We start from the raw sequence: 144,179 nt of genomic DNA, 5'->3' as shown, positions 1-144,179 counted from the left end.
AAGATGAACAACTGGACTGTTTCAGTGCCCCTTTCCCTTGGATACTGAAGCCAGGCTCCCCAGCAGAGTCACCATCCTGGTCAAATGGAGTGGTATAGCACAGGAATCGTTTGTTTATTGTCCTAGCGTGATGACTACTGCGTGCTATAAGGAAACCATACACTAGGAAATGTAAGTGTCTTGCTGTGCAGGGCCTGTTTCTTCACAGCCTGTTTCCTCTTGGGCTGAACAGCACTGAGGTGGGTCAGATGCCACTGAGCTGGACTGGCTCTGCAAATCCTCAGCCCTGATGGAAATGCATATATTAGATAACCTGGCAGGCATCTCCATCTAATCTGCCCTGGTGGAAAATAGACATTATTTTTCACCATGCTGCATTCACTTGAAGGCTTTTTTTATGTAGGCATGGATTTTGCCTGACTAATTAGAGCCTGTTTCTGAATAGGTTTAGAATTGCTGGTCATTCTAGGCTGCTCATAAAGCAGCACTGTGTTAAAATATTCTGCTAGATTCATTTCATTTGGTATCTCGAAGGGAACTTCACAGAAAAAACGCTGTGAAATCAGTAGTAAAATGTTCACTCTTGATTCTAATTACTCTCCATAGTTATATTTAAGCATTATTAGATATGATTAAGTGCATGATCAGTAGACAAACCTGGTTTTATCCTTTGCAGTTAATATTCAGAGAAGGCTGCTGTGATGCGTGCCTCACAATGTGAGTAATGTGATGGAAATCAATTAACAGGTAAAAAACCATGCTGGTACATGAAATGCTCTCTGAAAAGGGCACTCAATTCTTCCTTGGGATCTTACTCATTAAACAACAAAAGGAAACCCACACAGCTGAAGGCTGAACCATTCATCTGGAAGTTTTTAATTTCTTCCCTAAGGGAAGCTAAAACGTATTTTTAAATTATATACTCTCTACAGTGAATAAATCCCTCTTTTTTTGATCTAAACCAGTTGTTTCTTCTAGTACATCTTAAATGCTAAATGCTCTGCAGATAGGTGCTTACTAATGTGAAGGAAGTTAATCTCACAGAACTTGCCTGGGAAGGGAAAGGTTGTTACTCCCATTTTACAGGTAGGAAATCTGTTGGACAAAGAAGTTGAAGACTTTATTCGAGTTCATGCTGAAAATCCATAGTGCAGGTGGAAGGAGAGCACCAGTTCCCAAAGCAGAGATCTAGCAAAGGTGGAACAGAGCACTGGTTCCTAAAGTGGAGATTCAGTGGAAATTTAAAGTGCAAACTGCATAGTTCAAAAGCATGAGCCAGGAAAATACCAAGGTGTTTGAGGCACCATAGGATTATGAAGATGTGCTGTGGGACATGCTCTTTAAGGCTTTGGCTGCCTCTGGCTTGTCTCAAGGTCCCTGGAAACCAGCAAACTGACACCTTTAAGCACAGCAGGGTGCCCTGAGGATATGGAGAGCATTCACTTCCAGCACAACCAGTGCTGCAGCTGCAGTTTCCAGGATGGCTGCACCTCAGAAACATCCTTGTGAGGCTCAGAGAGGATTATCCATGGTGTGGCCCTTTCCAGTGAGGTGAGAAAACATGGGCCCAGAGAATAAAGGAAACGGGACAGTCCTGTCACCATACTGGAGCCAAGGTTTTGAATGCAGAGTTCCTTGTCTGCACAGTCGGGGCAAAGCAGTCTTTCCTGCAAACTATTTTGTGCAAATGGCTTCCTTTATAAACTCCCCTCCACTACTTTCCCTCCTTCCCAACCTGGCAAGTTAAGTTTCTGAGACAAGAGTGCCTCTAGCTCATCACACTGCAAGCGAGCCTTTTTCTTAACTACCAACAAGTTGACAAACACTTCCTGACATGCTATAGGTGTTGTCCCTTCCAGACCACTTTCCTTTTTTTATAATTTTCTTATTGCTCCTTGTTTCTCTTAGTACATGTTCTGCTCTGAGAGTTGCATTCATGCCTGGTTGGTGCTCTTTGTGTACCTGGAAATCAGCTCTATGGCATGTTTCCAACCAGTCTATCACTTCCAACATGCAACTAATACACTGTGCACGCATTGTAGTTAATTCAAACATGAATTATGGCATTTTGTCTGGATTTCCCAGACAATCGGCATCTTGGCAAGTTATCTGTGAAAATTGTTGTCTTTCAGGCAGAGTTATTAGATCTGACAATGTACCAAAAACCAGCGACATCAGACATCATGAGACTGTGAAAAACACAGCAACACAACATCCATGTTGACCAGATGTGTCTGCAAGGAATATGTACGGCCTTGCCTGGTTATCACCCCAGGCTTTGAAGAAATCGTTGGTGCTGATTTGTTTGATGTTTGTAGAGAGAGGCTTATAATTTCTGTCAGAAACAGGCCACATTCATTCAGTGGGGAAAAAAGTGTCATTTTCCCATGCCTAGAATTGTGACTGCTTGAAGAAAAGTGCATTCAACCGGACCTGCACGCAAACCAGCATCCATCGGCTGTCATTCTAGGAGGGACAAAAGATGATCTATGGCAAAATCCCTGCTCCCCAGCTCGAATGTTCTATCCACTTATTTCTGTGCCTTTTCTTCTGAGCCTTGTTGCTAGTTCCCCTCACTGTGCAAGCCATGACTCCAAGACATACATTCTGTATTTGCATGGCTACGATTTTTCTAATGCATGACACTTAACAAAGCAAAAATAATAATAAGATTAAAAAAATGATGGCAGATGGTCTAATAGGACAAAGCAAAATTTGAGGATTAACCAGACCATAATAAAAGCTGTCATTACAGGTTGTCATCATTGGTGAGTTATTTATTAGCTCTAAACAGTGTTCCCTTCATATACCAAATGTCAAATGTTTTAGTATGTAGAAACTAAGTCTTCCTCTTCCAGCTGCTCCCATTTCATCCTGCCAGCTGTACTGTCTCATCTTCTAAGACCTGCCAAAAAGCCTAACATTAACATACCTTATTATGCACATTATTTTGCCACAAGAGGCCAGATGAGGCCAAATCATTCTGATAATAAGCCCTGCTGTCATTAAATACTATTATGCATGCTACTGTTGATCCTAAAACCTTTGTGGAATATTAATGAGGGCATCTTTGGCATTTGTTGCAAATATTCTGGAGTGAATGAGTTTGTCACTGTCCACAGTCCGAAGGGATTTATTACTATATTGGTCACTTCTGAAACTCAGGAAAAAAAGAAATATAAGGTGAGTGGTATGTAAAATATTTCTTTCTCCTTTAAAAACCATACAGTTAAGGCAATAATGGTTTGGGAGTTTGGTTCAGATCCTCAGTAGTAAAAAGGGACAAAGAAGGGAATTCCCTGAGGACGATCCATGTTTTATCCCATTTTTGAAAACCTTTTTTAAGGTAAATTTGAAATGAAAATGTCATTGTGAAATGGGAAGCTGAAAATGCCATTATGAAAATAGATGCTGAAACATATTATAGTCTCTGAATTTCCCACACACCCCCTTTTTGTTTTTTAACTGAAACACGGTCTGATACTCTGACCTGAAGTTGTGAAGAGCTTTGGTTAACCTACAGCTACATTTTCTGTGATTTTATTGCTTGGAAAAAAAATGTCACTTGCTCTACATATTCTAATTTTTGGGGGAGAGTACTTAACATTTATCTCAGTGTTTTAATATTCCTTGTACCCAAGGTTTCAGCTATTACGGGAATCTTCTGATTTGTTTTCTTAAGTTATTAATACTTTCAGAATTGATTTGTTTTTCTCTTTCTGGTCCATTTCCTGCAAGTCTTGTGACAGTTTTTATGCAGCATGATTTCAGCGTGGCAGTAACACACAAAACCGGTGGGAAACTGTGCCATAAGCTCTCAGCTGTAATGTGACCATAAATTCAAGCCTTGTATCTGTTACAGGTGGCCCCTTCTCAGATTATCTGAAGGTTAAAACCTCACTTGCTGTGATTAACTAGTCACAGTCTCAGCCAGCTGCACACCCTTTACCAGGGACCAGCAAAACCAGAGGCAGAAAGTTATTGTGGTCATTTTTTACTGTGCTGTGGACTGGGAGTTAAAAAGAACACCCAAAAGGGAAATATTTTTGACTCATAACGTTTGGCTGGGAGGAGATTACATGCCTTTTGAAAAGACAGTTTCTGTCCCTAGAGGTGCAAAATCTTGTTGTTTTGAGAATATAGTGCTTGCCTTCTCTCCCCACAAGAAAGTCTACCAAAAACATGTGGGAAATAAAGATAGGGGGTCTGTGCACTTGGGCACTTTGTCTTCCAGGCTTCAGAAGGTTTTGGTGCTCTGGCCCTGCAGTAACGTGGGAGCTGTGATGCAGGCAGCAGCCTGCCCTTCCAGGCTGCGAGGATGGTGGGATCTTTGCAGGGAAGCTTCCTGGGGCACAGCATTCCCAGCATGTCCGTGTACAGCTGGTCTATTGTGGAGTAGCCCACACATTCTAGAAGGTGGAGCTCCTCAATAGCACTGGGCAGGGACCTTGAAGGAAAGCATGGGTTGGGTGCCATTGGCTATGACCTAACAGACTGGAGCAAATTTCTGTGCCTCGTCTGGTGTGCAAACCATTCAAAGTTCAGCTTAAATGCCAAGAACATAGACCCTGAGCAACATACCTATTCCTCTTACCTGCACTCTGTTATTAGGAGACAGGTTTTCAGTGTATTTGGTTCAGACTCCTCAGCACTCAGTACTTGAGCAGCCACTACTATGGAAACTAATTTAACTTATTTTCCCTGACACTTTAGTCAAGCTGTCACTTTCAGTAATTTTTTTCAGTTCATGCAGCAACTGCCCATCCTATGCCTGGGGCTGTGTCTAGACTATAGTATTGACCTAATGTGCAAGACAAGTCAAGGTATACCTCTGCATTTCATAATCTCCTTTACATTTAAACGTAAATGTAAATGAATGGGTGAATGGGACAAAACTTGCAGGGATATAAAATCAAGCCACAAAGGGGCTTTTAAGGGTCTCAGTGACCATGCAACTCCCTGTTGCTATGATATTGGAGTATCAAATGGCCCTGCAAAACATCTGCTTGCCATTGCTCTGCTTTGGCAATGCTGAAGGTCTTAATCGTACATCACTGCAAGTCTTTCCACATGTGTGCTTATATGCATAGTGTAAGTGTGGTTGTTCATATATTTTTGTAGCAGAAAAGGTAAAATCTAGTGTTTTTCTTTTCTCACATAAACCCTTCCGCAGTTTGGTCTCCATACAAAGCTCAGGGCCCATTTTGACAGGAGGTAACTCTTAATCAAGTTTTTAACGCGTTTATTTCACCATTGCTTGCATCACCTGGGAAAGCTGTGGTGCCTCCCTGAAGAACAGGACCACAGCAGTTGAAGGTGATGGAAGGGTGGAGGCATGGTGAGGGAGTTTTATGAACTGACATGTGGAAGGTCTGTGCTGCTGGGAGAAGGAGCTTTCCAAGCACAATACATGAGGGTGGCAATCGGAAAGGGGCGAGAGACCTCCTCTTCCCCCTCCAAGACCCTGTCTACTCCAGGGACGTGTGCCTGGGCTGCACAGCAGGGTGGGTACAGCCTGTGGATGAGACAAGCTGCTGGGCCACATGGGGCAGAGCTGGCACTGTAACTAACACCCCCCTCCAGCAGATCCTTAGATGCAGGGCTTAGCCCATGTGAGGCTCATCTGCTTTTCAGCACCTTCACGGCCCCTTGCTGCCACAGATGGGCTTCTCTACTATCCAGAGGAGGTTGGCTGCAGGTAGCTCAGGTGGGTACACATAGCTGTACAGCAGTATTGGTGCAGCTCTTGCTTTGGAAAGGCTGTAACCTCACAGGTGTTCTGCGGGGCAAGGAGGTGTGGTGAAACCTCTGACTTGCGGTAGGTTCTGCCAAAGTCAGAGTGGGAGCGTATCATGCAGTTCGTGCAAGGCTGAGGCTGCCAATACGGCTAAGGAGGTGTGACTAGGAGAGCAGCCTGCTATCCTGGTGTTCCCTGCCATTGTCCCAGGGAGTTGCAGCTTTCACCAAGAGCCTCCAAGGTCATCCTACTGGTGCCCTTCTGGGCAGCCCAGAAAATCTGACCTGAGCCACTGTGTCTGCCCACTGCCTTGGTAAGGAGATCCCTGGGAGGGATGCAACACCACTTTGCAGGTAGTCACTGACTCTTCAAGCTTCGAAGCACATTAATGATGCAGCATCCCTCTGTTCAGGGGTACTACTGGTGCCTGGGTGCATATATTCAGTAGGGCTCTCCCACACATGTGTAGCTTTGCAAACTATCCAAATGGAGATAGGCACATTTGTCAGTTTCTTCCCCAGCTGCTGGTGGCCATGGAAAAGAAAGTGGGAAAAGGGAAGTGGGAGGCAGATGCCAGGACTGCAGAGCTAAGTCCAGAGGAAGTTTTGAAGGAGCTCCTTTATTACTGCAGTAGTGTCAAGGCTTTTGAAATGGACCTTAAAGATCAGAAGAGAAGAGTGCTGGGTGTCCAGGCAGACTGCAGCAGCAGGAGTGAGAAAGCTGCTTTCCTAGGGCTTTGGGGAGAGCACACTCTCAAAAGGCAGGTACAGAGCACCCATAGGAGAATTCCCATTCCCTTAGAGAATCAGTGAAGATGCCTTAGGAAAATAATATGGCAGTATGTTAAGTGAAAATCCCCTGAAGATCAGTGTTTTGCAAGAGTGAGAATGAGCATCTGAATTCAAAGCTGCAAGAGAAAATAATGTCATGCATCTCCTATTCTTGTCATATCACTGTCTATTCACTAGTTGCTTTGTATTTTTCATTTTGCTTTACTGCGTTCTTCTTTCACAACATCTTAGATTGCGATGCAGGTATTTCAGCTATACTGTGAGATACTTAGTTTTATATGCACGAAAGTGAACCCTTGCTCATATAATATGCAAAATTTGATGGTTTGGTCGAGGTATTCAGTTTCAATCAACAACTTCAGCTGAAAAGGTTGAAAATATAATCTTGTTTCCAGTCAGCTATGAAGCTTATAAAGAAATTGAAAATGACACACCGTTCTGCTTGACATTTGAAGTTTTGGTTAAAAATGCAGTATGTTCATGATCATGTTTAGGAAAAATACATTTTTTTTTTATTACATTTCTTTTATATGTCAGTGTGACTGGCAGGGCATTTCTTTTTCAGTAGCCAATAAAACTGAAAAGAGTAATCAGCAACCTAGAAACTATTATAAAAAAGTCCTTTCTGCTTCTGTTTCCAATAATGACAGTCAGCCAACTTACCGAAAGATTTTCAGCTTTGCATCCTTTGGATTTCGTGATCTTCAATGTATTTTTATGATCTAAACCTCAAACCAAAGTCATCCAGAGGAAACTGGAGAGTTCCTCTTCACCTATTTCAAAATTAGCCACAAAGATCAGATCAAGAGCATCTTCCAGAGGTGGCAGTGTGGCACACACACAGACATCAGTATGGTAGAAATCAGTGTTCTTTTTGCTAATCGAGTCCTTCTGCTCAAAAAGAAAATTGGGGTGAGACCACTTTTGGGACGATTTTGCAGAAGCTGAGTTGATGGCGTTAGAATTGTGTGACAAGCTGGAAAAAATAAGGCTAAGAATTTCGCTTCAGCTAGCTTGCAGTCTTAAAAACTCCTGCCATAAACCAGGCACCTGCGTTTTTTCAACAGACAAATGGCTATAGATTGTAACATACCTTACCAATGCACAGGACATGTGCTATTCCCCAGCTGTTGTAAAATGTATGCTCCAGCCTTCAGGAAAGGATCTGTGGAAAGCCCATGTTAAAATAAAACCAACAACTTCTTAAGTAACATTTTCTGTCACCAAAAAGAAATAAGCACAGAGCACATGCCTAAAATCAGAGTCAGAAGAAAGGGCCAAAGTATTTTTAGGTTGTCTGGGTTCCCAGCCTAAGTAAGGGAATGACTTTAATTAAATTTAGCCAAGCCTCAGCCATTCTTTCTGTGGTTGACTTCAGTTGTACATCACACATCTTTGAACAGCTCTTCTCAATTGCACACAGGCAGCTTTGTTTATAGCATGGGGAAGGATCAAATGGTTTCCACTGGGGGAAGGGAGAGCAAAGGAAGGCATTTTCTTCTTAGTGATCCTTGCCTACAGAGGAAGCTTTATAACTTCACAAGAGAGGGTACAATATGCTCAGCATATGTCAGTCTTTCCTCCCAGTAAGAGAGATGAATCACCTGTTTTCTCTAGAAGGGACATGTTTAAACCTTCTCTGTTCATTAGGAATAGGGAGCAGCTTTCTTATTATAATGCATATTAGTAATAATCCCAACAAGAATAGTAGCATATGCAGTTGATGCTTCAGACTGGTGTCTGATGCTGGCAGAAGGGATCTTGAGTAAAATCCTGTTTTTCATGCATAATGCGAAGTATGGTGTTTGCAGTTCCAGTCATTCAAGGCCCAGGGTAGGAAACCTGGTTCCTTCTGCATGGAGTTACACTTCCTCCCCAAGAGCACTAACAACGTGGCTGGGAGCCCAATGCGGGTGCTAGAAGAGAAACTATGTCACCTCAGAGAAACACTCTGTCTCATAAACACATGAAATTAGGGCCTAGAGAGGAGTAAGACAGGCAACACATCTTCCAGGGAAGTGGGCTTTAAAAAACACCTACAGCAAAACACAAATGGGTGGACTTCAATCCAATCCTGCTCAAGAAGGCATTTCAATACAGTGTAATAGCAACAATTCATCGGCTTAAGTCTTTGCTAGAAGCCATGTTTCTGACAGAAACTCCCCAGAATAAGTGTGGTTTGCAAATCAGGCTGCAAAGTTAGGGAAAATACTGCTGCGTAACCTCAAGAAAGACTATGGAGGTTCCACTGTAAATCTGGTATTTGCAATTATTTCTGTGATGACAACTTCCACCAGTCTTACCTGGGACCTATTTCTGCTGGGGATGCTGCAAACAGGGGATAAGAAGATGCTTCTCACTACAGAGAATTTGTAAGATTAAAAACCAAACCAGTGAAGGGCAGATGGAGCCCAAGGAAACCATAATGTTGTGTCAACCTAAAACGATATGTCTCATGGATGGTTTGATTCTTTAGGCAATTTGTTGATTCTGACAAACTGGAAATATTTCAGAATGCAACATGCATCACTCTGTGATAGAGTCAGGAATTCCTCTAAGCTCATTTTACTGTTTGCTTTGAACCAACTTCTTTTAAAATTGTCATATAAAGGGGAACGTAATTCTTCTCTTGCCTGGCAGGAGCAGAAAGAATTGCTACTTTGAAAAGGCCAAATGGTTTAAACTGTTCTCACAGTCAGCTTTTCTTGGTATATGAATTGATCAGTCACGTGGGGGCAAATGCCCTACTTGTGCAGTCATGCTTGCAGTGAGGTGAAGGAGACACGTTACCCGGTGTGGGTCAGGCACCTCAGAGCACAGGATTGTCATTCATTTTTGTGTGAACAAGAAATAAAAACTAGCCAAAAAGCACCCTGCGTGCTAAATATCACAATTGTTTCTGATTGTGGAGCAGGGCAAGAAGTGGGGAGCTGAGTGCAGAAGAGAAATTGTTGCTCTAAACTCAGATTGAACTGAAATAGTTCAACAAGTGAAAATTAATAAAATATCCTGGGAATTAAAGTATGGAAAGATTTATCTGGAGAGCAAGTAGTTAGAACAAACTTTAAAGAAAGACCCTTGACTTCCCTAAATTTATGATTTAAAGAGCCTCTTATTATCTCTAACCCTCTCATCCCTGGAAGGAGTTACGGTTTGCTGGGGAAGGAGTGCGTTTTACCAACCCTATTCTGTATATGCTTTACCTAAACACCTGTGAACACCCACTCCTGGCAAGGTGAGCTAGCAGAAAGCCCGTATGTATGGATATCCAGCTGCCCTTCTGCCCCATCCCAGAAACATGAATGTTGTGGGTGTTGGGACAGTCTTGATAACACTGCTTTTGTATATTAGAAGTCTATATTTGCCCTGACAGCTTTTCTCTAGTTGATTTAGTGATTGTTTATTCAATGTCAATGTGTTGATTAGACTTAAAGCCTTCCTTGACTCTCAAAGTATTTTACTGTGCTTAAAAAATAAGGAAGATAGACACCATTGGTTAATGAGCTCTTTAGAATCAAGCTCCAACTGATGCATTTATAACCATCTGTAGCACATAATATTCATGTCAGCAACTTCTTCTAATATCTACTAATCATTGTAATCCTTTGTAAAATATGCAAGGGAGTATCATGTACCTAATGTATGACCTAGATTATTAAAGTGTTAGGAACTGTGTTTCAAAAGCTCTAAGATCTTAGGAAATCCATTTCCTACAAGCAGAAGAAAATAAATCTTTTCCCTGACAAATTCCATCATGTACCTCTGCCTGTCATCGAAACACTCCCCTTGCTGCCTTGGTCTGAATGTTGTAGGTGGTAAATTTCTTGCAACACCTTGAATCCTGTTTAAAGTTCTCCAGCAGTATAGAAATATTCCTCACTGATTTATGCAAAGTAAACATTCAAGCTTGTGTCGGAATAATTCGGAGGATTATTCTCATTTTTTAAAAGATTTCTTTTTGAAGTTGAAAAGTTTAATTGTAGCTGCAAGCACAGCAGTTGTGGAAAAGCCTGAGGCTGAAACTGTACTGCCTTTCGATCTTGGATAGCCTATTTTACATGCACAATGTTTTCTTTTTGCCAAGCTGGAGAGTTAAGGTTGTGCAATTCTGTTTTGGGATTAAATAAAACGTTTTCCTTTTACAGCCTGACAGTTTATGGGCATTTCTTTAAAAGCATAGGCAGCACTTTAGATTAATACCTTTATTATCAGCCCAGATATTTTACCTTTGAAAAGTAATCTGGCTGAAAGAGCTGGAAGAGTCTCTTTCGGTGAGGTCTCTCTGGTTGCTGACTAGACAGTATTTAAGGAAGTCGTGGTAGGGACAGAATACCCTCTGCCCTCTGACCTGTATTTATTCCCTCTATAAAACAGACCCTAATGTTCAGGGCCCTGAACAGTGCTAAGCACATAATGGCTGTTCTGTTTGCCTACAAAGTTACTGCCTTCTGCACTTCCAATTTGCACTTTACAAAGTGCCGCAGCACAGCGACTCATAAACCCCAGTGTTAGTGAAATTTGGGGTGGGAGTGGGGTAAACTAAAGCACCGTCAAGCTATTGCACTTGGGCCATACCATGGGGTTCATTGCAGGGAAGGTGCCCCACTGCAGAGGCAAGGATACCCGGTGGACCCTGGGTGCTAAGGCCAGCAGCATGCCAGGCTGTGGTGGGAAGCCTGGGTATCTGGCTTGCCCTGCCTTCTGTTTTGGGGGGAGTCAGACATCATCTGTAGTCAGTGGTTTCTCCACTGGGATGCCTTCATAAAGAGGACATAGGATTTGGTCATTTGTGCTGCCACCTCTGTGCTGGCTGCCACTGCAGCCCTCCCCTGTCACGGAAACTGAAGAAGCAGCCACATGGCTGCCTGGCCCCCCCCGGGGTGGTGATGAGCTCATTTCTACCCAGACAGGGGCACAAAACTCGCACAGTCACTTCAAAGGTACATGCCCAGTGAGCCAAAGGCATCATTACACACGGCATTGTGTCGATGAGAGACCTAATAACAGCAACAGGCAACTACATAGCTTCCTTGGGGCCATTTGAAATGAAAATGTTGGCTTATGCTAGCTGGATTCATAATCGATTTATTTTTTTGTTTAATGAAGCATTTGCGTCTCCCCTGCCAGGGCTCTGGTCCAGAGCCACCCCTGTGTCAGGCTCCTGCTCCCTAGGGAAGACCCTGCCCGGCTGCCCGCAGGGACACAACAGCAGGCAGGCTGCCACAGCACCATGCCATGCACAGCTGGCCTCGCTGGGCAGGCAGAAAAGGGTTGAGGGGTCAAGCAGGATGTGACAGTTCTCGGAAATGCCTCCACTGAAGCTATCGCTACTTTCCATGCACTGAACTCATGGACAAAAGGCTGGGAGCAGATCACTGCTGTGCCTGTGCCACACTCAAAGGTGGCCTGTGTTTGACCTGCTACGAAAGCAAATCCAGAGCCAATTTTACACTAACCTGCTAGTCAACTGGCCTTTCCCTTTCACAGGAAACCCTGAAGTTTACAAATTAGCTTTCATTCCACATCACCAATCAACTCTGGGTTTCAAAACTGCCAGGGAATTTAGGTTGCTTAAAGATCTTTTTCAAGACTAATTTTGAGTCCATCTATGTAGCACAGTCAACAGGATTTCTATCTTTCATCACCAGGAAGAATCTCAGATGTATTCATTTAATGCTGGTCACAGTTCAACTCTTTTAGACTTCTTAGATCATGTTTCCTCTTCATACAAAATTCATAGCATAATACTTTAAAACTCTGTGTTGTACCCAGGTGTGTGATTCTCTGTAAATGAGAGCTCATGCATTTCAATATATAGGTGGCATTTTTGTGTATGGAAAAATCAATTGAATTCCTTACAGAAAGTTTCCAGATTTAACATCTATACTTACTGTATGTGGAGAAAATATGCCAGGAACAGAATATTTCTGTAATACATTACAGGAATGTGGTCTTAAGTCCTTACTCAGGCAGTACTGCTGCTGATTGCAGTTTGGCTCTAGGCAAGCAGAGAATATAATACACAGAAAACACATTTGCAAAAATGTGCAAGCAGTTCTCTGGGAATTATCAGGATTTACTACATGCATTTTCTCAAGCTGATAAAGGGCTACATTTTCAAACCTGACTTCAATGGTCAAAATCTTTCGTGTCTACTAATTCACTCTGTATGTACACACCAACATTTTATAGTGTTGTAGTTTCTCCTGCCTGCTATAAATCTCCTTAGAAGGGATCAAGTTATACATGCTGAGAATACACAAAGCGTATTGAAATCTTGGCCCTGCTAAAATGAGTGGGAGTCTTTGGCTTCTGTAAGTCCAAGATTTTACTCACAAAATTTAAGGAACAAGAGGATTTCTCTAGGCTTAAAAGTGTTTTTCTTTCCCTTACTGGCATTTAGGGTTATACTCCACATTTTTTAAGCATGATATTGCATTGCTTCAATAGAAAGAAAAGGCAGTGCGCTAATGTGAAAGAGAACAGAGTGCCTTGCCCACTAATGAACTGTAATTACCCTTTTATTCAATAGAAATTGTACTTACCCTGAGCCTAATGGGTTGCTGATTCTGAGAAGAGGCAAGTTCTGGACAGATTTTGTACATTAGTACATGCAAAGAGGTACCAATATGTATACACAGAGAGTCACAAAAAACAACTTTCCAGTACCTATCAACTCATTCGTCTAAGCTTTAAAGCAGCAGGACAAAACTAAAATAAAATCATGTTAATTTAGCTTTCCCACAATTCCTTTCACCTTACTTATTGTGTACCTCTGTCCATTTTCCCGTGTTTCCCATACAGATGACCAGACTTGAAAATTCTTTATGATGTCCATTGTCACCCTGGGAAGATTCAGGCACTAGATCAGACATCTTTGTCATTTGTGTACAGCTAAAAGTGATCCAGGAAGATCACTCCACATAACTAATTAGTACGTTACGCTCGTCCTGAATTCCTGTTACATGGCTGAACAATTGTATTTACTCTAGGAACACATCTTCAACAGAATTCCAATTGAATTATTACGCACTTATGCTGTCTGGGTACAAAAGTCTCTGAGTCAAGTTAGCCAGACTTGCAGATTGAATTAGCTGGCTTATCACAGATGAGAGGCTAAAACAAGGTCAGATCTACATTCTCTTGAGCACAGGAATCCATTGGCTTCTCTGTGGTTGTAGAGGCAAGCTCACAAAATGCTATTTGGTCTCTGGTTCCCTTTCATAGGCCCCATTTCCCTGACAAGCCTGAGGGAAATGCAACTTCTTCCCCAGTCACCAGGAAGCTAGCGTAGAGCCACGCAGCTCCGTGTGGGATCTTGCAGCCGTGCTCCCGAGGTCTGGTAAGACCCAGCAGAGACTTGTATGTTCACACTGCTTTGGAGGTACATAGCCACACATCAGCGGAAGGCATGGCTTCATTTTGGGGAGTACTTAACACAAAAGGAAGCCTTGGCCAGTTAAGACCTGTGCTGTATACATCAGAGCTGAATCTGGCCTTCCCTGTTTCCCATGTCCACATTCCCTTAAACCCCTCATTCTGTCAGTTAATCCCTTGCTGCCAATCCAGATAGGTGCACTGCAGTCACAGTCATATTCCTTTTGTTGCTAGTCCACCTGTACCTATTGTGCCAGACCAAAAGGAATATTTCTAAGACCATAAAGTTGCCTCAGGGGTAATTTTTCTTGGAGACAGTGGCACTATTGGCTCCTTTCAAAGAGAAATCTATAGTCTTCATTCCTCATAAAAATGTCTGAAAACATTACCAGGTAGGGATGATCTGGATGGATTCCAGATAAGGTTTTTATCTACTTCAGACCCTTTGTAAGAGCATCAGCAAAAAGGCTTTGCTGTGCCAGTGAAAATCAGTCCTTTTTCCTCCTTGTGGGAGAGTGCTTTCTGTAGCAGATAAGACATACATCACACATCAACAAAGTGGTGTGCTTTCTATTTTATTCCCTTTGTCCTCAAATTAACTCTCGCAGAGAGACTGCAACTACTTTCAAGGGTACCCACTGCAGGACTGTATCTTCCCAAGGCCGTGAGCTCTAAAATGGAAGGAACTATTCATTTGCTTGTGATCAGCCTAAACGGGAACTTGATTACTTATTGAGTTCTTAAAATAACTCTCTATTTGCATTCCCTTTGCCTGCAGAGATCATTTGGGCCCATGTGCAGCACTGATTGGTTTTAAGTTTCCATTCTGTTTTCAAGAACAAGAGGTCTCACATGCCTAAAACTACCTCTTTCCTCTCCCTTCTTTCATTAAACCAACTGACAATTGACATGTTTAACTTTGCCAATTTCTAAAGAAATATCATAAAGTTCACAGCAGGTTTATGTGCGGAACGACTCTCCTTTCCTCAGAGAGCCAGCTGGACCAAAGCCACGTTAAAAACTTCCTGTAAGGAAGACATAACTAGAAAGGAGAGAGGAATTTTTCAATGACTCCTTCTGCATTAAAAGCAGCTTCGCAGCACTGCCGGCTCTGCCAGCTTGGTGAGCGGGGCTCTGCAAGGTCACAGTGGTAATGGGCTTGAAATTACTTCCATGGAGGCATTTCTATAGGTATATAGAGCTGGATGCAGCTGTTGTGTGGATGGAGAGCAGGGAACACCCAGGAGTTACACGGCTGCTACCACATCACATAATTGAGAACATACATGTCATAGCAGACGTGGCTAATGGGATGGGACAGTCAGGCCCTCCTAGTCAGTAAAATCTCCCCCTGCTTGACTTTGTACACACACTTTCTCTCCTGTGAGTGTGCGTAGCAATGATCCACTGAAATAAGGACATGCACCTGGATTTCATCCCTGCTCTGAATATTGTCAGAGCAGCAGAATATGTACATATTGTACATCTGCATCCTACCATGAGGCAGTTACGCTGTGTGCAGGTTTGCTCCAGAGACCATCAGAGTCAGTGGGAGACTTCCAGCAGTGACTGTTTTTAATCAGCCACAGGGTGAAAAGCAGAACCCGTGACCAATGGCTACGTCAGCACAGAAAAACATGCCTCATCGCCTTACTCCGTTGGGTAAATCACTGCGGAACAGCAAAAGAGGAGGCCACAGCTTTGTGCAGGACACCTAAACAGGGTGTTCTGCGTGTTGGCTGGGTCTGAGAGTACAGCCGTGTCTGAAGCTCAGTGCTGGTTTCCAGCCTCTTAAGCAAAGAACAAAGCCCTTGCTCTGAATGATCTCCTCAGACTGGTATTTGAATAACCCTGGAAAAGCAATGCCAGTTAAAATTTGCAGGGGAAAATGAACACAAAATTGTCATGTAATACATCTGCTAACTGGACTTATTCCTCCTTGAGTTTTCACCACAGGAGTCGGCAGCACAGTGCAACACAGCCTAGCAAGGCCTGAAGAATCTGTGTGCTGCACGTGCTATAGGAGCTAGCTTGGCAAAAGCAGTAGGACATGGAGAGTGATTTTCTTGGCTGCCCTTCCACTGTATTCAGCTCAAGACTTGATTATGGTTGTTCTACCTTTAGTATGTTGTTTCACAATGCTCCCTGTCACGGCCTATTTTGGACCTCGATGTCTAGGCTCTCTGCGTAGCATCTGTGCTCCTCCAGCAGAGAGCACATGCTTAATCTCCTCTGAGTCACTTTCCAAGCCTCATTGCTTGTGAGCAGCAAACAAGGTGGAATCACAGATTTCTTGGCCAGTTTAAATGGGTGGTGTCCTGCTAAGCAGCACAACCCTAGCGACTTCAGGATGAAGCAACGTGAAGCAGGACACACGGTGTGCTTTTAGCTCTGGCACGTGGGAAGAGCAGAAATCCCCTTTCCCAGGATGGGATTTAGTCACCCACACTGGGTACAAAGCACACAGAGAAATCCACTGTAAACAACCACTGAGGCTCAAAGATAATGGGACATGGAGCTTCAGCACTTGAATGAAGGTATGTCCTTGTCCCTCCTATGGTAAAAACAGGCAGGGCAGGGACTCAGCCACCCAGTTTTCCCCCAAGGTAAAGGACTGTAGCAACCAAGGAGACCCAGAGGTGTTGAAGGCTTTGGTGGCAGCTACACAGCTCTTGCTGCCAGATGAAAAGGAGAGAGGGTCCTGCGGTGACCAGGATCAGCATGGTGCTAAAAGCTCTGATTTTAGGAAGGCCAGGGTCGCCACAGGACTTTAAGGTCCCAGCTGTTTCAAATTCCATCAGGCTGGAATTTAGCAAACAAATATGACAGAACAAAACAGGCACATTTGCAAAGTATTAAGTGGTAACTTCAGTGCAGGACTTGGCTTCCTTTTACTTGCCATTACAGCTTTGTTTTATAGGGCTCTGAAGCATGGGTGTGGGTTGCTTTTGAGGGTCCATTTTCCTTAGTGTTCAAAATGTTAAAAACCTTTCGCTTTGCAAGCAGCAGTCCTGTTCCTCCAGTTCATGATGTGTTCCTTTTTTGTTCTTTATCGTTGTGTAGCTATGCATCTGGCTGAGCAGAGAGTAAATTTCTACATCAATACTACACGGAAGTCTGCAGAGATGACACAAGTGCACGAGAGCTGTCCTAGAAACGTCAGTGCAAATGCACAGGCACAGTTACTGTGGACTGAGGGACTGCTTAAAGGACACAGAAAGATATTTTCAGGGGTATAGAAGGTTGAGATGTTTGAACTCTTTGCATACAAAAGAGCAGGAGAAGAGCTAGAGATTGAGGGAAAAGGTCCGGTTGCTATTATTGCTGGACACAGAGGTTTGAGAGAAGCCTTGCCTCTGCAGAAGCACACTCAGATCCAGAGCAGAGGTTCACAAGCAAGAAGCAATGTGGGAGGTGCAACAGAGGAGATTTCCCTTGAAGAGCTCTGGCTAGGACCTGCTGAAGCTAATGCATGGTTATTTGCCCTGGCCTTTAGTGGCAGTTTCAGTTGCTGAACTGTAGAAACAGTGAAGTCTGGTTCTATCTCAAGTAGTTGGCTTTCAACTCACTGACGTTTTGTGGTGATACCATTTCTTCTCCAAATCAGCTTCTAGGACTGTGTTGCTGTTGCTGCTGAAAATGTTATTCTCCCTGAAGCTAACAGCAGGGGTCAGAACGGATTTCTTAACATCCAAATCAAAATCCTCAGTTAACTCAAGAAAACCAACTAATTTTAAAACGCCCAGTTAATCTCATCTTTTCATACACCAAAAGATGTCAAGCAAAGCTAGTTATTATTGGTGTGAGCCTGTTCCTTCATATTAGCTGGAGACAACATTGAGGCAATCTATTGGCTTTGATAGGTAGAAACTAAGTCAAAACTACCAAAAAGTGGTTCTCCCTCCATCTGGGAGAACCTGAATGAGAAATGTGTTTAGGCATCTGAACAATGCATCCCCAGCAATTTCTTTTTTCCAGTGGGGGAAAAATTCCAATTCAGATTGGAAATTCCTTAGAAAAAAAGCATTTTAGAGGCTTGTTTTGAAACCCACAGTTTCTCTGTATTTCCCACTTCAGCCTGTAACCAATTTACAACTGGAAGAGCTGAAAGCTAAAAGCCAAGTAATTCAGCAAGCAATTAAAAACAACTCAATTCCACGTGCTAAATGACTTGCAAAAGCAGGTTACTGTAGCTCCACTGAGTAGTGCATGTAGATTTTTATGCCCAGGGGAACATCACTGTGGTAATTGCCTTTCCATTTAGAATAAATATGTCTTATTCTTTGCTGCTTAACTTGGTGTTTTTAAATGAACCATCTCCATTAACTGAGAAAAGAGACACTGCTCTTCAGGCAAAAAAGTCTGAAAGTACATGTTAAACAGGAATAGAGCATCTGCCTCTAACGTTAACTGTTTTTGCAGCTGACTTTTGTTTTTTTTTGTTTTTTTTTTTTTTTTTTTTCCAGTTTAAACATATTTCACCTATGTAATTTCAAGACTTTGTGCACACTCCAGTATCTGCCAGTATTAGACTAAATACCTTATTTTCATTCACCTAGCTCTGTTAAGCTGCTCTTCATAATTTTCCACCTAAATCATCATTCACAATCATGACTAACACTAAGTCATTTTTGTCACCGGCATATGTTGCCATTTTACACTTTGTAGGGACTTTTTAGTCATTCATAATATTGGTTTGATTTGAATTAAATCTTTCTGAATGTGCATGTTTAAGTAGCCTCCTTCACTTCCAATTATTGAAAGAACAGATTGAAAGTAATACCTATACCAGCATCCTTCCCAAAATGGAAACATATATGCAAAGGGATGGTAGAGTGGATGTAGGGAGGAAAAAAGGAAGGTGAAGACTTGAGTGTCTCGAAAAGGGGTATAGCAGAAAGATGGAAAGAATTCAAAGAGAAGGCAGTAAAATAACACCAGATGCAGCTTGACTTAGCACTGGGGATACACTAGCTAGAAACTCCTGTGGGGATATTTTTGATCTGAGAGTTGGCTGAAAGGAGCCTGAAAACTATAAGCAAAGAAGTTGGCTTCTGCTGTAGGATTTCTACTGGCTTCAGTGCAACGGAGTTTTGTCCGTCTTTTGCAAGCAAACAAGTTTCTGTCACAGATCTCCAATTCCACCATCAGTTTCTCCTCCAAATAGAAACAGCCAAAGGGGCCCTGGTTGCAGCTGATGGCTTGGATCAGAAAGGTTGATGATACACTGAGCAAATTCTCATCTTGCTGAGGGAAATTTCATGGGCTCACTGAAGACAGGGCTGGAAGGGACATAAGGAGGTCAATCCCACAGCTTAAATGCAAAATCAGTTGTACTTAACCCCTCCTGACAGATGTTACTTCAGCTTGTTCTCAAAACTTTCCCTGCCGGAGCTTCCCCAGTTTCCCAGAGCAAGTTGGTGCAGAGCTTTGTCCAAAGCTCATTAGAAGGCTTTCCTCACAGCTAACCTAAATCTTCCCTTGAGGCCATTAATTCTTCCTCTGTGCCCTGAGCACATGAAAGAGCAGTTTATTCTTTCCTCTGTGCAGCTACTTTTTTATATATAAGATTGCTGGCATCTTTCCCTTCGTATTCCTTTTCTTTAGCCTAAACGTTTTAATTTCCTTCAACATTTCCTCTCAGGTCTTGTTTCTTAGACCTGGTTCTCATTGCTTTCCTTTGAAATATTCTCCAGTTCACACCCTTCTTGGAGAACTGTCCCTAAAACTAGATCAAGCAGATGATCAAACATCTCCACAGCTAGACCCAACAGAGCAAGAGGATTACTTTTGTTCATCTTGCGCATAGCATTCCTGTCTGCACCTCTTACCATTGAGTGCTTTCTTCTCAGCAGTTTGTCATTAGTGACCCAAGTTTATCCTGTCATCGCTGAACCACCCAACCATTTTCTGCAAAACTGCTCCACAGCCACATTTCTGTCTTGTATTTGGGCGGATGGTCCCTATGGACACACAGAGCAGCATGCTTGTCCCTGCTGGATTGCAGCTAATGCTTTTCTAGACTGGGTACCTAGCTGAAAAAGATTAATCTAAATTCTGTGGCAGTCCTCAGGATGGCTTACAGTCCTACACAGCTTCATAGTGTCTGCACAATTGTTAGGTGTCTTATCTAGCTCATCAGCCTTTAATATAATGAGTGAGTAGCACTGGCTTCAGGAGAGATCCTTGGGGAACCCAGCTCAATAAGGTCTCCCAGGTTGACAGGAAAGAACTGAGAAATATTATCTCACTATCTTCTCCTTCCTTCCTCTTTTTTTAGAACTGTGGGCAGACAACAAGGCCGCCAACTGAGCCCTGGCTTGAAGTTAAGCTAACTGACCAGGACGTGGGAAACTACTGGTCAGGACATGAGAAATCGCCGGACCTATAAGATAGCAATGACAGAAGCTGACAGAAGATTCAGATAACACCATAAGCGGCGGCTGGATTTTGCAGGTGGTTAAGGAGGTGTTAAGTGAGCAGTGGACAAGAGTCACAGATAACAGGAGGAAAGCACTGGGGAATCTTTTGGGGAGTAGGACCTTATAAGGCCAACAGTGTGTAGTTTACCATATCCAAGATCTCCACATAAAGAAAACACTGCCCAGGTACCAGTCTCGGAAATATCCATTTTGGTGCTGATGTAGCAAAACTGGGACAAATGAAGGAAAAGCAGTTAGGGGTGGGTTGTCTATTTGGAAGAAATCTGGGGTGGAGAAAAGGCGAAACAAGCACAGCAAAAAGGAGGATTAATAGATGGGAAAAGGGAGAATAAGATACATGAATTGTGCAATCAAGATTGCATGCCAGGCAGTCCTGAGCTTGATTACAGCTCATGCAGGGGAATGTACCAAATCTGTTGCCCTGATCATGCAGCTTGCCTCCATGGTCAGGAGGATGGGGAGAAGGAGGGCTGCTTTCCCCGGTGAATCTGGGGAACATCCAAAGACAGATCAATGATTTTGGTGTCACCAGGTCCATGACTGTGCAATCATCATCTTTCCAACAACTTCCTGAAACTTCTGTAGAGCTTTTATTTTTAAAGTTGATTAGTTATTTGAGCCTGTTTACAGCAAGGCTCCGCAAATAGTTGTGTCAGTGCAGTAAAGGCGTGGTGTGCTGCTGCTCAGGAGTGGAAATAGGAGGCCAAGGCCAGGAAAGGCACTTATTTAAGGCAGTATTGTCACTAAAGCCTCTATTCCATTAAACCTTGGCCTGAGAACAAAAGAAAATTATTTTACACTATAGGCTTCTCCTAGCTAAGATTCAGACCCTTCTGAGTGAAGAGTTACGCGTTCCTGCCTCTCCTTTCCTCTCTCTCCTTTTATTCAGACATTTATTTATCATCCTGAAAAAGAAACCTGGGTATTAACTTATTCCTTACAGTGTTCTTTTTTCTTCCAAGTTTTCTGTATGATTAGGAGAGAATATTTGTCAGCTATTAATTTGTCCCCATTCTATTTATATTTGCATTTTTTCTTTCTGTGATAGCTTCTTCACTTCACCCTCTGACATTAGTCCAGAATGGGAAACTCTGGCTTCACTGACATCATGAGGAATTTAGCTATTGATTTCAGTGAAAATGCAATTTCAAACAGTGACCCAACAGCCTGCAAGAAAGCTACGCCCAGGCTCTCTACATGCAGGGGCTGTCACTCTCATCACACATCACTTTCATTTTCCTCTTATCCATCTCTAGATCCAGCTCAGAAGTACTCATAAGAATCAGTAACAGACTGGAAAGATGTGAGCCTTGATATTAACTATCTGCTTATATAGTTTCTCTGATGTTGGCTTCAGTTACCCATAACTGGGGGTCATGCTTTGCTGCCAAGTCACTGAGCAACTTCCTCTGTTTAAATAGAATATATAAGCCTTACTCTTTTCCAGAGTTCATGACTCTTTTGTAAAGTGTTTTATGATACAGTTGTTATAGAATCCACCATCACAGTAACAGCTACAGACAAGGCTTCACTGTGGGCCTGGCTTCAAGCCCATTTAATTGAATGGAAGTTTTTCCATTGCTATCAGTGGACACATACATCAAACTGCACACACATCCACAGTAATAACAATGCTGCAGTGTTTGGAAGGACATGTCTAATCACTGTTTTGCTAGGGAAAAATCAGAGACCATGAAACTAACCCTGTGCAGAGGATCCACAAAAGGCTTGTGCACCTCTGAGGCCCTTAAAATATATGGTGAATGCATTTTCAGAGAGTTTTTGCAATGCTACTCAGCACAGGAGCCATGTTTCATCATTATGCATAAATTTACACAAAAGGCACAAACTTCTTAATTTTTCCCTTTCATCCATCATTTTCACAGACTGTTCATGTGAGGTTTAATACTGACTGTTCAGTATTGAGAGGTGGAGCAACACATGGAGCATGGTACACCCTTTCACCACAGTGTTAGGTCAGGTCAGCTCATTAAGTCATAGCCCGCAGTAGTAAAATAAGAGCTGGCCAAGGGACTCCAAAGGGCTCAGGACTGCAGGCACTTCAGCACTTTGGGGTAGGCATGGAGACCTGTCCTCAAGCAAGTCTGTATCTTAAGAAATACCATATTTTTGCATGGCATTGGTTTGCATAAGTGCACCATTTCCTTTGAGATTATGTTGAGTAACATTTAATTCAACAAGTGAGGTACCTACTGTGTAAAAGAGCATTTGGAGACGGTGCCATTGGAACCAATTAAGGAAAAGGCTAAATCAACATATTGTATTGTATTTAATGGTGTCTCATTAAAATCACTGTACTTTGTGAGGGATGTTGGAGGCCAGAGCAGCTCTTTGATGTCATATTTTGAAGTCTCCCAGAATACATTTATTATTAGAGGAAAGCATAATCTTGGTCTTAGATGCTTGAGATGACTTAGCTGTTTGGTGAGTGGATGAATCCAAGTATGTTCATAGTGTTCTTGTCCACACAAGTTTAAGCTGAACACCTACAGGCATTCAGATGAAACTTTTACTGCACTGTAGAGATTGTTTTATAGAAACAGCGCTAATACATCCTCTTACAAGAAAAGCCCATTTTCCCACTCATTTAGGTTCAGAGTCATCCTTTGTAGCCTTTCTCCAAGAAGTGGCTTATGCCAGATGCTGCAGAACAAGGATTGGGCAATTCTAGAGCTTGCTAGACGGGAGGAAAACTTTTTACCAGTATTAGTTTGATGCACCAGTTGGCCTAGCTGCTGAAGCATGTGGGGGAAGAAAAGAGGCAAGGCTACACTTTCATAAGTTCTCCTTAATGTAGATCTGAAATGGTGATTTTTCTTTCTCATATGAATGCAGTTTTATTTTCTCTCCTATTGAAAATGATAATTGAAAAACATGATATTGAAAAACATTGTGAACTGAAGGTCATTAAAAGGACAGAAAAATTTCTCTGGTGACTGCTAGGGGAAACGGACTGCAGCTAATGCTGAGCAATTAGTGCCCAGCTACTCTGGTCATCTGCTTTCCTAAAGCTTCCCTGAGTGCTCCTCACATGGGAGTATCTGGCTTTTCAGTGGTAACCATTATTGCCTGGGCCTGAGGGAGTCTGGCAAATTAATTCAATTGCTCTATTTTATTTGCTGTGTTTCTGTTTTTAAAGCAAAACAGCCTGCATTTCAAAATCCCTTTGTAATGGATAAAAAAGTAAAGAAAAGTCCCTTTAAGTCCTTATTAACATGCCAATTCAATTACAGTGCAATTAGCCAGAACTGTTACTTGTTGAAATCCTGTCAACAAAAATAACTCGCCTTCCCCTTCAGATTACTCCATCACCTCCATCTTCTTGACAAGGATTTTGAAAAAGAGACCACTTTCCCCTCACCCCTTCCAGACTGAAGGCAGGGAATGAAACACAGATGTGTTGTTAACCATTAAAACCCAAAGAATGGTGGAAAACAGTGGGAAAAAGGAGGACAAAGCTGTCCTGACCAGCTCACGGTCGTTCTTCCAGGACAGGATGAGAGACTCTTGGGCAGGCCAGACTCTGCTCTCCCTGGTATAACACTGCAGGCTGCTGCTGCCTTCTCTGATTTACGCCAGCCCAGATAGAAGGAGGCCCACTCCTGGGAAACTTTATCTGCAATTCATTTAGAAAAGAGGCAGGTCCTCTCCTCTGACCTAATTGAAAACAGGCTGCCTCCTCCTAATTGTGTGCTCTAACTGGTTTGTGTGCATTAACAGAGGAAATTGGAGAGGAACAGCGTTCTGAGTTTTCATTAATTTTCTGCACTTGAAGGTCCATACATGGGGAACACCAGCTGTTTATACACACACACACACACACACACACACATGTATATATCACTCGCATTGTTCTGCGCCTTTATGTAAAAACTTGATATCAGGTAAAATATAAGCATCAGGATTTTTTTTCTGCTCTAATTCTAGGTGAGTATGTGGAAGGATGCCTTTTTTCCAAAAGCTACTTGATAACTAATTTTGGTTTCTTTTTTCTTTTTAATATTAAAAATCCTCATAATGCCAAAAGATGACTGCAGAGATCATATTGCTAATAATTTTGCTCCTTTTCCTCAACAGACCCTTTCTGTGGTTGGTTCTGTCCACCTGCAAGAACGTGTTCTGGTTTTGTTGAAATATTACAAAACTGAAGCAGAAAGAGGCTGCTTGGGGTACCACTTTCCACTGGGCAGGGTGGCCAAGGGCACCTGGAGACCCAGCAAAGCCGGGTGGGAAAGCCCTCTGGACATGGCTGGTGTCTGCTGCAGCACAGTCTTGTGCTCTCGGTGGGGAGCAGAGTGCCTTGCAGAGCCTGGAGAACATCTGGCAAGTTATGGAAATCAGATGCTGGGAGCAGAGAGAGCCTTGTCCCACAAGCCACCACTCCTTCTCTGGCGAAGCCATCAGGCACCGGTGGCTGCCCCCAAACCTGGGGTGAACAGGGAGCTTTTGGTGTCTCATCATGTCCCAGCAAGCAAATCTTTCAGTGGCGCTTCTGCATTTGTGTCTGTTAGGGGCCACCCTGCTCATGTTTTCTGCCCACCAACCATGGGCATCCTCAGGCAGGGGCTGTGCCAGCCCCACAGCAGCTGTTCCTGAAGAAGACACCCTAATGTTCCTGTTGGTGGTCCACTTAGAAACACCTTTAAGGTGATGAAGGCATTGTCCTTGTGCTGTGAAAACATCATCACAACTTCTCTGCTTCTTTTCTTGTTCTCTTTTTTAAAATATTTGCTATGCTGTTACTACTCTTCTTCATTCAAACTTGGGACATTTGTACCCACTTGAATACATATGTAAAAAATGCTGCTCTTAATTTGGCCTATAGTTCCTTTAAAACCAACCTCTCTCAATTTAAGCCTGCAAGTCACCTTAAACATTGCTCTGTTTGAACTTGAACTCTACAACATTGGATAACTGGCTCCACTCAACCTAAATTGATCAGAAATGTTAGGACTGAGATGGTCCTGGTACAGCCAGTCTGGATATGCTCAGGAGGAGCTGAGCCACAGCAGCTCCTGCGCACAGCCCCATGTCAGAGTCCAGGATATGTGGTCCATATGGGGTTTGCATTTGTCTTTCCCAGCAGCCTGCAGGCCCCCCTGCTGCATTTTTCGTGTTTCCACTGTGGAAGACAGCAGAGCTGGGTGCACCATATGGAGCAAGGCTGTGTTTGTTTATATACCTATGCAATAAAAACTGTGATTTGGAACCCAGCTGTGTCTTTATGATTTCCTCACGGTACTAATGAGAAAGGCTTCCTTAACAGTGTGATATTAACTGTTATCAAGGCTGAACGAAAAATAAATTCACAGCTCGTAGATAGGTGTTACATGTACCTGATTTAAAGAGATGATGTGTCCTGTCCTTCAGACTTGAGCTCACAGCTGGATAAAGATACATGCCTTTACCAAATTCCTCCTAGTCACTGCTAGTACAGAAAAGAAAGAAGGTTTAAGAAGGAAAGGTTGGACCAACAGGGGAAGTTTTCTGTAGTAACTCTAGCCTGAACTTGTATATAGTTATTTCTGTAAGCGTCTATCAGGCAGAAAAGTTGGGTTTTTTCCAAGATTATTTTTAAATACCTTTGGTCCAGATCTGTCTACAACTTAAAGCCTTCAACAAACAGCCAACAGGATGAGGATGAGAAATCTCCTCCTCAGTCAGCAACTTCAGGAGGTTAACATCCTACACTGACATATGTGCTCTGAATACAGAGTTACATTAAAGTAATACTAAAACAGCAATAAAACTTCTAGGCAGCATTTTAAATCTGTGTTTGTATTTTCAGTGTTTCCATATTGAAACTGCCTGGACACGTTCCTGTATAACCTGCTCTAGGTGGCCCTGCCTTAGCATGGGGGCTGGACTGGATGAGGTCCCTTCTAACCCTAATGATTCAGTGATTCTGTGGTTCTGTATCTGTACAGGTCTCAGTCTAGGGAACTCTCTTACAGTCAAGTAACTTGGTATTATTTGAAAGTCACCATGGGATTTGGAATCTTGATTGTATATATCTGGTTATGTATTCAGTGTACTTAAACAGAAATAGAAAATGCTTTTAATTGCAATCAGGCGAGTGTACATACCAAAGTCACCGCAATATGCTAAGGAGTATGCTAATGTCCTCCAGTATATGCTGATGCAGTGACACCAAGATGGAGAGAAAGACAGATATATTTGTGTGGGAGGGAAGATGCAAAAGAAGAAATTCGAAACTTCATTGAAGGCAGGAGAAACTTGAAATCCAGCCTCTTGCCCAGTTCTCACCTGCTCCACAATGTAGCAGCTGGGTCCTGGGAACTGTAGCCCCTCTGAAGCTTTCTCCTGCATCTCTGCTGTAAAAGATGTGTGCGAGGGCTCCCAGCTACACAAAAGCTTTGCTGTAGTGATGGAGGACATCTCATAGCTCCTCTCACAGGCTTTTTTGTAGTGTCTCTTGGATTTTATTCACCAAACGAGCGGTTTTGCAATGCACATACTAAGGTAGAGCCTTTTGGAAAACTGCTGCTTATCAGGTGGCATTTCTGGAAGCCAGCATAACTGGGGGCCTCCTTTCAAAGCTGGCATGGGTCACTGAAACGGACGATGCTTGAATTATTACCTGTGCCCTTTCCAGGTCTGCTAATGCATGTGAAAAAGGGAGCCTGCCTTCACTGTTATGGTTAACTGCAGTTATTGATGGGAATTTTAAAGCTATTTTTCAGGTGAAGATTTGGGGAACCAAAAGGGGCAAGAGCTTTAAAGCAAGTCTGCTGAGTGCTGGCCAATCACACAGACCAAGAACTGAAAGTGGGTGGTCTTGGAAAAGAGCCAGTTCAAACAGTGCCAAGAAATGGTGTCATCCCTGACTCCAACACATTCATATTTTGGCTTTCTAGCAAGGGTTATTTCTTCTCTTCATTCTGCAGTTCAGCACAAACATGTCTCTCATTTTCTAAAATCCATGGGATGATGTGTTCCACCCACCAGGTGTGACACTGTTGACCAGACTACTCAGAATCACAGCAGACTACTAGAAGCAATAGACCAAGAACAGGCACCGGAGAAAGCGTCACACATGCTAAGGTGTCCAGTGAGGAGAAAACTTGGGCTTAGACGCTCAGAAAGGTGTGTAACAGAATCTTGAAAATGACAAAATAAAGCAGCTAGACATCAGTGGGACCTGCCCACGCACTGAACTTTGAAACCTACTTTAGAATGTTTGTGGGACTGGTGTAAGGTGGATGTGAGGTCTTGGTATCGTCCCCTAGCTGCCACCAAAGTTTTAAGCAGAGCAGCTTGAGATTTTCCTAGGAGTTTGGGTTGAATTTTTTTTAATTTAAAGTTTTTATTCATTTTTCTTGTTTTCAGTAGGGGTTGGGTAAGTGCATATTGGTTTTGTGGCACTTTTGAACTCTTGCCAAAACGTGATTCCAGCTGAGTTGAGCTGTGCCCTGCATCACTGTATCGGTATTGCAGGGCACTTCCAAGGCCACAAAGTCCCAGGTGTGCCTTCCACTACTCAGTTTCATAGATTTTAAATTATGGAGCCAGGCTAGGCAACACTGTGGTCCTCATAAGCATGGTCACTTGCTCTGCCTTGCCTGACTTCCTTGCAAATCAGAGTTTCCCACCTCTGGAACTACAGCTATCTAACCAAAGGGGCAAGCATTTGGCTCTAACCTCACATTTATTCCATAAATGGTTTAATTCTTAACATCTGTCACCTCGAAAGCCTCGGTGTTTCGTTTATGCTCAAGCATGGGGGAAATTTTCCTTTGCTCCCGTAATTGATGCCACTCCAGTTTCTTGTTACTTTACTGGTGTCATGTGATGAGGATTTCAGGGAGGACGCATAGGAGAATTGCAGTGGTGATTTGGACTCCATATTGCCATTTGCAGGAAAACATTGCACAGTATGTTGAATGTTATCTTTATGTTTTTCAGAGGGGCTGCAGCTACAGCTGTACCAGCTACAAATAGGCAGAGCTGTCAAAGGCAGAGGATTTGCAATTAAAGTGTAAACACAACTGAAAGAGAAAGATGTTCTTTTTCTTTTTTACTTCTTCAAATTCACCATTAAATGACAAGACTAGATACAGAGCACTTCAGAAGAGCTTACTGGGTGCTGCTTTGGGCTAAGAAAATAAAAGTGATTTTTCAGTACTTCAGCCAAACAAAGCAAGTCAGCTCAAAATCTCTCTGGAGTGAATGAAGTTATGAAAGATTTCAAATTCATTTTTTCTGTGAGGGGAAAAAAATCAAAACCAAAAGAAAGCATTCTTTTCTGCACAAAATAACCTCTTCAACCTGAACAAAGTGCTGATTTCTGGACTTGCAGAAGAAAAGCAAACAAAAAAGGAAAGCTAGGGCATTAAGAACTCCCCCTTTTCTAACCATTTTAAGGCTGAAAAGACTCACTGGGATGTGGGTAAATTTAGTTCTTTTGCTTCCTCTGCTTGAGGAGAGATGACTCCCATCTCCCAACCTCCAGTCAGTTTTATGAGTTTCTTCCCCAAATAAATGTATTTCCAGCCCAGGCAGTTTTAAAGCCACCAATAATTCCAGAAAGACCAAAACCACATTTTTCAGCAAAGTTACCATTTGCCAATATATATACATGGCTCTGCCCCAGTCTAGGACAGAGTCTTCTAAATATCACTCTTCCAGTGTGTTAAATGTCTATTTTTAAGTTGCTTTCCCATGCTCTAAACAGTGAAAGCAAGTAAGTACAACCAGACCAGTATCTGTGAAGCTGGATCTAAAATTTCTTTCTTTATCCACTGAAGGCTTTTAGTGGGACTGGAGTGTCCGGGTGCAGATAGAGACCTGGCCACCTCACAGCTTATCTGAAAGGGACGAAAGAGGATCAAAATGTTCTGAGGCTACAAAGTGTTTAGGCTTCCTTGCTGCAATGTGCTGTGAAAGAGAAAAACTTTCTCATTTTCTTTATTTGCTTGAGGTTTTCATTACACTTCTATAGTATAGAGAGTGAAAGGAAAGGCATTTAGTAGTCACTCTGCTTTGAACACCAAAATGTCTCCCTGTGGCATTGATTTTCAGACAAAAACATCTTGAAATCGCTGCTGACAGGGTGAAGCAGTTGCTGCCCAAGCCTGAGCCCAGCAGGCTGGTGCATCCAGCCTGGAAGGGCTGGGGCTGAACAGCACCAAAGGCACTGGGATGGAACCAAACACATCCTGCAACAACCAGGCGGGATGACCTACCCAGAAAGGGTTGTCCTCTTGGCTGTGCTCACTAGCAGTGCATCAAAGCAGTGAATCCTAAATGTTTTGCAATCTTTTCAAAAATCTTTTCCAGCTAACAGTGGATATTTTCCATGTCTGGCCATTTTTATACTCAGAGTGAAACTTTCACCTCAGTCAAACTTGTGGCATTGTGCATGTTAATGGGGAAGTACTTCTTTTTGCTAGCTTTAAAGCTGTGGGATTCTTGTTCAACGGCCTCTTGTTCTTCTGTGACTGAGAGCAACACTGTCAAGTAGGTGTGTCATCACCCAATGTGCTATGCCCTCGTGTCATGTACAGCACCACATGTCAGATAGAATCAATGAGGGACTGAAGCCAGCTCTGCCGTCAGTGGGGAGATTAGAACCAAGCACATGTGGAGGAACATAGGCTGGATGGGGAAAACCTTCATCTGCCTTAGAGGACCTTTGAGGACCACCTTGGAAGAGCAATACGGAGCCTGGGCTATGTCTGCAAAGCAAGATATTCAGACCCATGTGACACCCAGCAAATGCTGACTAGAGAAAGGACCCAAAATTTGTGGGCTTCTAGATGCAAAAACCAGACATAAACAGAATCTCTTTTAGCAGAAGAGAAAGCAAAGGCCAGTCTGTGTGAAAAGATAGTTTAAGCTAACAGCAGCTAAACTGGTCTTTAGATGTTGCTGAGGTATTTATAGATGTTCTGGAAAGGGATCTGAAAATATGCTATAATTAAGCATTTGAACTGGAATAATGTTATGATAAATGACCATATGGAGGTCCGAAACACCTTAAATAGTCACTCTGTGCTCCTAAAGCAGAATGTTATTGGCTCTGATCTTGATTTAATGTCCTCAAAAGGGGCTTTAAAAACAAACACAGGACAGAGAAGTCAAGCATCAAGGTTTTATTTCAGAATTCAAAAGCCTAATGAGGTAAGGAAGCTACCAGGAGAACTATAAAAAGAAAGGCAAAAGGTTGAACAGTCAACAAACTTAAATAGGAGGCGGTTGCAGATGTGCATGATATACAACACAGGGCAACTGCTAAACTTTATTTAAATGTTAATCAAATCCTTTCAAAATAGAAGCAAGAAAAAAAATCTATCTTTCTTCTGTACTTCATCACTTTGCAGTGGGAGATCCCATGAGCTGTAAAAAGGCTGATGGCTGCGGTGTGCTTGCCTTCTGTTCTGGTAATAAGATTTTTATGAGGAGTATGCTTTTTGCCAAAAAGCTGTGGTTCCTAACACAGATGTAGCTGGACTGGCATAAAGGTATCCTTTGCCACCTACTTCGGTCCTTAATGATGGTTATTCAGTAGCTGTAAAATACATTTCATCAATGTCATTTTACTCATACTAAAGAGACCATGCCAGTGTCCAGCCATCTGAGGCCTTAGCCATCTTAGCTAAACTGAGAGGGCTTTACTATCACAGAGAATTGTCACAAAACCCAGCAAAGATCACTGTGAAAATGCAGGATGAGGACGATTTTATGGAAGTTTCTCCCAACTGCATATGGGTCAGATGAGAGAATAGCAGAAATTCTGGCAAATGTAATGCACTTGTGGATATCAAAATCCAGAAAATAAAGGCAGCCACACTTTTGCTGAAACATCAGTGGAAACCTGGGGTGCATCTTAAAACAGCCTCAACTTTACAGTGGCTAAGCCACAGTCCATCATATTTGAAAAATCATGGCAGTCAGGTGAAGTTCCCGATGACTGGAAAAAGGGAAATATAACCCCCATTTTCAAGAAGGGGAAAATGGATGACCCGGGGAATTACAGACCAGTCAGTCTCACCTCTGTGCCTGGCAAAATCTTGGAGCAGATTCTCCTGGAAGGCATGCTAAGGCACATGAAAAACAAGGAGGTGCTTGGTGACAGCCAGCATGGCTTCACTAAGGGGAAATCCTGCCTGACCAATTTGGTGGCCTTCTATGATGGGGCTACGGAACTGATGGACAGGGGCAGAGCAGTTGACGTCATCTACCTGGACTTGTTCAAAACGTTCAACACTGTCCCACACAACATCCTTGTCTCTAAATTGGAGAGACACCAATTTGATGGGTGGACCACTCGGTGGATAAAGAACTGGCTGGATGGCCGCACACAGAGAATTGTGTTCAATGGCTCAATGTCTGGCTGGAGACCGGTAACGAGTGGTGTCCCTCAGGGATCGGTGTTGGGACCGGTCTTGTTCAACATCTTTGTCAGTGACATGGACAGTGGGATTGAGTGCGCCCTCAGCAAGTTTGCCAATGACACCAAGCTGTGTGGTTTGGTTGATACACCGGAGGGAAGGGATGCCATCCAGAGGGACCTCGACACGCTTGTGAGGTGGGCTGATGCCAACCTGATGAAGTTTAACCATGCCAAGTGCAAGGTCCTACACCTGGGTCGGAGCAATCCCAGGCATGGCTACAGGTTGGGCAGAGAAGAGATTCAGAACAGCCCTGCAGAGAAGGACTTGGGGGTGTTGGTCGATGAGAAAATGAACATGAGCCGGCTTCAGTGTGCACTCGCAGCCCAGAAAGCCAACCGCATCCTGGGCTGTGTCAAGAGGAGCGTGACCAGCAGGTCGAAGGAGGTGATGCTGCCTCTCTACTCTGCTCTTGTGAGACTTCACTTGGAGTATTGTGTGCAGTTCTGGTGTCCTCAACATAAAAAGGACATGGAACTGCTGGAACAAGTCCAGAGGAGGGCCACAAGGATGATCAGGGGACTGGAGCACCTCCTGTATGAAGACAGGCTGAGAAAGTTGGGGCTGTTCAGCCTGGAGAAGAGAAGGCTGCGTGGAGACCTCATAGTATCTGATACCTTCCAGTATCTGAAGGGGGCCTACAAGGATGCTGGGGATGGACTCTTCGTTAGGGACTGTAGTGACAGGACAAGGGGTAACAGGTTCAAACTTAAACAGGGGAAGTTTAGATTGGATATAAGGAAGAAATTCTTTACTGTGAGGGTGGTGAGGCACTGGAATGCGTTGCCCAGGGAAGCTGTGAATGCTCCATCCCTGGCGGTGTTCACGGCCAGGTTGGATGAGGCCTTGGGTGGCATGGTTTAGTGTGAGGTGTCCCTGCTCATGGCAGGGGAGTTGGAACTAGATGATGTTAAGGTCCTTTCCAACCCTAACTGTTCTATGATTCTATTCTATTCTACATAGATTCTCACAGACATGGTAGAAGCGATTTCTGCTTTATATGGCTGAACAAAACAGTAGTGCTAATGAAAATACACCAGTCAGAAGTATGCTAGAGCTATTGCTTCAGCCTTTGGCCTTTTAGGTAACCCTTTCTACTGTAGACATGTGTTGTCTTTCAGATTGATGGGGTGAATTTTGGAAGAGCCAAGAATCCAAAATGCAAGTGGCAAAGGACAGTTTAATCTCTAACATTTTGGCACTTCCTCACTTGGCATAATGGCTTGTCAATGCTCAATGAACTATAACAAATTATGTCTCCTAAAAGACTTCATAGACATTCCTTCTTTACCATACAATTACAAATAGCACAACATTTTGACTTAAGATTTTTAGAGGTGGGATAGCTGTAATAGTGTTGAATGCAATAGTGACAATGAATGCCGTGGTGAAAACGCCAGTGAACTTTCTATGAACAGCCCTTTCTCTCATCTTCTGACGGCTTTTCTGATGAATTCAGGAGACTATTTGTTGAAGTGAGTGTCTAATTATGTTTTTTCTCTCTCCATAATGAAGGCTGGAGCTCAGGCAGATTTCTCTGTCCCCTAAATGGTCACTCAGAAAGAGCAAACAAATTGGAACATCTAAACAATTCTGATAGCAGTGTATGAGCAATCTGTCTTCCCTCAATGCATTTGCCAAACAAATACCCTGACATCATCCTCATTCACCACACAAAATCTATAGCAAGTGCAAACACCCTTTTCCTTCCTTTCAGTTCAGCTTCAGTTATGCAGAAACTAACCCAAACTCACCATAGGAGAGATGGTCTGTGTATATTTTCCTCTTCCTGTCCTTCTATAAATAAGCTGAGTTTTGCATCATTGTCTGTTAAACCAACACTGTTTTCCTTAATCTCTTTAACAGACAAACTGGACAGGATGTAGTATGTGATCGTGGGGTGAGGCTGTGGTACTGTTTACAGTAAGTCCCTAACTCTACATGCAAAGTGTTGACTTCAGTGAGCTGAACCCTGGCATGAAGTCTTGGGCTGAGTAAATAAGAATATGTGTGGATACTAGGGACACCTATCCCTTAAAAATATCAACAATGCTGTGAGAGTACTATTATATCTGAATTCTCCTGACTTCTATGTAAAGTCAATCTTTGGTTTAGCATTACATTCATGGCATTTTTATGCTGACATTCAGATGCATAAACCAAACATGCCAATACACACACAAATGTTAGGAGTATTTGAAGGTCTTCTAAGATTTTGCAAGCATAGGGGAAAAAGCTAAATGGCACAATTATTCTAGCATAGTATTATATACAGTAACGTCCTGAATAATTCCAGATGTGTGGTGTCTCAAAGAAGTGAAATCAATCAGTCAAAACCAATTGGTCCAGTGAAATTATGAATGTGTGTGTGGAAATAATAAGACATGAGTGCCTTTGTCCACTTCCGTGACTTTGTAAGAGCTGCTGAAGGTTCTTTGTGTGGGTAGGTTGTTCAGTTAGCATCTTGGCTTTGCTTTAACATCCAGGAGACTTTCATATGTGAATTAATGCGTCTTTTTGCAAGAAGCTGACATGACACATTTTCTTTTCCCTTTGATATGCCTATGTATATATACATACATATATGTATATATGTATCTGTATCAAATAAATACATACATATCAAAATGAATTTCGCTGTAAAATGTCTTCTTGTTGTGACGAGGTTTCAGAGCCTCGCAGGGTCTTAATCCAATCTTCAGTACAGCAATGACAGCATATGCCCTGAGCTGTGTCTAGAAGCAGCTCTGCAGTTCTTCCTCCTGGTACAGAGGGACAGAATTAATGATGATGTGTTTCCTAACGGAGTCAGTTAAAAGAGTGTTACATTCAGCTGAAGCCCTCACGTCACCTCAGCTCTCTGATGGGTAGAAAAACTTGGATGTGGTTTTGATATACCTGCTGCTTTGCTGTTTCTCCTCTTTTCTCTCCTCAAGGCACAGCAGGGTCAATGTCCATTGGAGGGCTACTCTTCTTTCCACCCCTGAAAAATGCTGCACAAGTGGTAATTCACCCCAACCCACCTGACTGTGTGTCATCTCTGTGCAGCACCGATCCTCAGGGCACATGCATGCCTCCCTTCCTCCTCTGCCCTCACATCCCCCTGCATGGATGGAGCCTTTATCCCACTCCTTGATCTCTGTGAGGCACACCAATGCGTTCAGTGATGCAGCCAAACACCAGCAGTTTCTCAGCTCTGCATCATCCCTTGCTCTTCTACACTGGCACTTCATCCAGTGCCTACCCCCAGGCAGAAGCTTACAGCCTTGACACTTGTTTTTTGAAGTAAGTCTCATTTTTGTGGAGCTGGGCTCATACCCTGAGCCTGAACAGGAGAGTGTCTGACTAGAGCTCAAGTCCCCATTCAAAATATATGTCTAGCTCTTGTTTATGTACAGTGAAGGCAAGAGCACATTGCATCTGTGGATGAAAATTCATTCAGACTCCAGAGAAATTCAGGGTTGAGTCTTGCTGCTGGCCCCTCTTCCTTACTGTGAACTGAAGGGAAATCCACACACCCCATGGAGCAGCTCTGGGTCTGGGTCTAGATCTCACAGATGGTTGTATTTATAACATGCTTAGAAGTAACCAAATCCCATTCTATGATGAACGTGTCGATAACAGGAACATGATCACTTTTCCTGAGCAGTCAGATTCATGGCTCTGTATGTCATGTAGCAGTTGCATAGGGGAAAATACCATTTATGTGCTGTACCTTCGTTGTCTACAAGGGTAAGACTTCATCAATAATTTTAATAACCCAATTCAACAGAACCATGAATTTTCCTTTCTAGAGTGAGTAGCTACTTCTTCACATGGCAATAAACACTCTCTTCACAGTAGATCTTACTTAATTAGATAAAGGACACCCTCAGAGTGTCACCAGTGTTGGGAAACTGAGGTTTAACCGTCAAATTCTTGATTTTATGGATACCCATAATGCCAGCCATTAAAAATTGGCCATTGAATGAAAGCTTTAACCAAGACTGGCTATGAGCATAGTAAGGAAAACTGTATTAATGAGGCCCATGTTCAGTTTACTGCTGCTTTTGGTGGCTTCCCACCAGGCCTGTTTGACGTCCTTCCCTGCAGTGGGCATGGAGCAACTGAAGGGCAGTGGGCAGGCCACTGAAGTCAGCAGGGGCTTTCTTCTGGCCTTCAGTAGAGCAAGGCACTTGGGAATCCATCTGGACTTTTCAAGGGAAAATCACAGAGCTACAGACAGGACCCTGGTATAAAATGCTGAAGAGTGTTTTGGTAAACAAGGGAACATAAAGCCACATTGCAAATTCATCAGGCTTGCTCTATGTACTTCCAGGGCTTTCTGAGGACAACACCAACATGATCTCTTTGAGGTCATGCAATAGCCATGGGCATATCCCAACTACCATCTTTCTGTAGGAAAGCTGGGAGAGCGCCCTCACTTCCCCGCTTCACCTTGTGAGAGCTGCCTGGCCAAGCTGGCCAGCCCCATGCAACATGCAGCGAGGCTCCAGGCTGTATCTTGTACATCTTGTGCTGTATCTCATGCTGCCAAAAGGCACTGGAAAGGGTCCAGCTGCCTTGCAAGCCTTCTTCCCTGCAAATGACTGCAGTGCGAGGCCTGTGACGACGCAGCCAGGTGGACAGTATGTTGCTTCTCGTTTTTGGAAGACGAGCAAAGGGCTTGACTGACTTCCAGCTAGCACTGCAGCACATAAATTATGTTGATGTGTGGAGTATTTGGCAGAAGGAATCCCCCATAGCACGAGTACAAACGCACTGGCCTGAAGCCCCAGTATTTATCAGAACCAGAGGAGCCGTTCAGCGCACGCAGGAGCGCCTGCAAAGCCATCCTTGCTGGAGGAAGCTCAACCTGCAGCCCCAGCAGAGGGGCAGCCCTGAGTGGCGATGAGGAAAGGCTAATGCTGCCTTATGGTTTCTGGAAAGACCTGTGCAATTTCAGTAGCTTTTAGTCTTGAGGGATTACGGTGGACAGGAACAGCATGGGAATGCTGCTTCAGCTGCTTAATAAGGAAGGCGATTTTCCTGTGCTTATAAAACTAATCAGAGAGTGTTTTTGTCTAGTTTCTGTAACATTTGTGGGGGAGCTGGGCTCCCAGAAACAAGGATTTTGTGGAACTGTGCTCATATCTGCAGTGCTTGGGATGAAAAGTTGAGAGCCAGCTCTCCCAACAAGATTTTCAATATCATACAAAGATATTCAGTATCATACAAACCATGATAAAATGTGAAATCATTCTCTTTCTGTCCATCCAGGGAGCTCAGTGACTGAGTCAGGAATGGGAGAGCAGGTGACCTGCAGGACAGCATGAGACAGGCCTCAAGGACTGCAGTGGGGCTCCTGTGGGCAGGTGTGTGCATGTGTGTCTTAAGTGAGGCTGCTCAGAGCCATGCGGGGCTGTGCACTCAGGGCCCTGATTATTGCTGAGTTGGCTTTTGTAGCAAGCAGAGTCAAAGGTGAGGTGACCAGGGAAGTCAGGCTGCATGTTTGCAAGGAGCCTTCCAGAGAAGGTCTGAGTCCCCAGGGAGGCTGAGGCAGACTGGATGTAGGGATGGAGGTGGACAGCACATCCCACAGCTCAGGCACATGCTACAGGAGTCCAAAAGCAGAGATTTTTCTGTCTTTGCTTAGTCTCTGATTGCACTGAGCATGCTACCATGAAGGCTTCAGCAGCTGCTTCTTCACCAACAGTTAGGGAAGCAGCAGGAGCAGCTTATGGGGTCAATGGGTCAGCTGTGATGGCCAGGGAAAGGAAGCCCACCTTTCCTTAAGGCAAGATCTGCTTCCATTGATGTACAGAGACTGACCTTCGTGTGGGCACGCTCTGCAGCTGAATGTTTTAATGTGGCTGTCACCATCGCCCGTCTTTCTGACCAGATTAAGTTTGTTTTAAGGCATTTTCAAAGCAATAACCACAGGATATTTTTAACTGACTTATGCTTGCAGGAAAAATATAGTAGCTTTTATTTAAATACAACCTGAAATTACTCAGTCCAAATTCATAGGGCATGTCGAGTGGGGTGTGTAATGCCAACATGTCCTACAATCATCATGACATAGCTATATATGGTGGAACATCCATTTTATATAAAAACCCCTGTTCTGAGCATGAAGTGAATGGCTTATCCACACCTGATGCTTAGAGGGGGAACACCATAAAATCAGCTGCTAAAGAACCTTCTGTCCACTTTGTGGCCGTACCGTGCTGTCTACAATAACATTCTCCCTCTGCATGCAGCCGTTTAAGATCTCCTTGTCAGGAAAGTGGTGCCTTGCACAACACAGAGATTATTCTGCAAGGAGGCTTTGGGAAGTAAATCTTTACCAGCATTAACTATTGATAAACAGGGCTGCCTCGAGCCAGGCTCTGGTCATCTGCTGTGGGGCCATCTAAAAGTTTATTGCTCTTGGTCTGGCTGCTGCTGGGAATTGTCCCGTTGCAGGGGTAACTGAGAAGGTGGTGTGCCATAGGGTCTGATGGCAACTTGCATCATTGGTGGCCAAGGAGTCACACACCATCCAGCCCTCGTCTTTTTCTTGGAGGGGTTTGGCAGGCAAAAAGGGCTGCAAGCTGGGGCAGTAAACTAATTCAGCCTGGCTCACAGGACCTCAGCCAGATATGCCTCTGTTTCTGGAACCCCTCACAACAATTCATTCCTTATGGAACCAAATGGGAAGAGCAGAACCCCGTACGCTCAACAGGTAAGCACCTTGCAGATTGAGGGTTGTCCTAGGACCACCTAGCATTTGGGCCATGATCCTACTCAATGCCAACCACACTGACTCTGCTGAGATGGTTTATATCAGTCTTAGGTCTGGCCCTCAGTCTTTAAACACGCCTCCCAGTGATTTTAACCAGATCATGGCACATGGCACGTGGCACGTTGCAGGTTTCTCTGTTGAGCTTTCTCGTTATCCACTATTGCCAAATTAGGAAGGCTCTTTCCAGTTTTATCATGCCATCAGCACCGAGATGCTCCACTGACAAAACCGCAAATTAGTAGGATGGTGCAGTATCAGAACCCCCGTCTTCATTTATGATTAAAAAAAAAACCCCCCGAAGCTAACAACTAATTATAACAGGCCATTGGAATTGCCATCTTTCCTCTTCCAAGGCAAAAGTCACCATCGCATATAACCAAAAAAAAGGAACCAACACAGACCAATATTACATGTTCCTGTCAAGTGCAAAATTAACAGAACGTTCTGTAATGCCTATATTATACCTATCAAACTCAGGAAAACATGAGGGTATGAAACAAAAACAATAAACAAATAGAACTGAGCCAGAGGCACATACAGACACGATGTACCATGAAGGGATTTTTCAGGCTTTAGTGACAGAAGACATTTGAATTCAAAGACATTTGCCTGGGGCCATCGCTTGCTGGGAAGGCTGAGACCATAACACCCTTCAGTTCTCTTTCAAGGCAGCCTGGTGTGCTTGTGGCCATGCAAGGATAACACAAGTTAGTGAAACAAGTGGCAGCATTTTATAATCCACGCAAATGCTGAAACAATTTTTCTAACATATCCTTTGTTGCTCTATTATTGCTGTGGAATCTTTCCTGCTAGGGTAGATCTGGACCTACTGCATCATCATTTGGGAAGCCAAGTACATTCATCTGATCACAGGAATTTTTAGTGTCTGAATTCCTTTTTAATGAATGAACTTTGGTTGATAAATTAAAAAACCAAGGAGATGGGGAGGAAGAAGATCTCAGTCTTTCATCTGCTGTGAAGGTTATTGTGGGACAGCAGAGGAGCCACGGGTGCTGAGCTGTGTGACATGACATCCTGCAGACCCTCTGACAAATGGGCTTTGACAAGAGCAATTGATAAAAGCAAGAACCAGTGCCTGAATTTTAAGGACTCTGCTTTTTCCACCCCCTTGCTTTCAGGAAGGCTGTTGTCAGACAGCTGTTTGATGCAAAGCAGACTGATATATTACACAGTCCCTGTGGGGATCTGAGGGACACCAGCGTAAGATCTAGCCCACCCTCTGGCCACCCAACTTCACTTGTCACACACAAGGTGCCCAGCAGCCCTTACCCAGCCTCCCGCCTCTCTCCGTTGCTGGTGGGTCATCTCCCGCCTCAGAGGGGCCATGAGGAAAGCTACATGCATTGCATTAACAAACAGGCCCTGCCTGATTTCCCAATGGTACCTGAGGGGAAATTCCCTCTAAACATCTGTAAAACTAATTTAGGCTTTTCCTCCTACTACATAAATGCTCTTTTTTTTGCAGGGCCTGCAGAAAATAGACACAACTTCTGGATGTGGACAAGACAGTTTATCACAGTAACCAGAATTAACTCCTTGTTACCCTGTCCTTCTCCATTTGCTGCAGGCTGCAGTATCCTTGGGAGAGGAACCACCTTCATCATGGCTATTTGCACAGTACTTAGCATAAATTCCTTGCTGGTCCTTGATGAAGTCTTCCAGGCATTCCAGCTACCCACATAATATATTAAAGCAACAAGCTACAAGTAGGTCTCTCACAGGGCTTTAGCTGGGACAGGCATGCATTGTTCGTTCCTCTAAAATCCCCTCCTCTTTGTTTCCTTCCAAATATTTAAACAAACAGTATTTTCATTTCAGGCTCTTTAACTCTTGCCCACATCTTGTGACATCTTTCCAAAGAAAAGTGCTGGGATTTCCAAGTCCTGATTATCCTGGAGAGCAGATAGGTGCATATGGAAGACAGACACCCAGAGCTTCATCTGTGCCTCAGAAGCTCTATAAAATCCTACCTTTGTCTTTGTTTTCCCAGCAGATACTTATGCACATCCCTGTTTTCACAGCAGATGCAAACAACAAGCTTGGAAGGGAATCAACACTTGTGGGCTATGCCCAGCTTCAGGGTTGCTTTACACACACAGAACTGCACAGAGTAAAAAATAGTCCTATCCTTTCAATTCTGTGGTTTCACCTTAAAATAGAATTCATAGCTTTGCCTTAAAAAATTAGTAGCATCAAACTTCATAGCCAGCTGGAGACTGATAGTCATTTCAGTCAAAATACTGGGAACGCAGGATGGGAAGAGACAGGCTGGACTAGGGTTCCCAGACCCCCAGTGAACAGCCAAAGCCTTCCTGAGAATTCAGAAAGGCAGAGAGGTCAACCTTTATATGTGACTGTGCTCAGCATCTATGAAAAACAATGAACATCAGGAGTAAAAAGTCCCAAGCCCATCACTGCAGTGTGCCACAGGGAGAAAACAAGAGGGGACAGGGAGAAAAGCAAGTTTAGTAAAGCTGGAGAGACAAAGAAAGCCTGGAGGTGCAATTGGTGAGGAAGGAAGTGAATTGAGGGCTGCCAAGACAGCTGGGCTGTGAGGCATCTAGGCTGTCTGGAGGGCCTTGCACAAAGCCTGTCCATCAATTAACCTTAGAGTTAGGGCAAGGTTTTGGGTTTAGAGGGGCTGACAGAAAAAATGGGAGATACAATTAGCACATGGATGGAAAGGGAAGCATGGGTTGACAGGAGACGTTGACTGTGAGATATTTTTTAACTTGGGAAAAGCCCCTGTCTAGAATTTGCTTGTCAGAACTACATTTGAGAGAAGAAAAAATCAAAGACTTTCAGTTGGAATTAGGATGGAAAAAAGCTGGCTGTGGATATTACATGATGGTCAGAGAGCTTGACTATGAGATATTTTTCCTTAAAGCAATATCTAGATGACCTTGTCTGATGGTAAGTCATGTTACCATTAGGTTGGCCATTAACATTGTGGTTGAAAGAGGGAGTGAGCCTGGACATTCAGCTTTCATGTGAATGGAGAAGTGCTGCCCAAGGGAACAGATGGCTACCAAGAGAGTTTGTTTTCAAGGTCTGGGTGACCTGTCTGAAGGTCAGCCTTCATGGAGGGTTACAGTTAGGGCTAAGGTTGAGTGATGGAGGTAGCATGGAAATACAATCATTGTGTGTTACAGGAAAGGTGCCTGTGAGAAAGCTTGGCTATGAGATACTTTTTGTATGGGATATATGTTCAGAGGTTGTCCCTCAAGCAAGATTAGGGGTAGGGCTAGAGTTGAGGAAGGAAGGCAGCCTGAAGTTGCAGTTGACTTGGGAATGGAAAGGGACTGCTCAGAGGAAGTGTGGTGCTAAGAGAACTTGGCTGTGAGTTATTTTTCACTTTGGGCAATGTCTACGGCATCTTGTCCAATTGTTGATCATCAGTTAGTGTTAGATTTGGGGTTTGGGTTAAGAAAGGGAGATAGCTGGAGTTGTTGTTGTCTTGGGGTAGAGAGGGCATCTGTTAAAGGGAAGTGTGGGCTGACAAGACAGCTTGGGTGCAAGGTAGATTTTATGGGCAATACCTGGGGCTCCTTGCCCATAAGTCATCTATTAGTGTTAGGGTTAGGGCTGAGAGAGGGAGAAATCATGGACATGCATTTGATATCAGGATGGAAAGGAAAGTGTGGGTTGCTGAGAGAGCTTGAAAGTGAGATATAGTTTGTCTGGTTACCATCTCCAAAGGTCAGCTATCCATTACTCCTTAGGTGAGGTTAAGATTCGGCTTAGGATTCAGTGAGCCCAGAGTTGCTGTTGGAGAAGGACTTAAAGGGAACTGCCAAAGGTAAGGGTGGGCTGAGGACAGAGCTTGGCTGTGAAACAGATTTTTCTGGGATATATCTGTGGGACCTGGTCTAGCAATCTGCCTTGCACCAGGGCTGTAGCTGAGAGAAACCGTGGCGCTGCTTTTGGAAAAGGGCCACCTGAGGGAAGTCTTGGATGCAAGTCAAAGGCAAATAGTTCAGATACTCCTGTTCAGGTGCTCCTTACTTGCCTGCAGCATGGTCCAGACCCCACACTGAGCAGCTTGTGCAAACCTGGAGCAATTCTGACCCACTTTAGTTCAACCAATTTTTGTCCATATGCAGAGAATAACAGAAAAGGGTAGTGTAAGCTTCAAGATATTTTTTCTGTTTAACTTTCTCCAGGTGTCCCAAATATAAACTTGTTCCTGTGTGTTGCACAGAGATCTTGTCTGGATTGCAGGGCTGGTTTGAAAATAAGTATTGTTGCTCTCTGTCATGATTCAAGAGTAAAGTTGTAGGAGTTTTATTATCACAGATTGGCCCAACTGCCAAGTTCTGACCAATTCTATCTAAGATCAGCTCGTTCTGTCTCCCTCCTGCTACAGGCCATTCCTGCACCTAGCCACTTTGCAGGGCTATTTGTCCCTGTCCTCTCTGACAGCTCACAGGAGAGTTCAGGCCTGGCCTATGGGACATAGTCATAGGCTCCCAGCATAGCACTGCTGCTGAGGACAAGCCTGGATGCTCAGGGAACCTTGCAAGAAGGTATTCTCCCAGCTGCAACTTGAAGGATGGCCTCTTCCCTGTCACACTTACCAGGCCATGTGGAGTGCAGTGGTGTACAACAAAACTGGAAGCTCAAGTCAGGATAGCTGCTGGGAGAAGTGGCTTACCAAATTCATTGATTGGAATACTACCTACTTAAGCCTCGCTGCTAGCATCCTCTCCATGGGGACAAGTCTCTGAAGCTTAGGGGAGAAAGATAGGATGGAGCTCCCCAAAGACACCACATCTGTTTGCAGCTGCTCTCTGTAGAACTTGGCTATCACTTGTAGAGGAGCAGCACAGAGGATGTTTCCAAATGCTATTTTTACCCATCCATCTGGCATCTCCACCTTTTGGAAAGAGTTATTCATGTGTAGAGCTTCCAGGCTCCCCTGCAAGCCAGGCTCAAGCATAACATGAAGTCTAAGAGCAGTTCTTACACTGTGAAATGCCGTAAGGCTGCCAGTATGGTTTTCCTTAGCTGGCTTTACCCCACTCCACTGCTCCTAATATCCTTAAATTTTACCTAAAATTTACCTTAAAAAGTGCCAGTTCACATTTTTGCATTCTTGGTTTTGGTTTTGGTTTTTTCCCCTCATAGAAAGGGAAAACAATCCCAATCCAATAACACACATGCTAACCTTAAATTCATATCTATAACACGTTCTGTTGGCCTGGGGCTAATGCAGACTTCTTAGCTAGTCAATGGCAGCCTTACATCAGTTAGGAGGATGTAGCAGTCCAGTAGGATCTATTTTACAGGCATGGCCTGTTCTAAATTGCCTTGGGTTTTTACATTATTTGAATAAAAACTACAAAGCTGCTGTATGGCTCCTGTATTTCAGCTATTTCAGGGCTGTGTCCTCCTGGGCTGAAATACATGAGACTGAGGAAACCTGCCAAGACTCTGAGAAGTAGGAAAAACAGGAGAGAAGAGTCATTAAAACTCTCAGCACCTACTGCATATGCAATTTGTGTCTCTGTTGCATTGTAGAAAGACTAGGTAAATTTTCACAATGACAGTCAGATATGAGATGCATCCCCATTTTACACATAAAGAAAAGGAAATCAAGACTGTAAAAGCCCAGTTTTCAAGCCTATGAGGGGCCCAGTACTCCTCTTAGAGAGAGTGGGAGCTGTCAGGTTTGTATCTTTGCAAGCACCGTAGGAAACACCTGGTGGGATATATATCCAGCCCAGACCCCCAGGGCGAATGATGACTCAGAGTAAAACCTCTCATGTAGGCATTCCCGCTGTGTTCCCACTCTGCTGTCCTCACTAAACTACATCAGCTCATCAAGAATTTGCAGGCTGCTCCTCCTAATCAGGGAAACTGTTTTTCAAGTGGAAATCAGAAATGCTATTTTCCTACTAGCACTAGAATTTGGGATCGCTTGTGTTTCCCTCATGATCTCTAGCGGGAAACAATGACAGGAGAAATTATGCCTGACTCATGCCTCTACCGATTCATGCCTGAGGAGCCCCTGTATTGGGAAGAGCCATGCAGATTGTCAGGGAGAGGTGTTATGCAGCGGTTGAGGAACATTTGCATTTCTCTTCACACTGCCTCTTGGCATTTCATGGGCTGTGGTACAAGTAAGTATCTAACACAAAGTCATGGGAGGCAACCTAGAAGCCGTTTGCCACAAAGACACACAGCTGCTGTCAGTGAGGAGCACCTTGGATTTTTCCTAATCAGAGTACCAAAATTAGTACAATTTGTTGTCGTAAGTCAGCAAGCAAGGACCAGTAAGCTAGTACTGTCTTTTTATAAAAGCGAGTAGTGATAGAACAAGGGGTAATGGCTTTAAACTGAAAGAGGGTAAAATTAGATTAGCTGTAAGGAAGAACTTTACTCTGAGGGTTGTGAGGCACTGGAAAAGGCTGCCCAGAGAAGCTGTGGCTGCCCCTTCTCTGGCAGTGTTCAAGGTGAAGTTGGACAGGGCTTTGAACAACCTGGTCAAAACCCATTGTGGGAGGTGTCCCTGCCCATGGCAGGGGGGTTGGAACCAAATGAGCTTCAAGGTCCTGTCCAACCCAAACCATTCAGTCGTTCTATGATCTTACATGAAGCTTTCAGGCCTATCATGTTTCTGTTCCCAAGAGGACAGGAAAAGTGCCAGCGAAAGCAATCCTGCTCTTGGGGCAGCTCAAGAACTTGGCAGATACCAGACCTGCCACCGGCACATACCAACACATTGCAAGGAGAGATCGTACCAGACTAGCTGCTCAGGGAGCCTGTGCCCCATGCTTCTGAGGAAGGAGCTGCAGTCCAAGATTACAGCTCATGCAGCACCACCTTGATGCTCACAGTGCAGTCTCATCCTATACTGCATACCTGCCATGCTGAAGCTGAGCTTCATACTTTCTTCTTGCTCACACAACCCCAGAACAGCATAGCCTGGCCCATGCATTTGTTCTGCCCTTCGCAATCCCTGGTAAACCATGCTCTGAAGACAGAAAATCTTGTAATCTAAACAGAATGAGAAATACAAACAAGACAGGCGGATGTCCCCTCAGGATAGAGGGGCATCGGGGTGATTGATGAAGGGAGGGAGCAGGCATTGATTGTGAAGAAAGGTTTTATGGCAGTTCTTGGCCTAATAGAACTAAAACAGGACAATTTCTTATTCTGAAATCTGTCAGTGCTGCTGTGGGTGACCTTTGGCAAATCAATTCATCTTTGTGCCTCTGGTAAATGGGAGTAATACAGCCTTGCTGTCTGGAGAACCCTTGGTAATTCTGAGATGAAAGATGTTTTATTGGTACCAGTATCATCCTTCATTGTCATTAGCATGATAACAGATCTATCACCTAGCAACAGAGCAGCAACTCTCCCTGCTCTGGTTGCCCATGTATTTTTATTGAATTTTGGTTCTCTAGTGGTCCACTTTCATTTGGAAACACTTTACAGCCTGTTACTGCTCTTCTTCCCTTCATGTTGCCTGCTAAAAACAAGCACAGCTGCTGTGTCCCAAGTCCCCCACCACCCACTTTCATTCCCCCTTTTACCTCTTCCTGGGCCCTATCATACATGTAAGTGCTGAGGGAGCATCACCGGCAGCTGGCACAACAAGCAGTATTTCCTTATTTTAGTTAAGGCACACCAGCAGAAGTCTTGAACTTTAAAAGTGAAGCACAAACCTTATGTAGCCTTCAAAATATAGTTATTTATCAGATTTGCAAAAATTACAGGGGGAAAAATGGAAATCAGGAAACTTTCTTAAGATTTTGCAGATGCAGCCATTTTCACAGACGTTCCAAGCATCAGGAAAAAGACACTCCTACGTAAATAACACCAGCCACTGAAGATCAGGAGTCCTGCCAAGTCCTATGATGCCTTTAGACATGTGATAGGAGCAGTTCTTCCACCCTTAGGTGGTACACAGACTAACCTAAACCACCAAAATCAGTAGCATCAGCAACAAACTGGAGAGAGCATCAAAGGGAAAGACAAGGACAGAAAAAGCATTGTACTTCCTTATATAAAAATAGATGTTCCTAATACTTATTATCTGTGTAAGCCAGTTTTTATATCATTACTTAAGAGAAGCAGTTAAAAAAAAAAATCACAAACCAAACACAACCAAAATCTCCAATGCTTGAGTCTGGGTCAGAACCTGAATCTAAGATCGGATCTCTCCATTCGTGACTGTGGTGAGCCATAAGTTACCTTACCTCCACTGAGGTCAGTGAAGCATCACTGATTTCCTCCAGCTGGGGATTTGAGCTAAAACCACTTTTAGTTATTTTTCTACTTTCTCTCTCTTCTTTTTTAAAGTGCCCGTCTCTCTGATTTGAGGGAGGATGATTCTGTCGCCTAAGACTTAAAGGTGCACCAGGTCTGCTTGTACTACAAGATACTTCAAGGACTGGTATCCCACTGCCCTTTGCGGGTGAGATAGCTGGTAGATTTGGCTTCTCTCCTTGGGAATGACTGCTATAAAACAGCACTGTCCCCAGGTCATCAGTCTGACACTTCATGGGAGGATAATGTGCCAGCGGGATGTTTATTGCCCAGTAAACCCCATGCTGTGTTCCCTTTGGTTGCTGCTGTAAGGCAGAGTGGTTGCTGGCATTCAATGCATATGGCAGCTCCTTTCTAAGGGAAGGGACAGGAGGGAGTCTGGATTTCAGATGTTTCTGGGCGCCAGTGCTGTGGGAGAAACCCACCCTTGCTGCCTCAGAAGATGCCTATCAGGAGGAGCACAGATGTTTGCTTATGGAGCTGATGCATCCATCATCCTTATGTTTCCTTTTAGAGAAAACTCCATTAGGACCATTGCTTTTTCCATAGCATTTGTTCTTTTGAATGAGGTTTTTGGTTTTGTTTTGAGTTTCTTCTTTTTTTCTTTGTGGGGATTTCTTTCTTAAAGGTACTTTGGTCTTATGTGTGAAAAGAAATTATGTTGATTGTCAGGATTCATCACCCCAACCTCAGCTTCTCTGTACATTGCTGCTCATAGCAGCTCTTCTGAGCCCTGGCAGTCTCCTCCCCTTTCTCTGTTCCCAAAGAAGTGAGAAAAAAAAAACAAACCCAAACCCACAACAAACACCAGGAGACAAATAAATGTGGAATACACAAAAACTTCTTCCCTCTGCCCCTTCCCATTGCCCTCTGTTTGAGAACAGCAGTTTTGAAAAGCCTCCTTGTAGAAGATGGGCTATTTTTGTACTGTTTATGCAGCAGCACATCGAGGAATAAAGCTGCAGGAGACCAGCCTGTTGAATGGGAGCCTGGGTGCACTTGACACGACATTGCTAAAGAAGCAGATTTTACCAGACTTGTGATACACACGGAGGTACTCAGCCGCCTTCCTCAGTCAGCAGAGACAGGCTGGCTGCTTCCCAGGGCACATGCAAATCGTTCAGTCATGCTCCTCCACCGCTGACTCAGAGCAGCAGCCTGCCTCTCTCCATTGACTGGGGCGGAAGCTTCACTGCCTAATTTAATGAGCTCAGTGCAGTGCAGGAGTGTCTCAGTGCAGGAGTTATGAATGCCTCCTGCAGACTGTGCTGGTCAGCATCAGTGCATGCATCTGGGCTACTGGCCTGATGAGCAAAAGAGAAGGCATTAGTTAGATTTGACCTTAGCTCCCTTTCCATGGCTATCAGAAGCATGGCTTTCCCTCACTGGAAAAAAACACCTCCCTAGCACACATTTATAGCCTCACAGCTACTTGGTCCAAGGAATAGCTTGTACAATAAATGTAGACTAGGGAGAAATATGGAGAAGTTGTGTGCTGGACTTTTAGAACCTGATTTTAAAAAAAAAAAAAAAAGGAAAGAAAAAGCCTTGGTGATTCCTCAGGATTTGAGAAGGATTGAGATGACAAACCTAATAGCCAGCTGAAAGTAGCTGCTTGCATTTTAAAGGGGGAGGGAGGGAGGCAGGTGTCACTGCATGACAAAAAGAGTAGTTGTATGAGCAGAGGGATTAATTAAGCCATGACTCCCATTGGAAATCAGTCCCATGGCTGGGGTCTGTGGAGTCCATAGAGGCTTTGACTGAAGGACTGTAGTGACTGTAGTGGTCTCAACGACTACATCCTGAACAGGTACTCGGGCTTCTGTGTTTGCTGAGTGCAACCTGCAGCCCATCCTCTCTGGGGAGACAAGCAATGGCTCCCTCTTCTACTTCCCTGTGTATTTCCATGAAACTTCAAGGAACACTGTGATTCATGCAACTGCTGCATCACTGTGAACTGCAGCTGAGCTTGGCCAACAATGCAGAAATGACCGGGGAAGGCAGATGTACACACTGAGGGAGAAGAATCATAGAACCATAGAATAGTTAGAGTTGGAAAGGACCTTGAGATCATCTAGTTCCAACCCCCCTGCCATGGGCAGGGACACCTCACACTAAACCATGTCACCCAAGGCCTCATCCAACCTGGCCTTGAACACCGCCAAGGATGGAGCATTCACAACCTCCCTGGGCAACCCATTCCAGTGCCTCACCACCCTCTCAGTAAAGAATTTCTTCCTTATATCCAATCTAAACTTCCCCTGTTTAAGTTTGAACCCGTTACCCCTTGTCCTGTCACTACAGTCCCTGATGAAGAGTCCATCCCCAGCATCCCTATGGCCCCCTTCAGATACTGGAAGGCTGCTATGAGGTCTCCACGCAGCCTTCTCTTCTCCAGGCTGAACAGCCCCAACTTTCTCAGCCTGTCTCCATACAGGAGGTGCTCCAGTCCCCTGATCATCCTCGTGGCCCTCCTCTGGACTTGTTCCAACAGTTCCATGTCCTTTTTATGTTGAGGACACCAGAACTGCACACAATACTCCAAGTGAGGTCTCACGAGAGCAGAGTAGAGGGGCAGGATCACCTCCTTTGACCTGCTGGTCACATTCCTCTTGATGCAGCCCAGGATACGGTTGGCTTTCTGGGCTGCGAGCGCACACTGAAGCCGGCTCATGTTCATTTTCTCATTGACCAACACCCCCAAGTCCTTCTCTGCAGGGCTGCTCTGAATCTCTTCTCTGCCCAACCTGTAGCTGTGCATGAGATTGCTCTGAGCCAGGTGCAGGACCTTGCACTTGGCATGGTTAAACTTCATCAGGTTGGCATCAGCCCACCTCACAAGCGTGTTGAGGTCCCTCTGGATGGCATCCCTTCCCTCCAGCGTATCAACCGAACCACACAGCTTGGTGTCATTGGCAAACTTGCTGAGGGCGCACTCAATCCCACTGTCCATGTCACTGACAAAGATGTTGAACAAGACCGGTCCCAACACCGATCCCTGAGGGACACCACTCGTTACTGGTCTCCAGCCGGACATCGAGCCATTGATCACAACCCTTTGCGTGCGGCCATCCAGCCAGTTCTTTATCCACCGAGTGGTCCACCCATCAAATTGATGTCTTTCCAATTTAGAGACAAGGATGTCATGTGGGACAGTGTCAAACACTTTGCACAAGTCCAGATAGATGACATCAGCTGCTCTGCCCTTGTCCATCAGCTTCGTAGCCCCATCATAGAAGGCCATCAAATGGGTCAGGCAGGATTTTCCCTTAGTGAAGCCATGCTGGCTGTCACCAACCACCTCCTTGTTTTTCATGTGCCTTAGCATGCCTTCCAGGAGAATCTGCTCCAAGACTTTGCCAGGCACGGAGGTGAGACTGACTGGTCTGTAATTCCCTGAGTCATCCATTTTGCCCTTCTTGAAAATGGGGCTTATATTTCCCTTTTTCCAGTCATTGGGAACTTCACCTGACTGCCATGATTTTTCAAATATGATGGCCAGTGGCTTAGCAACTTCGTTTGCCAGCTCCTTCAGGACCCGCGGATGGATTTCATCAGGTCCCATGGACTGTGTACGTTTAGGTTTTTAAGATGGTCTCGAAGCAGATACTCTCCTACAGTGGGCCTAGGGTCTTCATTCTCACAGTCCCTGCGTTCGCCTTCCAAGACTTGGGTGGTGCGGTCAGAGACTTTGCCAGTGAAGACCGAGGCAAAGAAGTCATTGAGAACCTCAGCCTTCTCCAGATCCAGGGTAGCCAGTTCTCCCGATATCTTCTGAAAGGGGCCTACATTGTCCCTAGTCTGTCTTTTACTCGCTACGTACCTATAGAATCCCTTCCTGTTGTCCTTAACATCCCTAGCCAAGTTCAATTCTAACTGGCCCTTAGCCTTCCTCACCTGGTCCCTAGCTTCCCGGACAGCATCCCTGTATTCTTCCCAGGCCGCCTGTCCCTGCTTCCACCTTCTATAAGCCTCTTTTTTCCTTTGAATTTTCCTGAGCACCTCCTTATCCATCTGAAGAGGTCTCCTGGCCCTTTTGCTGCACTTCCTTCTAGTTGGGATGCAACACTCCTGAGCTTGGAGCAGGTGATCCTTCAATAACAACCAAGAGTCTTGGGCCCCCCTGCCCTCTAGGGCTGTGTCCCATGGAACCTTACTAAGCAGGTTCTTGAAGAGGCCAAAGTCTGCTCTCTTGAAGTCCAGGGCAGTGAGCTTGCTGCACGCTCTTCTCACTGTCCCAAGGATCTCGAATTCGACCATCTCGTGGTCGCTGCAACCAAGGCTGCCCTGGAGCGTCATGTTTCCAACCAGCCCTTCCCTGTTGCTGAGCACAAGGTCAAGCATGGCACCTCTCCTTGTCAGCTCCTCTATTACTTGCAGGAGAAAGTTGTCTTCCACACAATCAAGGAACCTCCTGGATTGCTTGTGCCGGGCCGTACCTTCACTCCAACAGATGTCAGGGTGGTTGAAGTCTCCCATAAGAACAAGGGCCTGTGAGCGTGAGGCTGTTCCTATCTGCCTATAGAGCACTTCATCCACAGATTCCTCTTGATCAGGCGATCTGTAACAGATCCCCACAGTAATGTCCCCCATCGCTGCTCTTCCTTTAACCTTGACCCACGAACTCTCTGTCGACTGCTCACCCGTCCCCAGACAGAGTTCCATACTCTCCAGCCTATCCCTAACATAAATAGCAACTGCCCCTCCCCGCCTGCCAGGCCTGTCTTTTCTATAGAGCCTGTAACCTTCCATTCCAACACTCCAGTCGTAGGAGCCATCCCACCATGTTTCTGTGGTGCCTACTATATCATACTCCTGTAGTTGTGCACACATCTCTAATTCCTCTTGTTTGTTTCCCATGCTACGGGCATACAACTAATAACATCGCAAGCCTGCCTGATCCCACTTACTTGCATGGAAGTCAAGTAATAGACACCTACTTGAGAGTTATATATTCATGTACAATAATATTCATGTATAGTAAAAATGCATGACTGTAGCCCTCAGTTTATATTACTAGTTCTTTAAAAATACTGCGTAGTCAGTAGCTCTATAAAACTCTGAAGGACAGCAGTCACTCCAATGCATCAATTATTTTTCTTTCAAAGAAGAAAAAAAATTGCCCACAACTAATGTCATGTTTCCAGGTCAGTACCTGGGCTAAGCAGTGCTGTCACCATGGTGCTGCCTGGCACTTGAGACTGACAATGACAAGGGTAATTGCCAGCGATTTGCCTTTCTTGTCCGTTATCACCTAAGCACAAAATACAAACCACAACGGTTTTGAGAAACTGACTTTTAAGTTTTCATTTTACATGCCTGAAAGGATTTGAGGTAAGGATGCTCAGTGTAAAATGCTTGTAAAAATTGTTTCCAAGGTACCAGCATCTCTTTAAATAGGCTGAGTCTGATCTATAATTGCTGTATAATCCTATCCTTTTAACATGGGATGCACAGGTAACTAATCAGTTTTGTAATCTGGCTGTGAGCTAGGGGTTTGGTGTCTTCATTCAAGGAGGATTGCAGGTAACTGAATAAAGATGAGACAGAACTCCCTGAAGAGGACACTGCCCATGCAAGCTGCTCTTTAGGCAACCACAATTTGAGAAGCAGAAAATATTCAAAGAAAAGGATGGGCTGGAAAGCAGATGAGTTCACATAATACACAGATGCGAGGCTCTCCCGGAATGCATCTGCAAAGACAGAGAAAGTGGAGGACATTTGTTTTATGACATCCTTTCTTCCCCGTAATGTTTGACCATCCTTAAATCATTCTCGTAAGAAGTTCACCCAAGTGTCCCACAGAACAGGCAGTGAGTGGGCTCAGGTGGATGCCACATCCCCATTTCCTGGATGGATCATTCAGCACATGCATCAGTGAACACCGCAAGGATTTTCATCCTCTGGAGCTGTCATCCTGTGCCATCTCATCACTTAGGCATTTGAAACAGGTATGGTAGGCAGGGAAGTCTCATATTCCATGAAATCACTCATTTGGGTTACAGGGAGAATTCTCTATCTGCCTAAGCCCCGTGCTGCTGCCTCAGCATCTTCTACAGCCCTGGAGAGGCTCAGGAGGAACAGCAGTAACACAGAACAGCAGGTCAGCTGAATCAAATGTGTCTCTCCACAGTTTGTTACAAGCAAGGAGGCTTTCTGCTTCAGCATCTGATTTTCCCTGCCAAGTCACGATGCCCTGTCTGTGAAGGTACAATTAATCACTATGGAGACAGTTGCACTCTCACCATTTCGGGCTTAGTGTTTCAGCTGAGCACTAACCAGCAGGTGCTGGGTGGCTCTGGGGAAAGAGCTTTGTTTTTTCCATGCTGGTGTGCAGTGTCTGAAGGTAAAGAGAGGTGTTTCTATCTCAGCTAACAGGTAAGTAAGTGCACAGGCCAGGCCCTTAGGTGGCATTTCTTGAAGCAGAAGAATCCATATGACATGGGTCAGGCCACTGTCACTGGTGGAGGTGGTGGTCATTTGGGCTCATTCGCTCATTCACAGAATCCCAAGGGTTGGAAGGGACCTCAAAAGATCATCTAGTCCAACCCCCCTGCAAGAGCAGGGTAACCTAGAGTACATCACACAGGAACTTGTCCAGCCAGGCCTTGAATATCTCCAACGTAGGAGACTCCACAACCCCCCTGGGCAAGGGTTAGATTCAGATGCTGATTCATTTGAAGGATCTCCCATGCTCCCTTCTCATGCTAATGGAGGGTTTTAATCTCATGGAAAACTCTGCACTGCATATGTGAGCCTTGCAATGGCTCACTCAGGGAGTCATCTCAAAAGTGGATAAATCGGTGGGAGCTGCAGGTAAGCAGGGTCCCAGCATAGGTCTATGGGGCTGTGTGCAGGCAGACCTCAAATTTCCATGTCGGGGCTCCCAGTTGTGCCTGAACCAGAGGCCAGACACCCATAACAGCCCAGGCACACAAAACCTGGTAAGTGAAACTGTGCCTTTCAGAAGCTAGGGCATGTCTGGGTGTGCAGCCCCTGGGAGCAGTATGTCTTCCCTGGTCCTGCCACACAATCTGAAATGCAAGACCACAACCCAGTGAAAACCTGGGGTGAGGATGGAGAACAGAGAATTTTGCTGTCATTTAGAGACACAGTAAGTGTGTTAAATGCTCTAATCATAGCCCCGTGGCATCTGCCAGCCCAGCTCCTCACTCAGAGCCTGGAGCAGAAGCTTCTCTCATCGCCCTACCTCTCACTGAGTGCAGGAGCAGTGTGGTGGCCAGATGCCACTCTGCCAAGCCCTGCAGAAACATGTCTTGGAGCTGAGGCTCATATTTCATACCTTAGACATGTGATTCCTTCTTTGGTGCCTAGGCACAAACAAACTAGGGGACTGCACTCAGCTGTAGGTAGTTTAAAGCCTCCTTCTGGAAAGCAGACCTAAATATGTCACCCTTTCCACTTGGAAAAGAGAGCACAGCTCTGAGAAAAAGAAAATTCAGAGCATCCATGGGATTTGCCAGATCAGAGAGAAACTGCACTAAAGTGCTGGCAGCTCCTTGCTGAATTCGCACAGGCAGCCCTGTCCCATCCCTGCCCCCTCAGCAAGTCTGTGTGACACTGGACCCGCAGGAGACAGGGATGACAACCGTGGATAACAACTGCATGGATTTATTCATCAAATGCACTGAGCATTTCAGCAGCCTTGGAGGAACTGAATCTACAGCCTGACAGGCACTCTGAGAAACAGCAGCGATGAATAACTGCAACCAGAGGCACCCCAGGACAGCAAGGTAAGCATTTTTTAACAAGGTGCTGCTGATGCAAAACCATCAGCGCAGCTCCACATGAAACTCCCAGTGCAGCTGAAGGCTCATATCCTCGCCCAGTGTCAGGGAAAGACAGAGTGGTCACATCCAGATGTATCTGTGGATGAAACATTTAAGTTAGATGCTGTGAAAGGGGCTCTTGGGATGTGGCAATGTATTGTCCTCTCACTGCACAAGACAACCGGCACTATTATGGAGCTCTGCTTTACCCCAGTTCAATTACTGTAGATGTACAGTAAAACCAGCTGATGTACACCCTGAATAATTGCCCCCTTTCCCTTTGCCAGTGGTTTCTTGATGGAACACTGAAATACCTGTCCACAGTGCCACAGCGCAGTTTTGGCTACAAGGTGTACTGAATACCTCCCAAAGGAGATGCTGTGAAGCCCACCTTCTGCTTGCATCCAGAGGCACCTAAGCCCTTAGGGACAGATATGTCTACAAGAGACTTAAAGCAGTCCTGCACTACTCTGCCTGGGCTAGGCCTGAGCCAGTCTGCAGGCAGCCCTATCTGGAAGGCACCATCTGTTTCAGCTGTTTAGCTGTTCTTCAGATGTTGCAGCAGCCCCCGAAACTGCAATGGCGATATCCAGCTGCACTGGGCGTTATGGAGCAAGTACTGAAAAGTATCCTGCTTTAGCAGAGAAACCCCAAACACAGCTGCTGGAAAGGATAAGGCATGCATTTAAAAGCATCAGTTCCAGCTATTTTCCAGGCTCAGGATGTGGAAAGGTTAGAACTAGTTTCAGGTTTGGGAAAAGCACCAGATGCATTCTCATTTTGTCTGAATCCTTGTTTTCAGAGTTGGGCCATATGTCACTGGTGTTGGGGTAGTCCCAGAAGACCATGGAGCTCTGCCCTGTTAAATGTCGCATGAAAATAAAGAAGTTATGCACCCATCAAAACCGGTCTAACAGAGGTCTGTGACAGTAAGAGCCACTGGTGAGACAGGAATTGTCTTTCTTCAGTGCTGCAGTCAGCGAACCCTCTGTGGTTTTCTCTATTTCTCTGCACTTTCTACTAATTTTTAAAACATTTCTTTTTTGAGGTTGAACTGCTTCATTATGAGGAAAAAATAGTTAAGACCATAAGTAGACCTACTTCTGCATATGAAGTTCTTTTAGCTACAGAGCATCACTCAGGACACATTGTTTTGGCAGATTTATATTCCTAAACACTTTCACTGCCCAAGCATCAATGTCTTTTCACCTGGGGCTTTGCTCCCAGCCATCTAGCCTAGCTGTAGCATTGCCTCTGGCAGAGTCTGGAGGCTGCAAAAAGTTTAATAGCAGATTAAAACCATTCAGATTTGCTTGTGAGAGGTTCAAGCCATAAGTGTCAGTGACCTGTCACAGTTCTCACTGCAGGCTGATGGAGCATGGCTCCATTCCTGGCAATTGCAATGACACTTTTGCACAAGCTTGCCATGTTCTCCTTCTCCCATTCAGGAGAAACAGAGACTCTCCTGCCTCTGAGGCAATAGAGGTGAAAAACTGAGTAGGTTTTGTTACAAAGCCCGAGGCAGACCCATTGCTGAAGCCAGCATGAGCAGATTGGTGCTCTTTCATATCTGAAATTTGTTTTCACGTTTAAATGAAGAAACAAGCCCTGATTCCTGTTTATGAGCCTGTGAGCAGAGCACCTGAGGCTGCAGTTCTGCAGGACCCTGGACCGGTCACAGGAGCTGTCCTGACTGGTGGGGTGCCAGGCACCGCCACCCCACCTCTGTGATCCTATCCCCTCTCCAATGCAAGAGAGTGTGTGGGCTCAGGGGAGCTGAAAACCACCCAGCAAATAAGTTAATTATTTTTCAGCTGGCTCAGCTCCTGAAGTCGCTCTTTGTGAAGAGTTGGAAAACCAGCCCCAGGGTGGGAAAGAACAGAAACAGGTCAGCAGAGCTGGAGGAGGGTGGTGTGCTTGAGAAGAAAGAGACGGATGGTTCAGCCACAGCCTTGGTTTTATGAAGTTCCAGCCGTGGGAGAGCTGCTCCTCATCTACTCCTTGTCTTCCCTCTGCCTGCCCTCTGCTTTCATTTGTCCGAGTTAATAATTAGTGTGTTGACTCTCACAGAAAGCAAAACATGTTCATCTTTGCTGAGATGGTTTCTGCTGTGGTGTTGCTGCACATAACCATAAGCAGAAGCCATGTCCTCCTGCAGCGCTGCCTGCTGTGTGGCAGGATGGATGCTTGTTTTCTTTCCCATCCCTCCTCTTCAGAGGTGCTTGACAAAACAGCTGTGTGCATTAAAATGTTGGCTGCAATACCTGTACACCATTGTTTTCATATATAGAGATAGCAAACTTCTCCATTCAGAAGCCATGCTGTGAAAATAAGACTTTTTCACCCCTCTAAAATTGTGTTGCACTATCATCTTACTTAACTGCTCTTTGGAAAGTGATAGTCAATAAACATGAGAAAGAAGCTTTTGGTGGGGAGTTACAGCAAGTGCCCCAATTAAAATGTTAGGGTAGAAGATCCTCCCAGTTTTACAGATGTCATCTCTGTGGTAGCTTCTGCTCACATCCCCTTTGAGAGTGGCTTCCCATTTCCCCACTCCCGAAGTGTGATGGTGGCCTTCTGTACAATATGCTCCAAGGCCTGTGGGTGCTGCTTGGGAGGGTTTCCCACCAATGTCACTGGGTGGTGATCCCACATGGCAAGATCACGTCAGAAACTTGTCTCATTCGTCAAAACCTTCAGCAGTTTCATATCCCACTTCCAGCTCTCACTTAACCATTGAGGGGGTAGGCTTTGTGAGCTGCCCCCCAAACTCCCTTGCTCCTGCGGTGCCAGGGTCTTCAGGGCCGGGTCACTGGGGAACTGAGCTGCTAAAACAACCCAGCCTCCTCTCAAAAATCTGTCCACTGTCGTTTTCCAGAGACTTGTGGGCAGCTCTCACAGGGATGGACAGACCACTTCCTGGCACAAAGGCCACCGGCAGACCCTTTCTGGGGAAGGGTTTGTACTCAGATTGCTGCTCAAAGACAGAAGCGGAAAGAACTTGTGAACCTGGCAACTGCAAATCTGTATTCCTCCCCTCAAGCCCTGTGCTCGGAGGTGACAGAAACATTTTAGCTGCACTCAGACACTGTTTTAATAGTGAGGACTGGAAACAGACACCAAAATCCCCTGTAATATCCAATGGCTAATGTGACAGCATAGTAGACTGAGCAATCTCAGTTTCAGGCCTGCTCAATAGCCTGGCACATGGACAGGAGCTTTGCTGCACAAGTGCCCAAGTAATTCTGGGGTAAATGCCGCACACATACCGGTATGTGTTGGATAGCCCCTACAATAATACTCAGTTTGACATGGGGTGAAAAAGGTATTTCTGTCATGGATCCCAGATCTGTCCATCTGTCTGTCTATCCGTCCATCCATCCTTCTATCCATCCATCCTTCTATCCATCCATCCTTCTATCCATCCATCCATCCTTCTATCCTTCCATCCATCCATCCATCCATCCATCCATCCATCCATCCATCCATCTATCCATCTATCCACCTCCTGAACAATGCCTGAACCTTCCTGGCTGCCTTCAACCAAAAGAGATCTCAGAAATCTCTTCAGAGATTTTGATGAGGATTGGTGACCAGGTAGAGGAAACATCAGCTCAGTGGAGGGCACAGAAAACACAGGTCCAAGTCCGCATGCGGGCAAGTCAGAAACAAATTGCTCGGGGGCAAGTAGAGATGGAAGGAAAACCCCCATTTTATCTAACAGCCATCCCTATGCTATAAGCACAGGACTGTATTTCTGTTTTCTTCTGTGAAACAAAAAGAGGGAAGCTATTTTGAAATAAAGCTTATGGTGGCCTTTTTTTTCCTTTGTTTTAGATTGAGTCTGTCTTTTCTGGTTTTAAGAGATACAAGGAGTTTGGGGATTTTTACATTTATAAGAGTGCTATTCATACAAACATTAATGAATACATTTCTTTACGATCTGTATCTCAAAAATGCAGTAGTCTTGTTTTTAGATACTAGCCAAAATTTTAAAACAAGTTTAGCACCTCACCCTTAATCAATAAACCTCTTCTTATTTCTTCTTTCTCGGGCTTTTCAGTGCCCTGGCATAAGCAGGCCAACAGCAGAGATGCTCAGGTGAACACCAAATCCGACTTCAGGCTCTATCCTGATGCTCTTTGTTTCTAACAACAGCTAATTGCCTGTACCTTAACAACAGAAAGCATTGTATTACAGTCTTCTTTTGATACTAAACACTGAAAAGACTCAGACTGATTTTGCCTTTCCTCCCCCTGCCTACATCTGCAAGCCATCTTTGTGAATGACAATTACAGGCAATGCAAACATGCCCCAGGAAACACATGCCAATGTACACAGCTTAGGAATCAATGCTTAAGCAGCTCTCATGATGGAAAACCTCCTGCAACTAAGACACTCACTCACTTCTGACGGAGCACGTTTCTTTCACTCAGAAGCGATGACATGAAGTTGAACCATCTCCCGGTATTTCCCCACGTTATTCCTGCCAGAGACTGCCCCTGATGCAAACAAGTCACACAACCAGGACACAGGGAACTTGCAGAAAGGCCATAGGAGTCACACCTATTCATAAATTGGCCACACAGCTGGATTTCTGCATGCGAGTGATTTGTAGCTCTCAGTCCACAGAGCTATAACTTTTTAATAGGAAAACCAGGCCCTAGTGATGTACCCATCAGCTTTGTTATGCTCCAGGGAAGCTATGTGAAAGGGGAAACAAAAGAGCAAATCAAGCATTTGTGACCAATGAGTATTAAAAAAGCAGGGAAGCAGAAGGCAAAATACAAACTATTGCATGCAGGCATAGTGTCCCTGACATTTCTGCTGAATTCTTGATAAGCAAGGCCCTTGCGCACTTTGGGGTGTTTCAAACACTAATGTTTAAAGCCTTATTACAAGTGATCAAATAAAGGGAAAGTCTTGGACTGGAGGTTTTCCTCCCACCAACTGTGGAGGAGGTGTATCTGTGCCAGCCTAAAACTCCCTTACCACAAGCAGCAGCTCTACACCTAGTAACACTCCAAGAGCTTACCCACCAGCCTCCTGCTCTCCCATTGACATAGTCTGCCCAGCAGAAGTACAGCAAAGCTGTTGTGACCACCAAGTCTTTCTTCCCCCTCCATTCCCTTCTTACATACATTAGCCACATTGCTGGCCTGGGCAGATTTGTTGGGGCTGACTCTGGGGAGTCTCTGACAAACCATCTTATTGGTGCCCCACAGACTTAAGAGTCCCGCAAACCCGACCCAGCCTTTTTGCACCTCTGTGCTAATGGATTTTGTTGCAAAGATCAAGAGATGTCATGCACAAAAGTATGAAAGTAGCTGTTACTTACTTTTAGGATTTGCACACCTCAGTACTTGGGGATTTTAATATTTATCAGCCCATTTACAGGAGAAGCACAAAGACCAACACCTTTAGCAACAGATGCTGATTTGTGTTGTCTCGCTGAATAAATTTTACACCTGTTTTTCCAGGCAGAAAAGCCTGAACAAAATCGCTCCTATCATTATGGAACCTGAATTGCTGTGCAGTGATCAGTTTGCAAAACCCTCTTTCAGTCCTTCACAGCTGCTCCATTGACTCCATTGGGTTCTGCACGTAAACAGCACCTCAGAAAGACCCCATAAAGCCACAGTGCTTCCATCTTGCATCCAAAGCTCACCAGTGCTCTTTTCCCTAATGCACAATCTGAAGCATAAGGCATATTTTCAGACCTATCAAACAGGTTCATTACAGGCTTAGTGCCAAGCCTACTGCAAACACCAGAAGATGAACTCAGCCGACTTTGGAAGTCTTTGGATCAGTTCTTCTAGGAAACAGATTTGTGCAAAGGTAGGAGGAGAAAGAAACTGTACTTAAAAGAATCGTGGAATCAACAAAAGAAATACTCCAACTGACGCTGTAAGACTGATCACCAGTTTGCGTGGCTGTGCTAAGCTTAGCAAAGGTAGGACAAGTCCCTACAACTTGAAGACATTAAATCCAGAGGTGCTGAAAGCTGATCAGCAGATGCTTTTGTTTATATTGGAGTGACTTCCTATGACTGTCTAAAAGCTGGGTTCTCATCTGAACTGGCTGACCCTATTCCCTTCCTTGTACCTGGATACAGCTATGCGCTGCTGAGGAGCAATTCATTCCCATCATTTAGGACCTCTGTTTTAAGATGCAAAGAACAGGAGATACCTATCAGCCTCCACTGGTGAGAGATATCACAGATAATGACCAGAGACTAGATGCACAACTTGCAGAGGGCTAATGCTAAGCAAGGGAAACCCCACCCTTGAGCCTTTTAGCTCACCCAAGATTTATAGGCAAGTCAGCAGCCAGATTTAAAGGGATGGTCTTTGATGGGTGAAGGTAAAGGTGCTGGTAGTCCTCTTCTTACCTCACCATCTCACTGTTTGTTTTTTGTACTTAGATTATCCTTGCTACATAGTGACCTGGCAAAAAAAGTCAGCAGTCCATGGCAATCTTGTTCAAAAAGTACATATATTTAATAATGATAACAAATACAATTCTTTCCCTTGGAATTTCCACTACTGTGTTTCAGTAAGTCCCTTCTATGGTCACTGCAGTTTGACTGTACATAGCTACTGTCTAAGCTGGATACATGGTTATGTTTTAGCAGTGTAGTACTCATATATTCTCTATAAATATAATAAAAAGATTCAACATTTCTGTTTTCATTCTGATTCTTACACATATTTACTGGGTTTTCACAAAAAATACATGTCTCTTTTCTGCCTGCCCCAACCTTTTATTGGGTTCCAAATAAACCTGAGTTTGTAATTCAAGTCAGTATCTGCCATCTGTTCAGGTACACAAGTCCGACGCACACAAAAGACTCTTTGATACTAAAAGGTGTCCCTGCTTGCTAGCTTTGCAGCACAAACATGTTCTTAGCATGAAGAAAAAGAAAACGCTTTGATGTTTTTAAAAAAAAGGGAGAGCTAAAACGGACCCTTGGGATGCACAGTACTCTGGACAAAGAAAAGATTACATTTTTCAATCTGAAAATGAGTAAAATTATTTCAGGGCTGTCTTATCATATTGGGATTTTTATATATATGGTTTTACAGGTAGCTTAAGTACCCCAGAGGTGGGTCTCCTCACTACAATGAAGACTTCAAGACACATATGGGCTTCCCCATACTGAACTGATGGGTAGGCTTCAGTGCCAAGGTGAAGTGCCCACCTGCAGAAAGCCCAGAGAAGGGCTCTCTGGGCATTCTGCTCTGCTGGTTTTGCCAGCAAGCATTCAAAATACCGAACATCCCAGTTATTTGTTCAGTCACTATTTGGATTCATGTCCAATTTCTTTATTGCAGATTTTGGTGTAAGGCCTGTGCTACGCTGAGAATCGGGAACATACTCTCAACTATGGGCTCTTCTGGGGACCTTCTTGCCGCCTCTGCTGGCCCTCCTGTCCCAGTCACTGTGTATATTTCTCATCAAACTAGAAGGAGAGCTTCTCAAACACAGGTAACTCTCACATCTGCACAGACACCAAACCAATGGGGTCACAAAATTGTTTGCAAAAATATTGATGAAAATAGGATTTGGATTCCTACCAATGGTCTCAACGCAAAATCCCCACCTTCCAATTCCAAAAAGAAAACACCTCTGCGGCATGGGTTTTGAAATGACGTTAAGTGGGTGGGCACCAGGGGGGCACAAGCAGGCCAGAGCTGCCTGCTTGGGAACCAGATTGGAACAAGCTTTGTTGAGATGTCTCGTGCACACAAACACATACGCAAGCGTGGCACAGATAAAACAAAAGAGTAGTCTTTGGCTAAACCTTCTAATTTATAGGAAATGCTTTTAAGACAAAATAACTGTTGCCAATCTCTCAGATGTATCATTTACTTAGAAAAACAAGACCAGTATGCAAAGATGGTGTCATTTAGAAAGTTAATCACCTTCACCGCTCATAACAATACTGAATTTTTGGTAACCACTGCATTACCAACATTGCAGTATAAAATGGTATTGGTACAGGTTCATGTGTCCTTTATCAGTCTTTTTAGTTCACTGCAGTCTCTCAGAAAAGCTTTCAAGTGTGTCCAGTGCTGCTCTGTTGTAACAGGGGCTAATGCAGGCATAGGTGCACCATGGAACTAGTACAGATGCAAGAATTGGAGGTGACTGGATTGTTTAGACACAGCGTGTTGCAATCTGGATTACTGTGTGAAGCATCCGCTTGCAGAGCCATCATATGAAAGGCCTCTAGTGCGGTGAGTTTCCACATGATGAAACTTTGTTTTAAGTAATCATGTTTCTTCTGAGTGACATCATTAAATCATCATTTTCTTTAGGATAAAAATGATTCCACTATTAGCTACTTTAGGCAATTAACAATAAAATCTGCTTTGGCTTCCAATACTCCCACTTTTTCTGAATGTTTAGATCACTCGTGTCTTTATTCAAGCTTTACCAACTCTGTCTTCTTGGCAGGGCTTGTTAGCAAGTTGACTTTGGACATAGTACCTTGAGTTTTTCCACTTGTCTAGCCACGTGAACAATGCCTATAGTTGTACCACGTACTGTGTAGCACAGCCAAATGGAACATGGACAGTCTTACCACAGATCCTGGATGGGACTGGCATTCATGGCACCATGCAGATTACCTTCATGAATCAAACTGTTAATGCTCGCTGTTCTTCAAATCAACCTTACTGCAACACCAGCTGCATAGCTCTTTCAAGACATGTTTTACTGTAGAGTCAGATGCCAAATGCTAATATTTCTTACCAGCACAAGCAGAGCTCTTTTCTTTCAGGTTTAATATGTAGGACAATGCCTTCCTTACAAGCAGAACTCTGATTTTCCACTCTGAACCACTGTGGTGTATTACATAGTGACAGTAACATGCCTGTGGCTTTCCCTTCTTGTTAAAGGTAAAAAAGGTTAGGTCCCAGAGAACAGCAGCGCAAATCCCAGTACGTCAGACTAACACTGGCCACTGACAGCATCTGCCGCATTGAAGGAAATCTGTGTCGGGCTCATCTGCTGCAGCTGAGGCATCCTCGCTTCCAGTGGCTTGTCGCTTGCTGACTGCATCGTCTGGTTCCTTTTCCGCAGCATCTGTCCGATCCCCATCATGGGGAACCTGCCTCTGCTTTTAACACAGTTAGGGCTGCCCAAGGGGTTGTTGGAAACCAGCTGAGTAGGGGACACTGCTTCTTCCTTCGCTGGATACACTTTTTCTTCATACGTGAAAGAGACCTGGGTGGGGTGGACAGGGGATGCGCTCCCTGGCTGAAAAAGTGGGGACAGTGTCCTTTCACTTGAGCTTTTATAAGGGAAATTCATTGGCGAGCCTAAAATCCTGTACTGATGAGTGGGGGAAACCTGGTCTATCTGGTCCTCTCTGTCAACCGACTCGAAGGAGTGCACAATATTCAGGATGAGAGGGGAGTCCTTTGTCCGGCCCCCGATCCGGGACGGCTCCTGCTGCGGAGACTCCTGCCTCTTGAGGAGCCGAGGAGTTCTGGGGGGCGGCTGCTGGACTTCGAGGTACTCCAAGGAGCTGGAAGTGACACAGCCCGTCTTGGCTGCCAGGGGTTCATGGAAAGGGCTTAACCCACCGCTGGAGTCTGCAAAGCAATCAGAAAAGGAACCAGAAGAGCAGATTGTACTTACGTTGCTGTTTCATGGATAATTTATCTGTCACTTTTCTCAAAGGCAGGCACAGTGCTTAAACTGAGTAAGACAAGGACATGAAATGGAAAACCACAGATGTCTTCAGCTGTTTGTATTAATTATACCCTCTAAGGACATGTCTGAGAAATCTCATGTTTCTCCTTTCTTAGCACAACTCTGCATGGTTTTCACTGGGCCTGCACACTGTATTCACTGACATACCTAGAGACACAGGGGACAACACTGAGTTAATCCCTAATGTCTCTCCTTCCATTTTGGAACAAAATCTGTTCTTGGTTTCACACATGTAAATATGGAGTAGCTGCACTGGCCAAATTCAGGCTGTTACAGTTGGAACAGATTTGCTGCATCTACTTCAGCAAGTATCTTCCTCCAACAAGGACCAAATATAAATGGAACAATCTTTGCAGGATTCGGCCCAGTAAAACAAAACATCACGTGGAGAAGATCTGCTCCATTTCTACAGGATGCTGGCACTTGCTTATGCCAAGCTAATCTCAAGAAAACACATTTTGCTGCTTTTATGGAAAGCTCTCCAAGCAGCCTGCTTTGCTAGGTTCCCCCTAATTGGAAGAATAGTGGACTGGCAGTTAACCACTGTCCACAAGTTCCCTCGGTCTCAAACCATCTAAAAGGGATATAAAATAGTTTAGGTCTGCCAGCCCTCAGGTCACAGCCACAAATCTCACATGTACTTCTTTTGAAAGGGATGGTCTCGGCAGGGATTGAGACCTGAATGAATGCATGGGATGAAATCACCCCCATTGGGAGTTGTCTGGGAAAAGTAGATCAGGTTTAATCTGACTAGTTTCTTTCTAAAACTGGTCAAAATTATTTGACCATTCAATTTAAGAAGTGTCAAAACACAGTTTCCATAAGCAGAGAAATGCTTTAGCTGAAATATGAATCATGTTCAGGTTTCAGTTCAAAAAAGCAGGGAGACACCTAACTCGGCTTACTTCCCCTGGGCCTTCCTCCCAAAAGGAACAACAATCTGAACAAAATGTGCATTTTTAAAATGTTTTTTTTACATTTCTCACAAAAAAGTGTGTCCCATTTCTGACCAGCTCTCAAACTACTGCTGCCTTGCAGTAGAGGTGCCCTTACTCCCAGACAAACACCATTTTGACATTTTTTTCAGGTAGAAAGCATCAAATGATAAATTATCAAGTCATGAGAAGAAGCATGAAACTACAATAATCCACCACTCTAAATAACCCACTGACACCACAGTAATTATTTTGTTCATTGCTGCTCCCCATGCTGCTCTGTAGTGACCTCCCCTTATTTAGTTCTTTCATTTAACAGCTAGCTTCATCACGTTCCTGCTCCCCAGTGTGCACCACCGACACTCCATTTTCCCTGCTGACTCCCCTTTTCCTCCACTCCTCTCTTCCACCTCCTTTTGTGAGCAGCTCTCACCCGTACCTCCCAGGCTGCCTCCTACCCTGTGTGATTAATGCTCTGCTCTCCTCTGGCTGTCTCGTCTTCTCCTTTCCCTGCTAATGTTTTCCCCATTAATGCTCTCCCCCTTTCTTTTGCTGCCTGAAATTTGCTGGGGCTGGCAGTCCCACCTGCATTTCCTCTCAGCTGCCTTTTTACCCTTTCTCCACCATCAGCTGCTGCCTACTGCTTCTCCCAGGAATGCCACTGTTACCGGCACTCTCCTCAGGGGCAGGGACTTCTGCCCCTGCTGCCCCTTAGTTCCCTCTTTGTAAAACACATTCTACAGTAGGAAGAAGCTTGTCTACCAGCTTTGGTTTGTCAGTGATCTAGGGTGGGTGTTGATGCTTTCAAGGCACTAGTGTGAAGTGCGGATGATTTTGTATAAATACGTATAAATAGGAAAAGAAAGCTTTTTTAAAACACTGTGGGAATTCTATCAAATAAAAAGAGAAGTAGAAGTGAGGATTCATGACTGCTGAACATTGTCATGGTTTCCTTAGGATGTTTGACTGTATTATCCAGTTCTCCTTCACATACCACCTCCAAAGCAGACAGCTAATGCAAGCCCACGACTATTTACTAACAAAAACACAACACACAAGACACTCTCATTAATACTGCACATGCCCACACATGCACGTGCACACAAGAACACATCACTGGTATTTCTCCCACTGACCTTTCTCCGGACCTCCAGCCTTGGTGACTTTCCGGTCCTTCAGCAGAGCCTTGGTGTTCTGTATCTGTGAGATAAGACAGGAAGAAGGCTGTCTATATGAAACTGGACTTTTCTCAGTTTTCTTTGGGAGCTGACGGTGAAGAATCTCCCCTTTCTTTTCTTGTTCTTTGAGTTTTTTGTCCTTTAAGTTGTAAAACAAACAAGAACAATTTGGTTTACTTAAGGTAAGCTTAAATGACCCCCAGACTTCTAATCACACCACTTACCAAAGCCAAATTAAAAACTGTACATTTACAAGGAACTTATCCTGGCTACTCAAAAAACCTCAATCTTCCATGTCTCATTTTCCTCTGATCTGTTTGACACGATTTCATGGCTCCCATCTGCTCTGACATTCATGCAGTGTGAAAGTTGGCTTTGGAAAATTAAAGGAAAAGGAAAGCTGTCTCTTCAGAGGCCATTAGTCCTAGAAGACCTCACTGGTTTAAGCAGATACAGGTTTGTGCTCCTCCATACCTCAAATTTGCCTCCCTATTTAAGCACTGAAAATAGGTCTTTGATTTCTCTTTATTGCACTTCTTGTGGCGTTTGAAAAGGTGAGCTGAAAAGATTTAAAGAAGTTGAGTCATGTATCTTCTGTCCAAACAAGATCGGGAGGAAAAAGCCCTTACTTTTACAGCATCTCTGCAACTGCAGAAGACATGCAGGGGAAGAAAATTGCTGACATAACCCTTCACTGAACTCTAACTCCTCGTGATGGGTAAGGCAACTGAAGGGGGATTGCAAGCACCTACATCCTGAAAGATAGGTTTGACCTCCAGCAATGACAGAGTTAAGACAAAACCTGGGAGTGGGACTCTGAAGAGAAATGGAGTTTTCAAAGCACTGTTTTACAGTGAAAATTCATTGTATCTTCTTTCAGCATGAATCGATAGATTCTACAAGCTATATAACACTCTTTACCTGCCACTGATTTCAGGGGGAGCCAAAAGTTTTGTTTCACAAAAAAGAATCAGGCATCAAATTTGTGGGTTTGTTGTGCTACACCTCAAAGGCCTCAAGGATCTCCTGCCTTTCTGTAACAAAGCTGCATGATCTGGTTTGAGATGCCAACCTCAAAGACTTGGGGCTTCTGGTTCAGTTACTTCAGGGTTGTTTCTCTGGTTGTGATTCTCACTTAAGCAACATGTTTTGCTGTGTCTTATCAAAAAGTCAGTGTAAGTACAAGTCTTTTTAGACTCACAGGAAAGTTCCTTCACCCAGTTTTGTGCCTGTATTTTGTCTGATAATTATGCACTGCCAAAGGGCTGGCTCTCCTGATGATTTTCTTTTGGAAGTTCATTGACATGAAGTCTATGAAAACCCTCAGATGCAAAGTAATGTGCATATATATGAGACAGGGAAAAGAAAGAAAGAAGCAGTAGACAGCTTGGGTTCTCTTGGAACACTAAACAGCTCTGGAAACATATTAAGGCACCTAAAAGGAAAATAACTGGACTGTACTTGTTATGATCATTCCCGGCTCAGACACAGTTTCAGCTTCCTGCACAGATGGTGTCTGGGCACCGCTGGGCTCATTAATCTTTGATTTCTCAAAAGTTATGGAGTCAGGAGGAAGAGTTTCAGTGAATCACAAACTGGAGTTTTTAGTTTTATTACAAAAGTGGTTAGGTGACTGGGAAGAGCAAGAACCAGAGACCTTCTGTGAGGTCTTCACCTCAGTCTCCCTTTGTGCACGTGTTTTTTGTTCCCAGCCTTCTCTCCATCTGCCCCGATCTCCTCCAGTTTCTTTCCCTTTAGCTAGCTAAAGCTGGCTAACTCTTTCATGGAAACAAACCAACGCATTACGGAGCCATCATCACTTTGCTTGTGTGATACCTCTTCTTCCACCTGGTGCTCTTCCCCTTGCCTTTAGAGGCTGTAAACACCTCTGGCACGGAGCATTTGTTCCTTCCTGCCCATGCTGTGCTTGGAACGACACAACATCTAATCAATCCCAGGCACTATCTTGGCAAGCACAGTCACATACTGATGATGATGAAGTAATAACAACAACAGCAATAATAATAATAAATCTGTGTGAATAACAACCTGCAACAATAGAGTCAGTGGGAGCTGTATAGTAAACTTTGAGCTCACCACACTATTTTTCCTCTCAAGGCTCTGAAACTCTGCTGCCAAGTTCAGCAGAGACTGGGCTCTACCAAGTATCTTTTTTTAAGGTACTTGTGAGGATGAGATCAAGTGGTGACTATATTAAGCCTAAAGGAGCTGATCAAGATTGTTAGCAACTTTCTGCTATTTTGGATAGGCGAGGAAAGAATTTGCATGTTGGCTGCTGCAGCATCTGTCGGAATGCAGGACAATTCAGTGCTGCAATATTTTTAGCCTAATGGTGCAAGAGCAAAGCTGCAGCTCCTCACCTGCCCAGTGCTCCTGACTTTGCCTTCACACTGCTGTTATGTTCTCTAAGCAGCAGTCACTCCATACAATTAAAGCACCCATGAAAAGAGAAAATTCACATATCTAGTGTAGGCAATTTATTAGTTTACCCTGGATGAATGTTGCAAATAGTCTTATAAGTAGTTTTAAAACTTACCAACATTGTTTCTATTAGACGATGGTTGTGAGAGGGGAAATGACTAAAACCTTAAACTCTCAACATGCCACATACTGTTATGTTTTAAAAGGAAAGGAAGTTTTCCTTCAGGGGAGTTGTAAAAGTTCGTTCCTCGCTGTACCATGCACAGCCATGTAATGGCATGCTGTCACACAATGCAGGAGTTGTACCGGTATGTTATACTTGAATAGGTTTGGCATTACATCATCCTCTGCTATTTCCTGTCCTGACCTCGACCCTAAAACCTACTCTTTAGTCCCAGCAATGGATTTGAAAGGAGGATAAAGGCTATTTGCCTTGGCCATGTATGAAACGGTGATAGGACAACGATACAAGTTCTCAAGAATTGTCCACTAGCTACGCTGTGGGAGGCAGGTACCCCCAGTGCTGGTGCCCTAGATTTAGTGTGGGGGGTGGCCACTCATCACCTAAGGCATCTCCAGCAAAAACAAAGAGATGGGGGGAGAGAGAGAGACAGACTGCTGCCTTCCTCCCTCCTCCCTGTGCTGCCCATCCACTCTGAGTACTAAAATGAAATCAGCCTGCAACACAGCCTGGCTCCTTAGCACCAGCAGCAGCTCCCAGCACCCTCAGCCTTGGCATGCTGATCACACCACCCCAGGTTAGGAAACCTAATGGAGAAGAGAGGCTGGGCATGATCGCTGCCCGTGTGCCCTCCGCCTGCTCCTGCAGGAGGTGGTGCTGCTGGCAGGCAGAGGCAGCCCCTGCTCAAGGCAAAGTCCTTATTTCACATCGCTGGAGTGAGGTGAAAGAAATTCAGTCAGCTGGCGAAGCTGAAGCTGACCGGCAACCTCCCTGCTATTCCCATGGCAACGCACAGCTACACTCTGTGCAGTGTCTGCCTAGGGACCAGTTCCCTGTAATAAGGGGACTCTGAGCTCCAGAACATGAATCTGTCCGAGCTTACAAAATCCCTATCCCTGAGTCCTGATGGCACCCACTGAAGCCAGTGGCATGAGCTAGACACTACCAGCATGTGCTCCCATCCTCAGGAAGGCATTTTAGGAGAGATGCCTACCATAGTTACAAATGGTAGTAACATCCAGGGTCTCTATTCACGTGTGCTACTTCAACTGTCCTGGTACAGTAAGTGTAACATAATCTCCTTGTGTAAATACACCTAAAACAATATAAAACATGCTTTATACTCAGCTATGTCCATGCAAAGAGAATATACTGTATTATTATCACAATGCCTGCACTGTGATTGCACCAAGGTACCTATTTCAAGAAAGAAATAACACCCCCTCATCCTCTAAATAGCTACACTGGGACTAACTCTGAGTGAAGGAGGTACACAGAAGCTGTAAGGTAATGCCTGGATGGCAGGCAGACTCATCCATGGCTCTCCATTACTGCACAGAGCAGTGACACCAGCAGCTTGAGGAAGCTGGCTCAGAGAGCCCATTCATCATCTGCAGTGCTCGCCCATGAATAGGTTTGGCATGACATACTGGCCTGTGTTTCCAGGGGAACGTTTCCCTGCAACAGCTGGAAGTAAGCTGTCAAAGAGTGTTTTGAAATATTATATTAATTGAGTCTACCCACTGCTGATACAGTTAAGTAAGATGGTTTTTGATTTATGTAGGAAAAGAAGAAGGACTTTGCCCTGATATTGCCATCTGGCTTGCAGTTCAACTTGTCTCACAAGCAGCCTTGAAAATAAACAAACCCAGCCACGAGACAAAACTGCCCCTGCAATTAGGTCATCAGTCCAGCACGGAAGAGTAGCTTTTGAAAAAGGTAGGCTCCTCAAGAGTACTGCTCTTTGTGTTGGTAGGTAAGACTTGCACAGCTCATATTACCCTTGTAATTTTAGTGCTTGGCAAAGAATCAGCCAGGGAAGAAAAATTCAGCCATGAGAAGACTCCTATTGTCTGATATGTATTCTTTTCAAACAAACTACCTTCTCTATTTGCAGGTAAAAAGACTGGAGACCGACAGAGCAAAAGGTAACCTGGTTAAATCTTTTCTCTGGCCAAGGGAAGTCCCTCATGATGTGGTGAGCTACCAAAAAATATTAACCTGGACAGAGTTTTGTTCTAATAGTTTGACCATTTCTGGTAGTCAAGCCAGGGTTGTCCCAGGACACCAGGAAAGTCAGGTGACCTGGGAGGATCACTGTCTGTCACTCAGCTCTCTGCCCTACCCTACCAAGGCCTTGAGATTCAATGCAACACAGTTATGGTCTTCTTACAACACCAGCAACTTGTACTCAAGGTGAAACCACAGAGGCCCCTGAAGAAGTCTGCATTATTTCTTTGCTAAACAGGGCATTTGAAACTTCTATTTTCCTCGTAAAAGTTGAAAAGCTGAAAGTCACCTTTCCACTTCCATTCTAGGGAGTTGATATTAGCTCCTTAGAAAAGAAATTGAGGAATTATTTGTCCTGCACAAGCAAGACCAGAGGTCTTTTTTTTTTTTTATCCACAGGTCAAGAAACCCATTGCATTATTTGCAATCGACATGGATCCTCAAATTCAGTCTGTTTTCAAAGTACCTTAACAAGCATTAATAAGCTTTACCTCATAGGAGTCTTTATTTGCCTTGTATTTTTCTATCTGGTACAGTTGATTCTTGTGACAAATACTGTCCTGGCCTTCAGACTTCTGTGGAGAGAGAAGCATGGAAAAGTATGCAAGATAATTAGAGACAACTAACATTCGATTACAGCTTAACGGACCATATCCACTCTTGGCATTCAACATACAAACATGGTGAATTTGGTCCATTACATTTTAAATAGCACTGATGGCAACAAAGTTAAAACAAGCTTGCTGAAAGAGCTGATAAAAGAAAAAAACTAAGAAGCTGTTGTCAGATCGGAAGGCCACTGGGGGTTATTTCCCTGAGAAGCCAGCCCATTAAGAACAAAACTCCATATAAACCACTCTCCTGGCCATGCAGTCACGTAGGAGACTACAGACCCTCAACTAGTTAATACTCCTTGCCAGAGCACAGGCAGCTGTGGAGAGGCCAAGGGAAGAGAGCGTGCAGCTTGTTTTTGTGCGCTCAGCTCCCCATGATGTACAAGGAAGGATGACATGACATGTGGCAGCAGAGTCCTGCCCTAGGGAAAGCTGCTGCGCAAACCCATCAGCAGTGTTTCTAACCCTCAAGCCAGGAAAGTCAGCAGGAGATGATGAGACTTTATATTCATGTTATTTCTCATGTAAAACTTTCAGCTAAGTTTTCTCTTTAAATAAAATCTTAATAGCTCTTAAGCTTCCTCTTAATTTCCTGAATCAAATTACATTGTGTTATTGTTGTTTCAAGTGGCAGAATTGTCTCAGCATACGGAGACATTACACCAGAAGTCACAAGTAAAGCTCTGCATGGCAAAATTTGCTTTCTATAGGGTAATTGCCTAGCCAGAGGGGAACTCCTGTGGAAACAGGCACTTGTGAGACATAAAGCCTATCAGCAATTATCTCTGCAACCTGGGGGATTCTTATCTGAAATAATGCCACTAGGTTTTAAGGAATACTTCCCATTCATGGTTACTACTACAAAATTAGGGAAAAAAAACCAAGGCTAAAACAAAACCAAAACAACTTGGGTAAAGCCTTGAGATCTAATGCCAGCAAGCAGGGAAACTTTTAGCACTTTTTGTACTCTCCTCATCCACTTGTCCAAAGAATCAGCAGCAAGCAGTACTTACCCTAAGGCTTGCCAAGTAGCGCTCCAGCTTCTTATTAAGTAGAAAGTAGATGGCAAGCGTGTGACTTGCCCTATTTGAAAGCACAGTGTTGATGACATCACTGTTCTTATAGCCGAGCTTCTCAGTCATATGGAGCAGCACGCTTTGGCTGAGGTCCTCAAGGTGAATCCTGCACAGAGGGAGAGGCAGAGCATGCCATTCGTACTGTCCTCCCAGCGACAGAGCCTTGCCAGCCATGGGGGACATGGCAGAGTGTGGAGAAAAGGCCTGAAAGGCTGACTAACATGGGAGTGATTAGCTCTCTCCTTCCGTGATAGGCATGAAAAGGGTAGACTATTCAGGAACCATGGACACCATGGGAAGCTGTGACAGCTGAACTAACAGCACTCTCTCCATCATTTCCTACCGTGATGCAAATGGCACCATGATGCTTGGAATGCCCTGTTTGTTATCCTACATTTAACCAGTAAAGACTATTAAGATCATCCATCTGGTTTTGAAGGAAAAGGGTAAAATCCTATTCAGGTATCTACTACCAGCTTTCTGAAATGACCTTTTCCTTGTAATCAAACACCACTGCATTCAGCTTCACCCTTACGTGTTTACAATATTCATGCCACAGAAAAGGGACATATAAGTAGGGTTAATGCAGCACCTCTCAAAATGGTAGAACAGCTGCTATACTCACGTTGGTTAAAAGCACAAGTACAAGATGTGTTTATGTATGTGCTCTTCTGTAACGTCGATAACAGGGTCAGCCAAGGCAAGAAATGGAGTACAGCAGCATTGTGGAGATGGCAAAGAGTCTTCTCAATCTATGTTAAAAACAGATTTTCCAAAGAACTCTGCTCCTATTTAGACCTCTAAATGTGCTGGCCAGCTTCCCAGATGTACCCGCCAACTCCCATCCATCTCCAAAGAAATGCTGAGTTTCATTTGGTTTCCAAAGGATATTCTTTGCTCCTAACATCAAGCTTAATGTCTAGCTAAGGCAACTTCGGGGAGCCTAGGGTGCAGGCTTTTTTATAACCTGCCTTCCCCCATTCTCCACCTTCCCCACTCCTGCCCTGCTATCCCCCTGTCCTGTGCGCCTGTGATGCAAAAGCTCTGACAGCAGCCTGGGTCAGACGCAGAAGACTTACACAAGATGTGAATCACAGTCTGGAAAAGCTCAAATAACTATTTTCCTTTATTCGGCATGATTAACATTCGTTCTGCAGCTAAGGAATGCTTGGGGTTGGGGGTTTTTAAGTTCAAAAGCAAAACTTATCTTGGCTGTTGCACGTTAAAGCATCTGGACAGCAAAAGAAATTCAAGCAATTTCTACTTCAGGTGCTCAGCAAAACGTGAATTTTTTGCTTGCCTTCAGGGAATTTATTTAATAAAAGCAAGCTTATAAAAAGCCTGAGAGAATATTCTCCTGAAAATGCAGTTTCTGCCGTTCTTCCACCTTGTCTCCATGCTTTCCCCTTTCCTACCATGTTTCTGTCTTGGGAACAACAGGTATTACCCCCAGAACAGTGGAAGAGCACTGCAAGAACATAATGCAGCCTCTCGCTTGTGTCAATTAAGAAAGGAAGTGATTCTTTGCAAATTCAGGAGTGGATTTTTCAGAACTATTTAATATTAACTATACCTGCATACTAACAAAAACTAGGTGAAACTCTGTTGAAGCTGACTCTGGCAGTACTTTCTGAGGCAAGCTCAAAAGGAGTTGAGCCATGTCTTTAAGTATTTCAAGCTTCATAGGATATTTTCCCTATAAGTCTCCAGTACGACAAAGTCTATGTAGGTCATGTTTGGGGTATCAATTAATTAAACTAAAACAATATTTTCCCCAAAAAATGAAATTAAAAGAAAGAATCTGTATGGCTTTTATCCTTTACAGCTCCACATAAAATCTGGGTTCAGACAGAAGGAGCATCTTTCTACTTTTCTTTTGATTTCAGACCAAATTATGAGAAAAATAGTGCAATGAGAAAGAAATGAAACTGTTGTGGGTTGAGTTTTTTCAATAGCAAAGCACAGCATTCCACACTGATGTTCCCTTTAAAGTGTTTATAACAGGAAAGGATTATCATCATCACCATATACACATGTATGCATGAGCAAACATGCTCTCTCTATAGTTCAGCAACGCATTTTCTTCTGTTCTTCCATTTTATTTGCTTGCCTTTAGAAGGGAATGATTAATGGGCACTCCATAAATAAAGAGCATTGCACAGGTATTCTAATAGAGACCAGCCTCTTCTGTAAGTCACCTATCTAACTGCATCAATGAGGAAACTCTAGGACACTTCCACCACAACATGACTAAAGCATGACAACTGCAAGCTAGGAATGACAGCATAGAGTCCTGAAAATGTAACCACAAATGCAAAAGAATTGTGAAAGCACATTCAAGCCCTATTTCTCTCTTCTTTCCTCTTTTCTGCAGACAAGGTGCACACAGCAAGTGAATCAAATTACCCATACAGCTCTCAGTTACACTTTCACTTAACGGATGCCACATTTGGTAGATTGATTAGACTCATCATGACAGTGATTTCATTAGCTTAACGACTCATTCAGTTTACATTTGTTTTCTCTATCTTTACCGTACAATGTTCACATGCACCATATTTCAGTACAGTCCAATGAACCACAGAAACTCAGATTTCCTTTTGTTGGACAGCATACTACACAAATTAACTCAACTACTCTTAAATTTAGGGCAGTAACGTCGAGATCATGGGTCTGCCTGTTCTCACTCTTATTCCTTATGAAACAATTGTTTCGTAGGCGCCATATTTATATTCTGTCCACATAGGTCTGGGATTGCAGGCAGCCGGCTTCACATCTGCCTTCCCCATTTCAGTGCATGGCTAAAGTGATGCCTTCAGGCATCCAAGCTGCTCAGCATCTATCTAACCATATTTTGAAAGCAGAAGACCTGTTATTCTTCTCAGGTGAAAAAATGGCATAGTCACAGTGATTCTCCACAATGCCGTACTTGAAAGTTAAGATACTACCTCTGGAAAGGAAATGCTTGCTGCTAAATTAGGGCACCTCCCTTTCCTGTCTATGCAGAAGGAAGGGAGTTCAGGTAGGAGCCTGGACCATGCGGGCTGTGACAAACACGTCCCCAGTGTTACTTAGGATCTTGGCCTGCAAGCCAGTAACTCCTACAGTGAATCTTCTGCAGGTACTAGATTGTGTATGAGACATAGCTGATGGGCTTTGACACAAGAAGGAGATTTTATCTGATTAAATATATACACGTATTTCTAAGTGAGTTGCTTGAGGCTCCATTTACAGTCACTGGAAACGAACTCAGATCTCCTGGGCACAAAGTCATCCTATTGCAGAATCAAAAATAAGTCACATTAATCATTATTAAAAAAGTGCCCTTATTTATCTCCAGTGACTGTAATGACAGCCCAGGCTGGCTGGCTCGTGCCAACTCTACACTGCAGTTATTTAAAGTCAAGCAAGATTATTTCTAACCAAAACGGACCACAAGTATCTTTCTTTTTGTTTTTGCCTAAATGGGTGTTTGACTGGCTGTGAGATTTGTTTGTCTGCATTTAGTCATGCATGCAGCACTGTACAGGTGTTCAAGATCAACAACCAAGAGAGCAAGATCATTTAACTCTGATCTTTCTCGCTATGGTTTGCAACCTCACATATTTATCACAAATAGGCATAGCTTCTACTGGAAAAGGAGCTTGGCTTTTACTGACAAACAAGAAGATCAAAACTGTCTGTCACATGCACCCATTCCAAGTTCTGGAGCCAATTAATCATATGATCTACATCCCAGACCACCCTGCAAATAATGTATCGTACGCCAGCTTTTAATTTAAGGTCTGGGTTTTGACCATTTCAAGCAAAGCATATTCAATGGCCAATCCTAGCAACTTCTAGGATGGAGTCACAAAAGCAACCCCAGAAAATGCACTCAGATGCTGTCACACTAATGGAACTGAAACAACAGAGTTGTCCATGTTTTAATATATATAATGTACATACACCTGGCAGGCTTTCTCCAGTCTTTGACATGGTACCTGTTTGGATATGTGACATTAGGTGGTGCTCGTCCAGGGTAATTCTCATTAAGCCATCGATTTGCAAGTGCCTGCTGGATGTTTGGTCTCTTTGCAGGATCTGGTTCTAGTAGAGATCGTAGAAAGTTTATGGCCGCTGTAAAGAAATCAAGAAAAGCACTCCAATATGTCATCTGCTTTATGACTTAACACAATGGCTGAGTTACTACAGGTATGTAGCCTGACCAAGGGTATACTGAAAAGGAACATTTTCCCTAAACTATGTGCTAATGTTCTTGTGAAAAAAGGAAAAAAATGACAAGGGATTAATAAGTAAAATAAACAATTATTTATAATCACGATGATTTATAGAGTCATAAAGGAGAGGAGAAAAAGCGCCTTTGTTTCAGAGCATGTTTGAAGTTTATGAGCAGGTTAGCCAGAACTTAGATTTCTGTATGAGTTCAAGAGGGTGATGTCAGGTCAGAGGCAAATTGCTCAATCTGTGCTTAAAGTAGAAGGAGATGGATTGGGGGTGAGTGGAGGGGAGAGGAGGGATGCAGAGCTGGGAGGGAAGACAATGGAGGTTTGGGCTCCCTTTGACATTAAAAGGACAAAATCTCTCCCAGCTTCCATCCAACTTCCAGTCACTTGCAGGAGGTTTCAGCTAAATTAAAAGAGTACAGTAAAATTAATGGGCTTCATTCTGTTTTCAGATACTGAATCTTTAACTTTCAGTGACATTCAACCATCCCCCAGGAGTTTCTTGCAAAAGCTCTCCAAAGCACTTTTCTGATACTTCTAAGTCATGTGCTTCTTATATGATTAAAAGCAATGAAATCAAGTGATCTGCTTAAAGACTCACATGAAGTGCCTATGGGAGCTGAAAATAAACTCTCTTTTAACTAGGACTGGTCTTTATTTCTCAAATTATCAAAGCTAGATTCACTTTATCAGCTTTTTCCCACCTTCTCCCGCAGCAGAGTTGCAGTTTCCCTCCTACACTCTCCTGAGCACGTCGTGTCTACTCATCTCCTCACTCGTGCAGGTGCCCTGGGCAGTGGCAGCCCAGGACCACTGTGGCACGGGACAGTGTCCTCTGGGATGTGTCTTCTGAGTGCAGTACAGCCAATACAACTACTTCACATCAGTGTGGGCAAACCAAACCCCCTAAAGGGTTGTGTTACAGATAGAACTGGATGTGCTAATGCCTCAGTGCTAGAAAACTGCAGTATTATGAGCTGGTCTTCCCATTCAGCTTTACAGGTGTTTGGTCTCATTGCCACAGCATGTTCACACAGCACCACACCATCCCTTACCCCGAAGCAGTGAAGCCACAACGTATCTTCTCCACCAGCAATACAGCAAAACCCTTCTGAATTCCTGTTCCTATGTTCAATTTAAGGAGAATAATATGCCTGCTGGTGAGGCCACTATGTCCTCACCTGAAAAGGGCATAAACATTAACCTAGGCACAGTGCTGCTGCCCTTCACAGGTTCTCTCTGAGACTGCTGCCCTCCTCTGTTTGCCCGGTTGTCCTCCTGAGCATTTTTATCTCCTCAAGCCCACCCACATCACCTCCCTGTTGCAGTACAAGACAGGACAGCTGGGCTGATGTGCCAGGGCAGGGCAGCGATACATGCAGTTATGTATTTACTGGTTCAGCTAGGCATCAGCTGGATTTGTTCTAAGCTCTCTCTTCACAAATCGCTGATTTATGTGAGATATTTTACTTAAATCTTTCAAAAAAAATTTGTTATTTTCCTACAACAGCAAAATTGTGGAAGCAGCAAGAAAAGCCTTTATCTAAGCTCATGAACCTGGAAGCTGGCACTACAGCTGCTCTCTGCATGCTCCAAGTACAACTCTTGGGTATGGAACCCCCATTATGGCAACCAACAAACCCCTTGTTCTCCCATTTCATCTCCTCTCTCTCCAGCACTCCCCCCATCTCTGTGTTAGAAACCACATGCATCCCACAGGTTCAGAGGAAAATAAATAACGCCTCCCCAAACCCCCACCTTACCTCTCCACCCCCCCACCCCCCAAGTCCTCAAATCAGCTAATGTCTCCTTAAAAATCCTAATTCCTTTTTCCCCCTTGGTGAAAGGCAGGATGATTAAGTGAAGCGTGTGAGGTACCAGGGAGATCAACAGATCCAGACTGAGAGAAACTAATCCTGGAGAGAAGACTCCCCCCGGGAGGCTCCCTGGCTGGCCAGACCCAGGAAACATGGAGCAGACGAGTAACAGCACCTTGGCTGATTTGAGCTGCTGGATGGCAAGAGGAGAAGAGAAGTCTTTTCCAGTTAGCTGTGTGGCTGTGGGAGAGCAAAATAAGTCTCCCAAGGAGCAAACATGAAGCTGCCCAATCAATTTTTGGACGTGCTGCATCTGAAGCCATTTTTTTCTGCTGCCCCAAGTAGGCTGGTGAACAAAGGGCGCTGTGAACTGCCCCACCAGGCCCTCATTATGTGAGGCCCCCTTTATGACAAGCTCGAGGACAGCACTAATCTGATTAGCTGGTGACCTGCACTCAGTGGAATTCTGTGTAACTTTGAGCAAACTTTGCCCTTTTGACAAATGAGAGACCAGCATCATGGGAAACTACATTTCTCTCTTCACTTCCTTGAGCATACTGAGCTCAGTGATGACCAGAAACAGAGCACACGTCAGGTGGGGATTACAAGACCTCTGCCATTTTCACTTTCCCTCTCGTGAATGACACCAACTTCGTGTCTTGTTCACACCGCGAGGCTGTGCCTGATTATAATCAGGTATATAGGTATTGCTTACAAAACTGGCTGGAGAAAATGCAATGAGGTTACTTCACAAGCCATGAGTGAGCTCCACCTAATAAAATCCTTCCTCCAAACTACAAGGATGGATAGACTATAGCTTTTCTTCTTGTTTTCACTTTAATTCCCTGGTCCAGAAGGAAGACCATGAACACACAGAAGCTGTAAACTGACGTAAAAAATGAATGTGTGCAAGGTGAATACTAACTTCCTGAGTAACTGAATTCTGCTCACCTAAAATCAATAATCAGATAGCTATGTTGTTTAAAAAGCTTAATGAAAAATGTTTTCCTAAATGGGAAAATCGAACACTAACTCCAAACTTTCCCTGTTGCTACACAGTTGCTTTGGGTGCTCATGGCTACCCAACATTTTAATTAACAAAAATCAAATATACTCTTGCTTAGTGATAAGACTGGCTACTTTTATGATCAGTCTGTGTGTTCAGTAATTGTCAAATTAAGTATTGAAAGACAATGTACTGAACAAGCAAAACAGACTCCTGCAAAAAAATCTCTATATGTGAACTTACAGAAAAAGAAAATCCAATTCAAGAAAAAGATCCATAAGTCTAAGAAGTCAACAAACACAACAATTTGCAGAGCAGAAGAGCAGAGTTTCTACCTACTGACCCGTAGCCTAACCATGGCAAGAACAAATGTCATCTTATATCAGTTTGCCATGTCTGTGAATGCAGAAGGCCACTGATTTAGATCAAGAACCGATGCGTACCTTTGTTCACGGTGAGTAAAGTTTAACATGTTTAAATCTATTCGACTAATTTGACATCACCTCTAAAAGTTCAAGCTGCTGTAGTTCTCACAGGGTAAACAAAATACTGTTTTCACTGAAGACCATAGTGTCAGTGAGCTACAAATGCTACAGAGAGGCATTTGTGAAAAACATTGATCTCCATTATAAAACAGTAGGATGAATAAAATATTAAAATGAAACCTGTTAAAAATTATGGGGTTTTTTTGCTACCCTCAGTCTGGTTTTCTACAGACCTTTCATGGGTGATTCAGCCTTTAACATGAGTTGTCCCAGTGAAGTCAGTGAAATCTCCCACTTAAAGACAACTGAAAGAAAACAATGACTGGGGAAAGAGTTCATTGGTTCAAAGACACTACACAGCCATCATATAACTGCTGTTCATTGCTAAAAGCCTCACTCTGGGAGGTAAGTTCAGTGAGTTTTTTGCCAAACTTGGAAAATGTTTACTGTGACATGCAAGTCCCTCAGTCAAGAATAACTTTGCAACTGATGCAGGATTTGGCATCCAGATCAGTACAGCACGAAGCAGTCAGTATAATCTTCCTTTTAATTTACTCACTGGGCCTTTAGAGCATGTGCTAGAACATTAAAATAGCCATTTTGTGCAACTGAATCCTAACAGGAAGTCTCCAGAATGGAAATACCAAAAATCTAATTGCGTCAAATAGACGGCAAGCCTTGTGGCATCCCAGCTCACTTGTAAACCTACCACTTTACAACATGCCAGCAATATGAACTGCTGGTAGGAAAACTGTACTTCATACAGATGCAGAACAAGGAACAACATACTCCTCTTGATCCATGAATAACCTGTGTGAGAAAATCCTTAATTACCTCCTTCTTCCATATGCAGGAAAATCTCTACCTGGAGAATTCATCTTGTGAGACAGCTTTTAAGGGCTTTTGCTTATACCCCGTAATGACAGCTGTCATCCTTAATGTATTGAGTAAAAATGTATGCTCCATTACCCTTTTTCTATTTGCAATCTTTTAATTTTATTGAATGTTCCTTGTAGACAGGCTGCCAGATAAGGAGAACAGAAGCTCTCCATGAACAAGAAATTAAGCATACAAAAATAAAACCCAACTACAAAACAGAGTTTGTTCCAAATGCTGACAACGGTCTTGCTATAAGCTGAAAAATGATTCTGTTGCTTAGTGACACGGCTTTGAAGCAGGAATTAATATTTATAATGTTAATATATCAACGATTTTGCATTTTGTGAACACACAAAGGTTATCACCGGTCGCCGTCCACAAAATTACTTTCTGTGTGCATGTCACCATTCCATAATAAATGTGAGGTCATTTGAGGTAGCTTATCAACTCAACCCTAGTCACAACAATGCCCAGGAATCTGTTATGCCAAAATAATGTCTTCATGCATCCATACCCTATGCTAAAATCATCTGAACATGCAAAACTGACCAACTACTCTAGAAATGCAATTTCATAGTATTTCACAAGTTTGTTCTTCTCTCATATTCAGCACAACTTGGCACTTTTCCAGTTTACGTACAGAAGTCAAAGTGAAAGCAGTTACAGTACAGCAACTCCCACAGATCTTTTGGAGGCTAACATGAAAAAAAAGAGTATTCTTCACAATTAACATGCCATGTCGGCAGCATGACTCACAATCCAGAATTCAACACAATAGCTCTGGCCAACTGGATCTGAACAGGAACCAGCACACCCCCCTGATTACCTGAAGAGAGCTGGGTGGGAAAAGGGTTCATTTCTTTGTCCACCATTTTCTGGTATAAAGCTCTCAAGCTGAATGGCTCAACAGTAAATGGTAATGTTCCAGTCAACATTGCGTACATGTTCACTCCACTAAAAGAGAACATAGAGAAAAAGAAACCAAAATAAACAGGAACAAGGAAGAACTTAAGCTTAGGTTTTAGTGACTGTACTTCATCTTTAATGTCTGACAGCTATTAAAAAAGACCAAGAAAGCGCGCTGTCTTCTGTTGCACACAATAATTTGGGGGAGAATTCCCAGCAGTTTGATCACAGAGGTCACACAATGTGTAGAATATAAGCTGGGAGCCACAGAACTGAGCCCAGCTCTTAGGCAACTCCTCAGCTAAATGCCACACCACAATTAAGTCTCTTCTTAGGCTGCATAAACATGCTGCTATTGGAGGCCTTGTCCTGATGCTGCCTTGGGTGAGGAATGATTGCCCACACCAAGAGGGACATCGCAGGTCCTGCTTCAGTGCCCAAAAGTGACCTCCATGGCCTTCGATGCAGCCCAAAGATCAAGTGTGAAAAATTACATTTTTCAGAGCAGAGAACTTACTGCTTGTTTATGCCTAGCAAAGTCAGGGTTGAAAAGTGGGTTGGGCATTCTTGGTCTTTTTCCTCTTAAAAGGGCATTAAATTCAGTTTGAGTGGAATTCCTCCCTTTTGGGAATTTGTCTGCTAAATACACATATGTGAACAGAAAGAAACTAAACCAGTGTGCTATCATGAACTGTGATCACAGGCACCACTTGTTCAACTATGGGGAAGGACATGAGTTAACCATATTTTCTTTTTTTTTTTTTTTTAGTTAAAAAGGCAGGACATTATTACTGGAGAAAGGTAAATGGTTTACAAGAATGACTGTGCTCTGTTTGCCTGCATTCCTCAGGGCTGGTACTGTCACTCTTTATGTGGACGGATGGCCCACTGCTGGAGTGAGAAATTCAGTAGCCATACAGCGATTTAGCTGTGGATCTCCTAGGACAGACTGAAAATCAGGTTCGGCAGGGGAAGTTCTAAAGAGCCTTGAAGTGCAATAGGGGACCCATTGGGTCAAATGGAGAGATTAATTTAACCCAGGTTCTACTCTAATTTATAAACTCTCTCTGCCAATCTCTCTTAGCAGTAGTAGCACTTATACAGTGCTTCACATTCCCCAAGCATTCCAAATACTTCAACTTGGGAATTACCATAATTCTGCTATTTCACTAAAATTTATACAAATATTATTAACCCCACTTGGCGAGGGAAAGTCTACTGCTACTAAAGCAAAAGCTAAAACTCAGCTGATTTCAGCTAATTCTTCGCCAGGAGTGACAAGAATAACCAACATCAAGTCCATGGCGAACAGGAAGGTAGTAGGAATTGCACAGTCCGTAACAGTACTGCAGGCAAATTCATTGATTCCAAAACATCTTTGTAGTTTCTTCTACTTCTGGCACTGGAGACTTCTGTCTGCTCTTTTGCCTCAACACTAATAAACTCACAAAGGCTCACAAGTTTTCTGGCCACTTCTATTTCCCCTTTAATGACTGTGTTTTCAAAGTGATGACTTGACTTGATTATCACATTTCCTGTCAGGCTTGACTGTGGATAGTACACAGAGCCCACATGAATGCTTGAGGATCCTTTGGGGAAAACAAAAGAAGCTGTTGGCCCCCTCGTGCCAGAGCCATGTCTTCTACTGTGTCTGAACATCACTGATCAGCAGCTGTGCTTTACCGGAGTCTCTCTATGCCTTATGTTCTAGAGATCTACATACAGGTACATAAAAGATACATTTCAGAACAAAGTAACTGTGAAATTTAGTTCAGATGGTCATGCTGATTAAACAGATTTTCTTGCTCAGAGTAGCCAAATACACGAATAACATTTTTACTTGAGCAATGGGTAATGGTAACAGTAATAAAAATTGCAAACTAGAGAAGTAACTCACATGGACCAAACGTCTATTTTGGGCCCATACTTTTTCCTTGCCAGAAGTTCAGGGGCTGCATATGCTGGGCTGCCACACTGGGTGCTGAATGGATCAGAATAACCCAAGATGCCTGCACAGTTGCTCAATCCAAAGTCTGCGAAAGGCACAGAGATAGAGTTAGTTATGAAAGAGACAGATACAGTAAAACCACTCTAGAACACAACGGAAAAAGCAGCACACTTTTTTTTCCAAAAGCTAAGCAATGAACTGCCTAAGAAAAAACTATCAGCCACATGCAAAAACTTTATATAATTTGTTTCTCTGAGGTGCTAAATAAACAGAGATTTCACAAACAATAATAAAAAAAAAAGTCTTAGAATATGCACCATTACCAATTTCATATACAAAGCAACTGCATTTCACTGGGAACATGGATGGCAACAACCAGAGTTAAGACTGTCATAGGCACTACGTGATGTTCATGGGACTGAAAGCCACCTCGGGCTGTCTTAGATTCCATACCGCTGTGTTGTGTTGCGTTATGTTAGGTAGAGGCTGAGTTTAAGTGGGACTTCTTCAAGATTTTCCTCTAAATTGTGCAAATGAAGCATGAGATGCAAGGTGGCGGTGGGGTGTTTCTGGGACTACTGTGGCAATGCACAAATTAACAGGGTTGGAAAGTCAGCATTTCAGCTCTGAAATAGAACAGGGAAGGGAAGGGGAGCAAGAAGGGGAATATGTTCAATTTGGCTTCTCCCTGCCTGACTTCTGCCTTGCATTACTGTATTTCTGGCCCCTGGGTGTATCTGTCACTCTTTAGCTGGCACTAATAAAAAGGGATTGGCAAAGGCTGGCACCATGTGCTGCTGGAGACAAGAGGGAGCCTCTCTGCACCAAAGGAGGCTGCAGTTTCAAAAGTGCTCTCAGCCAATCCAAGACCAGGCTGGCGCCAAGAAGAGTGTTCCCAAAATCCCCCATCTGCTCCAGTGCTGGTATGGCTGCAGGCTGAGCTGGGTTTAGGGAAGGGTCTTAAAAATTAAACAACTAGTCAAAGAAAGAAAGGCAGGCAATATGAAGCCAGGGGAGTGCAAGCCCACCCTGTCTAGTGGTAGCTTGGCTTGGGAGAAAGCAATCATGAAACCACAGCTGACCTGTAAGGAAAGGAGAGGTTGCAAAGGGTCTTCAAAGTGAAATCAAGCAATCTGACGTGATAAGGGGAAGAAGCAAGACAAGCTTGTATGAAGAAAGATGACATGGGCAAAGCTGACAGACTGGGAGAACGGCCTTTGCTGCAGGGCAACATATCCAGCAGTAGCAGATCTAGGGAGGTCACAATCCAAGATGTGTGCATTTATTAATAGCTTGTTATTGATGACAGCTGCAACAGCAGAAATACTCCTCTTAAGAACACTGATATCTGTTTTGTTTCTCTTTTTTTTAAATCCAGGCTTCTTAAGAATTCCCAGAATGCATGTGTGTTTAAAATTAAAACTGTCTTATACATAGATGAGGCAGTCAGAAGTAGACTGCTGAATCCTCTTCCTACAGGCTTGTGTCTTGCATCCACGTGTCTTGTAAAACAGCAGCTTTCTGGGTGTGCTACCCACCTGCCTGGACGGACTAAAAGCATCACATTTTGGAGGGTGAATGTAGCTAATGCAATACTCCCTCTCCACAGAGTCACTAATTTGGGTCTCTCTCCCTTACCTTCCTACTTATCAGCAGAAGACTTAAAGAAATGGCCTGTCCTTTAGCTTTTACCCCACATTAAATTTGGCTGAAATCAGACAGGAGTTCCGCAAGGTATTGGAAGTGCACTGTCAGGGCACCCCCGTTAGCCTTGCTCCTTTACAAAACTAGGCAAAAAAAAATTATAATGCCTATAAAAAAATGCAATTATAAAGATGACTATGGGAGCTGGAGTGCCCAAACGACTGCACAGTGCTTTCCACTTGACTGGCTTCATCTCTGAGAGCGAGACAAGCACAAGAGACAAGAATCACCACATTTAACACCTAAAGAGGCTCAAAGAGGTTTTGCTGGAGAACACTGTTAAAACAAGGGAGAATCAAGAAAATTTCCCTGTCTCTGCTAGAAAACAATCGTCTCTGGACACTGCTTAATCATCTCTGCTAGATATGTATTATTCCTGGGTCTTATACAAATACTTCCAAGGATCCACTTATGCAATTAACTTAACTTACTTATTAGCTATGGCCTGAGATGAGTTATGTCAACTGTAAAATTATTTGTAAAACTCCTAGAAATAGCATCTCCACACAGTACTATTCATGGCCTTTACCCTACTGTGTCAGACCACTTCAAAATTACTTGACTGTAATATAACATTTTACAACTAAAGTATATAAGGGTTATATTCTGTGAGGGTGTAAATCAGCACCCCTTCATCATTATCATTGGAGGTATACTCCAGTGGAGGTTTTCATTCTCTTACTTTTTCTCAGCTCATTCATCTAATCTAGGCTGGTATACTCTTTTTTTCCTAGTGCCTGTTGAGATGCAGAATGCACACAGACATGCATACTGGGGACAGGGATTTTATCGCAAAAGAAATGGCAATATTGTTATTAACACTTTGGCAGCACATCGTGATCGCAATGTGATTTTTATTAAGGATGCACTGCTGATCTTGATAAGGATGGTATTACCACCAGCATGGATAATTTCACTGCCATGCCTGCCTCTGTCTGAGGCTTCCTTTCAATAAGCTGAGCTAATTACAGAACCCAGATCAAAGGCCACGGTTGGTTTTCCAAAGTAAATATTATGACATGGAAACTCCACCACCCCCGCTGTTCGTGCTATCGAAGTATCACAGCACACTACTCCTCTTTAACGCCTCCAGGAGATCAACATTGAACTATGGATATACACTTATCTCAGAAGCTGTGACAGTTGGAATAGGGAAAGAGCTATTAACAACAGAAGTCTTATAGCACCAAGCTTGTGGATGAGTCTGACCAGAAGAGCTCCATAGAGCTCAGCAGAGCTAGGTACTGGCAGGGTCCTTTTGGTGCCATAGGTCTTTGAGCAGGACATCAAGGACTCTGCATGTCCCGTGAGTGGCTTTTCACAGCATCTTTTATCAGACACCTACCACTGTGGGCTGGTAAGATGAAGAGAAGTGAATTATTTCCACAGTTTCCAATCCTGATGTTCTTCGATTTGAGACTTGACAGACAGCTAAGTATAAGTCCACTTAACACAGCAAAAGGAATTTTTCTAATAATGCTATCTAAGAACATACTATAAAACACCTTGTCATGCAGCTAAAAAGAGTAAAAAAAGCAAGGTGCCATTAAGTAGCTCGTGAAGAAAGGGACTCAAGTGATTCAGTTCTCACTGACATGCACAAACAACTAGGGACTTTCAATGTTACTTCCTGGTACAGTTTTAATCTTCATTTCACCTTTCCTTTTTCCTTTATGGTGGGTTTTCTTCATTCCACAGTTATTACAAAAGCAACATTTTATTAGGTACTACTACTGCGTTTGCTGCTGCACAAGACACAGAGACCAAGCTCCCACCCTAAAGCACTTAATGTAAGCAGGATTTGTAGATGTAAGTCTCTACTCCCAAGCACGGAAAGCAGCACATAATTCCTAATAACATGTTCTTCGCTCCTGAAGAACCTTCCTGAATGGAATATGTGATGACACAACTGATCCAGCACATTTCTAGCAAGACAGACTACCTAAAATGTACTAAGTGCTGAATGAACTGAATATGGGAACAGGCAGGGAGGTGGAAGAGGAGTAAATATCTGGTCTATTCCATGAGCAACAGATGGGTGCTGGAAAATTTTCCTTGTCCTGGGAAACCCTGGTGGCAAAGGAAAGCTGTGCAGCAGCTCAACCACTACTGCTGCCACCTGTAAATGAGGTGTTGCTGAGGAGAGGTTGCCCAAGGACCTGAGGCTGGTTTCCACAGCCCCTGCCACAGCTTTCCCCATAAGTGCAGCAGATGGAGCATGAAGAACAGAGGAACTGCTTCTTCAGTGCGGACAACCAGAGATCACCAACGTTGCTAGCAAGATACGGCATGAGCTGACTGTGATACTACCTCTGTTTTGACTTACAGCAAAATTATTACTAATAAAGCAACCTTTATATTTCTATAACATACCCAGTTGGATGGTGGGATTTGATTGCTTTGCTTTAAAATACATACTGTGTGCAATCTGCTTTGTTCAAAACATCAGGTTGCAGACCTGAGGACAACTTATTTCAACTCTAGCAAGGCTACGGAAGATCAAATTGTCTCTTTTCTCTATTCTTCCCACACCACCCACTGTGAGGAGACCTTTCTATGCAACTGAAGCAACTCCAGGAACAGTTCTGAAGCAATTTTTTGGCATGTGAGCTTTAATTGTACATGTATCATCTGATTAGGTCTGGGTGTCAAGTTCACATACTGTTCTGTAATCAAACACCCAATAACAGGAAAGTTACAGAAATCCTTTAAAACTATCAGATGTTCATACAGCTCTGTTGCAAACCATCTGGTCTCACTTACATGCTAAATCAAGATAATGGGTGGTATCCATCATTACTGATGAATGATTCATGGTAACATATCAGTATCCTTTTGACCCATAGCTGAGGTAATGCAGAGTTCTCTTTTGCTATTATTTTCCCAGAGTCAGTTGATTCGCTACAGACTAATGACTAAAAGTTGGGGTAATATTTCCAAAGACTGAAATCCCTAAGTTCATTTTGACTATTTCAGATTTCATTAACCATCCTCTTCTTGTTTGTTTGGAGATGCATGTGCTTGATACATTAGAGTGAGCATCCATACGACCTGAATGTTAAGTGTTTTTCATCACCTTTCAGATCATGACACCTTTTGAAGAAAGAAAGTCAAGTCAAGTTTTTAAGCCTGCAACCATGGATCCTGCTGTTGGCAGAAGCGTAGGCTTGGAGATAAATACAAACAGATGTTTGGAGTTTATTTTATGAAGGGAATATTTTCTTTTCAATGCCCATATTGACATTGACGGGTGTTACGTAAAGGCAGTGAGACTGTACCCACCGATGATTAATTTAAATGTCTGCACAGCTTGAATGAATTGCACACTGCGTACAACTGATACCCAAATACAATCAAGACTCTATCGTTGATCTTTTTTATTTTTTAACAGCCCTCTAAACCAATTTCATAGTGGGTGCTGGAAGCAAATTTAACGCATATAAATATAGGACCAAATTTTGCCAGCTGCTAAAAATGTGTGCAACTCCCACTGACTTCGGCGAAAGCATATGCATATGGGGGCAGAATCCAACCCTTAGTAAATATGAAATTATTACCAAGATAATAAAATAAATTACTTCTGTGGTGTCAATTCTTTAATTCTTTACAAAGTTCCTGACTTGAATACGAGAGCTGTTAATTAAAAAATGTAGGATTATTCCCATACCCATTTAAAGCTGAATTATTTGGAACATTTTTTTCACAAGATGCTGTCAGGAACAGCTTGATTGCTATCTATACTCTCTCAGCTCCTCTCTGCAGCAACATTAGCAGTTGTCACATAGAGGATTATGAAGTCTCAAAACCTCTCCTTATAAAACTACCAATTTAAAAAATATAAAACTGGTTTCATACCAATAAGCTTGATATTGTTGTCTTCATCAAGCAACAGATTTTCTATCTTCAAGTCTCTGAAAGAAATAAAATATTTTGAGTGAGTCTCCAAAATAATGAAGCAGCTTCCCGTCACTGTTATCAGTGTATTTACAGGATTCATATATAATTATAATGGAAGAAGCACACGGTTCCCCAGTTCAGAGCAGAAAGCCCCACGCATTGTCTCCTCTCCAGAATTACCAGTGCTTTCACAGTTTCAGACCTATTCTTCGGGCACAAAATTACTTTATAAACACTTGTCAGTACATCCTGTAATTAATCAGGTTCTTCAAATTTCTCACATACTTAAAATTTTGCAGAAATCTTAACACACCGGAAATATCTCAAATATGTGTTTCTGGAATTGGAGGTCACTTTCTCATTACTCTTCACAACCAAAGACTCTTCACTGGTCACAGCTGAAGAATAAAGCTTCTTCTGCAGAGATATTCATTAGGGACTGCAGTGACAGGACAAGGGGTAAAGGGTTAAAACTTAAACAGGGGAAGATTAGATTGGATATAAGGAGGAAATTCTTTACTGTGAAGGTGGTGAGGCACTGGGATGGGTTGCCCAGGGAAGTTGTGAATGCTCCATCCCTGGCGGTGTTCAAGGCCAGATTGGACAGAGCCTTGGGTGACAATGGTTTAGTGTGAGGTGTCCCTGCCCATGGCAGGGGGGTTGGAACTAGATGATCTTAAGGTCCTTTCCAACCCTAACTATTCTATGATTCTATATGATGAGCCAAACATCAGTCCTCTGCTATAGTCTACAAGGGAAACCAGAATCAAATTTCTCTGGGGATGAAGCATACAGACTCCTTACAGAGGTGGTCAGCACTGGTACTCCCACATGCTAGAGGTGAAAACTGGGTCTGAGGGCTTGAGATGACATCCAGAAGGCCAGTAACAAAGCCAAGAGAAACAGCCACACACGTTTTCTGAGTGCTACGTTAGTGCTTTTTCCACTGTGCCACCCTGCTTGGCCCCACAGAACCACTGCTCAGATCAGGGCCTGGACCAGTTTCAGGAGACAGAGGGTAAAATGAAAGTGGTCTCCTTCTACAGGATGACTGACCCTTTTTCCGAAATGTACTTCAGAACATTGTTCACTTTATATATGAACATTCATCACTTAAGAACATGGTTGCACTTTCCTAATGTTGGATATACATGTTCTTACCCAAGAAAAACATCCTAGCGATCACTCACACACACACATAAAAACCCTACCCCAAACTGTACAAACGAAGTATTAAGTATAATATAAAAATCATTTAGGTTGCTACACTTCTCCATGACTTCTACAGTTGGCCATGTCTTTATCACAAGAATTCTTCCCCCACTCAGACTTAAAATATTTCTGACAATGAACGTGCTGGAATATCAATAACTCAGGCTAGAAGCAGTGATGCTTCTCCCAGCATGCTTTGGAAAAATCTGGATAATAAAGCCATCAGCTATAATTATGGGAAGTCAGTGACATCCATGGTATTTTGCCTTTGCAAGGCAAGTGGAGTAATGAAGGATGCCCCTATTACAGATGAAGATATAAAACTTAATAAAGTAAGACAAGTAAACCAACCAAACCAAAGTACTTCCACAAGAAAAGACAGGGGAAAGAAAGAAAAAATAGCTGTGATCAACTCCAAGCCATTTTTTAAAGGTTCCTCTTTGTTTCATTTTATGCCCATGCATTTCAAATAAACCTGAGGCAGACAACTACTTGCAGGTAGGATGCCACTCACTTCATCACAACAACCACAAGGACTTCTCCAAACAGATGTTTCTACATGCCAGTGAACATTTCTTGTAGATTTTCCTTGTGTCTCATGGGGAAAGAAATAGGGGAAATACTCTGTAAATCTACCACAGGAGAATACTTTGCAAATTTCAGGTATCCAGGGGCAATATCCAGGCTTTCCTGGAGTGTTTACCTGAACACATCCTAAGGAGAGGAATGCTTTCTACACCAGTCCCCCTCTTGGAGAGGCAACGTAACTCAGACAATAAAGCCTCAGAGACAAGAGGAGGGGATCATGTTCCCTCCCCTGGCAATAACCCAGTGTGTTAACTTAAGGAAACCAGGCACATTAAAAGTGACAGCTAATTTTAAATACCATGGCAGAGATGCAACCACATGTGGCCATGTTTTGACTAAGACACAGCTGACGAAGAGCCCGCTCTCCAGCCCTCCTCCCACAGCAATGGTGAGCACAGCTCAGGGCTGTGCATCCCATAAGCCCGGTTGGGATCCATGGTGTTCCCCTCCTCATCCACAGGAGACTCCATGAGCCCCGCATTCTCCAAAAGGAGCTTCCCTTGTAAGGCAACCACTGCTGCTGAGAAATGGCTTCATATAAGGAGGCCATGCCCTGCCAGATGGATCCAGACCAATCCACTTCTGCCTTCCTCCACTGCCAAAAAAGGGCTTATTTCTTCACGTCTCATGTCTTTATTGCTTGCAGGTGGAGGTTTTCACAGACAGTGCGATCAGCCTCTAGAAAGATATTGGGGCCGGGAATTTAACAGGAGAGACTGCCAAAACAAACAGTATAGGGAAGAAGAAAAAAAACCCAAACCAGCCAAGAAAAAAAACCCAAACATGAAACCCCTAAAAAACAAAACTAAACTGAAAACAACAGAAGCACATGGAGCTCCGGTTGAGGTCATACACTGCAAAACTCAATACAACGTCCCAAAGAAAGGAGAAGGACCACTTGGAAGCTCAGAGCAAACATTAGCTAAGAAGAGGTAAGACTTTAGAAATAAAGGCAAGGGAAGGGAAAGATGACCACTGTAAGCTGAGGATAAAAGACCTGCAGGCAATTAGAATAATAAATGAGTGACAAGGGCTAAACATCAACACAAGACATTTAAAAGGATTCAAGGTTACAAAACCCTAAAACTAAAGGTAAATATTACAGGATATTTTAAAGCTATCAGAGGGAAAAACTAAAAATTTAAATGTGGCACCAGTATAGAGTAAAATCAGACCTGGTTAATTAAAGATGTTTACCCAAATGTCTGTTCTCATGAGATTTGCTGGTAAGTGGTAACTGATCTAATAGTCCATATGCATCATATTTTGTCAAACCATGTCAATGTGAAAGCACTTTTGATTGTGAGACTGGAGCAAGACAACAGGTTTTTACTCCTTGATACAAACTAACTGGAAGATTCCACTTAAGAGGTTCCACTTAAACTTGAGAAGAAACTTCTTCTCAGTGAGGGTGACGGAACACTGGAACAGGCTGCCCAGGGAGGTTGTGGAGTCTCCTTCTCTGGAGACATTCAAAACCCGCCTGGACACATTCCTGTGTAACCTTATCTAGGTGTTCCTGCTCTGGCAGGGGGATTGGACTAGGTGATCTTTTGAGGTCCCTTCCAATCTCTAACATACTGTGATACTGTGATACTTGAACCAGCTTTAGAAATGTAAAGCGAAAGCATGAGAAACCAAACCAGAAATCCCCAGACTAAGCCATAGTTGGTGCACTGCTGCTGTGCAGATGTGGATGTGTGGACAGGCACTGGACAGGACACCCAGGCAGCCCAATCCCCTGCAGCACGCAGAGATGGCAGGACAGCAGAAGTGCAAATAGAGCCCGTGTGTCTGGACAAGATCGGTGGCCTCAAGACAGAAGGGTTATTCAGTGAATACTTTAGGTGACTTTAAAGATGCACCAGATTACCCACTATTTCTTTTTGACAAAAAGTGCAGCAGTACAATCCAATTATATACCTGCTTTAGGCTTATCCTGCAGACAGGACTGATTTCCCTAAGCTTCCTAAATACTTTATTATGTCAATATTCTCCAATTTAAACGTTAATTATTTTTTACAAAGAGGCTTATCTCAGCTGCTGCTTTGTTTGAATGTTTACATTAATTCATTGCAATGCAAAAAGTAGTGCATTGCACCCAAAAGTGCTAGGGAACCCTGAATTTCATGCACTATACTATAAATCATTTAACAAAGAAAAGCAAATTTTATGTATTTTAGTCAGTGGAGTTTTTTGAACATTTTTAATAGCTGTATACTGCAAGGAAGAATTATCAAGGAAGAACTACTGCAAGGGAGAGTTACCAGCTACAGAAACACAGTTGCTGGAGACCTTCAGTTTCCCTCCTTGAAGTAAGTCTGATCTTTTTCCTTACTGTCGCAGCTTCTCAAAACCTAGGACTAAGCGTGTTTTAATTTCCTTTAAGCAAATTTTTGGCATTCACTGCTGAAAAACTCCAAAATACCCTCAGTGATCAAATACTATAGGAACACAAATTTTAGTTTTTCTTGAGGAGTCTGTTTCCTAATGCTGAGAGTGTCTAACTATGGTATAAGTTAGGCAAATCTGTGAATAATGAAATCACTCAAGAAAGACCAAGCTGCATGACCACAATGTGGAGAATCAGCATATATTTATGCCTTGTCAGCTTGTGAAGCTAGCAGCATACAGTCTACTTGAAAATAAGCCTTTTTCATCAGATGGTTTGTCTGGGAGTTTGTTCTGCTGTCGATGGAGATGATCTGTCTCTGGCTTTGCTTAGAGCTTCACAGACCACTTTGGAAACCCTAAGTCCAGCCAGTGCCTCCACCAAGCAACACAAGCCTGCTCCACTGAGCGAGCTACCCCAGGCTTCAGCTGCAGGCTCAGCGTGCTTTTGAAAGCAGCTTATGCGGTGCCATTGCAGTCATCAGACCGCAAAATCAAAGTTTTTGCATTTTGCACTTCATTTCTTGTCTGGAGGAGGAGGGATGAGCAGGAAGGTTTTACCAGCAAGCAGCTACAAAGCAGCCATTGTTAGCTGCTGTCTCCTGCATATTATTTTTAATCAGAACAGCACCACAAAAAGAATAATCACTAAAAAAAAGAATAATCACTAAATCACTCCTTAACTACCCAACCTGGAAGCCCACTTTCCAGCTCCATGCAAAAGCCGGGGGTGAGTTGGAATGGTTGCAGAGATTTGGGTTCATCATCATGTCAATATACACTTCAAAGGCTTTGTTATGAAAATATTAGTTATCGAGCCTGATTCTTCTATCAGTCACGGTGTCACTGAATTCAATGTGATTGCCTCTATAAAAGAACAATTCAGTCTATTGTCTTCACTAAAATGATGTTTAGTTTGTTTACAGCAGAGTACTGCAAGAGAATGCCCAAAGGTAATTTTGAAATCTAACATGAAATAGAAAGGCAAACCAGCTCTGCACTTCAAAAAGACACTTTTTTCTGTAGCGCAGGATCTGTCATAAATATGGCATCAGCAGGCAGATTACTGGCACTTAAAATTGATAGGATGGAAGTTATCAAAGCCAACATGACAAAGTAGTGGGTACCAAAGCAGGAACCCTGTAGGACCCCGAGCAACTGGATCGTATGGCAGGACCTTCCTCTGTTAGGGAAAGAGATCATGGGGAAATACATTAACTCTGCTCAAAACCTGTGGGGTTTTTTGTGTCTTTCAAAAGAGCTGATCTGCTTTTAATTACAAAATGGCAGTGGAAGATACAAATATGCTGCCATGAAGGCAGAAAAAGGGGGAATATAGAAAGCTATCTTTGCTACCAATACATTATTAAATTCTTTTCTTTGACATCCTGACAGTAATTGCACTGAATGGGATTGAATTTTGTTAAAATTACTTTAAAAGGGTTGTTGAGAATTTCCTGTGGGATGCAGTGGCAAGCACCAAGGCTTTCACTTAATTTTCTCTGTTGTCCTTACACTCCCAAGGGGCTTATTGTTCATCCTGCTTTTTGACAGCATGAAGGCCTATGTAAACACCCTCTGAAAAGACAAAGCTTCACCAGATACTGCCATTTGGGTTTGTTTTCCTCTGTCAGAGGGAAAGATAAATATTCCTACCTGATTCACAGCTGAGCTTGTTGCAAGTATATTTTTAGCAACCAAGCAGCTTTCCTGATAGAAGGAATGAAACACAAATGATTACATGAAATTATATATAGAATAGTTACTTTTTTTTTCAGTGAGCAGCCAAGGAGTTCTGAAGCCTGGAAGACCCCTCACTGAAGACGTAGCTCCTGCACTCGGGAACTTTCAGTCTTCATCCATTGTAGCAGATAAAATATTTGCAATTTAAAATACATCTATACAGTCAAACATGAGTTGGGTTTTTTTAACCTTTCTAAATAAAATGAGGTTTCTTGAAGGTTTCGTCTGTTGTTTGTTTGGGTTTTTTTTATTTAGGCTGTCAACACATTAGTGCTTCTTAACAGAAGCATTTCCATTGAGTTCTGTGTCCCAGCTCTTCTCCAAATATCAGAGGGCTTTTCTACCATGCCAAGTCTTAACAGTACATCATGAAGCTCACCAAGTTATGTTCATCAAATAATGTAAGCAAATTTCATGTAACTTACTTCATCTGGCTTTTTTTTAACCTGAGTTATAGAACAGGGTAAGTCATCTATATTAGTCCCTGAATAGTGCAGACAAATCCAGGAATTTTTTGTACTAAAATCATCAGTGAACACTTCTCAATGTTCTGCCTCATTCGATGTGAATGATGAAAGCATCTGGAGAGAGACAAACAGCAGACCACTTTCTGGCCTAGGATGCCATGTTTTGTTTCACACTCACTGAATGCAAACACCCACAGATCACCACATAGATGAAAGTGCTGTTATTTTTACCTGCTTTAAAAATAACAACATAAACGACAACAGAACATTGCCATTTCATCCAGGGTGAGAATGAGTCAGGCTTCTGCAATACTTTTTCTCCTTTTCAGTCTGTTTTTAGAGTTGCCACAGTCAAAAGCCTAGGATTCTGAAGGATAACTCCTGGGGTAACTATTATTCTCTCTCCCTCTTTTGCTCACAGAGAGCTAGGAGAATAAATCTGGATCACGCCACTGGTAATTTTCCTGCATCTCTACACTGCTCTACATACTTTGTTTGCAGAGTAAGTCAAGACATTCAAGGGTTAAATCAGAGAAAATACTTGCAGATATACTGCCTCTGAGCCTGTCAAATTTTATCAGTTTGAGCAGAATTGGACCTGCTCATTATCCAGACAGAAGACTCCCAAAAAGAAGCTCTGTGCCGTGCTGTGATTTGAGAAATAGAGTAGATGGAGTACTCTGCCTTTGGGGTAAGGATTAATCCACTGCCATGGGGCTGGACAGACAGATCTCAGCTGCCAGATGCAGCAGAGCATGTCAGTATTTCCAGGGCTGCTTCCTCCCCGTGTTCACAAAGGTCCCTCACGCTTCAGCCTCTGCGAGCTATGCTGTTCACAGAGACAGCAGAGAGAAAGAAGGGTGAGGCCCAAAACAGCTGTGAGCTTGCAGCATCTGTATGGAAACTCAAGTTCCTCAGGCTCACATTCTCTGTGGATCCCAAAGCCTTGCCTTCTTCCCACCACAGTCACCTGTTGATTCTATCTTGTACCTAGTGAAAAAGCTATTTTTGTACAAAAGGTGGGTTTAAATCTTCTCTGAAAAAAAAGGGAATCAAAGCCAAGCCTACAAACCCCCCATAAGCACTGCAGCCACTATGCAGAAGGTAAGTTTTTCAGGGAGAGGAACTGCTGCTGCTGAACTCAATATTGCTGTTAAAAGCTAAACATGATCATCTGTTCCTGCCGGGTTTTTCTCTGCCCATCTCAGAAACTTTGACCTTTTTCCTTCCTCTCTCTCTGTACATACCGGATATCAATTGATCCCTTAAAGCAGTAAGTAGGCTGCTTCTTTTTCCATGCCCCGAACAGTGGGGTTAATAATCTAAAGAGGTCAGCAGGTCAGTTGTTAAAAGCGAACCTGCAGAATAGACCTGGCTGCTCAAATATTTATATTACAGTGGTACCAGAAATTTAGCTTGAGATAAGGCCTTGGTACACCTGATGTTGCATACCTATCCCTAATGGATCACAGGGAAGACACAGACAGATTCAAGACAAAAAAAGCAGTTTTCAGAGCACATGGACTTCCACCAAGACAGATGCACCCAACAGTATTGCACAGTGGTAGGTAGCTTAGCACACAGCTGGGCACAGCTGGAGGAGCTGGCTGTGGGCTGCCTTCAGGCAGTTTGCCAGCCGCCCGCACAGCAGCCCTGTGGAAGGGTATATACAACAGCTCCCCATCTTCCACAGAGTCAGTGGAGCCAAGAAAATTAAGACCTAGACTCTCAAAGTATTCACGTGTCTTAACTCCTACGACATGCCTACATAACTTAAGAGGATGGGACGTACACAACTTGCTCAGCATCATATGGGAAGTATGTGGAACTCCAGACTTAACACCAGTTGGCCCAAATTTAGAAAGCAGAGCCTCTTTCTTGGACAATACCCTAAGAAGAGAAGAGACATACTGGGACCAGTGGTCCACCCAGCCCACTGTCCTCCTGTCTTCACAGTAGCCAAGAGCTCCTGAGAGGAGAAAGGTACAGGGACAGGAAATTACATGTGACACCTCCACCTTTGAGGTGAACTGAATGGTTGCATAGTCTGCTTTGTACTTCACAGTCTTCAAGCTTGCAAGGTCCTGTCAGGCAACATAACAAATAGAAAGAGAAGCAGAAGCAAGGGACTTCCATGGTCCCATTCAGGCCTCATCCCAGCTGTGTCATTACAGGGCTTTAGGCATACCTGAATACCGCTGTATTCAACCACTAAAACAACAGACACAACCACCTCCTCGAAGAAATAGTGAAATGATTCATCAGTTAATATTGGTACAAAGCTTTGAAGAAGCAAAATAGTGCTTACAGGGAGAGATCCCTACTTTAGCAAAGTACAGGCTTATTTTTAAGGACATGGAGTCAGCACGGCCCATCATGTGCTTGCCTGAACCTACACACTTACTGAAGTGCCTTCTGCAGATACTTTCTAACATCTAAATTACGGGCATCTAAACAATATCATGAAGATTTACCAAAAAAAGCTGTCAGGAATATGTTCTTATAGGGAACCTTCCTTACCATAAAATAAATGCCAAAATACCACTTGGAGGCTCCGAGATTTACCAGAGGGAGTTTTTAAGGTTACCTGTGAACTACTCCTGCCCGGTGCAGATGTTCAACTGCCAGGATAAGCTGCCGGATATATTTGCGTGCTTCATGCTCCTCAAGTCTCTTTTTCTCGTAGATCTTGTGCATCAAGTTGCCACCAGGACACAGCTCCATGACAAGGTAGTAGCTGTTTTCAGTTTCCAGTATATCCAGCAGCTGAGCAATATTGGGGTGGCGGATCATTTGCTGGATCTGCCCTTCCCGTCGCAGATTCTTGGTGACATAGGTGTCTTTTTTGGCTCTTTTCTTGTCAATTACTTTCACTGCCACCTAACATAAAAACAGAGAGGGGGTTCTCAGCAGTCACGCAGATGATATATTGCTTTAACCTTGTATTTAAAAAAAATCAAAAGGATGTCAGTCTCAACTGATACACCATGGTTTCAGGCACAACTGCCCACGTCACAGAGAGAAATAGCTGTTTTTCCAACCCCACTGACAGTTTCTTTATTCCCTTGTACAATGACAGACAAAAGTTATTGCAAGGAAATAGGTAACAAAGGAGAGGAAACAATTTCATTATCCATACCCAAACTCTTAGCACACTTAATGCTGGGCACTTATTTAATCTGTTTTCCCAGAAAGTCTTCAGGCTGGTGTTTACAAGTTTTAAGTGTCATTTTTGGCATTTCCTGACTTTGGATATATGACTTCAGATGATAACACTTCCATGGCAAGTTTCTTAAACTATAGCCAAGTGTTGGTTTTGCATGATTAAACAGAATAAAAACATACTATGAAAGACAAAATAATTTGGTACCACTGTCTTGGCACATCCCCCTCCCCCCCTCACCTTTAAAATGTTCATGAAAGATAATCCCCTTGTGACTTCTAGAACTAAGCAACTCTGCAAAACTCTGTTTTTCTAATGCAAGTTCTCAGTGGCACACCTGCTCACAGCTGTCCAAGTCAACTGAAGTCTATCACCAAAGGACATAATATAACTACAAAGGCTCTGTGCCACAGTCTACAACACAGCACATGCTAGTGCCTATTCTAGTGTTTTCCTTTTCATTGCTGGTGCAGAGCGCCACATGAGAACAAAAGGTTGGGACTGGCTAGGATATTGCTCTGTTCTATGCCTAAAGGATCTGGTTCCTTTCATTGTTTTAATGGATTCACTAAATAGCTGCAATAAAAGTATCTTCCTTTTTCTGCCTCAAATTTATAGACACTTATTTATTTATTTATTGGGATCTCTTATTTAGGTTGGGTGCTGCAGACTTCCAGGTCATCTGCACCAGACAAAGACTTAACAGCTTGTGCCAAGCTGAGCAACAAAAGGCACCATGAAATCCTCTTCCCAGGCTCCTCATTTCCTCAGAGCTCTACAACAAAGGAAGTCCTTCACTGCACGCACTCAGACCCTGCAGCTCACCCATCATTACCCAAGTGACAGCTGCTTGCTTGTCAGGATGAGGGGGGAAACATGGTGCTTGGTATTCCTGCATGACACTGAATTTTACATGATGCGGAGCGATCTTGTTTGCGTGGGAACAGGTCCAACAAAACACACAGAAAATGCCGTATCTGCCCCCAGACTGAGGCACAAAGATGATGTATCCGCATCTTTGCTATCTGTCTTGATTTGGCCTTGGAGGATCCCCCACGTTACCTTACTACTACAGTGAGAAGGAATAACAAATGTGGGGAAAACCTCAAGAGTTTTATTTATGCTAGTCTTAACACCCAGACAACACAAGAGGCTTTCCTCCATCTCCAGCTTGTACAACATCCCTCCTCACTGCTGATGAAGTAACTACTCACAGCAAACTACATCACGACGGTCCATAGCACTTGGGCTGGTGAGCTTTGGCAACAAGAAGACAAACTTATTCATGGAATAACACAATGGGTGAGGCTGGAAGGGACCACAGGAGGACATCTAGTCCAACCTCCTTGCTTAAGCAGGGTCACCTAAAGCACACTACTCAGGATTGTGTCCAGACAGCTCTTGAATATCTCCCAGGAAGGAGACCCCACAACCTTTCTGGGCAACCTATTCCAATGCTCCTTCCCCCTCACGGCAAAGAAGTTCTTCCTCGCATTCAGGTGGAACTGCCCATGTTTTAGTTTATGCCCACTGCCTCTCATTCTACCACCTGGCACCAATGAAAAGAGTCTGGTCCCATCCTCTTCACACCCTCCCTTTGGATACTTATAAACATTGATCAGATCCCCTGAGCCTTCTCTTCTCTAGGCTGAACAGACCCAGCTCCATCAGCCTTTCCTCATAGCAGAGATGCTTCAGACCCTTAATCATTCTAGTAGCCCTTCGCTGGACTTGTTCCAGGAGCTCCATGTCTCTCTTGTACATATCTGGCCGCCTTCCTAGCTTGAGAAAGTGCCAAGCACACATGAAACACATGACATCTCCCAGTCCAACTAGCCTTACTTTTATTTTTTATGCAAGCAAAGGAAAGGTTAAATTAGTGAGCATTTTGGTTTTCCTTCGGAGAACAAAAGCCACAAAAAATATGGTCTGGAAATATGACAACAAAAATGGATCCATACCCTTTGACACGAATGCCTTGAATCAAAGTCAAGTTTTATCAGCAGCGGAATTGAAGAATAAAACTAGAGGAGTTGGGCTTCACAGTCTCTCCTAAGAGCCAGAAGTCAGTGCTGCTGAGCACGTTATTAGCTGGATAAATTTCTGCTGCTAACAGATCATCCTGATGAAATACCTTTGATGAAGAAATATGGCTGAACACCACACAGGAGACACCTGCCTGGGTGAAGCCCAGAGCAGCATCAGGACCATAAACGCCTGGAAGCTGCATTCCTGACTAGTCATATTAAAGAAAGATCATTTAGTTGTAAGATAAGACAACAGGTAAATCAGAGCTTAACTTCACCATTTTTGAAAGCCTCAGGTGATTCACCAAGGAAACAGTCTTAAATTAGTATGTTCTTCCATCTAATGAGACGGAACTGAGAAACAAAGGCGTGCATGGACTATTTAGACTGCAAATCATAGAAGTTATTCTGGTGATGTCAAACAAATTCATGGGTTACAGAAACATGAGATGCCAGATTGTTTGCTGGCAGCACAACACTATCTCTGCAAGAACTAAATAAAGATTATATATATATATATAAATATATACATAAAAGCACTGGTACTTTCCACAGCTGCAGGATACAAAACACGGGCTATTAACAGTATGGAGCAGTAATGTGTTATCCATATCGGTAAGTCATCCTCCCCAATTCATTGACTGAAAAAATGCACATTAATACATGTGTCCACATCTGCTGCCTATGCTGAGCACAGCTGTGAAGACGGAAGCAGCCACCTGAATGCAGGAGACATTCCGAGCTATGTGACTACTTGATGACTTTTTCACTATCATGAAGAATTAGTTTTCCATGCTTTAAGAACAACTTTTCTCCTTGATTTTGACAGATACTTGGTCAGGCACCCTACCTATGCCACCTGACAAGCAAGGCTGCTTTCAGACCTACCCTTCACTCCGAGCTACCTTTCCCCTTTCAAGTCCCTTTGTGCCAGGTCCAAGAGATCCACCAAAGCTGACAGAGCTGACAAAGGTAGAAACAGCAGTTTTGTTTCAGCAACAGTTTTTCACATGGGAAAGAGAAGAGTAAAACTATGGCAGATTTTCATCTCCCACACACGGCAGGAAACTGTGGTGTGATACTTCTTGCTCCTGGGACAGACGTGCATGTGACCTTGCGTCCTCTCCTAGATCTGTGCTGCAGCACAGGGCACCTAGGTAATATCTCAAGACAGACAGCCTTCCATCCCCATCTCAGGGACTACTCCAAAAGCCACTGTCTTTAAAAGATCTCTCTATACCCAAAGATGAAACATTGTAGTTGACCCAAACACAGAAGCAGTCTATTAACTTTTATATGGATGTTCTCCATAATACCTTCTAGCTTTTGATCCTCTCTGTGCCTCCCAGGTGTTTTTCCTTACTACTCCTTCCACTTATTCTCCTGTCTTCCTAGTCAATGCCCCTTCCTTTGTACTGAAGTTCTTGCTCCTGTGGAATCACTTTGCTTTCCTAAATGAAATGCATCCCATGGTACAAGGGCCGTGGCAAACAGGTGAGCATTCTCAGGCAGAGCTCCTGTGGGGTTTTCTTACTGCTAGTTTGGGTTTCTTGGGTCTTCCTCTGATTTACAGTTTACCAAGGCATACAGAAGAAATCTAGGGATCAAGCTATACTCAATTACTCCAGGGTGGACTTAGCTAAATATCTTTGATTTTGAGTTTATCCAGAGTTAGACCAAGCTAAGTGAGGACTGAATGTGCCCAAATGCATTTAATATACACAACTTCCTGTATGGTGTAGATGTGTGTGCATACACCTGGAAATTTCACTCATGCAGAAGGAAAGAAGCATTCAGTAGAGAAAATAGTGTAGATGTTAGATAACCATAAAATAAACACATTCGAACTTTCGTAGCCTACTCAAGACACACCAATTATTCAGTTTTGCTCTCTGAAGTTCCAAGTGAGGACATCATGCCTATCTCCTGATCTGAATCTTGGGTCACTATTGGTGTAGAAATAAAAAATAAATGCTAAAGCAAGTAATTACTCTGAATATGTAGCAACAGTGGCACTTGACATTCAACACTGGCTAAACCTTTGCTGTGTCAATAAATAAACGTTCGGGTTGTTCTGTGTTACGAGATAAAAAGATGAGTAATAGGCCATATTTTTGGTTCCCAAGTCCTAGAATTACACAGTTGGAATGAATTACTTTCCTGAAGTTTATGGTGTGACACATCATATGAGCAATTACTGCTTCTCTTGATTGTCTCACTAAAATAGTTCAGGTTGGGCTAAAGTGTACTGAAGCGGAGGTGAGGCAGGAGTGTTCTCCACATAAGAGGAGATGGTGACACTGCTCACAGAATGAAGCAGCTAAAACATCATTGGCAAATACAGGCACGTGTCATCACCCAAACAAAGGCACGTGTTTGACACACACAGGCGGGGGATTTTTGCCAGCTAGTGTTTTAGGAGGGTTTGTGAATCTGCAAGAGAAGGCAGGGGGGTGGAGCTGACTGGCACCAAACTGCACAAAAACATCACAGCGAGGCCCTGAGAAAAAGCAAGAAGAGACAGTTTAAAGGACCAGCTGTTGCCTGGAGAAAGCTGAGAGTCAGGGTTTTGGTTGCTAGATCACTGCTACATCCAGAGAAAACACATTTTACATCCTCTTTGTGAACAGTCATGCCTTGACATGGGAAATTGCAGCAAAGCATGGAAGGTGGCTCACACAGAACTTGAGCATGCCCCAGCATAGCGTCCGTATGTCCATACAATAGGCAGATTTCAAGTGGGACAGCTCCCCAGATTTGTGCCCCAACAGCATGATGAACCCCTGGAGCTGGTGACAGCTCTGCTGCATAGGCAGGAGGAACCTTCAGGTGGTTCTGCATAGTGGCCACAAGTCAAAGTCATCTCATTCTGCTGGCTATTTATAGCCCTGCCAGTCACACTTGGAAAAATCACTGCTCAAGAAGTAGTAGTGCTTTTGTTGGTGAAGCGAAGATGTTTGCTTACCCAGCAGACATGCTCAGTCTTACTGAGAGATTATGTTTTTTCTTTGGACCAATCCTCCCCAAGCTGCAAGCTTGGATTATTCAAGCCATGGTCTTGCAGTAAAAGCATCTATCCCTCTACTTAACTTCTGCTGATGAATCTCAAGCTTTGACCAGTCAAGACACATCATGATTCACTTGAATAAAAAGGAAGTAACAACTGTGTGACCAGCAGTGACTTCAGTCACACAGTACATTAGCACTTGGGGAACCCAGGTCCCAGTTCAGCCTCAGGTTTCTTGCTTGCCAGATTGGATGTCTTTGCACAGGCTGCCTCTTGGCAGAAGGATGCACCTCTGGCAGCAAACCTTCCTGTTTGGCAGAAAACGGGTTTTCTCAATGGTCTGTTTGCCATGACAAAGTCAAGAGGTCTTGAACAACACTTACGTTAAATGCTTGCACTAGAATAGCTTCACAGTAATAACCCCAGCTTAGCAAATAATGTTATAACATGTTTAACTTTACAGAGAACAGAAGATGGCATGTGGTCTTGCAAAATCAGTATATGACATTTTGAGGACTTTTAAGGAGTTTTCCTCACTTACCCAACCACTTGAATTGTTTCCCTCTGCAAAATCTCTCCTAAGTTTAAATAAGAGGAAGGCAGCTCCTGCAGACCTCTGCCAAAAAGAGCTTCAGCTGAATTGAGAGGAAACTGGTTTGAGTAAGAATCCAGCAACCACTGTGTGATGTGGCCAGGAGACCAACATAGCAAAAGGGAAACAACTTCAACTATAAGAAACACTTTTCAGCTATTGGAGGGACAAACACCTCCCTCCTCCCCTCTTTTATTTTTCTGTCTTTTTGTTATTGTTGTTGTTTTGTCTTTTTTTTTTTTGCCACAGTCCACTTCTGGCAGACCTGCTGGAGCTGATGCCAAGCCAGGCAGCAGTGCCGATTCTCAGCACTGTCCTGGGCCACAGGCCATGGATGCCTGCTACACCCTGACCATTCAAATTAAGTTCAGAGCCACAGGCTACACGGTGCAGCTGGGGGACAATCAATGGGAAGGCCTGAGACTTGGACTTCTGCACCTAAACCCACAAACCTTTGCTATCTAGTTTAAGCGTAGCCAGGAGAATGAGACAAAGAGCCAAATGATGTAGATATTTTACAGCCATCATTAGTGCAAGCCCATCTCTGGCATGTTTAATTTTTTTGAAGTGCCCAAGGCAGCTCATGCAATGAACTGATTTTCTTTTCTTCCTTCCATTCAGTGATAGCTGTCTGGCATCACTTGCTTTGTATTTACCACTGTTCTCACCACAAGAATCTGAGCTTAGTTTTCAAAACCAACTGGTAATTTTGGGTGGCCAATTCAAATTATATTAAACAGACCTAACTTTGAAGTCTGCACAATTGTCAGAACAGTCCTGAAAACAATCACTCCAAGGGTATCTGAGTTTGGGCAACTAACCAGCCGGGCATATAACAAACTGCTTTTCACGTCTAAATCCAAGGACTAGAAAATGCCAACTTCATTCACTGGGTTGTGTTCATTCTTTCCTTCAGCTGCTGCAGCTTAGTGAATTTTAGAGTACAACAAAGGAATATTTTTTTATTATGGTAGGTTTCCATATCTTAAGAAATAAAGCACTGAAGAAAAGGATCATTCAAACAAATGCATGCCAGGAATCAGTTAACTGTGCGCCTTGAGAAAGGACCATACATGCTCCTCTCAGGACAGAGAGAAATCACATATCTCCCGTTTGGACTGCTGGACATGGACAAGTCACGACACCATCATAGAAACACAAACTTAACTTTCATCTTGGTCTGCACACAATGAAACTGTAAGAACAGTAACATGCTTGATGTGAGGCATCTGCCACATTACTGTACCACCCCATTCAGAGAACCCATCTGAAGAGGCTCCATGGGTGGCATTTTTGGAAGGACTCCCTTAGGCTATGCTGCTCGGCTTCCCAGCCCACTACCAAATGTTAGCATCCTATTCACCTTTCAAGACCTGCTTTCAAATAAGATCATAGAGCATTTCTGAAAGTATCACAAAAAAGTAACCTCTTGTTACTGCTTATAGCTTAGCTATTCACCCTAAGAAAGCCAGCAACCATCCAAACCCACAGCAATGTGTAAAGGCAGACTCTCCCACAAGAATGAAGTCAGTCGTGTCTATCACGGAGAGAAAAGGACAACCATTCAGTGATGGCCAATCTGATACCTTCTGTATTTGCCTTGTATACTTGCTACAAAGGGAATAGGGGGGACAGAGGTTGAGTTAAATGTGTGCATGCATGTGCACATACATGTGCTGTGAAAAGGCTGCTCACCAGCTATACAATTAGAGATGCGCTGAGTTTTTATGTTAAACAAACAGTATCATCTCTTTGCTTCACACTTGAATAGTGAGTGATGTTTGGTCTTTGATATCTCATATCTACTCTTTGTAGGACAGCTGAATATATAGCTTTTGTACTTACTCTGACATTAATAAAATCAGAAATCAAAAACAGTAGAGAGGAGTCACTTAAATTAAAGTATTCTCTTTCCTTTTGAACATCTGACAGTACAAGCCAAGAGTTTTGGGCTTAGCAATCCATAAAACCAGCTGCCATAGAGAGGAGTCCAGGATAAATGTCTCAGTAGGCAGAAGGCCACTCTCTCTGTTGGCAGACTAGACACAGTCAGGAAGGCTTGAAATCAGCCCCCATAGAAATATAAACTCTTCTAAATAAGAAAGTAGCTCTGAGTCTGCTCACTCATAAACTTCAGATTCAAGGTAGCCTGAATGAATCAAATGCCAGGGCATAAAAAGAACATCTAACCATTACCTACAACCCAAAGCAATGCAGAAAAGAATGCAGGAGTAGTTTAGATAAGCAAATGAAGATAAGCCCTCTTGATGCCACAGCCAACTTAAACATAATCCTTAAAAGCATAAGCAGGATGTATTTGTTAAAGTAAGAAAAGGTATTAATTACACCTGTCCAAGGCACTGGGGTCTATTATTAGATTACTCCATCCAGTTCTGGTGCCAGTAATTACAAAATTATGTTAAAAATTTGGAGACAGTTCTGACAAGAGCTTCAGGAACAGTCTGAGGTTCAAGAACTGTTTCTTGTAGTAACTGACTGAAGCTCAAAATGTTTAATTGGGAGAATGTTAAGCACTGACTTCAGGATTTTCTGCAAGTACCTACATGAGGAAAATATTTCTGATAACAGAAAGCTCTTTAATAAAATTAAAATTAGCTTCCTGAAAGGTAAATCGGGCAAACACAGGCTATATGCACAATCTGGGTTTTTTTAGGTACCGTGAAGTAATAGAAACACATTATAGAGATGATGCAGATCTTAAATTCCTCCCCCCTTTAAAGGTATGCAAATAGCTCAACAACACATTGATACTGATACTCCTGACTAGAATACTGGGACTCATATTCTATAGGAAATCAGGCTGCATGACTGCTGTGATCCCTTTGGGCTTCAGTGCCTGTAAATACATGAAGAGTCTCTGGTCCCTGCAGAGAGTGGTGGGGAACAAGGCATGACACAGGAAGACTGGCGTTGACCTGGGCAAGACACTCTGGAAGCTGTCAGCAGTCACATCAAGGGATGTAAATTTTGCCAGCTCTCTCTGACATCTTTGCTGGTGCTCCTCAGTGCAGAAGGCATGAAGCATCATAAGGAGTCACACAACTATTGATGCTGCTGTAGACAACCCAACTCACCCACAGCTCTGCTGTATCAGCACAGTCAAATCAGAGTTTCCATGGGGAAACACAAGTTTTCATGTGTCAAGGCACGGATATTTGTAAGGACATACTACAGGGTTGCTCCCACGATGCTATGAGCAATGGCAGACCACAGGAAGGTTTTAAGACTATCAGGGCTTCCTCACGCTCTGCCTTCCATTTGGTACAGTATTCCCCACAGTTCTGTAGTTCTTCCTCTCCTTTCCTCTTACTTTGGTCAGGAAGAAGGGAAACAGAGCGAGGATAGTTGCTGATTTATGCCTAATGCCTTGTCCGATGTGATCCATTTCCATAGAGCAGCTTAAGTGGAGGAGAGCTGTTCTCAGCCATATTCATCTTCAACAAGCTTTTTACTTCACATCGTATTTATGGGTAACTTCATACCATACTTCATAGACAACTACTGTTATCCCTTCCAGGACATACTTCTGCTCCACTGCTTCCATAAAGCCAGCTGCCCCCTTCCCCTCATCTTCTGCTTCATTTCCTTATCAAACAGCTGAAAGACACATTCTTACCTGCTAGTGCCTCTTCCCCCTGAAATGGCCAGATGTTTAGAGCACAGTGACCATCAGGAGATGGTTTTGAGGCAAGGGGGGTGCTTCAATTCTGCCCCTACCCAGCCTTCCTGAAAAGAACCACCTCCCCCAAATTGCATTTTTCCTCAGTAATGTATGCCCAAACCAGCAGAACTTGTACAACTCAAGGATGCCACAGCGTCAGAGCACAGCCAGGGAGCCTGGGAAGCAGGAACCTGCTTGGCTACATCCATGGGAAGGAATGCATGGCTTGTCTTGAGCTGGTCATGAAGGAGATCGCCTTTGGTGGAAAGAAATCAATTCCAGTGACCCTTCAGTGCGCTCTTGGTCAGCTAATTAACAGGGAAGCTGTAACTGCATCCCTTGAGGGAGAGAAGCAGATTTTTACCTCCTTGGCCTCTAAAGATATCTATACAAGTCAAGAGACATTATGCAGAGACTGATGGAAGTAGTGGTGGCAGAAAGCCAGACACAGAGATACATCAGGATGCACTAAAGAGGTTCCGAAAGAAATCCTTGTGAGCTTGTCAAAACCAGCCTCCAGGCTGGAGACATCTTCTGCAAGGAGAATGAGTGTCTCTGAATGCCTGGGACAGATGGGTTTGTCCTGCCACTGACACGTAAAATGCACATCAAGTATCACTTTCCAAATATTAGCTGTTTTTCAGAAAAGGGCTTTTTGACCGCCACTCATAAGGCAAAGACTGACATGCCGAAACACTGCCCAGCACTTAATGTGAAAACTCTTTGAACTCAAGGTATGACCAGCTAACAGGAAAGACATTCTTCAGGGCCTATCACACAAGCGCATGGGGACCCTGACATGCAATCACTGCAGCAGATGGAAAACCTGTTCAGACCAGCAAGGTCCTTACTTCGCATCAACAGAAATTGATGGCTACTCACAACTCCTCCTGGAGGAGGCCACCATGACAAACACAGGTCCCCTTGACCCAGATGTGGCCCTAATAAGGCCTTCTTGTCAGGACAAGAGGCAGCCACCGGAGCCAAGGCATGGCAATGCACGGTTGATGTCCTGGTTGCAAGTGAACCGTACCCCATCCAGCTGTTTCTGATAAACCAGAACTTGCCTTGCTAATGGTGAAAACTTCTGACACAGTGAGATGGATGAAGATCTCAGGTTACATGTGGGGAAGCAAAAGCGGAGGAGTGAGATACCAAATGACATTCCTCCAACACCAAACCCTACAGGAGAAACCTGGCGGCTAATGCCGCTTCCCATTTTCCTGATCATGGCCTTGTAATGTGTTCCATATTAAACAGTTCCCATGTCTTGTTTTAGAGATCAAATGCATAACTCAGTTTAAAGAAGAAGTGTCCCTAATTTAAAGCACTTCAACACAAACATAGCTTTATGTCTTTAAGGAAGAAAAAAGCCCGAAACAAACAAAACCTCAAGAGCCACTGCTTTTGAGACCCAGGTAATATCCTCCTTTGTAGCGATTTAAAACACAGCAGATAAAGCATTTACAACTGTTCGGAGCCAAGAAAAAGGTGTCTCCAATAAAGTTTTTATATATAAATAATATGTTCTCTCCCTTAGCTCTATGGACACTATTCAGAGAAAATAAAATTATTCTTCAAAAAAAATGTTTCCATGACAATCTTCCACAACAGGCAGAGAGCAAAGGAACTTTATTATATAAAACTTAGCTTTTTTTAGTTCTCTTTGTTGCAGTGATTTTTCTTATAGTGCCAGTAGCACTGCTCTTGCACTGCACATGAGAAGAGCCCTGCTGAGCCTAGTGTTAAAGGTGCTCGACCTAGAGCTCCGCAGTGCAGTAGCGGAGCAAAGCATTCACAGAAAAGTAGATTTTGGTAAGGGCAGCACCAGCTTTCTGTTAATTTTTTGCAGGTGGTCTCACTGCAGGACCATGGTAACTTCTTCCAGACCATTTCCATGAGGATGAGGTTTGATCCCTTTCCCTGCTAACACCAACATTAAATGCAGATCAACACACAGGTTTTGCAGTGATTCACTGTTTCAGCTTAGAAAGGGGTACCCCTGTTCTAGCATGGGCCCCTGAGTCGTGCTTGTGACGGTGGCTTCTCTCTTACTCCAATAAAGCTTCTGGAAAAACCTACCTGGTTCTCTTCATCAGCACAACCTCCATCAGCCCACCAAAAACACTGGCACCATGAAGTTCTTACTTTCAAGGAGATCAGCCACCAGACAAACCACTGCAGAAGCACAGCAGAAATTGTTTTACAGAGCCAAAGAATCGAGGGTCTTGGGTTTTTGCTCTTCAACTTATCTAAAAATAATAGCTAAGCCAATCTGGAACTGAAGTAATGCAAAGTGCTGCTACAGTGCAAGCAGAAGAGTACTTGGGATGGTCTGAATATAGCCAGTTTGGTTGGGTTCAGTTGTATCCCATCTGCTACGTGAGCACCAACACTGCAATCTTCTGGCTGGTTTCTATCCAGTCATTGGCTCTGGACAGTTTTAGATGCTTCTCCATAACCCTGAAGAGTTGTGTAGTCAGCATGTAAACTCTCAGCTCATTTTTATACTGTTGTTCAAACAACACAACAGCTTGGGTTTTAGGCAGACTGTTACAATTCAGTCACCAAAAGGTTTGTCACACCATCTCACAGCTGCTTTCCTTCTGGGGTTATATCCTTGTGAAGTGTAAGAGCTGCTCATTAATAACCTCCATTTTCCCAACTGCAGAACAAATAACTCATGAGAGCAGTGGTAAAGATGCCTAATGCGTTACATCTGCTGAAATGCATGAAGCTACAGGAGCATTCTCCAGCTCATGGGTGTAAAAGGAGACAAAGCAAACTACAAGATGTAGAAAGCAAGTCGTGTGTTAATTACCAAGACACTTCTAGGTAACATGTGCCTACAAAAGCAGGCATACAGCTTTACATATCATTAAATATGTTAAAAATACAAAACTTACAAGAACAAATACAAGAATCCAGATGTGAGTGTGGCATAAGAACTACACCTGGTGTAAATTCAACCTAAACACTCAGCTTCCCTCAATCTTGCATATGCCACTAAAGTTATTACAGTCTGTACGAAAAGCAGCACATTGCTGACATGCACTGTTAGTGATGTCCTTAAAAATGCTGAATGTAAACTTGAAAGCAGATTATCTCAAGAGGATAAGGAACTGCCACATGTGCATCAATTCAGCTCATTGCAGAACAAGTTGCAAGCTACAGCTGAAAATATTTAAGCAATCTTCCTGGAAGACAGACTGCACTAATGAACAGGGTCTCTTGCCTATTAAAGTCTATTACACCAAGTATGCAACACAGAAAAGGGTTGGAGGGAAGAGCATGGATTTATTAAGAAGTGCCTGATGCAACTGGTTATTCTGCAGACAAACAAACTATTAGCAGGTGAAACAAACTGAGTAGGGAGGTGTACGTCAGCAGTGTGGCTTTATTCTGCCTTAAGCTCAAATCCTTCCATACCCATAACACGTATCGAGGAACGCGATGCTGACACAGCAATCTTCTGGTCCTCACTGATGGTACTGCAGCCATGACACTGTCCATCATTTTCTGAAGTATCATATGTTAACAAAACCGTATGTTTAGTAGCTTCAACACGAATTATGCATCTGCACAAGCACACAAGCCTCTGTGAAAAGAATAGTGTCAAAGCTGTGAAAGCGAACACTTAGGAGCAAGAAAGTGTCAAAATTCAGGCTGCAGAAACACCCTCATTTTATTCCCTCAGTGCATATAATTAGAGTGGCACATCATCCAGGTGCAACAGTTGGCTGCTGTTAATAAAAGTGAACACCATCCAGTGAGAAAGCCACTGTGCAGATCTGCAGTAAGCACTTTTCAAAACAAGCTCTTCTGATTAGAAATAAAATATAAAAATACATAGAGAAACAGGTAAGAAGAGAACTACTAATTAAATACCTAGAGTGAAAGAACAAACACATCTAGAAAACTGATGTACAAGTGTTACTGGAGAGAGAACATAAAATAAGAGGTCAAATTTCAAATTAAAATCCTGTGGCTTTAGCCTCTGAGACACTGAAAGCAATGAAGGCATTCCAAGTTTCACAGTTTTACCTTCAACCTCCCAAGATTTGGGGGAGAAAAAAAGGAAAAGGTTGAACTGAGACATCAGCGACCACCTTAGAAACTCAACTTTAGTTTGCAGTGAAACAACTTCCTGGCCCATTTGGTTGGCAAGACGGTTTGAAAGCAAAAATGACCTCACACACACTCATGGCTCCCCAGACTTGGAAATCAGACAAAGGGAAAGAACTATATCTGAATATGAGGCTTTAAGCCAGTTCTACTACTTGAGCAACCCTAGGTCTTGAGATATGTACAAGGTTGACAATGGCAAGTCTCAATGCAGAAGCCCTCAATGGGAAGCCCTCACCAGTGTTGGTTTTCCAAATGAAGAGCAGTGGTGTTACTAGGGGAGGCACGGTTACCAAGGGCATTAATGGGGCAAGATCTCACCTGCCAACACACCCAGAGGCCTTTGGCCACCAAGTCTCCATTCCCTGAAGTCTGTGGTGGAAGACACAGGAAAACAGTGGATGGCATTGTAACATCTGCTGTTGTCTACTGGCACTTTTGTCCATATTTCTCTGTGTCCACTTGCCTATATTCTCTTAAATGCTTGCTAAAAGACAGAAATCGTGAAAAACGAGTTGCCCCAGCCTTTGCTTTGGATAACAGGTCCTGACAAGCTGAGGTGAGAGTTGCCCCCTCCATCCTAGCAGAAATAGAGGACGGAGCGGTCTGCAGTGGTAAAAGCTCATGGAAAAGTGCTTTAAGAAGGTGAAGTCAAGGTACAAAGTCTGCACACAGAAACATGCCTGCTGTGCCAGTGTGTAGTTTTGTATAATGCACACAGCACAATATCCCACTAGCAGGCAACAGCTGTGCAGGCACCCTTCAGAAACACCTCCTTCCTTCTAGGAGAGCCCATCAGGCACGAAAGAGGCATTGCCAACTCTCTGCAGGGTGGCTGCTCTGCACATGTACCCACCCCAGCACTCCCAGGGTGCCCAAATACACTTCTTTTTCTTCTTTTTCTAGCCACTTTTATGCAGAAATGCATTCTGAACATGAACTCTCTGTGAAAAGGCCACTTTCAATATTAATTGCTTTGCCTTCATAGAAGCAGCTGGTAAATTGTATTTTTAGCTGCTACTTCCCACTGTTGCAGAAGCCACTTGACTAACTGTAACTAAAACCGTACCTTTCCCAAGCTTAACAATAGAGCTAAATAAAACCACAAACAAATTTTTTGGTGGATGAGAAACCAAATGATTCAACTTGACTCTTTTATCGTAGTGCTAAAGATTACACCTAAAAGTAGTTAAATGTAATATCAGTTCAAGTGTGTTTATAACAACTTTGCTCAATGTATTGTTGATACATTGACATTGCACAACGCTACAAGCAATTACTTGGACATTTCATCGGGTTCCGTAGCAGGTAACTCTATCTATTCAGTCTATGAACAGAGCCTCATACCACCCCCACCTCAGTGATGGCAACGTAATCTCAGCTCTCTAAAAATGCAAGAAATTATTATCTTGTGGTACCTGCCTCTGCCTGATTCCTGTTGTTTGGCAACTGACCCTTATGAGCCCCACGCAGAAGGCTTGAAACAATCCTACAGTATATATACTGTGCACAGGCTCCCAAAGTTAGTTAAATACAGCTAACTCAGCGGGGTTTCAGAGCCACAATTTGAAGCTAAATTGGCTTGCTCTTCATAGAGGAACTGTGTTTCCTTAGGATTAGCTATACAGACTGCCTGAGCTGATCTGACAAATCAGCCTTCTACCCAAAAATGTCAGATTATAGGCTGCAATACTTAGATTCAAAAGCAATGGAAAGAATAATCTGTTCAACATTCTCCTGCGCTCAGCTAAAATACACATAATTGCATCAGGCACTACCAAGCATTTTTCAAGCCCAGAAAATAATAACATGCCTGACATTATGGCCACATAAACCACAAGAAGTACTGTAAAAGATCTGATTTAAAGTCCAATGCTAAGGACATTCATTGGGAAGGTTTAGAAACCTCACCTCAGCTCACCCTCTCGTGCTCAGGTGCTCATAGGAGCTGCTGCTTCCCGTCCCACACAGGTCACTCAAAATGCAATGTCCATCAAACTGCCCTCGAAGCAGCTGGTGAAGTAACTCGTGTTTGGCCCACAGTATATAACATCTCATGCTCCCTTGAAGACCTTTATAGCTTCTAACAATTTCAGGGTGAGGTAATGGCAGATTTTTGGCACCCACCCTGCATTGCCTTGATTCTGTACAATGCATTGTGTCAGTGTGATGGATCCAAGCCTAGCTGGGGACTCATTAATCCACAGATTTCATTGCTAAACACACCATTTTCTGAAACAATAATGCGCATTAACTCCTCTGGAGTTGCTAAAGTCTTTGCAAACCAAAACCTGTTTGGGCCCCCCTTACTGAAGTTAGATATTTCAGTGACCGTAAGGGCCCAGGCTGCCAGACATTAGTAGTAAGTCCTCTACTTCACATTATTATGGCAATTTTCTTGAAATTTAGGCAATGCCCTTGCTCAACTTGCCCTGACTTTACATGACAAAAATCAGATCTCTTTTTTTCTTTTCTTGTTTGCTTTCAAAAATAGATGCAGGCACTAATCCTGCAATAATAGGCTCATAAAACATCAGCTTAGAAAAATGCAGCAATTACACTGATCCAGCAAGTTGTTCACGGGAGACGGCTTTGTTTCCACGTTTTGCTTTGCTGAACTCCACTAGCGAGTGTATAAGTATACACTCCTGCAGGTTAACTTTTCCTCTGCAAGTGAGCAGACTGGAAGACTATACAAGGCCAATTTCTGGCTCACCCCATGGAAGGAGATACAGCATTAGGCTGTTACAGAGTTGTTCCTCCAGAGAGACTTTGAAGAAACACAGTGTCACTGACACAAGAGAAGTTTAGGGACGGAGATGGGTAGGAAGAGATGGAAGCAGGTGACTGTCACATGCAGCTATTGATGCCATGTCTCAGACAGCCCCGTTAAGTCCAGGCTGGCTTTGGTCACCTGATGTCTGGAGGAGAAGGTCTGTGCTGAGCATCGGTGTCCCCTGAGCTCAGATGCTGGCACTGTTGTACCTAACTCTCCAGCACGTGGTCTGCTGTTCACCAAAATTCCTCAGAAGGCACAAATGTAGCTTAAGCAGCTGACTTGGCCCTTCATGTAATACAATGCTCTTGTGGAAGTACTTTGCCATGGAGATAAACCACTTCTAACGTAAAATGTCCCCTTCTCACAGAACCTCCTCCCATGACCTCAGTCGGCCCCCACTTTCATACCACCTCATGCTTTTGCTCCCAATCCCATTCCTGCCCCTGCCAGCCTCAGCCTCCTCTACGACAGGGGCCTGCAGTCTGAGGGAAAGGCATCCGAGTAAGCAGATGTTTTTCTTCTGTTCCTCATATCGCAGGCAGAGCTCAGTCACCCATGGTGGGCTCCATGTAGGCAGAGCTGCTGGCAGCTGTGAAGCAGAGCCAGCTTGGGCACGTTTCAGCTGCCTTTGGCTGGAGGCCATGCGGAAGCTTGGCAGAGGAAGATGCCCAGAAGAGCTGAATGTCCATTAAGCTCTCTGCTCAGGGCGAAATGCTCATGTGGGGTCATGGTGGGAAGGAAAGCATTCACCCCTCTGGCTAGAGGGAGGACCCTCTCTGAGATAGGACCTCACCTGAAGCAAATCACTTATTCCTCACCTCCTAGACATTAACTCAAACCAGGACAAGATCAGGTCAGACAGAGCTCAGAGCCCATCATGCCTGTTTACAAAGATGGACACAAGGGCTCAGTAGGAAGGCAGTGTGATTCTCCTGGAGTTTCTGCTTGTCACTTTGTCACAGTGTGTGTTATTCAAGAGACTGGGAGAAAAAAAGAAAGCAGCAGGCCTGGGAGCTGAGACAGAGGGGCGTGTGGTGGGTCTTTTTATTTTTACCCCTCTTAACAGACTGAGATAAATGTAGCAATCCAAAAACGTGGAGGTGGGAAGGACGTGTGTGTGCATGTGCCTTTTATCAACTGGAGGATCATTGGATGTATCTGTTACCAAGGAGAAGCACACGCTTGGTAACAGCAGACAGCAAAGATGCATTATTTTTTTTGCATTCCTATATGATAATAATCGCAGACCTTATCACTTGTCTCATGATGAAGTTCAGAGCCCTGTATTAAATTTCACTCCATGACAAATCTACTGGAATGAAAAAAGAAAAAAAATATCCAAGGGTGCGGGAACGCAAGCTGCCAAGATGCAATCTGAACAGCAGCACGCTTAGACTGCTGCTGGAGCTGGAGGAAATTACACTGTACTTAGCCCCACTGGTCCAAGAAGCTTTCAGTAACAACAACGAAAGTCCCGCTTCGGGTAGCGCCCTGTTAAGGATCTGACAAAACAGAGGCAGAAGTCAGACAGCTCAAACAAGAGCAGCACAACTCTTAAGGGAGGTTGACCCTAGCCAGCTTGCCTTGCTCTGCTCCCTGCCCAGCCAAGCCCCCACTACTCCTTATGAGGTTGTGACATATCCTGATTGATGGGTAAAAGCCTCCACTGAAGCGTTCTGGATAACAAACGAAAAGCAGAGAGCCTCCGCGGACTTCTGTTCCCAGCATGCTGGGGAAAAAACCCACCCATAGTACATCTCCTATCTTTTGCAGTGCAGTGGTATCAACTTCTGATGCCCGAGCTGTACACCCTCCTGAAGACACACGCAGCAGCATTTCCCATCGCTCTCATGAGCGAGAAGTACCTGTGTATAGCTGTGTACACACGCGACATATCGCGACTGGGCTGCGCACCGCGCCTGGTCCTCAACGATACAAGTCTCATCATTAAAAACACACTTCTGACCGAAAATAAATGACAAACAAACAAGGAAGAAAAAGAAAAAAAGAAAGAAAAAAGAGAAGGTCAAGGCAGCTGAAGTATTCCAAGAGGAAAGCAGAATTACAGCCACGGAAATCTCAGTAACCGAAGGGGAAGCGCCGTTTACACGCCCGCAGCGTGCGGCGGAGCCGCGGGCAAGTTGAGGGGAGCCCCGAGTCCTCCGGGGGGCACAGACCCACACACCCATCTCGCACCACCATCCCTTCAACACCACCCCCCCCGGGGTGCGGGCAGCCACCCGAAGGGTCCCCGGCCCGGGCGCGGTACCTTCTCTCCGGTGAGCACATGCAGCCCTTCCCGGACCTTCGCGAAGGAGCCCTCTCCCAGCTTCCTGCCGATCAGGTAGTTGCCGACCCTCTTGGTGTGCTGGAAGTCCCGGAGCCGCTCCCGCGGCGCCGCCGCGCTCAGCCAGGCGGCCAGGAAACTGCCCTCCGCTCCCGCCGCCGCCTTCCGCGCCTCCCCACCGCCGCCGCTGCCCGCCACCGCCGGTGGCTCGCTCAGGAGCCCGTCGCCCGCCGCCGCCGGCATGCCCGGTGCTGCCGGTGCTGCCGCTGCTGCTGCCGCTGCCGCGCCGCCTGCCCCGCGGGGCTGTCACCGGGCGGGCAAGAAAGTTGCTCGGGGGAAAGCGCCGCTGGCCCGGCGGCGCCGGAGGGGCCGGGGGGCGGAGCGGGACTGGCGGGGGGCCGGGGCTGGAGCGAGCCGGCGGCGCGGTGCCCCGGGCTGCCGCCCCTCATTGGATCCAGTGCCTCTCCTCCTCCTTCTTCTCCTCCTCCTGCCGCCGCTCTGCCCCGCGCCGGCAGCGGTTGCAGGCGTGAGGCTGCCGCGCCGAGTGGGGAGGAGGAGACCGAAGGAGGGAGGAAGGGAAGGAAAGGCTGGCGGAGGGAGGGGGAAAGGGCTCATTCAGTTTGAATTTGCGGTAATTTAATCCGCTCTCACGCGGCGGGAGCAGATGCGATCCAAACCCGGCAACCTGGGTGTTTTCAAACCCGGCTGGCCCCTCCTTTCTCCTCTCCCCTGCACCCCAAAACGGGTCGGCAATGCATCCCTCTCTGAAATTAAACCAGGAGTCCCGGCTCCCGGGCAGCGCCGTGACTCAGTCTGCTCGGTGTGACTCTGTTTATTGCTGCCCGAGAATATCTTTTGTGCTGCTTTCCCCCACCTTCCTTCCCGAGCGCGCCTGACTCTTTCTCACACCCGTGTCGGGAAACGTGCTACCGCGAAGAGATCGTGACCGCCTCTCCCGTTTCTCCAGCGGGATCCGCTTCCCCCTCCCTCCCCCCCCAGCCACCCGCGGGTTCACCACCCGTTTCTCCAGCTTATCCCTCCCGGCAGTCGGATCTCCTCTGCCACGGTCCTCCTCCTCCTCCTGTTTTGCGGTGCGGGGGTCCTGGCAAAGCTTCTCCCTCCCTACCCCCTGCAGTCTGCATCGGCCTGGACCCGGTGGATCGGGAGACGGGAGGTGATCTGGGCACCCATTCGCCGCAGGGACAGTCATTTCCCCATCGATCTTCCCCACCCCGGAGAGAGGGAGAAGAAAGGAGCAGATTGCCATTTTCACTGGCCAGCCCCCTTCCCGGAGGCTTCACTGGCAAAAAGGAGGCGCTCAGGGAGGGAGAGCAGGGATGGGACGTGAGACACCCGGGAGGGCTACACCGCATCTAGTTGCTGATGGTCAAGGATGCTCTACCCTGCTTCGAGTTTCCAATGACCAGTGATGGTAGCAACCATCATGCAACGCTCATGCGTTGGAAGGTCTAATAGAACAGTTAATTCACTGAAACGCCTCATGGCTCATAAGGATTTTAATCTACAACCTATCTTTGGCGTGGCATCAGCAAGAAAGTAATCAAGGACCCCTATTCATCTTCAAGCTTAATCTGCGTGGTTTTAGTCTTGCCCATGGAGGTGCATCAGGTAGTAGTTTGGGGGGGAAAAAAAAAGAAGAAATCAGGCGTACTCTAACAGATGAGACCTGTGTCAGCAAAACCTCCCCGAACGATGCGGTAGTACCTGATCAAAACCGGCTCAGAGCTTTGCTGCAATCACACTCCCGCCCCATGTGAAGCGGGTTTTCCCACTAGAGGGCTGGCGAGCACAGCGCTCGCCATGCTCACTCTGCCACCTCGCTTTAAACTCTTCTTTTACTCCTTAAAAATGTCAGACTAATTTTACATCACGCTGCTGTCCATTAGCCTTCGCTTCTGTCTTGATGCCACTTCTGTCACTTCGCTGTAGGAGAACTATATCCCGCTGGTCCTTCTGCTTGAATCATCTAACTGCATCACCAGTCAGATTTTGGCTGGCACAGGGGTTGATGAGCCGTGTGCTCCTCCCACACCACTCTTCCTTGACATCCCTGCTTTAGTAAAACTTCCTAATGTAAGCCAGAGCTGAGCAATGTTTTCATGTTTTTACCATGCCAGTTGTAACGCATAACAACATGTAGTCTCCCCAGTGTCAGTCCAGACTTCCCAAGCCATAGTTAAGCAGGTTACAACATACCCAGGTCTGGCTTTAGGCAAAAGATGGGCAGCTGCCCAGGAAGGCTGGCAGTGAGGAGCTTCAGGCGACCTGTGTGGGATGAGGCATTGCTGTTGGAGGTGCTGAGCCCTGCCACCTCCTGAGGCTCGGGCTGATCAGAGTGCAGTTGGGCAACAAGCCCTGTCCACACAAGCCAAATGCTCTTTGTCAGCTCTCTTGGCCCAGCCATGGCAGGAGGCATGCCAGTCTCCTCCCACACTTAGAAGCAGTCCTTATCCAGACCCCTTCTCTTTCTTTGCAAGGGTATGAAAGCGTTTAGTCTGCTGGGAAGAGAAGAGGAAATGGAGGGAGTGGGATGCATGGAGGTGGTGGCTGGTAGCTGTGTGGGACAAAGGCTTTTACTACAAGGCAGAATACGAGGAAGGAGAACTGGGGAAGCAGACTCACTCTGTGGATTTCTGGAGCTCAGCTGGCCACCTTCCACTAACTGAGTTCGGGTTCCCTGACACTTTTAATGACCCCTCAAAAATCTATTCCCAATGGCTAAACACAGTGTGGTTCCATTGCTAAGAACCCTGGAACTGACTGTATCACCACTTTCAATGAAATATATGTTTTCAGCTGAAATTTCAAACAAAACAAATCCTGCATTGTCCCAGTAGGCAGAAATTAGAGACAGGAATGCTCCAAAGGCAATAAATAATATTTTGGTTTAAAAATATACACTCATCCCATGCTCTGGGTACATTTACAAATATCACAGTACACAGCCACCTCAAACAAAAGTCTGCACGTTCTCCAATCTGCCACTAGCCTAGGAGCATTTTGGTCCCCTGTGGAAAGGTGCAGGGACACAGGATCATGATACACTGCCTGAACTGACGGCTGCTGTGCTGAAATTGTGCTCCTTGTAGGTGGGGGGCACTTTGACATGACAAACCCTAGTAGCAAAACTGGTTTCACCCCTGCTCTCCCCCATGATGCAATGCTGTGGCAGTGTGCTTGTGCTGCTGTGCAGTGAACAGGGTTGGTGAAGGGATTCAGGCTGTTTAAAAGCGCCAGGAAGTTTGAGACAACTCCTCTACTGTTCTTGCCACCAGAGAAATTGAAGAGGAAGTGCACAGTGAGGCAATGCAGGTAACCTTGTACCACACTGTGCCATGCCAATGTCATCCCTAGACAAATTACCTTTTTTATCAGACCATTTTCACCCTCCTGAATCAACTGGGATTGATAAATCTGGCTCCCAGCAAATCTGAGTGGTCCAGGAGAGAACTTTATTGAAGTTTCCTAAATCAAAGCTGGAAGTGTGAAGCTGCCAGGACCATCCCTGCATTTTCAGAGAAGGCAACCCAATCCTTGCATGGGTCAGAACACTGACAATGGGCAAGGTGAGATAGTTTAGTGGTGCGCTTGGGTCCATGTCTCAGACTTCCCTAGTCAGGTTGATACGTGTGAGCTTCTTAACAATATTGTTGTATGGGGAAAAAGATAAAAATACGTACTGCAGTTACATTAGAAGAATAAAATGTTTGTACATACTGCTTTCCAGGTGCAGAGAGGCTATATTCCTATATTTTTTAAAGATATGACTATGCTAAGAGGGTTTGCAACTATATTTGCTATGTAGGTGTTCTTGTAATAGACCAAATACATGCTTCAGACAGATAATGCGAGAATTCCCAAGTGTCTCCTATGCAGGTAACTGGAACAAGGAAGTAGGAAACATGGCTGCTCAAGAAAATCCTGGAAGACACACCTGGATGCAGCTTCTGGCTAATCCATTCACACAGCTATGGAGCACAGAGAGCAAAGGCGTAGCCCTGTTTCAACAGCGACAGTGTGCCCTTGGGCAGGAAGAGCTGTAAGGTAAAGAATGCATTTGTTAGCAGCAGGAGACCAGCTCATCATTTAAATGGCAATATGTGCCACACAGCAAGAGATGCTCAGCATGCACAGGCCTGCATCCTCCGCTCCCTGCCCATAGAGCTTGCCTCAGCCACCCCGCGCCAGCCTCGGCGTCTCTAAGTACAGATGCCCAAAAAGGGATGCACATTAGGGTCAGTAAATCCTTCGTGGCATAGGAGAGGTGAGCTGAGACCATAGGCCTTCATCATCTGCTTCCCTGCTGGTGCCATCTGGGGAAGGGAGGAACCTCACACAGTGCAAAACAAAAAGGACCCTTCCCTTGCCCAAAGGAATATGCTTTCAGACAGACAGACAGAGAGAGGTATGTGCCTTTGTTTAGGGTCAGGGCTCCCACTCAGCTATCAGAAACATGGTTGTGGCCACTGTGATGATTAAACAGATGTTAATGGTATGTTTCTCAAACACCTGAAAATCAACCTTTCAAAAACAAAACTGGCAAGAAATGGCCACTGCAGCAAACATTAGGAGAGCTCTGAAAGAACCCAGTGCATACTTTTTTTAATTGACTCAACTTGAGGACTTAATGAGTTGACAGTATCCTTTTAAACAGGAAAGACTGCTGCCCTCTCACAATTTCTGTCCCGTCCAGCTGTGCCCATCAGGGTGCAGTCTGGATCGAAGAGGGATCAAAGGCTGCATTCATTTCTGCAAATTTAACTCCAGTGTGCTTTATTTTGAGCTGCAGTCTTTCTAGGTAACGACATTTTCTGATTAACTGTTGAAATTACTAAGGAATTAAAGGCAGTAGTCTGTCTTCAGGTTGCAAAAGCTGTAATAACAAGCTACTAAAAATAATGTAGAGGTTGACTTAAACCCATGAAAGCAAAGAAATTCAGAGTTACCCTGTCAGTATTGTCTTTTGCCATCTTCAGCGTTTTAAAATATTGCAGTAAAATGTATTATCAGCTTGCAGAGTATGAGTTTTGCAACCACAAGGAAGACTGAGGCCCCTGGGTCCAATTTCCAATGTCAAGGTCTACTTGGTCTGACTTCTACAAGTGATCAAACACTACATCTGAGTTCCCAGGCTACAGTATCACATCCATGGAGGATATGGCTTGGGACAGAACTGGAAAACACTGGTCCAGCAGCAGAACATGGCACTGAAAGGGAAACATTTGTGAGTCTGAGAGCCTGCTAGAGAAACGTTTTGCCTTACTGTGCTGCTGCCTCTTCTGGCACAGCTGGTGGTGGCAGTTTTCCAAGCACTTCTGGTGGAAGCTGTTGCCTGGGATGCTCAAATTCTTGTTATGCCTCACCTGCATATGCAATTCATTTTAATTGCTCTCACTCATCCTGAACAGACCTGAGCTCCTTGAGTGAAGGAACAATTAAATCTCATCCCTTTTCAATGGTATGCTGGAACAGGTTGCCCAGAGAGCTGATAGATGCACCATCCTTGGAGACACTCAAGGCCAGGCTGAATGTGGTTCTGGGCAACGTGGTCTGGTTGAAAATGTCCCTGCTCATGGCAGGCGGCTTGGAACTAGATGACCTCTGAAGGTCCCCTCCAACCCAAACTATTCTATGATTCAATGATGGTAAATGAAAAAGCAGGTAAACAGGTAATTATGTTGCATGAGATCAACAAGTAAATTCTGTACTGATAAAATGAAAAGTGGGTAATTTGTCATTTACCTGCCACATTACTGGGCCTTTTGAATTCAGTGGCTAACTGCTGACTTCAGTCAGGTTGTAGAAGAAACCCTGACTTAGTAGATATCTTGGGTGAAAACCAGAAAAGTTACCCTGTTATTCTTTATGCTCTCTTTGGTGTTTAGTTCTGCTTTAAAATAACTGGGCTTTTTTCAGTTTGGTTTTTTTTGACAACTGTCTAGTTTTGTAATGTTGGGGTCTCAGATATTACAGGGGTATTAATTTAAACCAGTTGTTTTTTCGTTCGTTTGTTGGTTGGTTGGTTTTTTGAGTTTGTTTTGTTTTGTTTTGTTTTTTTAATGAGAATATATTTGTATTTGTTCTTAAAGAATTTATAAGACATGGGGTTTTTATAGAGTTTAAATCCCTGTCTGAGTTCACACTGGCAAGAACCTAAGTTGTCTGGCACTTCCACAGTAACAGATGATGTACCCTGTACAGCAAGGGTGCCCTTTCTCCCCCATACTGGCACATGGATAAAAGTGGAAGGAGACAACTCTTCAGTGTGACAGTGATATCCAGTATCAACTGATAATGTTACCACGTGCCTATATGTGGGTACTGCAGATACTATTCAGCTGATAGTGACAGTGGTATTTCTAAATCCAAGTAGCCTTTTAATCTTAGAGAATGTACTTTACCTTTCAATGGTTGTAAGAGGATGTCTACAGTAAAGATTAAAACTTGTATTTGAAAAATACTGAACAAATTTTGTCCTCAAAAATGTTTAAAATATGTAGATACAGATATGAAAAAGTACCTACATAAGCATTGAAACTATTTGATGACTTTTACAGAAATATGTTGGCAATGGCATTCTCTGTCACTGTCTCTCCAAGCACTGAAAGCTTTGCTATTCCTGTGCTCCCATCAAAATCTTCAGTTTGCTTTCTGCCCTGCAGCTTCTGTAACACAGTCCCCTGCAGCCAATATATAAACTGAGAGTGTGCGGTGACTTGGTGGTATCACAAACTAAATTGAATTTAATATCAAAGTAAATAGCAGGGGGTTGCTGTGGCTGTAGTGATGTTGTTATTCTTTTTCACATTTCATTAATTAAGCAGCTCAGTTTCTGAATTTAAATTAAGCTACCGTGAAACCCTTCTTGCAGTGCATGGTGTCATAAAATTTAGGACCTTAACTTTCATTTAGATAAGAGATAACAAGAGTATTGTATAAGTATGTATATGTGAAATACTTTGTATTTTCAAAAGCTTTTAGATATCAGTGAGGTATGATACGTAAATAAAAATGGAATCAGATTTTTGTGAATCTCTGGAATTAGTGTATCGTGCAGAAGAAGGTGTGAGGTATTACGAGTGCTGACAAAGCCCCTTCAATGAACTTCTTAAGTCATTCCATGGTGTCACGCTGGCACACTGGTATTGTGCTCTAAGAGTGGTTTAAATGCATAACGAGAATGAAGACGAAATAGAGCTTTATATTTGAGTAGGGGCTGATGCTAGTCCAAACAAGCCTGCCAGTGTCATGCCAGACTACTTTCAAGCAAGTAACCTGCCACAGTGGAAATTCAGAATCAAGATGCTCTTGAGCTGTAAGATTGTTCCTCCTTACTCTTCTCCTTTTTCTTGGCAGTAAGTCAGAAAATATCCCAGTGCTACAGAGTATAATACAGAACTGTGGTCTTTCCACTGCTGCTGCAGGGTGAGTACCATCAGCCTGTGTCTGCTACGTGCTACGTGCTTGCAATCTTTAAATTGAAGAAAGTCAGCTATTTAAATGCTTTCTTGCAAGAAATGATGCAAGCACCTTGTTTACACCTGTGCTACAATGTGAACAAACCAGTGATTCACTCCTGAACTAAGAATTCTATGTTTTGTTTAAGCCTGAAAGAATTTTTGATGACTGAATGAATTGTTGGAAAGTGGAGTTTTACAGTGGTAAAAGTACACATTACCACAAAACTATTGCGGATGTATACTCTATATATATATGGGCTATGGGAGGGTGACTACTTAGGGACAGGATCTGAAGTGCTCAGGTCAAACTGCTCACTGTCTTTGCCAGCTCTGCTTTAGCCCTGCTGCAGGCTTTTCCTCTGTGGAGGTGTCTGCCCTTATCAGCCAGATGTGCACGGAGACTAAGTCAGTTGTGTTCCTTCCAGCTCCTAGCTGACAACTCGTGCTCCTTCCTTTAAGGGATGTAAAGACTGCTGCACAGAGTTATACAGCAGGAACAGTCACATGGGGCACAGTCAGAGCATCCAGGTGTTGAATATCCACTTTTGGTTGAACTCAGACTGGCTTTAGCTTAAGTTACCAAGATGTTATGTACAGTACATCCCAGCTCTGGACAGGCCTCCTGAGTTCTCAATAGATGCAGACACAACTCCTCTCCATACTGTCAGTAAACAGGTTCCCATAGGCTCATAATATACTAGATATGTCACCTGTTAACGTGGGGAACAGTTCACATTATAAAAAGAATGATACATCTTCCTGATTGCATAGTGTGGCAAGGAAAACCAATGAAAAAGTTCAGCCAGCCATCATTATGACTGTTGCACACAAATTCCATCATAAAACTGCTACAAATACAAATCTTGTTAGTATATTTAGTGTTAATTAGAATTTGGGAATCCTTATTCATTTAATCAGATTAAAAATACTGAAATAAATGCAGTCCTGTACTAAGCTATGAAAATTCATCTTGGTGCTTTGCAACTGAAAACATTAATTTTGCAATTATTCCTTTTTATATGGTTAGACTTGCTGCATGTTTATTGCAAATCTCATTTGCAAATCATGGTTAACTTGCTGCAGTCACGTCTCTGTAGGCAACTTTCCTAACTATTGAAACCACATCAAAAATTCATAGTTGGGAAATCGAATTATGCAGTGCACAGTTTTTTACAAGTGAATACTTTGGCATACATTCAGTTCCTGGCATAGTCCTGAAACATTTCTAAAGTGATATATACTTAATGATATATTAATTTAATTCTAAGTTATGAATCCTGTTTGTGTAAACTTACCTAAATGGGACTCAGTATCTGAAATCTCTAACAATTCACAGTTAGCATAAAAATCTAGATGGGACTATTCTCACAAAAAGAAAGGGGTGCGCAGTCTCCTGCCAACATGAAAGTAAGTATGGGACCAATTCCCAGTTTCTTTCTTTATGAGATTCATGTTTTAATAGGACAGCTCATGCCAGTAAAAAGTTACAAGATCTGGCTTTTGATCCTTGATTCCAGAGCTTTGCAAACATTGAAAGGCTGAAGCAGGTGTGGAGGATGCATGGTGGAAGCAGAAACAACATCAGGAAGGATGTGATGCTGCTGCACAAGAAGCAGGCGGCCATGCTGAGCATAGGTGAATGGAGGGATGACTTAGAGGAACACATCTAATTTCAAGTGGAAACAGATGATTATGCAGAGTCAGAGTTTTTCAGTTGGAACATAGTATGATCCCTTTGTGATCTAGGGTACTTTCTACAAGTTTTTGTCATTTCCCTGTTCCCACCATACTTTGTATCTACATCAAAAGCCTCTGAGTTAATTAGTATGTTTCCCACTTTCCATTTAGTCTACAGGTATTTCAATCAACATGCATATCAGCTTGATGCCAGGCTTGTGCTTTTTTTCTTTGCATGCCTAAAAGAAGGACTAACTGAACTGAACTTAAAGAGAAAAAATGTGGTTCTTTATTACCTTGAAATTCTTTTAGTGTTAATAAGGTGTTTCTCTCACATGGGCTTCTATTTTAATGATTCAGTCTTAGTTTCATCCCGAGCATATAACATGTACCAGTCTGTTGTCATGGAGGTGGTTGTGACACTCTTTCTTTGCAGGATTAAGAATGGCTGGTCTGGGAGAGATCACTTTCTCACTCCAGCACGAAGAACCCTCATAGCACAGTAACCAAAATCTGAGGGGTTTATTTATTTCAATAAATTTATTTATTGTAAAATGCCTGTAAGGTAAAATGATTTTGTTTCATTTCCCTGTACAAGTCTGGACGCATATACGTTGTTTAAAAACCCAGATACATACCAGGCTGGCCACTGTTCATCTCGCACAGACTCCCTCAGGACAAGTTAACCATGAGCCTTCCTGCCAGACCCTCAGGCGAAGATTTAAGAAAACAGATGGGCCTTACATTGTGCCCTGAAGGTCAGTGGACGTCGGCTCTGCTAGGCCACTGGGAGAAGTAAATTCCTGAGCTGAGGATGTTTCACAAAGAAAGCAGAGCTTACACTCTCCAGATGTTCAGTTACAGGGTGTGTCAGCAAAAGCTCTCTGGCTGGTCTCAGCCGTCAAGATAACGCTTAGAGAAGAAAAGGAAATTCCTCGGGCAGCCTCAGTCCAAGCTACGCTGTTTCATTAGTCCAAACCAGTGGTCTTGGATTCACAGCATCAGAATCCATGCAGGAACCAATGCCTAGAAAAAAGGACTGTGTACTTTGTAGGAACCTCTCTGCCAATAGCGCAGCTCATGCACCATATACTTGTGTAATTATTTCATAAACTACCTGAAAGTTTCCTGCAGTAGGATTTTTTTGTTTGTTTTTTTGTGGTGAACCATACTTGGTTTGGTTTTCCTTCCAACACCCCTAAGCTTGGGGATGCACTGTGCAAGGCCTTCCTTCCAAAGCTTGTTTCCATTCCACCTGTGTTTTAGTCCACAATTGAATCTCTCAAATGTTGCACGGCTCCCCTTCTGCACAGCTACACATCACCCTCAAAATCCTGGCTTCTGGCTTGGGCATCTGAGACGGCCATGCTGTGGCAGCAAGCAGCACCTCCTCCAGAAGTTGCCCCCAGCTCCCTCCCAGGCACCTTGGCCAAAAGCAGCTTATCTGAACAATGCTCACTGCATACTCAAAGGGATGTTTGCTCCCATTTATTTTCTGTTTTTCTCCAGGTTCTTTTTTATTTCTTGCTTATTTTTCAGTCTTGGAAGTATTATCAACAAGCTCAAATCCCCTATGATGTTGGTTTAGACAAAAACCACAAAACAGTAGGAGCTCTGGAACTACTGATGGTTTAGATCATTTGCCCATGTCTCCAACTTCCCTCCCTAAACAAAAATATGTGCTGCTGAAATAATCTTTTCCACAGGATTTTGTTTCCCCATTCCCTTGCCAGTGTCCTCAGTACAGAGATGGGTTTCTTGCCCCCAGCCCCCACTTTGTCTGCTGCTGTGGCCACTCAGGCTCTGGTCCCAGTGATGCTGGGGAAGATTTGCTTCACTTAAGGAGAGAGAGGATAGGAGTTGGGCGGTGTTAGCAGAAGGAAAGTTGCACAGACTGTTAAAGTGGCTGGCAAGCTACCAAGCTCAGCAGAAATGAGCAGTTTCTTCAAAAGTGGCCTGCCTGGAAGCCCTAACTGCAGCCGGTTCAGCAGGACACAATGCTCAGCAGCCAGCACTGCACAATGCTTCCCTGCTGCAGCTACAGGGTCTAGATAAAGTGCCCAAAATGCCCTGAATCTGGCACCACCACCAGATACATCTTTTCAAACCCTTCAACAACAGGCAGCTGGCTCCACCACCAGACAGGGTGGGCACCCCTGCTGCAATCCTGACCTTCCGAACCTCAAGTGTACAAAAAGACCTCAACCTTTTGTCTTGTACCTCAAGACAAAACTCCTGAGCATCAAGTGTACTGAGGTTAACAGTTTTGGAGAGGGTGGTTTCTTTGGCTCCAGCTTTGTCTCCACATGAAGATCCTGAAGCTGCAGACTAAAACCCACCTCTCAGCACTGCCAGGAAGATTGACTTTTGCACTCCCATCCGACTCCTCAGCCAGCCCATCTGCAGAGCGCTAAGGAGGCCCTCAAGTAATGCTAGTCTATGCATCTAAAAGTCATTAATCCCACCTCCAAACATCATGAAGTTGGCTTGCAAATAAATCTTAGCTGTTTTTGTCTTTCCCTTCTGGTTCATGTTTTGGGTTGTTTTTAGGTTAGTGTTGTGCAGATCATTTAGTCTATCTCTGAGCGTATGTGATTTCTCAAACATTTCTTTACATAAGTAATCCATGTCCAAATGAACATTCCTGTTTAACAAAATCAGACTAGTCCTATTGAGAAAGTTTGACAAGGTAAGCCCTAAATATGTATGGAATGACCAAATCTATTTTGGGTGTAAAAAGTGCTGCTTATAAATTTTCTGCAGAGAGATTCCAGTCAGCACATCCTTCTAAAATCTTCAGTGGAAAACTGGAAGCCAGTTCCTGCTGGGTCCAAATAAAGCTTTTACATTTTTTGTTACTGGTAAGCTTTCTAGAGAAACAATGAAAAAAAAAGAAACAAAACCAACCCACACAGGAAACAAAAATAGTTCTGGGTTTGTGTATTTACGTGATTGTAAAATCACTGAAAGCTGTGTTTGAGTATGTCAGGATAACAGGTCAATTATTACAAAACCCAGTAGGTTATTAAATTCTGCACCTGTTTGTATTGCAAACACATGCTTTCTCCCTTGAATCAGCACTGATTTATCCGTCTGGCTGATGAACACTAAGTATCTTGAAGTATCTGGCAGGGAAGAGGAATTACTCATGAAAACTTTGGCTTTCATATCACTTGTAGACCCTGCTATTCCCTGACTGCTCTTAAATGTCCAAAAGAGATAATATGACTCAGGCACTGGATGGGTATTTCTGCCTATCAAAAATAAGATCTTAGTCCATTTAAAACATGGCACATAATGCATACACAAAGAAAAAACAAGGAGTAAATTAAAAACCTGCTAAATGATTAGAGTATTCTGCACTCCTGTAACCCCATCTGGGAAACTGCATGCGGTTCTGTTCTCCATAATTCAAGGAATAAGTTGGTAAACTGAAGAAAGTTCAGAAAAGAGCTATAAGAGTGAAAAAAGACGGAAGTAATACACTTAACAGTGGAAGAATTTGGTCCTTTTAAGCCTAGCAAAGGGAGGGGGTGATTGCTCATAGTCTGTATGTCTAAGTATGAACACAGGGTCACAGACAAAGTTATAATGAGATCCAGTGGTTGGGAGCTGAATCTAGACAAATTCAAGCTATAAAATAAGACACATATTTTTAACAGTGAGGGTAATTAACCCAGCAACCCAGCGAGGCATTATGGCAAAGTCTCCTTCTTTGGAATTCTGTAAATCAAAATCAGATGTTTTTCTAAAAGACACTGTACTTCAAACAGGAAGAAGCCTGATGCTGTGTGTCGAACAGGAAGGTGGAGTAGAGCATTGTGGTAGCTCATCTGGCATTACAAACCATAAACTAAAATTATTCTTTTGTAATGAACCATATACTCTGGAGAACTGAGACAAAGTTTTGTCATTGGAATTGGAGGTTACAGTGTTGGACAGGGGGAGTGGAAAGGTGAAGCAAAGTATTCTTTATAGGGAAAGACATTATTTTTTATTCAATCAACTGATACAGTTTGCTCAGCTTTCACTAGCTTGACTAGAGTTTTTTCCAGCTATATGCATTCTTCAAATAAAATATTTTATCTCCTGATAACCCAGCTTCACTTATCATGGAAGATGATTGAAGGACTAGTCACAAGCTTGTCATTAGAAATGCAAAGGGAGAGAGAAGCAGACTTAGAATGAAGATGAGATGAAGCTGCAAAATATGGCAAGGTGAAGGACAAATGGGACAAAGTTATGTTTATCTGATGAATCCAGGGATATATTTAAAAACCTAGTGATTAGGCACACAGTCAAAGTGCAGAAATTCTTGGTTTCCTCATTACAAAGGTGCTGAGCTCTTGAGTGTGTGTGGAACTTGGCACAAAATATTAGAAAAGTGGCAATGGCTCAATAGCTTAATCTGCCTTTCAATTAGGGAGATCTACCTCATTTATGGAAAATAAGAGATCTAACCTCTGATGATCTTATGCCGCCTTCTTTTTACTTACATCTATTTTGTATGGCATTGGGAGGGGCTTGCCAAATCAGCTGCGCACCCTCTCAGTCAAGTAATTGAAATTTCACAAATCCTTAGATGCACTGACTCCTGTAAAACAAACCATCAGAGCATGGAAGTGTTAGCTGAGTGGGCAGCAAAGAGATAAAATATTCACAAAGAGAAAACTATGGATGGTCCCCATACAACATGAGGCACATATTATTCTCCTGAGGCAGACCTTTCCCATACCCACATTATATTGTATGAAATTCCTAACCCCTTCAGAACAGAGACTACCACAGCTTTAAACTGCTGCTCTGGTACAAGCAACTGCTAACAAGCCTGATTTTGCAGGAATGTTCAATTGCAGGACCCAGGGCACTTCCAGCTGCTTTGCTGACGCCTGAAGGACCAGAGATGGAGCAGGAAAAGCAAGTGTGATGAGTGTCTGGTCACAGTTCTCATCTTCAGCTTGCTTCTGACACCAATAAACCTGCAAGCCACTCACATAAATAGCAAAGTGTTTTACCTTGCCAGACAGTCAAAGTGGGTTATGAAAACCAATCAACTGACTGACAGACAGGAAAGGTTATGTAGCAAGAAGATTATAATGAAATACTTTGTTATTAAGCGCACTGCAACATTCTGAATCACTTACAGTTAGAAGTACTCCTTTAGTCTGTCCCCTAAAATACAATAATATAGGAAAAGAGATCAGACAGATGAAAAAAAAAGAGATCTTTATCTTGAAACAAATAGAATAAGTACTTTTTAGTGGAGCAAAGGCATACATAAATATACTTAAAGCAAAATATTAAGAATTAGCTCATTCTTACAAGTTTATTTTAAAAAGAAACCCCAGTGACATAACAGGGTAATTTTTATATATAAGAATTGCTACTTGAGGAGGGTAAGGGTTTGGACTCTCAATAGCCAAGGTTTAACCAAATCTATTAATCAATAATGACATACATAAATAGGTCATCCTTTGACCAGATAAAAGTCTAGTTCCCCCAAAACACAAAAATATGTAAAAGCCCCTCATAATTACATGAGCTTCATTTTCTTGGTATTTTAAATGAAATGCTAACAAACTTCAGGGTCATTCAAAGCATAATACACATATCTTCACAGTCCATGCCAAATCTATCCCATTTCCAGTTGGTTGATTTCCAAATAGTGTAATATAAAAAATACAGAGCAGTTTGAAAAATCTTTCCAAAATGTCAGAAGTAATTAATTCTGAAGTATGTCTCAATCACTACATTGGAATAATATATCTAAATAAAAATCTTATTTAGAAGTACATGAATTCAACATGAATGTTTCCAACTATACCTGTATACTTACAACAAGATATTTTTCCTAGAATCCACTGCAAATTTACCTCTATTTTTATAGCACATCTCATAATCGTGGATGCAGCTTAAGTATTGGAAAACAGAGAAAACAGAGTAGTGAATACATTTGAAAACATCTTTGCAATGCATGTTTCTCATCACACAAAAATCCCCAGGCTTATAAACATTAGGAAAATTAAACACACGCATACATGTGTGCAGGACAAGGATCATGCTATTGAAGGCACTGTGGCCACAGCTAACTTATCACTAAAGACTTTGCAAATATATTAAAATTAAAAGGCAAAGTTATGAATTTATTCTGGTTTAACTTTAGGATGATATGTTTTACATATTATGCTTCTATTTATATATCCACTTACGTGGTATGTCAACAGAAAACAGTGCACTGATCCCAAATAAATAACTCACTTCACCTAATACGTTAAGAATGTTCCTTATAGAAATGCCCTTATCATTGATGAGAAAATGAGCATGAGCCGGCAGTGTGCGCTCGCAGCCCAGAAAGCCAACCATATCCTGGGCTGTATCAAAAGGAGCGTGACCAGCAGGTCAAAGGAGGTGATCCTGCCCCTCTACTCTGCTCTCGTGAGACCTCACTTGGAGTATTGTGTACAGTTCTGGTGTCCTCAACATAAAAAGGACATGGAACTGTTGGAACAAGTCCAGAGGAGGGCCACGAGGATGATCAGGGGACTGGAGCACCTCCTGTATGAGGACAGGCTGAGAAAGTTGGGGCTGTTCGGCCTGGAGAAGAGAAGGCTGCATGGAGACCTCATAGCAGCCTTCCAGTATCTGAAGGGTGCCTCCAAGGATGCTGGGGATGGACTCTTCATCATGGACTGTAGTGACAGGACAAGGGGTAACGGGTTCAAACTTAAACAGGGGAAGTTTAGATTGGATATAAGGAAGAAATTCTTTACTGAGAGGCTGGTGAGGCACTGGAATGGGTTGCCCAGGGAAGTTGTGAATGCTCCATCCCTGGCGGTGTTCAAGGCCAGGTTGGATGAGGCCTTGGGTGGCATGGTTTAGTGTGAGGTGTCCGTGCCCATGGCAGGGGGGTTGGAACTAAATGATCTTAAGGTCCTTTCCAACTCTAACTATTCTATGATTCTCTACTCCAGAGTACAAATGGCACTTCTAGAAGTATAAAGGATATTGAATACGGCCTGAAAAAAAAGTTGCCACAAGCCACAGCCAACTTGGAAATTCCAGACAAAATGCTTTGCTCAAGGACATGTGTGGCAAGTGCTGGGAAGGGAAGGCAGCTGTCTCATGGGACACTCATCAGTGCTTGTCACTACAATGCCAACCAGTGCTTTCCAGCTGTTCTGGTTTGGAATTAAAAAAAACAAACACAAACAAACAACAAAGAAACAAAAAAACCTCAGGCCTCTGCTATGGAAGAAACTTCTCAAAGGCAGGTACAGCCATCAGGTACTAAATTGCTATTGAGTGTCAACAGAAATCAACTACCTTCAGAGGCAGAAGTACTACTTCTGCTTCTGAAAATCCACCCCAAGGACTGTGCTACCCCTCAAAGGATGGCCAGAGAGACCTTTACCCAGGAAGGTTTCCTTATAAAAACACACTTAGATTTCACAAGTGTTTGAACTGCCCATCTACTGTTCCAAAGATATTATTTTTTAATGTGACCTTCTAACTTTTGGTTGTGTATGAGGGCTCATCACACAAATCTCTGTTCATGCTCTTATTTTCTGTCCTTCAGAGTTTTTATAGTTTCAGCAAGTGAAGATGACCTCATGGTACTTACATTCTGTTTCTGTCCATGGTCACTTCTTACATGCTACCCAATACCAAGCAACATTCAATAACTCACTTCAAGCAGTATCAGAGGCAAGAGGTAGGCAAGAAGAAGGTTGGTTGTGAGTGGTCACATCAACTACAGCTGGCACTGATTTCTCCTGCATATTAATATCATCCAAAGAAAGGGTCAGGCAGATTGCTGTTGGTAGCTGGTCGCATAGCAACAGCAGAGCAAGCGCAGAAACCTAGATATTGCCAGAGTAGAGAGCCACTGCAAGCTCTCAGAAGGCAAGAGAGTACAAATACATAATGAGTCTGCAGAGGAACAGGATAACACAGAGAAACACTGCTCTTTTTAGCAGGAAATTAAAAACTAAAATCCTAAAAAAAAAAAATGACCTCGCTGCTTCCCTAGGATGTAGGAAGTTTTGGGTCTAAACACTATGCACAACCACAACCAAGGGACAAGTCAGGCTGCACCCAGTCAGGAGTCACAAATGGAGACTTCTGGCCAGTCACAAGCTGTGTTTCCCAGGGCTTAGTACTGAGGCCAGTTCTGCTTAATACGTTTTTCAATCTGACAAGGGGATCAAATGCACCCTCAGGAAGTTTGCAGACACCACCAAGCTGGGTGGGAGTGTTGATCTGTCAAAGGATAAGAAGGCTCTACAGAGGGATCTAGACAGGCTGGATCGATGAGCCAAGGCCAATGGTATGAGGTTCAACAAGACAAAGTGCTGGGTCCTGCACTTGGGCCACAACAACCCCATGCAATGCTCCAGGCTTGGGGAAGAATGGCTGGAAAGCTGCTCGGTGGAAAAGGCCCTGGGGGTGCTGACTGATGGAGCTGAATACGAGCCAGCTTGTGCTCAGGCAGCCAAGGTGGCCAGCGGCACCCTGGCCTGTATCAGCAATACAGTGACCAGCAGAACTAAAGCAGTGATTGTACCCCTGTACTCAGCACTGGTGAGGCCACACCTTAAATTCTGTGTTCAGTTCTGGGACCCTCACTACAAGAGAGATATTGAGGTGCTGGAGCAGGTCCAGAGAAGGGCAAGAAAGCTGATGAAGGGTCTGGAGCACAAGTGTGATGAGGAGCAGCTGAGGGAACTGGGGTTGTTTAGTCTGCAGAAAACAAGGGTCAGGGGAGACCTTATCACTCTCTACAACTTCTTGAAAGGAGGGTGGAGAGAGACAGGGGTCAGTCTCTCCTCCTGGGTAACAAGCAGTAGGACAAGAGCAAATGGCCTGAAGTTGTGCCAGGGAAGGTTTAGACTGGGTATTAGGAAAAATATATTCACCAAAAGGATTGTCAAGCACTGGAACAGGCTGCTTAGGGAAGTAGTTGAGTCACCATCCCTGGAGGTAGATGAGGTGCTTGGGGACATAGCTTAGTGATGGACTTGGCAGTGCTAGGTTTTCAGTAGGACCAGATGATCTTAAAGGCCTTTTCCAATCTAAAGGATTCTATGATTCTAGGAGGGCAATGGAAGGACTCTGCAGCTACTCTCTCACTTGCACATTAAGCTGTGGGTGATATTAGCAGGTGGGTGGCACTGGAACATCTGACAACGTCCCTCCCCTGGATGCCCGTCTTGCCTCCCCATACACAGACCTAGGCACAGATACTGGATATTATGTTGTTATCTAGTTCCTGTGGTCTTCTGTGGGGTCCAATCTTCTGGGTGCTACTGTGGCTTTGGGAAATGCTTTTGCATAAGTTTCTACTGCTTTTTGACAAGAGCTTTGAGAGTGCCCTTGAAATTGAAGCTCGCCATCCCTGTGAACAGCAAGCACAGCTGAAGGACATGCTCCAGAGCTTCTGGCACCCTGCAGGCATTATCATGCTTGAGACCTTACTGTGCTACTGCTCAGGCCTGGGATGGCTGCCTGTAGTACCTTCACTAAGTATCTAAGAACCACGCTACATTCACAGAATTTCAAGACTGCTTTTCAACTATTTTGGGAGCTTCAGCAACCAACAAACTACCCTCCTAACTAGAACCTTGTGGTTGTCTCAGCAAAGTACACAAGCTGAATTCCCTCCTCAGCCACAGCAACAGGACACCTAGGTGTGCTACATGACACACTAGAAGGAATTTATGCTGAGACCAAATGGTCTATGATTTTCTGCAGAAAACCACAAGGCTTCCAATTGCAGACTTCACTGATGAGCACCCTGTGTGAATGAGCACTAACTTCACATGCACACAGTGAGATTTTTGTGTGTGTGCTTAAGTTAAAACAACCTACATATGTTTTGTAGGAGGCTATGCAATTAGCTGAAAATTTCACCTTAACAGTATATTGCCATTTTGATAGACTTCATTTCAGTTAATGGGTTCAGAAGCTGTTTTTCTCTACCCAATGAAATGTAAACATAACTCATTAGATATTAAGCAAAGTCAAATACAAACTGATATGCACTGATGTTCCATATCCTCTTGTTTCGCACCGGACTACTTCAAGTCTTTTATTTGCCTCATAAACCCCAATCCACCACTCACTCAAAGTGAGTAGTGACTTCTGAGAGGCACCATCACCCACATCTTACAGAAGGGGTGCCGTGGCCAAGCAGCAACACAAGGATGCTGTAAGGGCAGCTACAAAAAGAAGCCAGGTCTCCCACAGTACCTCGTGCCCAGATCTCAGTTATATGCAACACAGGCACTTAAAAAAACCTCTCTCTTCATAGTACTTGAGTATATTTTAGAGAAGCACATGAAACAACCTACCCATCATATATCTTGTTTTCTCTCTTTAAGTAGTGGTAAATTCACAAATGCAGGGTAACATTTATTTTGGCAGGGTCCAATTTGCTAATTGTTTATATTTGAAATTACTGTATTTCTACTTTACAAAAAACCCCCACAAACCACCAAAACAAACAAACAAAACCCAAACAAGAACCCAAACAAACAAAACCCAACAAAACCAAACCCCCAAACAAACAAAATGAAACAAAAACAAAAACCCAAACAATCCCCGGTTTGTAAATGAAGAGTTTTAACTGAGCTGGTCATGGTCAAAGAAGGCATAGTATTACATATGCATTTAGTAGCAGGCAGACTCCCGCTGCCAAGAACTGCTTGAAGCCTATGACCTGTGCAGTCAGACAGTACAAAATAGCAGCAGAAGGCTTACATCTCACTGCCAAGAACCTACAGCCGTCCAGTCAAAGGATATTGAGACCCGGTTTCCACACACACAAAAAAATAAATAAATAAATAAACGAAAGCATGCAGTCTGGATAACAGTTGTGCCTCATTCCAGATAAAACCCTGTTCTGGACCATCCATCAGTGAGCCAGGACTCCAGCACTTCTACTGCAGCCTCCCCATGGTCAGTTCCAGTGCAGCCAGCCAGCCAGCCAGCCAGCACACCCCTAGAGCTCCTTGCAGTCCTTCCTTCTTTCACAGCTCATAGGCTGTTATCTCCTGCCAGTGGTCAAGTATTTTACATTTGCATACAATCGACAACAGAGGTATTTTCCAGCTGCTTTCCCCTCCAAGACTGTTGATTGCAGTCTTGAGACTTCATAAGGCCCAGCAGCCCTTTGGATTGTTTAGGGGCTTAGCACTTGGATGCAGATCTTCAAAGACTGAGCTGGGGTTTGGTATGGCTTAATTTGGTCTTAAGTCACAAAAACAATCACCAGAGCCAGGGGATGAACCATCCTCTGTAAGAATCTCTCTGCATGCAATGTAGAAAATCATCTGGTTGTTAGTGGCCATGGTGCAACATGCATGCGTGCGGGTATGTGTATATATATATATATAGATATAGATATAATGATTTTCTCACCAGGAGGCACTGGATGAAAACACAAATTAAACAGGTTTTCAAGTTGTTCTCACACTTCAGTATTGTGACTAAAACAGGACTCACAGGATGAGGAAGTCTGAATGCAGGCTAGCACTCTCCACTACAATGCTTACTGTTTTCATAAAGAGCAAAGCAAAAGGTTTGGAAGTGAATCCTGAAAAATGAATCAGTGATAAAAAATGGTAGTGGGAAGAAGGCTGTGGGCAATGGCAAGTGAAAGGGACAGAAAGTCATAAGGGATCACTGACTGTGGCTGCTGGTGCAACGAACTGACACATCAACCCCCTGGCAGGCCCTGATAAAAGGTTTATTTGAAAAGCAGGGCTATAGGGAGGTTTGATCCTGACCCCATGAGAGTGCCACAGGCATGGGTCCAGGGATTTTAGAAAGCACTACCCCATGCACAGCAGGCCAGCCAAACCTCTTTAGTTTTTGCTCCATTTTAGATGGTCCCCATGATCTGCAAAAAACCATGCTAACAGCCTTGGGAAACTGCCTAGACCAATTGCAGCCACTTCAATTCCACCTGCAATTTCTTATATGCAGCTTCAGAGCTCCATTCCTTTGAACCTGGCTACACAAGAGAAAGGTATTGTTTTAACAAGACTAGTTTAGGGCAATGTCCCTGATATTTGAAAGTTATACTAGGATAAAAACGTTCATGATGGGATGGCTTATGACAAATGGGTATGGGCAGTTAGATACACTGGAGAACAGTCTCCATGAAGGATATAAATACCATAATAGGGGAGGAAGGACAAGTATAAAAAGTAAAAGCTATTTCAGTGGAAAATCATCTTTAAGCACGGCCTTAACATGTGGCACAGCATCTGGAACAGAAAAAAAGTGCTTTTAGATTATTCTCCTAAAAAAAACCCCAAACCAACAAACACACAGGATTTTTGTTTAATGGTTACCTTCTGAATTCAGTGCCATATCAGATCCTTATTACAAAATAAGGAAACAGAGTTTTTTTACGTGGAGTAACAAGTTCCTGGACTTTGTACTTGAATCTGTGTCCCTCGTGTGCTATGAGATCAAAGTGAGATAAAGTAGCCTCATTTACCGCTTCTTAGTGTGTACATAAGTGCCATCTTCTGGCCACAACAGGGACTGTAAGAGAACTGGCAAAAAAAAAAAAAAAAAAAAAAAAAGAAAAAGAAAAAAGCTTTTAAAATGAAGGAGTAAAGCCAGTGAATAATTACTTACTCTAGAGACAGGAGTAGCCCACACATTTAATATGAAGAATTTTCATCTAGAAGGTGAAAGCTTCTTCCTAAAGTTCAGAGATGTCACATTTGCAAACATCCTTCTAATGCTGGCAGAGTGGGAAAGGACAGACACAAAGCTCTACTTTTAGGTGTATCTTAATTAGATAATGTCATTCGCCTCAGTTGGGAGCAGCTGCAGACAGTGTCCTGGAAAGTCCTACTTAGCCTGTGTTCCAAGATCAACATGCTGAAACCTGAAAAGCTAAATAGATGCCACAAACAAGTATTGTGCCACCGGTACTTCTCATTAATACTAAGGAAAAGTGTTCAAATACCTCATAGGACAATTGAGTTGAATTTCAGAGAATTTGACAATTGTCATCTCTGTACTGTGTTGTTGGGCTACAACAGCAACACAGAACCCTATTGAAAATGTGTACCTGAATAAAGTGAATCGCAGCAATCTGTCCGCACATCTCCCATGAAGACTGAGACACCTATTGCCACGTTTTATAAACTTTATAAACCAATGCCTAAGAATTGTTGTCTCTTGCATAAAATATCTTTCTCCTCCCTCAAATATAATCTGACTAGAAATTTCTACTAGTATATTGCAAAACTAAAAAGGCTTAAAACTTACAGATGCCTTCTTGAGTACTTTGTGGTTACATCCCAGAGTAAATCAACTTGTCGCTGCTAGTACTCAGAATTTTATTGCACCCCATGACACTTAGCTGACTTAAAATCCCATCTTCTTCAGTAGTGACTGCATCATGACTACATGAACATCTTGAGATATATATATATGTATCTCATATCATCTTGAGATTTTTATATATATATATATATACAAATCTAACTTTCTCATCAGTGTGAGGAAGAAACAACAAAAAAAGCCAACTTCCAGAAGCTGGAAAGCAAATAATTACAAATCACTGGCAACTGTTCTTGGTGGTTTTTTAGTCCCAGGAGGAAAAAAGGACTGAACAAGTTTTTTGAATGCCTGACATGGACAATATGAGATAAAACATTTCAGCACTGGTTACTGTAAACACAGACTATACAAAATACTACAAAGTGATTATACACAAACAGAAATTACTTTAAAATTCAGAACCCCTTTTGTCCTAGATAATTTGGGAGGGAAAGAGAGAGACTAAAAGGAACAATAGGGAGCTATTTATTCTTTCTGTGAAAGATGTTGAGACCCAAAGTGAGCTTGATGGGCTTTGTGATAATGACGAAGGACAAAGGCCCCTATGCTTCTGACCTACTGATGCCAGTAGGAGGTTAAGTATAGAGCAAAGGAACAGAGGCTTGCCAAAACCCACGGAAGCCTGTGGGCCTTTATCTCAGTGAAATTCAGAAGCACAGAACTTAAATATTTAAAGACATCAGGGTTTGATTCTATTTAGAACTAGTTTTGCAAAATAGATATCAGTGTTGGAAGAGGTGAATATTCCCAGGCTTCACTCACAAGAAACAGTAAGCTGAAAGCTGGTTTCATATGGACAGCATTTTCTGTTTCTGTTTGCTGTCACATCTGATTTATTTTCTCCTAAATAAATAAGCAAACATAGAAAACAAGCAACATAATTCCTATCCAGTTAACATAAACAGTTTTTTGCTTCTTCTCACCTCACTTACGGAGGGGGTGGGGAAAAAACCCCTGTTGAAATAAAATTTCATCAAATCCAAAATTAAACACTTTGTTTTGAAATACCTAACAACAAAGGGAGTAAAGAACTATGACCACAAAGTCACCAGAGACAGTGGTGAACTGTGTTGCTATTGGCTTACACATATGCTTAGGAACTGACTCACACGCAGAATGGCAGCTGCCTTAGAATTGCAGGGTTTTTTTCTTTTTTCAGATAAATGATTCACTAAAATGGCATTCGTGATTCCTAATTAAAAAAAAAAACCACCAACCAAAAACAAACAAAAAAAAACAACACAAAAACCCCCACAAACCTGTTTCCTATTTTGCAGGTTTTCTAAAGCACTGAAAAATTAATTTCAATGTGACAATGTGAGCACACTCATTAGTTGTTATAAACCTCATAACGTGCTAGACAGACTATGAACCATCACATATAATATGTATTTCTGTATCTGTTCCCTTGTTCTGTGTCCTAAATTCCTTATGTTCGCATCATCTCAAGCCATAGTTAAACACTGAATTTTTCAAAAGAATTAGTCTTTATTCAATAGCTGTTAGCTGTCTGCAGTCTCTGTGCCTCTAATGGACAGCTGAAACAGCAGCACCACCGTATTGTCAGAGAAGGAAGTAATTTCTGACATACTCCGATCTTCAGCCTTGCACCTACTACAAAATCTTGTTTAGTCTCATAATCTTGCCAGCCTCCACATCAGACCAGAAGAGGCTGGTGAGATTACTATGGAGGAGCAAAGCGGAAAGTCTGTTCTCATGTGTCTACCAGCGAAAGCAAGTCTAGATTATACAGAAAACCTAAATGGTGGTTTGTCTTCTACTAAGCTAATATTCTATCCCATAAGCTTTCAAGTGCAAAGCCACCATTACTTAAGGAGCAGTGCGAGATCTTGCAAAGTGAGCTCCTTATTGTTGGTTGCCCTGCTGTATGATTTGGAATCTCTGGGGTAATATTAAAGATCCAATGGAGGCAGGTGGACATCCTATATCTGCACTATTATCCAATATATTTTTTTTAAAGGCAGAGGCTTCCTCCTGTCTGAAAAATATTAAAATAAATGGTTAAACTAAGCATCAGAGATAGACAAGCCCCAAATACATCAACAGCAGTTTAGTAATATTATGGCAAAGCATAAAAATCTAAATGCTCACAACAAAAAATTCACAAATTCCTCCCTACTTCCAATTCCTCCAACTTCCCTTAGAGTAAGTAGTTCAAAAGTAATCCCCACGGCCAGAAAGAATTATTTTATACCAGGCTCAAATCTTGGTATTCATTAACAACACAAGAGAAACATCCACAGCTACAATATCCTATGTGCAAACAGCAAATCCAGCTGTCTGCATCAGAAAGCTGCCTGCAGAATCATCTTGTTTTACTTTGGTCACTTATATCCAAATACCACTTTGCACCCAACAGTTCAAAGGAAGAGAGACAACCTCCACAGTGACCAGCTGTTAAACTATACAAGGCCTTCTAGGTTAAAACCCAGGACCTTAAACTATACTTGCATACTTACAGTGGAACTTAAAATCAAATTGAAAGCTAGTTCTGTCCAAAGCTTCTGCACACTGATTCACTCTACCTAGGCAGGCAGGCAAAACCACTTAGCCTTATAAAGTTTCCAACAGGCTTTCAAAGCACTGTTCCACTACAGTCTCCCTGTCAGCAATAACTGAGTTTGCAAACACCAAGAGCAAAAATCAGCATCCAGAAGCATCAGTTTAAGTCTCAAGTACAGAATCTCAGTGCCAGGCATACAAGTTTAACCCTGCCCCACAAAAAGTGAGGGTCTTCCCTCAAAGACCTACTGATGTCAGGGATCTGATTGTAGCATGGCCTGTATTTGATGAACAGTAAATCCCTCCCCATGATGTGAGGTAGAGCTAGTTTTTTTACTAGTAAAAAAGTTGACCCATAAGTTAAATTACAACAGTAAATTACAGCGCAATACTGTGCAAGTGATAACTAATCCTTACTGAATGAGTCAGAGAAACATTGATAGGCAGACACAGATAATCAAAGAACAGAGAATATGACATTTTTACAGATGATCGTTGTCAATCATTGTCAATAATGATGCACAATGCTAGTAATTTAGAAGACTGAACAAAATTTAGGATTCAAAGATCAAGACTTAACATTACTGTAAGAAAAAAAAATGACAGACCTATCATTATGTAAAACTCTAAATGCTTAAACTAACCAAAATTCAGTTAAACTTGTATTTCATTATGTATAAAATGACAAGGATTATACAGAATTCAAAAACATTTCAGATTTCAACAAGCTTGAATAAGACTTGCACATGTATTTCATCAGCTGGTACAAGGACAAAAAGAATCATTACATCAAGTAACCATAATTTGTTGTCAACAGCAATTTCCATACATTGATGTGCCCATTTATTGCCCATCTGTCAGAAACAAAAGTAAGTAAGCTGAACAAACTAAATCCACGCAGCAACACAAGTAAAAATTCTTAAACATATGACATCTGGAATAATATTGAACAATATTTTAAAATGCGTATTACATGAACAACAAGTATGATAATACATGATCTATGAACCACACTGGATTGCATGGTCTTCAGGGCAAGGACTATCCTTTATATTGTACAAATATATATAACACAATCCTGGCCATCATACACCATATATTTATATCATGTCTAATACTGTTGTAAAAGCAACTTTAAATAACAAACCTGCTGCCGAGTTCAAGTCCCTGCAAACTAAAAACTGACAAAAGTAATGAAGAGCATGTTCTTTTCATTATAAGAAGTTAGACAATTATCTCCTCTCTCTACAGGCAGTTATAATACAACACAAGCAATAGCAAATTTTACTTGAAAACTGATGAGCATTTATCTTGATGAAGCAGCTGTGCTTTGAATATCAAATCCATAGTCTAGTAAAACCCAGACTTAAGTCTAAAGCTTCAGTAATTAACCTACTTCACCCTGTCCC

The 144,179-nt window shown here is 43.5% G+C and overlaps 1 protein-coding gene across 1 annotated transcript; it reads right to left on the bottom strand.

Moving 5' to 3' along the window:
* Positions 1-63,589: 63,589 nt before the first annotated feature.
* Positions 63,590-117,967, bottom strand: HUNK (hormonally up-regulated Neu-associated kinase; the record flags this gene model as incomplete). The annotated part of the gene is made up of 10 exons (XM_080612899.1): positions 63,590-64,236; positions 66,429-66,609; positions 71,595-71,678; positions 72,731-72,899; positions 76,777-76,912; positions 82,033-82,160; positions 84,010-84,145; positions 89,620-89,675; positions 98,650-98,942; positions 117,707-117,967. 10 exons carry the CDS (start codon positions 117,965-117,967, stop codon positions 63,590-63,592), a joined length of 2,091 nt encoding a protein of 696 aa, XP_080469025.1.
* Between the last annotated feature and the right edge of the window lie 26,212 nt (positions 117,968-144,179).

Source organism: Psittacula echo, assembly GCF_963264785.1.
Source record: "Psittacula echo genome assembly, chromosome: 3".
Classification (NCBI taxonomy): Eukaryota; Metazoa; Chordata; class Aves; order Psittaciformes; family Psittacidae; genus Psittacula; species Psittacula echo.
Note: the sequence above shows the minus strand (reverse complement) of the source record. Positions and strands in the feature narration are given on the sequence as shown.